Below are 144,179 nucleotides of genomic sequence, written 5' to 3' on the forward strand. Positions count from 1 at the left end.
AGGGCTGGATAACCCTAATTTCTCATGTTTCTACCTTAATGTGTTTTCATTCTAACAAGACATTTCACCTAAATATTTCACTTCTTAAAATTAGCATAATACTACTGTACATAAGCTAGAAAAATCCGGTCACGTGTGTGACATTGTTGGGTCACGTGTGTGACATTCTGAATTTTCAGTCCATAGTATGCAATTTTTGCAGTGCAAATGTTGACTCTAGTAATGACCACAGAACAGCACTGATGTTGATATTCCATAGGAATTACTTTAAAACAGTTTTACTGCCATGATTTGGAGGGTCACGTGTGTGACATTGTTGGGTCACGTGTGTGACATTCTGCATTTTCATGGATAAATGTCACACGTGACCATCGGTCACGTGTGTGACGACTAATTAGAAGCTATTAATTAATTGTAGGAATAATTATTTGACTGGATATTTTGCAGAACTAACAGTCTGTACCAAGAACGGTTGCATATCAAGTGTGGACATCATAAGGCACATCAGTTACTTTTTATGAAAACTTTTGCGATATTTTGGTCACGTGTGTGACATCAAAATTATGCTAATTAGCACCCATTATTAACGAAGAATTGAAGATCAGGAACCTCTGCTTTAGGAATGATATAAATGAACCCATGTATAACTGCCTCCATGTGATAGTTGATAACTGAAATATTATTTCTAGATACTCATGTAGAAAAAACAAATATACAGTTAAAAAGTAAAAACTTTGGCTAAAACTTACAATAATGCAAATTTATGCAAATTAGTATGTTATGGTTGTAATTTTAATGAAAAAAATATGAAACAGAAAACTTGAGGAATCCCTCTAAAACAGAAAGTATAACATTTGGTCCTGATGAACACTTAGGTTTTTTCATGCCAGTTTCATTTTCCAGAGAATGGCCCTCTGGTAGTCTCATTCGAATCACTTTGCCGGCGACTGCTGTCCCCATTTACAGGTTAGTGTTAGCCAGGTAAGCAGGAGTCAGTAAATATCATCCATGAAGCACTGGATGGTTCATCAGATGTTTCAGTTAAAATACAGGTTAGCAGAACAGAGCGAAACTAAACAGATTTTCGCTTTACTTGGGCAAACGAACAGCAAGTTTTGTTAAGTCAGCGTTGCCATGTGAAGTGGTGGCGCACTTCGCAAATGAAGAAGATGGCTCTAATCTTACAACAAGTTTCAACCATTTCTTAATACACAATAAATTTTATTATTATTAGAACTACATAATTAGGGTATGCACAAACAGTGTATGTGTGAATGAATAAGTACAGTACATGTGCCCTGCATTATACTTCCCCTTGTGCAGCAGGATAATTGCCAAGCCTACTGCACAAATCAGAAAAATTACACCCACCTACCTGTTTTTTTTCTGTTAGTAAATTAAAGAATTCCTCATTTGTCACTGTTTGTGTTGATTTTGCATGTTTGATACATATGAAATTATATTTTTAACAAAGTTTGAGACATGAAATTTAGACCTCAGCTTTAGCAAATCCGTACGAATTTTCCCAAAGAAGTTAATCCGTTATGGAATGGTGACACGTACGTTAAATTTCCTTAATTGATCCACAGAAGAAATTATATTATACAAGGCCTAGGCCTATAGCAAAACATATTTCCAGATAATCCACAATTTCAAGAAAATGATCCACATATAAATTTTCATGGAGTAATTAGGTACACTTAATTACTGTCAAGATCTTCCATTTCTTAAATAATTTAATCAATATGAAAATAGGGGCTTTTCCTTGCTCCATAAAAAAAACTATAGTATATCACCGCGGCTGGTTAATAACATTTCGCGAAATATTCCAGGCTTGGACTTTTCACGGTCAAGAAATTTCATATACAAAGAGTTTACTCCGTATGCAAATGGTGACTGTTTTCCTTTTTCCATAGCAATATTATTATAACAATGTTATATATATATATGTTTCAGGGGTGTAGCAAGCTTTTTAGATTGTGGGGGGGTGGGGGTTGCGCCAAAGCCAAATTTTCATTCCCCCGATTTCATGCCCATTTTACGGACCACAACAAGAGTCACCGCCCAGCACGAAAAAAATAGGCCCTATTTGACATTAACATCAATTATGTCTGATATTTTGTTTTCTCCATATTTTGGGGAAAGGTGGGTGGGGGGGGAGCCTATTGACCCATGAGCAGAATAGTCTTTGTCAGCTGATGTCTCTTTGATGCTTGGTTTTATAGACCTAATCAGGCTGTTGTACTGTAGATATTCCTGGAACAACTGAAAAGTCAAAATGTGTCAAAAAATTGCTGATATTGTTTATAGCCTAATCCTCATTTGAAGTGAGTTTGGGATTAGACGTCCCAGTTAGGGAGGAACTCTGGAAAGGAACGTCTAGCCTACAACTTTGAACTGGACCTATGATCAGTATGACAGCATGAGGCATGCACTGTTGAGGCTTGGCGATGTATAAAAACTTGGCCTCCGCGATCGCTAATAATACTAGCACTGAAGTTAGGGTAGACATACTCAAGTCATAGCCTAAGCCCTTGGCCGAAACTCATTGACGATGTTTTTTAAACTTTAACGAGACTTCACACATAAGACATGATGCTAAGATCCTTACGTATGAAAGGAAATCCCACTTCCTTTCTTTCTCCGGTTGGCGCAACCGAATGCAATGCAGGATTCGGGCATTTTTCTGCGAACAGCTATCGACAGTTTGGTCAGTTTAAGTACATTGCTGTGTGTTGAACGTAAACAGTGAGCAGACGACGCGCACAACTTGCCCGGTTTGGTAATGGCGGGGTCTCCAATGGCACAGTTATTTTGGGCAGTCCGCCCTCTAGATCTTATATTATGCCCTATGGTCCAATCATAGTCCTACATGATATAGTCTGCTGATCATCAAATTGCACATACAGTGTTTGCAATGTAAGGAGAAAGACCTAATCGATCATGCAGAATCATGACATAAACATTGCAAGCTTGGCCCAGCACGTTTCAATCGTACTTGAAAGTTGAAAGACGTCAGTCAATGTGATCAGTATTAAAACCTACCAGAAATACGACTTCTGAGTACTTTTTACGCGATCCGCAAAGCGAAGCCAAACGTCACGGTCGAAACGGTACTAGTATCCTGGAACAAGTAAGTGGCAGCATCACCGGTGATCTCTTACCAAACAAAATTACCGCGCTGCGTTTTTGATCAGGTACAGTGACTTGCAAAATTACAAACGTCCACACATGGAAAGGTCAATGCTGTGTGTAAGATCAAGTGCGGGCTAATGCCATACACTTCAATAGTATGGTCTACTGTACACAGTACAGTAATCATCTAGTGCTGTGACGAAAGCTCGCCTCCAAACATTAAACTAAAGGAGAAAAGAGCTAAGTCTCGATCCTTTATGCAGTACATCTGAGAGGAATTGGTGAAATTGCAATTACCCTACATGTTACCCAACTCCCGGTATCTTGGTAAGAAAAAGTATGAATATTTTCCCCGATTCGGTGAGAATTGGGCCGCTAAAAGCTACCCAAATTTCGCATAACTAATCCTTGGTGAGAGTGACGATTGTAACTTTCTTGTAGGCAGTAGGACTTACTGTACAGTAGGCCTATGGCGGGCCATCAGTCTCAAATCGTGGGGAATCGACATATACCGATTTAAATCGACATATTTATCAATTTTCTTCGACTTAAACCAGTTTCTAGCAGCTTAAATTGACTTCTATCGATTTAAATTGACATATCATCGATTTAAACTGGTAGATGTCGATTTAAATTGACTTATACCACTTTAATTCGACATATCATCGATTTAAATGGTCATACCAATTTAAATCTATGATATGTAAAATATCGAGTCGCTAGGCACATTACTAGACTAGATGCTAAAGACAAGAGGACTTTCTTCAGATTAGGTAGGCTAGACCAGTTTTACCAGCAGTCTCCCGGACTCCTGGTTAATTATCTTACATTCTCCTATGCTGGTAAGATTTGATTCAAAAATATTCTTAAAGGCATTGAAGACTCGCCCTAAATCGCGTGCTGCCTAAGGGTGTGACCTAACAGATATTTCGCTAACCGTTTAACCGGATTGCCGCCGGTCGGTTAAACGTTTAAACACCGTTTCCTGATCGTGGCTTTTTTGACTCACCGTCACTCGACTTTTAATGAAAATAGGACATTATGAGTACAATAATTAAGGGTTTTTCCAACAGGTAGCAATTCAGGCAACAAGAGGACTATCAATGTATGTTAAAATTAGGCCCAATAATATTGCGAACAATTCGTGTAATAATTGCTGAAAAGAATAACACACATGATCAGTATTCGTGGTCTTCAGAAGTTCAGATCACTGAATTTATATAACTCGGCCTTCGGCAACATCATAACTTTTGAAAAAAACAATACATTTGGCTATCTATCACGAGATTTTAAACAAACACTCGCCTAACTTAGCAAACTTACCCACCTTTCCTGCTTACTCATTAAAAGTCATGTGTAGAAAAACAAATTACAGGTTGTGCGATGGGTTGTAAAAATCAAGTTGAAACTGGTTTGAGCAGCCTCCGATTTCATTTTCTTTCTCTTGTGTCACATACAGTACTTTACATTTGATACAAAAGTTACAAAAGTCGCAATAGGTTAAGATTTAACCGCGCAGCACAGTACCATTCATAATTTGCATATTACACCAAAATTTACACCCGGCGTCCAGATGGCGGAAAATGTAACATCATGTTCAATGTGTTGTGTCGTTCCCATGGTGCGATGAACTTGGGCAAGTTCGAATGTCGATGACCTACTTATGTTCTGTGACCAATGTCAGTGGGAATTGTTTGTGTAAAAACTCGGTTTTTCCACGTGTGATATATATATATAAAAGTTTTACGTAAGCGGAGCGAATTTTGGGGCGGCTCGTTGATTGTGAGGAAGCACTTATCTAAGCATCAATATTTGTGAAAAATATTGTAAGGTTTTTCATTTTCATTCATTTTCTTTTATGTTTGCCGCAATCCCGCCCGCAATGCATGCACAGTATAATACCATGTGTGAAAAAAATGGCTGTACACGTGCGGACCTGAGAGAGCAAACTTGCCTTGTGTTGTTAATGTTATTACGGTACTTTCTAGAATGACCATTTGCGTCTTTTGGGGTCAACATGCTTTCACACGGGATTTCACCATGCCATTGATCGATGTACACAGGTGATATATGTCGCAAATATAAACTGAGAAAACGAATTGACGACACTATCATGAGCTTATGACCATTGGCCTACTACTATAATTATATTGAGCACATTATTCATGCCTAAAACATCGTTTTTCTGTTTTTTTATTGATAGTTTGCAGTACATACTCAGTTCTTTACATATTTTAAAATAATTTTCATGTTTAAAATGTGTTTGAATTTTTTTAAATTTTCTGTTTATACGGTTTGTGATTTTCTAAACGGATAGTGCATTTGCGGCCGGTTAAACGGTCACACCCTTAGTGCTGCCATCTGAAAAAGTTAACTTTTTGTTGCTTGCATGTGACATTTTGTTCCTGTCACTACAAAATGCAGACAGTACAGTAATGAAACGTGATACCTTGTTATCTTTAGCTGGACCTGAGATGTCCATCGCTGTATTGTTTGTACACTGTGCTGTGGGTATTGACAGCAGCTGTATGTACTGACTGTACACTAGTGTCTAATTACCGACGGTAGCAAGCTGTGTGTGTGTATTTCTGGGATCGATGGTGGTGTCTTACACTTTTGTTACACCTCATTCGAAACTAGGTCAGATTACGGGCATTAGACGTTTCTTTTTGCGCGAGTCTTCACACCCTTTAAGTGCTATTGGAAATGCACTGTTATTTATTTGTTTTTATCTGCGAGAGGAATTGGAGAAATTTTACTTCAATTTTTTCGGAAAATAATTGTGGAAATGCTTAGGAAGATGCCACTTTGTCTTCTAGTTACAGTAGCCCGAACATCACCACTACAATTTTGCTTACAAGGTCTTAGTATTTACACTTATACTACTGCAGACATTTGCAAGCATTGTTATTGTAATCTAAAAGTTCATTTGTAATAAGGCCTAAGAGTTGGGAAATATGTTTCTAACTATGTTTCCTTTTTATGTATCACTGACTTGTGTTTGTTGGATAATACCAAATTCTCCCAATTTCACTCTAAATATCAATGTTTTGCAGATGAAAAGTTATAAATCTACCTTTTTTTGAAAGACAGTTTGGCTGGTATACCGAGGTCTAGGCTACTGTGTGTGAGTATGATAGCCCTGGTACAGTGCTAGCTCAGTGGTTTGAATTTCAAAATTTGAATAAAGACTAAAACAGTGAATGTATATAAAAACTAAGGTGGGAGTTACATTTACCTGAATATCTAATAGTGAAGCAACAAACAAATTTTGTGGAAATTCTTCTCGGACTGGATTGAGATTACATAAACAACAATGTCTTGATAATATAAAGCTTCAATTAGGGGATTATAGCCACAATGCTCCATTGTTAGAGTAGAGTCCTGATATATTGATTCTCTAAACAATGCAAGTGTATGCCTCTTACAACAATTTGAATATTTTGTGCAGTAGTATTTTAAAAGGATTAACCCACATCCCAATAATATTGCGAACAATTCGTGTAATAATTGCTGAAAAGAATAACACACATGATCAGTATTCGTGGTCTTCAGAAGTTCAGATCACTGAATTTATATAACTCGGCCTTCGGCAACATCATAACTTTTGAAAAAAACAATACATTTGGCTATCTATCACGAGATTTTAAACAAACACTCGCCTAACTTAGCAAACTTACCCACCTTTCCTGCTTACTCATTAAAAGTCATGTGTAGAAAAACAAATTACAGGTTGTGCGATGGGTTGTAAAAATCAAGTTGAAACTGGTTTGAGCAGCCTCCGATTTCATTTTCTTTCTCTTGTGTCACATACAGTACTTTACATTTGATACAAAAGTTACAAAAGTCGCAATAGGTTAAGATTTAACCGCGCAGCACAGTACCATTCATAATTTGCATATTACACCAAAATTTACACCCGGCGTCCAGATGGCGGAAAATGTAACATCATGTTCAATGTGTTGTGTCGTTCCCATGGTGCGATGAACTTGGGCAAGTTCGAATGTCGATGACCTACTTATGTTCTGTGACCAATGTCAGTGGGAATTGTTTGTGTAAAAACTCGGTTTTTCCACGTGTGATATATATATATAAAAGTTTTACGTAAGCGGAGCGAATTTTGGGGCGGCTCGTTGATTGTGAGGAAGCACTTATCTAAGCATCAATATTTGTGAAAAATATTGTAAGGTTTTTCATTTTCATTCATTTTCTTTTATGTTTGCCGCAATCCCGCCCGCAATGCATGCACAGTATAATACCATGTGTGAAAAAAATGGCTGTACACGTGCGGACCTGAGAGAGCAAACTTGCCTTGTGTTGTTAATGTTATTACGGTACTTTCTAGAATGACCATTTGCGTCTTTTGGGGTCAACATGCTTTCACACGGGATTTCACCATGCCATTGATCGATGTACACAGGTGATATATGTCGCAAATATAAACTGAGAAAACGAATTGACGACACTATCATGAGCTTATGACCATTGGCCTACTACTATAATTATATTGAGCACATTATTCATGCCTAAAACATCGTTTTTCTGTTTTTTTATTGATAGTTTGCAGTACATACTCAGTTCTTTACATATTTTAAAATAATTTTCATGTTTAAAATGTGTTTGAATTTTTTTAAATTTTCTGTTTATACGGTTTGTGATTTTCTAAACGGATAGTGCATTTGCGGCCGGTTAAACGGTCACACCCTTAGTGCTGCCATCTGAAAAAGTTAACTTTTTGTTGCTTGCATGTGACATTTTGTTCCTGTCACTACAAAATGCAGACAGTACAGTAATGAAACGTGATACCTTGTTATCTTTAGCTGGACCTGAGATGTCCATCGCTGTATTGTTTGTACACTGTGCTGTGGGTATTGACAGCAGCTGTATGTACTGACTGTACACTAGTGTCTAATTACCGACGGTAGCAAGCTGTGTGTGTGTATTTCTGGGATCGATGGTGGTGTCTTACACTTTTGTTACACCTCATTCGAAACTAGGTCAGATTACGGGCATTAGACGTTTCTTTTTGCGCGAGTCTTCACACCCTTTAAGTGCTATTGGAAATGCACTGTTATTTATTTGTTTTTATCTGCGAGAGGAATTGGAGAAATTTTACTTCAATTTTTTCGGAAAATAATTGTGGAAATGCTTAGGAAGATGCCACTTTGTCTTCTAGTTACAGTAGCCCGAACATCACCACTACAATTTTGCTTACAAGGTCTTAGTATTTACACTTATACTACTGCAGACATTTGCAAGCATTGTTATTGTAATCTAAAAGTTCATTTGTAATAAGGCCTAAGAGTTGGGAAATATGTTTCTAACTATGTTTCCTTTTTATGTATCACTGACTTGTGTTTGTTGGATAATACCAAATTCTCCCAATTTCACTCTAAATATCAATGTTTTGCAGATGAAAAGTTATAAATCTACCTTTTTTTGAAAGACAGTTTGGCTGGTATACCGAGGTCTAGGCTACTGTGTGTGAGTATGATAGCCCTGGTACAGTGCTAGCTCAGTGGTTTGAATTTCAAAATTTGAATAAAGACTAAAACAGTGAATGTATATAAAAACTAAGGTGGGAGTTACATTTACCTGAATATCTAATAGTGAAGCAACAAACAAATTTTGTGGAAATTCTTCTCGGACTGGATTGAGATTACATAAACAACAATGTCTTGATAATATAAAGCTTCAATTAGGGGATTATAGCCACAATGCTCCATTGTTAGAGTAGAGTCCTGATATATTGATTCTCTAAACAATGCAAGTGTATGCCTCTTACAACAATTTGAATATTTTGTGCAGTAGTATTTTAAAAGGATTAACCCACATCAATATTATGATAATTATCAAGAACTTTTGTTAATAGTATTTGGTGGTAGAGCTATAAGATTGCATTTTATGAGCTGTTTATTGTCTTTTTGATTTTCAGTAAGTGAAAAGGAAACATGTAGTAATTTATACAAAATTTAGCCTCAAATGGGAACAGAGAGATGAAATTGTACACCACAAAGTCAATATCTAAGTCTGATTGAGTTGCAAGTGAACTTTCCAAGTGATCAAAAAAGAAATGTTTGTGAATTGCAAACAGGTAAAAGTGCAACTGTTTAAAATTTAAGAATTTGCATTGAGTTTGTAAATGGCCTTCCTGTGATAGGATATTGCAACATATGGACTTTGAAATTTCAGGTTTAATCTACTTTTTGTACTTTTCTATAGTGCTACAGTACTTTACGACTCAACATTTGATATGAATCATATTACTTTGTTGACTACATGGTTACCATTTCTAAAACATTTTTGAGCTATTTATTGTCTTAAAAGTGATACAAACCAAAATATTTTGAAGGGGATATCTAAACCTCTTTCCTACAGCTTTTAGACCTGTAAACCAGTTTAAAAAGTTTTCACCAAGAGAATGGAATTTAAATCTCTGGGCACATTTAAATTGAATATTCCACACAAGTACATTATGGTCGATTCGAAAGTGAAACCCAACTGGTATGCTTTTCTGTGCAAAAGACTCCCATTGTATATAGGAATTCACTGTACATGCAAGTTTCTGAAACTGTTTACTTAGTGTCTTGTGGGCTGGCCTGCCATTGTTGACATGCATATATTTGTAATGTGTGCAGCAATGCTTGAGAACCTAGCTCATTTTGATAGTATGTACACACTCACTAGATTCCACTGTAGTAGTAATACCAGTGTGCAATGGTCTGTGTAAAGTCTATACAGTTTACTTAATGCACTGGCAAGGTTTTAATCATGGAAAAGGTTGTGAAACATTTTCTCAATTTTGTTGAACCAAGTGTACAGTTCTTGTATACAGAATGAGTACAGTATGTGGGATTGATGGATGTATGTATGGGATGTATGGATGGATGGGATGTATGGATGGATTGATGGATATGGATGGATATGTATGGATGGGATATGGATGGTTATGGATGGATCAATGGAAATGGATGGATCAATGGAAATGGATGGATGGATATGATGGATGGATATGGATGGGATATGGATGGATGGATGGATATGATGGATGGATATGGATGGGATATGGATGGTTATGGATGGATCAATGGAAATGGATGGATGGATATGATGGATGGATATGGATGGGATATGGATGGATGGATGGATATGATGGATGGATATGGATGGGATATGGATGGGATATGGATGGGATATGGATGGGATATGGATAGATATGGATGGATGGATGTAGATGGATGGATATGGATGGGATATGGATGGGATATGGATGGATATGGATGGATGGATGTAGATGGATGGGATATGGATGGGATATGGATGGGATATGGATGGATGGATAAAGATGGATGGATGGATATGGATGGACAGATATGAATGGATATGGATATGCAGCAATAGAGACAAAATCTGCCACAGGCTTGCAATATATTATTCTTATCTTGTATTTGTCTCTTGCAGAATTTCAGAACCATGGCCCCCGGGATCCAGAAGTTTAATTGGTTTTGTGGTGACTGCAATTATACTGCAGAGAGCTGCAGTAATTTTGATAACTTTGAGTGGAAGATAAGTTACACTCTGCATAATGCCTGCTTTGTAAACCTCACAGCCACCGTGCCTCATCTGTTCTTCATTCTGGTCGGGTCGTTAATCCTTTTCACTCTTTCCTGCTGCTGCGGCCTGAGGAAGAAGAAGTCTCGTTTCCTCATCAAGCAGCCAGGGCACAATATCAGATGGATCATGAATTTCTTTCTCTTCAATGTCACTATGCTGCAGTTTGGAGAAGGATTAATCACGGATGTGGATGCTAACAGGGACTTCCCCACCCAGCCATTCATGTACGTGGCACCGACCTTGGCGTTTGCGGCTGCCATTCTTACCATCATCTACTACCACCTTTCAGAAACTTGGAGGAAACCATGGATGAGTGGCATTCTTCTCATCTATTGGCTGTCAGCCATAGGTGCAGAAGCGCTACGATTCAACGAGCTGTATGTCTCCGACAAGAATGAGGGCAAAGATTTTCTTGATAGTGTCGTAACTCTCCGGTATGACTTGTCAATGGCTTCTATGGTGCTGTATTCTCTGTATGCCATTCTGGAAATTTATATGGTAAGAAAACAATCATAATCTCTGAACTCTTGGCCTACTGTCGGTTTTTAGAAGAAAAAGCCAACCCAACCATCATTTGTCTAGAGTTTATCTTAGAGGTATTTGCAATGAACAACTTGCTGTACCTAAAACAATATCTACGGTAATTCTTCCTCCTTTTGGAGACATTGCGTGTTTTAAATGTCTTGTCAGGTTGCCAGGCTTTTATATTGTCATTCTGGGATATCGTAGTGCTATGAGGACTTGAAGGAATGTTTTACGCTCTCTTTGTTTCTCATTGTGAGTGTAAACATGTTGACTCTGAAAGCAATGTCAGTACAGTAGATTGTAGAAGGTGTTATCAAGAACTTTGGTAGTTTAGATGAAGCATACTGTATATTCTGCAAATTGAGGAAATTCTGACCAGATTTGAACCTCATATTTACTACTTTTCTTTATTTACAAACACTGTTCATGAATTTTGTTGGAACAAGTAGGGGAAAGGTCATGTCCAGAATTATTTCCAAATTGTTCACCTTATGGTGGGCATGAGAGAAAAACATGAAACAAAGTGCAATGGCTTTTCATTAAATACCATGGCCTTGTTTCATTAAGTATTATGGCTTTAAATATCATTAAATTCTCATTTAAGTATCACAAAATATCATTATCATTAAATTATCATTAATTAGGTGCATTAAATATCATGGCTTTGTTTTGCATTTACCCACAGCTCTGTCAGAGTTGTTCCAATCCTCGTCCGTTCCCAGAAGACTTGAAGAAGGGCAACATGAACTACCTGCAGGGATATACCAACCTCCTATCTACGGCTGTCTTCTGGTGGATGAACTGGGTCTTCAACAAAGGCTACAAGGATGCCCTGGAGCTCTCTGACCTTGGAACATTGTCACATAACCACACGGCACGGTTCCATCGAAATCTCTTTGAAAAAGCGCTTGCTGTGGAGGAGGTTAGATATAGGTCCTGTTCAGGGAATATTTATGAGCTGCCACATCTTCTTGAGTCGCTAATATAATTAACCCCCATCCTGTGTGCATAAGAGGTGGCTTAGCGATCTACTCTTGCCTCCATATGCGATGACTGCCATCAAAACAAACTCGTCAGCCTCTAATGGGAAGACGCCTTTGTTTTTCACTATCAACAATTAAAGTCGTCCAATAACAGAAATGCATTGTTAATTCAGTCACTGATCATTGAGACAAAACTTCATTTTTGTTTAATACTGTTAAATAGCCAAGGTAACTAGTTAAAGGTTGTCTTTTCTCTCAGAATCCTGTTCTTATTGCCAAGCTTTTCTTACTTTCAGTTGACATGCAATCGGCAGGTGTTATGTCGGTAACATTAGATACGATGAAGAAAGTCTAAACCCCATTAAATATTTAGGAACCCGTCAGTGTTCGGTGTATGCTAGATAGAATATTTCTCTCAATCAGAAATACAGGAAGAGTACAAAGATATAGTTGTGATTTCCTAGATCTACTTATGTGGAATTGTTTATTCTGACACCCAATGCCACACCCCCTCACCACCCGCCTCCCCCACCCCTCAAACAGCAACCTCCCCCACCCCTCAAACAGCAACCAATCAACCACATCAGTGTTCCTTTGTAAGTGATTTAAAATTGTTAAATTGACTGCTTTCCCTGTTTAATTACAGAAAGCAGCAAAGAAAACCGGAAAGAAACTGAACTTATACAAGGTGTATGTGAGGGCCTACGGGTGGAGACTCAGTGCTGCAGGCTTCATCAAATTTTTTGGAGATAGCTTAAACTTTGTTGTTCCTATCATCCTCAGACAGCTTATCGCATATGCCACAACCTTGGACAAAGAAGTAAGTTTATAGACGTCTACTTCTTGTTATCATTTGTTTCTACTCGGCCTCCTGTTTGAACTTCTGTCCATTTTGTCCTCTGTGACACATTAGGGAGATGTCAACTGGTTTTATGTTTTCTCACTATTAAATCGAGGAGTAATTATTCCGGTATTGCATCGCAAAATGGGCAAATCGCTGAGCGAGTGCAAAGATGCATTTTACAGTACTCAGTTTTTGTACAGAGGAACCATAGCATTTTATAGAAGACATAAAGCTCAGAGCCTTCAAAGCTGCTGTGAAAAATTTGAACACCAAGTTATTCTCTGCTAATTAAAACTAAATTTCATACTATTATGCCAAATTGCCAAAAAATCGATAGTTATATCTTTCATACCTTTAAGTCTTTAATCGTTGGGCATACATAGTGTCATGTAGACTGCACCTCACAAGTATACATGTTGCCTTGTAGTATAAAATGATTTTACCTGTACTTTGAAAATGTTTTGGTGATGAAACTGAATACTGGCAGTTAAATGCTCTGTGAAATGATCAGGCGGCTAAAAAATCTTTTCAAAAGGAACATTGTAAAGTCTTTCTTAGATAACAGTTGATGCACAAATCCATTGGATCAGAGGAGATAATAGCTTTAATTTGTAAGATGGCTACATTCAAATCATTAATTTGTCTTCTGTTTTAATTCTCTTCTTACCGCAGTCCTATGAAGTTGAGGAGATACAACCAAGGTACATTTCTGTGGTTACTTTTTTCAGCAACGGTTGGGTCTTAGTGGTTTTATTGTTCGTTGCATCATATACTCGATCACTTTGTCTTCAATTGCACTACCACATTGCCATTTCAGAGTCAGCACACGTGAAGGCTGCTATACAGGTAAGGATCGGGTGAATGGGATCTCGTTAACTTGCATGCATACAACTGACATTTATGTGAGATATGTAGATACTACCTACAGTATATATGCACTCTTGGAATTGATTTATCCAAAAGAGACTTTTGATTACATATGAGAGTAAAGAAATATGTTTTATGCTCTATGTTTGTGTCTAGTGACTCTTCAATTCATTGGTTATCTTTTGACAAAGTGTAACTGTTGAAACTATTTGTACAGCAGCCTATCAGCAAAATCAGCAGTCTTCTGTTACTAAGCTTTATTTCATTTGTTTAGTCAGTCATATAACTATTAAATTGCCAAATACATTTGACTAGTTTATATTCTAACATATGAATTGCCTTTTAAACTACAATTTTGTGAAAGTGAGACCCACACATGTCTTACATGATGTACTGTATTTACACTAAATTTGTGACCCAAATTGATCTTGTCTGTGGCATGTGTGTAACGATTAGTTTTGGAGGTGAGGATGCATCATTCGTCATATGTGTCTGTACTTTACATATTCCATTTCCAGGCATCTGTTTATGATAAAGCTCTGCGGTTATCCACCTACACCATCAGTGGAGGAATGATGACCACCGGCCAGATCACCAATCACATGTCAGTCGATGCTAATAACATTCTCATGGTATTTCAGTGGGTGCATTATTGCTGGTCAATTCCATACCAGGTGAGGCCATGTTTTTTTTATTTTATCCGCAATTGATACGTAATTTGTGTCAAAATGGGTCCGGTTGGAGGGGACGGGAAGTGGTAACAGTCACTGTAATCAGTTAGATGTGGAACATATTTCTTAAAAAGATTTTATGGTGCGTTTGCCGTTCGTGTTTGATATGGTTTAAGTGGTTTGGACTAACCGTGATCCTGATTTGGTTCCATGATGTTCATGCGCATACGACTTCAGACTTTGATGTGTTTGACCTGCTCTATGAATATTCATGATACGTTTGTTCCTCCACAGCTGATTGGCTATCTGATCCTCTTGTACAACTTCTTGGGTCCAACCTCGCTGATTGGGTCTGTGATCTTCTTTGTTTGCATACCGCTGCAGACTTTGATAGCCAGGAAATTAGCTGAGTATCAGAAAAAGAAATTGGTAAGTAATTAATGCAGTCAGTCACTGAATATGATGTACACACAGGCCTGGTACAGAGACAGGCTTGAAGAGAGAGGGAGGAAGGAGCGTGGAAGGAAGGGGGGGCAGGAAAAGTAAGTAAGGCTATAGCCCTTGGACTTAAGGTCAATATGGAGGCCTGGGGAAATATTGGATAAAGAATATATGTACTCTTATTTTCTTGATAAAAACACACAAATTTTTGGAAGTTATCATTGTAAACAGATGTATTTCTGCTATGTAAATGTAAGATAGTGTAGTACACCACAACAAGAATTACTATTTTCTCCTTTAAATGGGGTTATTATAAATGAGATTTTTTAACTGGCCAATTGTCATCTTTCAGAACTATGGTGATGAACGTCTGAAGCAGACCAACGAGATGTTGCAAGGGATGAAACTAATCAAGCTCTATGCTTGGGAGGAGATATTTCTGGACAGCGTCGGCAAGTCTCGAGGGCTAGAAATCTCCACATTGCTTGGTAGCACCACATGGAGAGTTATGTTGTGTATGTTCACCTCTTCTCATTCGTGTCTATTCGTGCATTTTGCGTTGCATTCGTTTTACAGTTCGATGATGGCGCACATGATTATCAAAGCAATGATCATTTACCTGAAGACATTATCTATTCGTTATTATCTATTCGGTATTTTTGTCTTGTTAGACAGAATTTTTGTTGGCATAAACTTCAAAGCTTTTGAAAAGGAGAAAGATAAAACAACATTCAATTTGTGGGACATGAATTATTCATAGCATAGATCATTTACCCGAAGACATTATCTATTCGTTATTTTTGTCCACCAAAAGTCTCATTAGACTGGATGTATGTTGGCATAAACTTCAAAGCTTTTGAAAAGGAGAAAGATTAAACAACATTCAATTTTTGGGACACAAATTATTTTGGAAAAGAGTATAAAAACAGTGATTACTAAAGAATTACAACTTTCTGCTATAGGCAACACTTTTGAACAAAAATTACCCATTTTACTTGTATTTTAATTTCTTATCATTGTGACAGATACGATTACTACAGCGGCACCTCTCCTTGTCACCTTAGTGGTAAGTTGTGGTGTGTTCAGAGGCAGTGAATATTTCAAACTTTTTATGGTCCGGCCACCTTAAGTAAAATGTCAGACAAACATATAGTTCATTTTGACTTTTGTGGAAACACGAATCTCACTGAGCTTTCTTTGATGACCACAATTGCGTACATTTCTCCAAAAGAATAAACACTTTTCAAGATTGTTGTGTTTACAGTTTGAGATGAACACGCCAGATAGCTTATAATTTGTTGACAAAGTAAACAAAGTTTGTTTGATACGTGATAGAGGAGGAGATAAAGATGCCCTATGGGCCTGCAAGGAGTTAGTTTTATAATTTGGATTATACGGAAGTGTTGTTTTATTGTATAACAGATTCGATACACAATTCCAGAATTAATTTGATGACAGGTACACAATGCTTAAAGTGTTAACAACTTAAATATAGCAATAATAACTAGGAAAATTTATCATTTTGTTATACTTTTGTTATAACACCACCATCTATTCGTTACGTGTTCACTATAATAATACAGTGGCCTTTTTTGTTCTCTTCTTAATGATTTTGTAAAAGCCATTTTGAGTACGTAGATAATTAAAAACAATAACTGGGTTTGGAGGGGGATTGGGAATGCCATTTGTGTTTATCTTTATTTAGGATGTAATTATATGCTCCTGTTATATTATGGTATATAAATCCTTAAGTTACATCTTATGTATTGGCACATGTCTGTGGCGAGTGTCATGTGACGAAAAGTGTCCACATAGTGGTCAGTCTCACTTCAGTTACCGGTTAAAATACCGGTTGAAATTGGCAAATAAAAACATCCTAATTCTTTTCCTTTATACAACCAATGTAGAAATTGATTTGAGATAGTGATAACACTTAAGTCTTTTACAAGCAAACCAGTAGTGAAAATTTACAATTATTGTTAATAAACTACCTACTGTTTACAATTTTTAGTTACTTTAAAACGTGTGTAAAATAAGCAGTTTATGATATCTTTCTGAAAGTGGTAACCATCCAAATCTCTGTACAACTATAGAGATATTGATAAATAAACAAAAGATTGTTATTTGTTTATGAATCAGAAAATACTAAACTCAATAACAGATTAACCAGTTCTAGAATTTTGAAGGTAGTTAAGAAAAAGATGTGTAGAAATATCAAGCTGAATAGTTTAAATGCATCTTACGAGTTGTCCTGTGGTATTTCTTTCAATACACTGCAGGTGGGTAGGTTATTTGTTCAAATTTTGTAAAATGTATACTGTATTTGAATTAGTGTCTACTTGGGGAATACATCCAACACTTAGGTAACAAGACATTGGCAATGTAATAAATTTAGGAGAAATGGAATGCAATTTTTAAATTACTCACATATTATCAATCTTTCAGCGGGAAGTTAAAAAAGAAAAACACTTGGTCGGTGTTTTGGTATTTATCAACAGGAATTTTTACTTTGGAATAGTACTTGGTACATTCGTAAAATTCCCGCCAACATGCTCATAATCTAAAGTAAAAGAGCTTATATTCTTTTTCAGATGCTTAATATCTTGATAATTCTTTTTTGTCTACAGTGCTACGGGCTCTACCAGACAATCAGTGGTGAAGTTCTTACTCCTGATATAACATTCTCCTCTCTATCGATCTTCAATAACATGTTTGTCCCTCTCATCGTACTGCCTTCCGTCTTCACATTCTTCGCCAACGCCATCGTCAGTACGGGACGTCTGCGGACGTTTTTCAGCGCTCCGGAGGTGGAGGACAATGAAGATGGGCGGACGAGGTCACAGGAGGAGGAGGAAGAGGAGAATGATTTGGATGATGCTTCGGTAAGATGGATTGGTTTTATCTCATTACCAGTTTGGATTATTCCAATCATACCATAGGAGTTTCTTACTTTTGTATTTTTTATAACCAGTTTGAGGATTTTCAGATGGTCGTTTTGGTTAGTTTAGTGTAAAAGTACGACTCATCAGAGAGAGACTGTGGATGCAACACCTTCGCACCATTCAACCTCATGGGCTCATCATTTAGGAAGGACATGACTAACCTTTCTATTGCTTCCACACACCCCCCTTCCATCTCACCTTGTTCCCCCTCTGTCACTCCTCTTCTCTTAGCTCCCTTCCACCTCCTTTCTCCACACTTTCCTGTCTTTGTCCTTCTGCAGCTTGTTCCCTTCCCTCTTCCCTCAATCTTCTCTTTGTCCCTCTAGAAGTTTATCTCCTACCTCTCCTCTTCCCCCCTGTTGGTTTCTTTCTACTCTCCACCCTTTGTCAACTAATCCTCTTACATCAATCTCATCATTTTTGCAGAGAATCAGGTTTTCTAACCATTACATCGCACCCCCACAAATTTTATGAATTGCGATACCTAATATTTTTGAACTGTTTAAAGGATGGTTGGGTCACATTTGGGAAGGGAAGGGAGAAATCATTTTTGAACTGTTTTATCTTGTGGTCTCTAAACAGTCTGATGATGTAGCAGTTCGCCAGGTTGGGAGTTACGGGCGTCTCCATTCTCAGAATGAACCCGACGGAGGGTCCGCATCTAGACCGAGACGACAGCCAACCCATCACCTGGTAGAATTACCTCAAGAAATTGATATAAAGGTGAGTCTTCTGTGTTCCTGTTTTTAGCTCATACCAGCATGCTGGTGTGAGCTATTGTTACAGTGCGGCGTCTATCACTCTATCCGTCAACAATTGGTAAAACCGCTCCCACTCGCACAATGTTTGATGGAATTTCATGAAACTTGGACACAAGGACCATTGGGCCATCAGAGATGGTCCGAAATTTGGGGTCAAAGGTCACCTGTGAGCCGTAATGGGCCATTTTGTGGAAACACGCAAAATGCTTCTTCTCCTACAGATTCCATGGTACAATGTTGAGGGTTTGTCACGATAGCACTATGGAATTTTTTCCTTCAGGGTGTTCATGAATTTGAGATCAAAGATCAACTAGGGGTCTTTCGTGGCCCGGGCCGCGGCCCTATATTTTCAAATTGCTCCTGTCCGTACAGTGTATGGCCAGTTATAATGAAACTTGGTCACAACGTTCCTCGGGATGAGAGTTACGAGGGGTGTTCGGAAAATTGAGGTCAAATGCCATTTAGGGGGTCATAGGGGGTCATTCTTTGTAATATTTTCAAATATCTCAATCTCCTCAAGATTTTGATGGATCATATTCAAAATTGAACTGATGATTGGTGGATTGTGTATGAATAAGGTGATGCCTAATAATTTTTGGTCAAAAGTTAATTAATTACAATTAATCCCCATTGTTTAAAAAAATCTGAGCCTTCACCTTTTGCCAAAGCTCCTTTAATTTCTCTCCCAGTCTCTGCAGTGTTTGTTTACATTTGTGGTTAAGCTCTGCAGAGGCTGTTAGTGGAATTAAAGCAGGACTGGGAGTTGTTATTAACTGTTGAACTGTAAGCGTGAGAGCCCTACAGCCAATCAGCACTTGCCGATTCTTAGAAGTCTTTGAGCCTGAGGTATGTAGGCAGCCAGCCAAAATTTTGGCAAGGAGTGCTTCAGGTCTGCTCAGGTAGAGGGGAGAAAGTTTAATAGGGTAGGTCAGTGGTATTGTTTGAGAGAGTGGGTAAAATAGGATTTAAAGGGGGAAAATAGGAATTATAGCCATTGGTGTTGCCAGGATTCTGCTAATGGAGGGGGGATTATCCCTCATGGGCCCAAAATTGGTGGAATCTGAAAAATGGCCTGAAATTTGGTGGGCCATAAAGTTTTGTTGGCCCTACATTTTTAAGCTCAAAAAGGTATGAGCTTCTGCACCATTGGTGCTTTAGTTAATAGTTTTACCACCACTATACTTCTACAGACAATTGAGAAAGTTTAAAACCAAGGATTTGAGGTCAAAGTGTGATTCCGGTATATCCAACAGTTATACTCACTGGTAGTTTGTTATGCTAACTGCACTTATTTTTCCACACCAGCTCTAGCTCACCCACCTCATCATCCCCATCCCGTTATTGGTGATTCTGCTCTGAAAACTCCACAAATGCAGACCTGCTTCGTTCATCTCTCTGTAATATCTCTTTCGTGTTTTTCACATCCGTAGGTGACAGCAGGTAACTTCAGTTGGGACAGTGAGGCAACAGAACCGACCCTATTTGATATGAATATTGAAATTCCAGCAGGTAATAAAGTTTACAGGTAGCAGACAGACATTTCTAAATTTATTGATATGGGGAAGTTGGGAAGGAATTTGACCAGATTCTGTCATTTGAAGTTATTCTGACCTCCATGACGTCATACTCTCTGACCCTTACCAAATTATGAATATATCCGCAAGAAGGGGACATTTTCATACATTTAGAAGATTATTTTACAGTTGATACATTTAGCATGTTCTTTTGCTGCCATTTAAATTATTTTGAGCGAGAAAATGTTTCATAGTTACTGTGGAATGTAATTTGAACATAGAAGTATTACTTTATATTACACAGGAAATTTTATAAACCGTGGTCATAGACTGTGTGTCGTTAATGAACTATCTATTCTTGTTTTAATAGGAAAATTGACGATGGTGGTAGGCCAAGTTGGGTCTGGTAAATCATCTCTCCTCTCCGCATTCTTGGGTGAGATGTCAACAATGAGTGGAACAGTACAGTGGAACAGGTAATAGATGAATCCTGCATTTGGCCTATAAGGGTACAGTATATTAGTACACAATCTGATATTCAGGTTTAAATGATACAAAATACGATAATTCTAGTTTAAAGGGATACTTCACTGGAAGACAATGAAATAGTTACCTTAAAGAGAAAATCCCATCTAAATATCTACTTCCTTACTTAAGTTATATTTTGATTGAATGTATTTCAATTTTTACTGTCTAAAACTACCTTTACTCCTGGAGGTGTTTCACAGTAGCTGATCTGTGATATCATTAGGGTAGATATTCATTCATAGTTTAAATAGCCTATTATATTCTTCTGTGTGAGACCTATGATGCTATGACAGCAGTACTTGGCAATTTATGCTTGTTTCTCTCCATGTCCACAGTCGTATTGGAAGTGTGGCCTACGCTGCCCAGAAGGCGTGGCTACTGAATGCATCCTTGAAGGATAATATCCTATTTGGGAATGAATTAGATGAAGAGAGGTAAGTAACCCTTAGAAGTAATTGATTGCTTGTTTATTTGAGCTGATACAGGACATGTCATAGGCAACAGGGAACGGCTCCAAGCTGTGTAGACCTGACAAAACCTTTACTTTGGTGGGTAAGAAATATGTCAGTCACTTGCAGGCTAGAGGTATCCCTGTAACGTTATCACAATCGTTTATGTAATTGGTTAATTGAGAAATTGTATAACTGCATGTAACTGATTACAGTCAAGTGTATCCTTGGTCAGTGCTGACCTTGGTACCTGATACTACTTGGGGTAAACCACACCCACTGTTCACCTCCTCCTCCCCCTCCCCCTTCTCCACCTCCTCTAGGTTTCATTGGGAGCTTTCACAAGGTCAGCATTAATGTAAGGTGGTTAATGCAAGACTCTTTAAGGTCATGAATATGTATGAGTGACATTTAGATTCTAGACGCTCTACAGAGATGTTTGCTTATCCAACTGCACCTGCTACTATGCAAATTAAAGTCATCGGTGAATACTGAACTGAACCTGCCAACTTGATAGCATTGAACATGGAGTCAACTCTGTCTTGTCTGTGTCATCTTTGACTTTCATTGGTGCATGTACAGTTTGGAATCATGAAAGAATTTATATTTTCATTACTTTCTGCTCTTTATTACTCTCAGACTATTATCCATATAGAAGTATGATTTTTGGTTGACTTCTTGGGAAAAACTTCAGTATATTCCACATTTGAAGTGCCCACGGTAATTTTGTTACATTGTCCAGGGGTTAATAAAAGTTGGAGCATTTGTGTTATGAATGTCTTGGTCAAATGTTTACATGAATTTAGAAGGCTTATTTTATGAAATAAACTAAACTGTTTCCTTTTTTTTTATATATCAAAATTTCACTTTTCTCCTCAGATATAAAGAAATCATCACTGCATGTAGTCTCCAGCCAGACATAGATATCCTACCAGGAGGAGATCAGACAGAGATTGGTGAAAAGGGAATCAACCTCAGTGGAGGTCAAAAACAGAGGGTCAGCGTTGCCAGGGCAATATATAGTCCACATCCTGTGATTCTTTTGGTAAGCCAAATCTAAACAAATTTCTTCTGTTTTGCAAAATTTTGATCATTTCTTTGAGTTTTTGGTCAACAGCATGTTTACTATTCATCAGTGTATTGGCATGTGTCTTTCAACACATGTAAACAGCTGATGGAAGCATTTTGCGTGGACAAAAATTTTCAACGATAATATCTTTCTTTAGCAGGAGTCATCAATGATATCTAGAAGAGGCAATCAGTTTATATTGGACTTAATAATTATATTGAATATTTTTAAGATATATGAGTTTTTCATGATGCTTGAAAAGGAGTTTTGATAACATACAGGGCTGATTTTCACATCGGTGAACAAAGACAACTCCATCTGTTGTCAAACAATCACAATATCCTTGAGGTTATCCAAGGCAACGCTCATACATGCCTCCCATTATATTTCAATCTCGTAGTCTTTCAACATACTTTCGATCAATCTTCAGGAACTTCAACCAACAAACAATAATCTGTTAATAAGGTTCTTGACAAGAGAAAGAACTGAAGAATATCTGAAGTATTGGACCTACTGTCGTATATCATTGGTTACCCTTTGAAGTTCATTCTTCTTGCATGGAGGTCATAATATTTCCCAATTTGTCTCCTACTTCTACACTTTTTTGAGTTGTTAAGACTGAATATTCAGCATTGTATTTTTTTCATCTTTACAGGATGATCCGTTGTCTGCCCTGGATGCCCACGTTGGAGCTCATCTCTTCCAGGAAGGCATCATGAATATCCTCCTGAAGCAGGGTCGCACTGTGGTCTTGGTCACCCACCAGCTCCAATACTTGACATCAGCTGACCACGTAGGAACCTCTCTTACTCCATCCTCTCCCCCCCCCCCCCCCCCAACCTCACCTTGACTTAAATAAGACTTTATATAATTGTTATTTCAACATAAGCAACCTAGACAATATTTTAATGGAAGAAAGTTATCATAATACATTACACATTGTACATCTTTATGCTTTCTTTTTGGTATCTTTACTTTTTGTGTCGATAACATATTTCAGTGACTCTCCTGGAATGAACTCCTATTTCATATATTGAATCTAATTGTCAGGATCTTTGTTGTCACAGGTCATCGTGATTAGAGACGGTAGGATTCAGATCGATGGAACCTACGAAACCATCAAAGAGAACGATCCCCAGCTTGCAGAGGGATGGTCAAGCGTGATACGACAGATAAGCGAGGTCAGTGAAGCCGAGAGCGAAGACGAAAATGCCACTCTAAGCGAGAGGAAACACCTCTTCCGACAAGTATCTCTTCAGAAAGAGGAAGAGGAGAAGTTAGAGCGAGCCAAACTCATAGCGAGCGGTTCAGTTGGTGAGTTTAGGGTGGAGTGGTGCATTAAGGTGGAGTGGTGCATTAACCGATGTTCAAAATGTCCATGGAAGAGTTAAGGATTGATTGATTACTTGATAGATTTTGCCCTTTTTACTTCTGTACAGTCGTACTGCAGCATTGGTTATGTCGATTTCCATCAGTATTTGAGAAGTGTTGAGAAGCTGTGAACACATCCTCAACTGTCTGATGGGAACGGTTTGGGAGGGTTCTAGGGTTCCTGGGAGGCCCTTTTAATTCTTTAAACTCCTGGAAAGACATGGCTTGATGTAAGCCACAATTACAGAGCATCCAGTGATCCCTGTTAGCTTCTAAGAGCCAGCTGAGTTTTCTAAAGAATCTGCCCTTTTCTTGAGCATGTTTTGTTTTGTTTAGTGAAGAAATATCACACAACACCATAAATCCATGGTCATGAATGGTTAAATGTATAAATCCTCAGAGACCACAGTACACATTTTGTTAAAACTTAAATTAAATTTATGAGTGTTGAATTGTTTTCTAAAATTTGGTTTGATATAATATAAGTTTTTGTTAAAAGTTTTCATTGCATCATATACTCGATCACAATTGAATGTGCAAGTAATTTGTTTTCCTGTTAATTTGTTTTTACTTTCTCTTATGCTTTTGTTTGCGTTATCCAGATGACTCAGAGAAAGAAGATGCCTCAGATAAGGGCAAACTGATCGAGAAGGAGGAGAGAGTCAAGGGTTCTGTCTCGTGGAGGGTTTATTGGTACTACATTAAGACCTTTAATGTCTTACTCTTCATCTTTTGTATGAGCTTGGCCGTGATACAGAACGCAGCAACAGTCGCCACTAACTTTGTGCTTTCTGCCTGGACCAATGCGGGAACTGATCCTGTGAGTAGATGCATTCAGTGTGGGTAGTAACTTAACAATAACGTTCAAAATGTGGAGTGAGATATAGGGGGGAGGAGAGCGGTGAAGGGGGGGTGTGGGGTGACTGCTTCAAATAATTGATTGGTTCTCACATGTAATATCCACACAAAGGCATCATTAGTTCAAATTTCCTAGTGCTAATTTAGATGTTTACCGTTGTCACAAGTAGATCATTGTAATGCTCAAAGGGTGTATCATGATATGATAAAGTGCTCCATTATTTGGTTAAGTAAATTGATTTCATCCCTGTTTATTCCTGTCCCTTGCCGATACAGAAGAAAGCGGGTGATCTCTTGGGTCACTACCTTCCTCTCTATGGAGGTCTGTCAGTCTTTGGCATTATTCTGCAGTCTGTCAGTACAGCAGTCATCCTCTTAGCTTCTCTCAGAGCTGCCCGAAAAATCCACAACAAGATGTTGAAGTCAATCATCTGTTCACCGATGAGGTAAGAAATGCCGTAGAGATATGCCCAGCCAAAAATGTGCTATGGGGCTTTCTTCAATCTCTCTTTCTGAACATTTTCAGTAAGAATAGGATTTTCTGGTCGTAAGCTTTATGCTAGATCAGTTGTCATTTGAAACAGCTATATATGTTTTCTGGAGTTTAATACCAAGCAGTTCAAAGTCAGAAGGTATAATTTGCAATGTGTAAATAAGATTCAGATTTTTCAAATCTGTTTAATTTCTGTTTCTGTTTGACAGGTTCTTTGATACTACTCCAGTTGGAAGAATATTGAATCGTTTCTCTTCAGATACTCAAGTCATTGATCTCGTAAGTTAAATAAAGACTATGTTATGTCATGGGGGCGGGGGAGGGGGGGTTGTCTACAGGAAAGGGGGATGGTGAGGGGTTGCAAGAATGGTTCTGCTCGGTGTTTCGTTATAACCTTTTTTATGATGTACGCATACTAATAGAGCAGGCCGGAGGGACTAACTGGTCATAAATTGATTGAAACTTACGCCACTCATTCATGGAGCGGCAATTCTTAAGGGTACCGTACGTTAACCAGAAATTAAGCTATTGTTTATGACGATAAAGAAAGGACCTACACTGCCAGAGGTTATAATAGGTAAATGTTTAAGAATAATTTTCTATTTTGACCATTTTGAAGCATTTTGTTTGACCCATACATTTAGTTTGACCAAATATACATAGAACAAGCTTTATTACAAGGTTGGCTAAAAAACCATCTTTCCCTTTTGCAGAATCTCGGCCAAACGGTGAACATGTTCTTTCGTTTCTCCATCTCCTGTATCGGGGCTATCATCGTCAATGTTATCGTAGCTTGGTATTTCATCTTTGCCATCATCCCAGTCGTCATCTTTTATCTTCTCCTGATGAAGTACTTCATCTCGACCTCCAGGTCAGCTAACTTCAAATATTTTCACTTCCCACCATTTACGACTATTAGCCTGCTGACCGTTTTACAAATATTTTTGATGTACCTTTAAAGACTTGTGTATTTCAAGAAAAGACCCAAAAAGATATTGAGCTAACCTGACATTTAATAAATGTAGTATCAGGAGGAGTTCTTGTGTAATTTTTAGTAGTTTTGTTTCTCTTCCTTGACTTAATATGTAATAATATGATATTTTGCAACTCTAGCTCAAGTCATTTCCTCAGATTTTATTTTTTATTGAAACTAGTCTTGCATTTGTCTCTTCTATCATGCAGGGAGTTACAGCGCCTGGAGTCCATTAGCCGTTCTCCGGTCTTTGCACACTTTTCTGAATCACTCGGAGGCCTTACCACTATCAGAGCATACAAGTATGTACCATGATTAAAAGAGTGACCATAAAGGAAGTTTTAGTCGTAAATGATTGGTCGGTTTATACAGGAGAATCAAACCCAAACAACATCCTTTCTTACTGTGATAGAGATAAATGATCAAAGACTTCCCCAAACTGATAAGAAAACCTATATTGGAAATATGACAGTTATAATGTTCCTATAGTCACACACACACACACACATGAAGACTTGAGATGGATTTTGAAAAATTCTTAAGCTACAATATTGAAGTTATCAGCAAAACTGTATACTTGCAATCATTTCAGTGTCAACACTGTTTATGTTCACTATGAAAATAAGAAAGGAGAAACAAAGATAAATTTCAAGTTTTCACTTCCCCGTGGCTGTCCCGCCCAACATCTCCCCAACCCCCCCCCATGCCCCCACTTTCCCGACATGACTTTAAAAGCAAGATTACTCCTGAGTGGAACAAAATTTTCCTTAGATATTTGGGGTAGCTGTTCATTACCATGATCTCTATTATCTCAGATGAAACTGCTGGTTGGGTTTGCTTCCTGTTTAAAGTCACTTCAGTGATTATTGTATTTGAATGGAACTGGAATGGTATGGGTGAATGTGGAGTCTATGATAGGGGAGTGCATGTCTTGGGAGGATTTGCTGAATAATTTGCAACTTTGCTTTGACAATAGTAGGAAAAGTTTAAGGCAAATTTTCCTTACCGAAATGGAAGGATGCCATTGTAGGGTTTCTAACTAAAAGGAACTAGTGAAAACCTTACTGGGGAACTTGTTTTATGATGTAGAAATCCCTGTTGGTATATTGGGCTTGGGTCCGGGGAGGGGAGGGGGAGGGGAGGGGTTTGTGGAAGAAGAGGAGCAGGAATGGGCTGGCTAAGTAGACAAATTCTTCTATGATATCAACACATTAAGATGTTACCAAAAGATCATCATTTCTTGCTGCTACAACATTGTATGCCAGAGGGAGAACAGACCACTAAATTTTCAAATCATGCTAACTGGAACTTTTGTTTGGTTTCAATGTCATAAGTTTGGAATATTGATTGTGCTTAACACATCAGCAAACCATACATGGCTCGTGGACCTGATTTTTCATTAATTGACCTGATATTTTATTTAAATCCTTTTTTCATATCATGTTTCAGTGTTTCTAAACGGTTTGAAAAGGATATATTGAAGAAGATTGAGCTGAACAACACAGCATATTTGTACCTGCAGACATCAAACAGATGGCTTGGGACAAGACTGGTAAGTAAAGTAACATTTCCTATAAATTGTAAACAATCAATCAATCGAAGGATTTATATAATGCCTTCAATCAAGAAGATGGCTTGGGACAAGACTAGTAAGTAAAGTAACTTTTCTATAAATTGTAAACAATCAATTAATCAAGGGGTTTATATAATGCCCATCATCAAGCAGATGGCTTGGGACAAGACTAGTAAGTAGAATAACGTTTCTATAAATTGTCATCAATCAATCGAGTTATTTATTTATTGCCTATCATCTATGCAGTCTTCAGTGGGGGTCTTGAGGACAGGATTAGTCTTAAGTTTCCTGTTAAAATTGATGACATTTGGAACTTGTATTATGTCAGTGTGAAGTAAGTCTCTAAACTTCAGGAGCTATAACAGACCGCTGATCTAATGAATAATGTATTTTGAACTAAGGTATTAGAAATCATGATCATGCATTGTCTCTTATCACTTTCAATAGGACTTCATTGGTGCCATTATTGTGCTACTGGCTGCAGTGGTATCCATGGCAGCCTGCGTAGCTGGTACCATCCATGCAAGTGATGTAGGATTGGCAATTACCTATGCACTGAGTGTAAGTATATCATGTACCAGTTGTCATATCCAAGTTCATGATTATTCATATGTTGTCCGGTAAACAATTCCCATCATGCATCATTCTATGAAGCGCATGACTTGCAGATGATTGAGGAGGGAGAAAATATAGAGAACGTAATTCGTTACACACATACTCTTGCTGCAGTCTTTACTTACGTATACATGTACATCCTACCGTCTAACGGTGTATTGCGAGAACTGCTATTTCAGAAGCCTAACTAAGCTGTGCGCCTGTGCATTAATACTAATACTACAAATAAACCATCCGATATAACATCAGTCAAGTAGTATTTACTTATACCTCCTGTGCAAAGACACAAGCAGTTATATTAAAAACATGCTTTATGTTAGAAAATGGTTTAATGATACACAAACTGCCTAAATGAATTTATGTTGGGGGTGCCACGCTGTAGTGACTCTTCAAAACTTTTGTCAAGTTTGAAAATATGATTTCTTTGCCACATTCTGATGGTATATCAATTAGGATTACCATGTTTTGTCTTGAATAAGAAGGACAAGTTGTTGTGGCCCGAGGAGGGGTTGAAGTTTGCTCCTTCCGTTTTAGTTGGGGAGGAAAATATTTTGGTAGGTATCAACAAGGAAATGATACCAGTTTTGAAAAGAAAACTCAACATAAAGAAGTGTTACTACTGACAAATTGCTGTTTCTGGCTCAGTATGGAGTAGCTAGATGGCAAAATCATCGTTGAGAATTTGTTTTGGCCTCTGTATTTAGCAGAACTTCCAAACAGTTCACACATGGCTTATAGTTTTTTAATTCCACTGGCAAGCTCTTGTTAGATGTAGAATTGAGGAGAATTTCCAGAGAAATCTTAATGTATGGTAATGCTAATGTCAAGTATCTGCATTTGAGTCATGTGACAGACATGAAAGAGTCTCTGTCATTATTACAAACCTCTACAAGAAGATATTATTCTGTTTGTCCATTTAGGTCTCTTCCCAGCTCAACTGGGTAATCCGTACAGCAGCAGATATGGAGATGCAAATGAATGCCATAGAGAGAACATCCTATTATACAGCTCTGGAGTCTGAAGATTACGAAGGTTAGTAAATTACCAAAACAGTAAACTGAAGTATATATATATATATATATGAATATGGTACAGATCATTAGTGATAATCAAGTAGGCTAGGTTTCTGGCTGGTAGGATACAAACAACATGTACTTATGTGTTATCCAAACACTCTGTACCTACAAGATATACTTCAGTAACTGAAGTTATAGTACAGATCATTAGTAATAATCAAGTAGGCTAGGTGTCTGGCTGGTAGGATACAAACAACATGTACTTGTATGGGTGTATGTATATATTTTAGATCCGCCTGCAAGCAGGAACTCGCGAAGAAGCCTCATTGGCTTATCAAAGCCGCAAGCTGACCGAAATCAGTCTCTTTCATTCATACTTAAAGTCCAAAATTGTCAATTGTCAACAACTCCGTAACTGGAGGACATACATTAATCTTGGAGTGACTCAAACTGGGGACCTTATGATTGGAAGGCACCGGCATTAACCACTGAGCCTACACTCCTAAGGTGTTAGCCAAAGATGTTAACCAAAGATGTTAGCCTTAGGTGTTAGCCTTAGGTGTTAGCCAAGCACTCTTTGCCTACAAGATATACTTCAGGATCATAGACAGAGAAAGTACAACATAACTGTTTGTTTAAATTCACACTTTGATTTAAACAAAGAGGGGGAAAAAGAATTGGTTTGTGACATAGCTGGAGTGGTGAAGGTCATGGCTGATCTTCTTTGAACACTCAATTATCAAAGAAGTCGACCAACGGCCGACTGCTAGTATCAACTTGCACTTTGTATTACCTGCCAGCAGCAATCAAAAGTTGATACCTTTCCAACCAGCACTCACCGATTGCTGCAACCAGTACCTAAGGTCCATTAACAGGGGAGAATTCTTGACGTTGTAAACAATTTAGCCAGGACAGTATAGACAGTGACCAGTACTAAACTAGTCCTGCTATATACCTGTTGGTGATGATAGTAAAGACTGGTCTGTTATCACTGTTTACCTTGACTTGTCATATTTGGTTTAATCGATAAATTATATTACTCTTCTTTTCAAATAACCTTAATTATGCCATTTTCTCTTTCGACTCTCAGGAATGTTATGTCCCCCTCAGAACTGGCCGAATCAGGGCCATATCATGTTTGAGGGTGCACATGCACGCTATGCCGCTACTCTGGACCCTGTCCTCCATGGCGTTGATGTTCACTTTAAAGCTGGTGAAAAGGTGAAGTTTAAATGCTTAGCAAATTAATTGTCACTCATGCTCAAACTCTAACATATGTTTTTTGCTGCCATCTTCAAAGCATCTTGCTTTCCATGTGATATTTACTTGTGTAGTTGAACATTCCTGAGCATAATTCAGATGGTCACAAAACCCCCAGTTAAGTACTTTTGAAGACATATTATGGCAAAGATTGCAGGCTAAATATTGTGATGACCTTTATTTAACGTGCAATTTAATACACCATCTACCTATTGTAACCATTTCCCCCCATGAATCACTACTAGGTTATGAAAACATTATGGTACACACGATGTACCTGTCGTACGTGCTATTGTACATTGATGTGTGAAATGGATAGATTCCAATTTACCTTTTGTTGCACCTGAGAGGTAGTAATTCTTCTTTCTGGCCTTCATGTGTTTCCCGCAAACCATTAAACAACACATTGTATGTATTGGACCATGTGGCTTTTTATGCATTTACTCTTTTTGAGGGATTTTTTTGCACTCAACAAATGTTGCCTTGTTTCTGTCGAACCACAGATTGGAATTTGCGGACGCACAGGAAGTGGAAAATCTTCTCTGACTTTAACGCTGTTCCGAATGATCGATCTTTTCGAAGGTAAATTTTACCTCTTGTTTTTTATTATAGTTTTTAGTTATTTGGGCTTTATTAGTTATTTGCCATGCTGGTTTTTGTTAAGATTATATACATCTGTTCTCTTGAGAATGGTGATACTGCTCTAGTCTTGGTTTTTACTTGGGGGTTGTTCATTTGGGTGTATTATGAATGTACAGGCTATTAGCCAGAGAACAGTTTGTTTTTGGTAGCTGTGATGTCATATTTTGGGTTTTGTTCTATAAGACACTTTCCCTAATGCCTACTTATAAATAATAAAGTTCTATTGGCTTGTTTGGACCAATCATCAAGATTGTAAAGCTTCCTGTAGTTAAGTATTTTTATAAAATTTCTTATCTGTTTTTTTTGTTTTTGTTCATCTTAAACAGGAAGAATATTGATTGATGGACAGGATATTAGTCAAGTGCCTCTAACTCAGCTAAGAAGGAAGATCGCCATCATTCCGCAAGACCCTGTCCTCTTTACTGGCTCCATCAGGTAAATCAAGAATCTGCTGATGGCACCTTATGCACATCGACAGGAGTTTACTGAAGATATATTTGTGAAAATCATGTCAAATTTTACTTAAGAATGTCAAAAAAAGTAAAAGCAAAATATGCATATGGTGTTTGAAACAATTATTCGTGTCACAAATTTTGAAGACTTTCCTTTCTTTCTACCTTTTGCTGAAAACGAAAACAATTTTTTCTTCTTCTGTCTTTTGCTGAAAAAAGAAGAAATAAAGTAAAATTGAGACTACTCTTAGAAATAACTTCATTTTCATATTCATGACAATTTCACCAAAATTGTTGGTGGTGCTATTGTCAGCATATTTGATAGAAACATGTGATTTAAATAATAATAATAATAAGTAAAATTTATTTAGTGCATAATCAGCAAAGCTGCTCAAAGCACTTTACAAATGTAAAACCTAAAAACAATAGTAACAAAAACCAAAATATTAAATATATAGAACCAATAAGGCAAGAAAAATGTAAAAGCCAAAAGCAACAATATGAAAAACACACCCTTACTAAACGATACTAAAAACTAAAACGCATATAGTCCAAAACAATTTCAGAAGTATGTAAATAGTAAAATAGATTAAATCATGTTTAAATATAAATCAGTATGAGAAACTATAGTATAATAAGACAATTATTGTTAAAGCCTAAAACAGATAGTAATAAACACCCAATACTAAACGATAAAAAATAGAACCCTAAACCTAGTAAATAAATACAAAAAAATTAAATTATAAAAATGTTAAGAATTAAGTAAGTAGTTCCAAACGTAGTATCTATGCATAATAAAAGTTAAAACACAGTCTATTACACAGTAAAAGCAAGTCTAAAGTAATATGTTTTCAAATTGCATATTTTTTGAGATAAAAAATTATTAGATTGCAAGTTTAACAGCAACCCTAATTAATGTATTTTTTTATTTGATGTGATATATTCTTTTGTGTTATAACAACTAGACCTGTTTCTCTCAAGAAGTGAATTCTGTGAAGATATACATCCCTCAGGATTTTTTTTTCCTTCTCTCATACTTAGGTTTAATTTAGATCCTTTTGATGAGAGAACTGATGAAGAACTTTGGGAAAGCCTGGAAATTGCTCAACTCAAGAAAGTTGTTTGTGACCTAGACAATGGACTGGGTAAGATATTCAAGATTTACCATCAAATATTTCAACAGGAAGTAAATATTACAATCAAGAAACTATTTTCCAATACCTTTATGACAGCACCTTTATTTACTATGTTGAGCCTTTTTTAAATATCACATTTTTCTGTCACTTGGACATAAATTTGTCAGCACTAAAGACATAGTAAAGCAACTACTAATTAGTTTTTTTTATTAATGAAATTTATAAAGGAATCTGAGTGAATTAAAATTTGTGATATATATTTCTTTGACAATTATTTTATATTTTAACAGATGGATTGGTTACTGAAGGAGGAGAAAATTTCAGCGTCGGTCAGCGTCAGTTGTTTTGTTTAGCCAGAGCTTTCTTGAGGAAGAGTAAGATTCTTGTGATGGATGAAGCTACTGCCTCCATTGACATGGAAACGGTTAGTCAATCCTTGAAGAAACTGTTCTGAATGATTTCAGGCAGTTTGTTTTAAAAAATGTTATGTAGAAAATCTGGTAAGGGTTATGTTACTATTGTGCTTTCTCTTAAGCCCACCACACACTGTACGACCGATCCACACACATTGTACAACCAATTCCCTGCACACTGTATGACCAATCCCCGCACACTGTACGACTGATGCCTGCACACTGTACGACTGATGCCTGCACAAAGTAAGACTGATCCCTGCACACTGTACAACCGATCCCTGCACACTGAATGACATGTGCCTGCAAAACTGTACGACCGATCCCTGCACTCTGTGACAGGTGACTGCACACTGAACAACCGATCCCCGCACACTGTACGACCAATTCCCTTCACACAGTATGACCGATCCCCACACACTGTACGACCGATGCCTGCACAATGTAAGACCGATCCCCTGCACACTGTGCGACAGTTGCCCGCACACTGTATGACCAATCCCTGCACACTGTACGACTGATGCCTGCACATTGTAAGACCGATTGCCACACACTGTACGACATGTGCCTGCACACTGTACGTCCGATCCCTGCACACTCTACAACAGGTGCCTGCACACTCTACAACCGATCCCTGCACACTGTACGACCTATGCCTGCACAATGTAATACCAATCCCCGCACACTTTACGACCGATCCCCGCAGACACTACGACAGGTGCCTGCACACTGTATGACCAATCCCCACACACTGTACGACTACAACAGGTGCCTCCACACTTTACAACCGATCCCCGCACACTGTACGACAGGTGCCTGCACACTGTACGACCCATCCCTGCTCACTCTACGACAGGTGCCTGCACACTGTACGACCGACGCCTGCACAATGTTAGCCCAATCCCTAAACTGTACGAACGATCCCTGCACACTTTACAACAGGTGCCTCCACACTGTACGACCAATCCCCACACACTGTACGACCGATCCACGCACACTCTACGACAGGTGCCTGCACACTGTACGACCCATCCCCACTCACTACGACCTTTCCTTGAACACCGTAAGACCGATGCCCACACACTAGACCGATCCCAGCACACTGTACGACCCATGCCTGCACACTGTACAACGGATCCCAGCACACTGTAAGAACAATCCCTACACACTGTAAGACCGATCCCTGCACACTTTAAACTGATCCCGACCCAACTCGGCTTAGACCGGTGTTACGTGGAAAATCTTTAATTTGTGAAGACAAATAGTCCTACAACTCATCCCCACACACTGACCGATTGATCTGGGTACACAATGACTGTTCCCTGTTAACGAGAGGAGTTCATTTAGATCACCTGCAAATTTATGAACGTTTAGTCTTAAATCCACACACACTGCTGGACTATCCACGAAAAAGTCATGTCTTACATTTCATATCAATAAGTCAGGTCTATTGTTTTTTCTTAACAGGATGCTATTCTGCAGAAAGTTGTTGCCACGGCATTCAAAGATAGAACAGTCCTGACTATCGCTGTAAGTTTTCGTAATTAATTATATAGTATCAGTAATCAATCAAGAGTGCTCTGTTGCCAACATAAAGTTAATAGAATGTATTTTGGTTGAGTTATTAGAAGTTATAGAACAATGGAAAGAACAATAACATCAAGGCATGCACTGAGTAGAGACATCATCATCTTTAAGGAGCATTCTAGAAATATGGGATATGTTAAATGTGTATATCTTGACAACCAGAATCGCTATAGAGACGGTACCAGCACTCACAGATTGCTTGGTTTCCTTTGGGACTATAACATGACCAAGATAAAAAAAAATTCTGCCTAAAAATCATCCTTGTGGTAAAGGATAATATTACGGTCTTTTTTTTTTTTCTTCCCTAACCGCAGCATCGCGTGGCCACCATTCTAGATTCTGACAAGATTCTCACCCTTGATGATGGCAGCCTTAAGGAATATGACCATCCTGATACCCTGCTCAATGACAAAGACAGTATCTTTGCATCTTTGGTGAATGCAAAACAGTGAATGGGAAACTTGAAAGTTGTAAGCACCCTCCTCTTCATTTGGTATCATACCGCTGTGCAGTATGTGGATGACTCGGTTTGAACAGCGAATCATCTGTCAAGATCCCTAAATACTATCATCATATTTTTGGCTATTAATACATTGAGATCATGTCTCTGGGACCAAATTTTTTCATACATTTGTATAAATCATTTTTAGGCTGTTCAACGGGTGAAAGGATGTACAAACCTTTTTTTCTTTTCAGTTTATGACTGTTAATCCGACAGTGTAAAAGTTTCAATTCAAAGCATGATTTTAGCATGAAAATGCTTAACAGGTGTAAAAAACATCTTTCTCTTTTCAATTTATGTCTGTTACATTAATAGTGAAAAGTTTTGATTGAAAGTATGATTTGCGCAAGGAAACTTAGAGATTTGATATGAAAGTTTTTGAGGCTGCTCAACTTGAAATTAGAAAGGATTGATTTCCTTTCAGTTTATGTTCCTGTATTCATGAAAGACAGATTTCAAGTGAAAGTATGATGTGAACATGAAAGCTACGTTATGAAATATTAACCATTTATAGCCATCGCTTTATATTGCAAACCTTTGAAGTAATTAAGTGATCTGCCCTCTCAAACTAAATTCTTGTGTCCCACTGCCATTCAAATTTTGTGATTGCCCCCTCTGCCCAATCCCTGTTTCTGACCGCTGACAGAGGATAAAGACATCTTTTTACAAATTCCATGCCATTTAGAGCAACTCGATTTAATCGTTAAGAACAACTCAAGCAGTCAAAATTCGTGGTAGGTTATAGAAAATTTATATGTAGACATAAAGCCTTTTCGTCATACTTTTTCGCAGTGATAGTTTTATTTACAACATTACCTATACGTTTCATATGTTCAGTGTCATGACATTATCGTAAACTGAAATAACTTTCTACTTGTGTCAAACATTTTGTGCTTAAAACAGAAATGGTCAAAGAACAGTACTTTAACAGCCATTTTCACTCCAATTGTGCATTTCATTACAAGAGGTTTTGTTTCTATCCATGGAATTAAGTCACCATTTTTTCTCTCAGCACCGGTTTTCACCACAACCACCCCCACCCCAACCCCACCCCACCCCACCCCCACCCCACACAGAAGAAACATAGGAATGAGAACTGTAATGCTATCATGTACTCTCTTTAATCTGTAGTATTCTGATCTCTATTCTGTTTGTCATTATACTAGCCTCTCAAGTTCATTCAGAAGAAAATAAACTATATTACATTTTCTCGTTTTGTATATTTAGTGCAAATTTAACAAGGTTCATTACATAATATCATTATATCTGTTTTTCATTGTTTTTATTTTCTCTAAGAATGTTACTGACCAGTCAACATACCAATAAAACACAAATGTGGTGTACAGACCATTCTAACATCGGAAGTAGATTTAGTGCGCTAGTAATTAATCATCAGTCTCAAAGTAAAGGAGACAGGGTCCGAGAATTATGACTTTTCTAAAAAAAAATATCTGTGATTGGATTAACAATTGTATGGTTTTTCTTTTTCTTTTCTTGTTTATTTTTTTATTTTTTGTCATTTTGATAAAAAAGTATTTATTCAATATTTAGTTTGTTTACTTTCACAGTAGCTGTTCTTTTGTTGTAAGGATCTACCCCTCCTGCACCCTATCATCCATCTATCTCATTGTCATTATGAGATACATGCAGTGGTTTCTCTATAAAGTAATACCTTTTACCAAAGGGGATTTTGATACTTGATTTTGCCAACCAGTTTTCATAACTTTTGCATAAATATTAATACATCAGTACCTCATGGTTGATGCTATTAGTTGTGTTTGTGTTTAGGGGAACTGATGTGCTTTTGTTGAAAAGGGTCACTGCATCCTGGGAGAGGGGTCTATGAGAGGTATTTTCTCTCCCTTTTGAAGGAAAATGTTATAATCTCAAGAATCTATGCAAACCAAGGGGTGGCATATTGACGGCCCCGCATATACATAGCGTTGCTAAATTAATTTAGCAATCACAGTTAAAATAAACGTAGGCATTAGTACTTGTTGTAACTATGTAGCCTGCATTACACAACCTATCCCCACGAAACTTGTGAGACTAATATACAACTCTCAATCATATTTTTGAATTGCAAAATATTATGATGCATGCCTCTGAAATATGTAGTTCATTACATTCATGCTATGAAACAGTCATGTACAGTGTCGATGCGCACAACGAATGTACTCGGTTTAGTTTGCGTATCCTTAAAAACAGTCATGTTCTTGAACGTCACAGAGAACTGTAGGATATCAAGACAATATAATTTGCCTGCAGGGAACTTTATCAGAAAGTGTGGTAACTCTTCTTGTGTTTTATTTTCAAATAAGTGAAGACTAACAGATTCGTTTGTGACCGAAAAGCTATATTAAATGGCACAGATTGTTTGTATTGTTTTTAGTGAATCATTAAGTGGGAGACTTTCCAGTAGCAGCTTGTTACGGGAATTAAGATCTGAAATATTGTTTTATATAATGTCCTCTAGTGAACGTAGACTAGCTAGCAAGGACTATTCGAGTACTCTTTAATTATTTAACCTCTCATTGGGCACACTCCGTGAAAAAAATGATTCTGTAATTTTTGGTTTTGTTGGGAGAAAGTGACAGTGATTTGCAATTTTAATAGTTATGACTGAGGGACCTAGCTTTGACCTGCATCAATATCTAGTTGTCACATCAATGAAGAATACAAAAAAAAACCAAGTTATCGCCACAATTTGTGCACTGTCATTGACTCATGGATATGTGGCTTTAAAAATGCTGGTATTCAGCACTTGAAATCATCAACAATGGCATTTATAACTAATTCTTATACTTGTTAATTATGCATATGTAAATGCAATATATTTCACCCTATCACACATGATGCGATGTATTTATTGCACCAGAGTAATATCATATGGTACATCTCACTGTCAAGTTACATGATATGATGTGATATGTATCACTAATGTTAAAGGGTACAATGTAAGTTATGTGATATCATACTTGGTATAACTGATATATTTCAATCACCTGTCATATGATGTATCATGTATTCAGTGACCCTGGAACAAGTTTGAAATGGGGAAGGGGGGGGGGGAGGGAGGTTGGGGTAACTAGAATCAAACCAATATGCAGTTGTGTTGAAATTGTGGCAGCATGCTGTGAAAGTTATTGGGGACATTTCTTGCACCCTCCCCCCTCTCAGGGGTCCTGGTTTCAGAAGTCCTTCTGTAGCAAACATGATACATTGTATTATTGTCAATGCCTAAATAATGTTATGTGACTTGGTTATTGACTCAGCAATGTTATATCCTGGAGTGTGATTGTGTCATGTTTCATCGTTATGAAATTACATCAGATGATTTCAAATTTCCTAATGGTGATGTACCAATTGTTGGATCATGTAACTAACAAACATGCATATTTTGCAATATGGATTAACATTTATAACTATTTTTTGTTACATATCTCTCGGGCATTATGCAATCCGTTGAGCTTCATAAAAGAGGGTTTATATTTAAGATGGCATCGTTCCTACATGGTTGAAGTAATTATCTTTGAAATATCTATATATATATATATTTTTCGGCTAGAACCATGTTACAGAAGAACTTTATTACTATATTTTTAGCGACTCATTCAGCATCCTCCTGGTATTCCCTAGAACCGCCTTTTTCTCTTTTCTTCTTAAACCTGATTTTTACATAATATTTGAGTATCAAAAATTGAAAAATCTTCATATGCAGAAGTAGGCTGAAAGAAGGAACCTACATGGTCTACACATCATTCATGTGTTGTTCAATAGGCACATGATGGTTTCACTGCCATCCCTTTTCCATTTTTGGTATTTAATGAGGGCAACTATCATTTAATGAAAACTACCAATCAATTGATCCCTTCCAAGCTCAACAGGTACAGAGCAGATTTGACTGACTAATGACTGAAAATGGGCCATTAAAGGAAATAGGCTTCCGCCCTTTACCTCCCCTTCCACCTCCCCTTTACCTCCCCTTCCCCTCCCTCCACCTCCCCTTTGACAAATTTTCAGTGATGTAGCTTACCATTTCTATTCAAAAGTGTTCAAAGATCATTGAGAGGTGAAGCCCTAACTCATTTTTTCGTTATCATATCAGGCAGTGTTTAGATTTCCTTTGGGTAAACTTAGGGTATTTAACTGTTATCACAAAAGGGTGTCGGTTTACCTTGGTAGTAAGTTTATTTTCACACATTAGTATATCACAAACTTTTCTTATTTTCCTTACAAATTATTAAATATATATGAAAACAATTATCATATTCCTTTTTGGTATTCCAGATGTGCCAATTTTTGTCAAACGTCTGTCTTTCTTTGTATCACTCATCTTCTTTGGTGTCAAGTGGGATGAAAATGAAGATTTAACTTGGATAATAAAACAAGTTTTTGTGGTTAAATCTTAATATTTTGAGTTGTTCCTATTTTCTATATTTCTTTAAGTTTGAATAGATTGAAGAAGGTTTCCTGACACTTATGTTTTATTTTAGTTGAAAAGATGATTTAGGCACAAAATTAATTTTGATACTTTGTAGACTATTAAAGACACTGATATCAGTCAAAGCCTGGGAAGTATCATTTCTGGTGATATTTTTACCAAAAAAGTCCCTTGTACGCAATGCATCAACTGATGATGGCGCTCCGCTTAGATGATGTCCCAGACATATCTGCCCCCACCCTCTGAAAAAATTTCTTGCCCCCATCGATACTTAATCTGGCTATGGACCTGATTGGACCCCCTCTTTCTTAAAAACCTGGATCCGCCTGTTATGCTTACAATGTATTAAAACAAAACAAGGACAAATGATATTGAATGTCATCAAACGTTGAAGGGCACTTTGCTGTTTAAATGGAAAGGGTTGAGTTATCAGAATTTATAATACAAACTGAAGGATTACCCTTCACCTTTTAGACCTATACTGAGGAGCAGATGTCATCTTCATCAAGTTAGCCTTAAAGAAGCATTTTGGATTATTTTAATAACAAATGCGAGTTGTAGTGTTAAAATAAATACTTGAACAAAAACTTTTTTTAAAGGACAAAACCTATTATGTTCATCAGTTAAACTTCTTTCCACCGACCATCACAATAAATGGTTGTTTTCTCACTAACAAGGTCACAGAGGCCCTGGCGTGAACCGCTAGTGCTTAAACTTTACTACTACCCTCCATGAATATAAATTTTCAACACTCTTCTTCAAATTGTAAACTTTCCCCAAACCCTCTTGAGATGGAGGGGCTGAAGTATTCCGCCCCAACTATTCAAGCGGAAAACATCTTTTGTTCTCTCATAATGAATCATCACCAGATAGCACCAAATTGCATCTAATGACCCTTAATTTTTAAAAACATCAAAGCAAAAGGGAATATCCATGTTTTTGTATAACTCTTTGATCCGCCTCAATTAAAACAGAAATATAGGACAGACTAACCCTGAAAATCCTTGAACATAAAGTTATGTCAAGTTGCCAAATATAGCACCAGATTGCATCTAAGGATCCTTAAGAAATTAAAAATTTCTTGCCCCTCCCCTCCCCCAGGACGCCATTCACAAATAAACATTGTGCAGCCCTAAATAAGTGCTGTGCCCCCCCCCCCCCCCAAGATTGAAATGGCTGGCGATGCCACTGTTTATAAATAACAACGATGATGGGATCAGAAATGATATACAGACTGCAGGTATATGGCATGAGCTTGTATAATAATGCGATGTATCGCTGCAAGCCATGGGTCTGAACCTCTGCTACCTGAGCAATTTGTTATATTCCTGTAAAAGAAGTAGGCTACACGTCCCGCTTTCCCGTTTGTAAATTCTGTGGTCCAAAGATGGATGATTTGTGAATGAAACAAATTTACTTCGCCGAGAGTTGGGGAGAATGTCGGTTTGATGATAAAAGGTTCCAATAATTAAACTACTTGGCTGGGATAGAAAGGGTGTTTTGGATACTACCAACTCTTGCACTTACACCTTTGTGAGTAAATAACCCTTGATGGCAACACGAGAGGGTGGTCAAGATCAATTTCATGTACCGGATTCCCTGGAAAGGAATATGGTCACACAGCTGGTACTGTGTTGAAAACATAGCGCACTCTGTAATGAAGGGGAATTCCCAACAACAACCGCTAGCTGTGGTTACGTAATCTAACTACCATTCAGAATGCGCTATGTCGAGAGTGCTAGTAACATCGTTGCAATATTCCAAGCGATTTGCGTCGTTTTCATCTTACATTCCACTTGTGCAGCAAACATGGCGGGTTCGTAGTTATTGTTCTTCATATAAAAGTAAGCAAGAGATAAATATCCTTCAGTCAAACCCAACCTAAACGTGAATTACCCTTAAGTTAGTGAAGGTAGGCCTAAGTTAGTTCTACGAGGTCCTTTATTATTACATTTATAGTGTACGTAGGTTAGGCCTGTTCAAGTTCGTTTACCACACAACGCATAGTATCCAACGTTAGGATATATACCAGGTATTCTTTGACTAGGAACAGTAATATAGTAGGCCTAGTACGTTTTCGACGACACTTTTCAAGATGGCCTTAATCCTGGACAGATATTCATACGGCCTAACTTTAGAATCCGTACCAAATGAATGGGAAAGCTTACTCGGCAGAATAACAAATGTATAATCCGGTTAGGATGGGTACCGTTGTTTTCCGCACACGTTACTTTCCGCTGAAACAAAATGGTGTTTTCCGCACACAAATTTGTCAGCGGAAAACATTTTTTTTTCAGCGGAGAGTAACGTTTTTTTTTGAGAAACAGAATAACTTACTGAATTGATTAGGCACATGGAAGGATTTAGGAAGATGGAGAAGATAGGATTTGACTGTAACAGGATAAAATGTAGCTTCGAGATTAGATTTAGGATACAGTAGCTAAGGTTGTACTTGTAGCTTAGGCTGTAAGGCTTACTTATACAGCCATTTTATTTCCAGCGAAAATCAAAGATACCGCCTTTTACACCTTTTTTTTAAACCATCATTACGCGGGCCGAATTTTTAATACTTAATTAGATACTCAATCCTTCATAACGCGGGCGTCCCTTTGCCCTAGTATATGCTTCTTTAATAATTCGTAATTACAAACACCCCAAGCCTCCTCTAAATTATACGCAGCTTAACTTTTCTGACATGAACTCAGTCTAACCATCCTTGATCGACGTTCTTTGATACTTTCTCATGTTATTTTAATCATCCTGCCTGAATTTGGTATCTCAAAATTGCGGGAAAATATAGTGTACAGGTAAGTGAAAAATAGGTGTTTTCCGCAGAAGAATTTTTTCAGCGGAAAGTAACGTATGCGGAAAATAACTGAAACCGGTTAGGATTAGGAGATAGAAGAACGGGAGGTGGAGATAGGGAGTGATTACATGAATGGGAGAGAGAGATGGTAAGCGGGATATGAATTAACAGAAATAGTCGAATGGTATGGATTCTAAATTAGTACCATTCATTCTGTTAGAGGGATGAGATCAAGTCTCTAATTTCCCAGGTTCGATTGTAAGAAATTTTTACACCACTACAGTATTCAGGTGTTTGTCAAAGGACATACAACTTTGTTGCTATTAAATATCCCTAATAAGTAAATGGAATAATGCAACCAGGGAAAGAAGAGAATTGATCCGAAGAATGGACGAAACACAATGTACTGCAAATTTCAGACCCGTTCTAACTTTCTAGGCTAGCCTAGGCTAAACATTAAAGTCAACTCAATGTTTTAACAATCTGATGATGCAAAAATATCCACAATTCCATATTAATTTTCAATACGTTGGTTGCCTAGTATAAGATTTTTCATGTGAGATTTGAAAATGACACTATGCAAGGATTCACAAAATGGTCTTTCATGGAAGTCGTGAAAATTTTAAGGCTTGAGGTAGGTATGAATTTTGATCAATAGTCAAGCAAGAGAAAAAATATAACATGGGTGTGTTAGCACAGTGGACTCTTAGTTCAGTGGTTAACGTCGGTGCCTTTCAATCATAAGGTCCCGAGTTTAAGTCACTCCAAGATTAATGTATGTCATCCAGTTACAGATTGATTACAACTGACAATTCATAATCATGGTAAAATATGAATTTAAGAGACTGACTTCGGTCAGCTTGCGGCTTTGATAAGCCAATGAAGCTTCTTCGCTAGTTCCTGCTTACAGGAGGATCTAAAATACATACATAAGTGTGTTAATTTTGTAGTGTTAAGAGAACAAATGCTCTTTTAAAGAAAAATCCATGCCGGTACAAGTTTTATTTAAATCTAGTGAGCCTTTTGCAATTCTGTATGTGTGGCAAAAGGCTCAGCACAACAATGGTGCACTCTGATGTTTTTAAATCTTGAACACTGTTACTTTAAATCCTTTATAGTACATGTGTCATTTTACAGTGCAGCACCATACTGTAACTTTACATGAGCTACATATTAACTCATAACATCCAATATGAACATGGATTTACATAGAACATTGCCATAGCTATCAATACGTCATCATATGTGTTTTATTAAACTTGATGATGGACATTTATTATTATGTGGAAGTCAATGTTGTGGGTAAAACTGTGATTTATTAGAGATTAGAATACCCTTGTTTCAGTGCTGGCAGTGTGAGCTTTATTCTTAATTAACCATATAGCCACCTTAGATAAATGCTCAGCGAAAGAAAAATGCGTATATACACTGCAAAGTCATGTTGAGGTAAAACATTTTCTTGACAATTGTTTTAGTGCAATTAAAGACTACAAAAGCTGTAGACCATTGAAAATTGCTGCAGTTTTTAACTGAAAGGTACCGCATAGTAATGAAACAACCAAGATGCCGAGATGTACAAGTTATTGCATGATGCAGGTGCTTGGAAAATAGGTTAACACGCAAGGACAGAACTACCCAAATTATATTTCTCTACATACCTTCTTACTATTTTCAATGGATGTATCCAAAACTGGTACAGTATACATACTGTACTTGCAAAATATAAGTCAACATGGAAGCAGAAATTAGAAATAGGTAACCTCTCTAAAAAGATCCAACCCTCTCCCTCTTTTCCTACCCCCACCCACTCCCACTCCCTTCCCCCTGCCCCTGCCACTGGACAGCCGCAGTAAATTTGTTAACATCATACAAGTTGTAATGATATGTTCATTTAAAGGCCGCATTTTAATTTCTAAGGTAACTTAAAATGTTGTTATACGTGCTGTATGCTTCTGTAGAAGGCACTGTTACGTGTCGTTACATCCCAGCAGTACAGATCAAGCAGTAACAAACTGTTTCGAGGAACCATGAACAATAATATTTTAATAGAAACATGATAAAGATTCCGTTTCGTTATCCATTCTGCAAACAAATACAATTAGAAACGTAGATCATCAATTTGCCGCAAGTGATAAGCCGGAAGTGGCTTCTATGTATCAATTTCTATGCTTGCAATAGTTTATCAAGTTTTGATCATAAATGTAATCTCATAAAATCTGAGTTTATGATCTAGGGCAAATTTTAAAAATGCTATCTATGATAAGCACTGATGATTCTGAAGAGCTGTCTAGTGGTCTGAGACGAAGTTCTTGTCCAAAGTCCAACCGAAGCTAGCTGTGTCTGTGGAATGATTTAAGCATGCAGTTCTACTAAAATATACTTATGAAAAAATACTTAGTCATTACACAAACGTGTATATTAATTTGGTAGAAAAACAAGTTTATGTTGGGACATCTTTGAAGGCAATTATACAGGTGATTTGTCTGATTCTTAAATATAGTTCTTGTCCAAAGTCCAACCGAAGCTAGCTGTGTCTGTGGAATGATTTAAGCATGCAGTTCTACTAAAATATACTTATGAAAAAATACTTAGTCATTACACAAACGTGTATATTAATTTGGTAGAAAAAACAAGTTTATGTTGGGACATCTTTGAAGGCAATTATACAACTGATTTGTCTGATTCTTAAATATATTCTAAAATTTCTAGCCCAATATTTCTGAAATTTTTTAGACGAATAGATTCTAAAATATATATATAATAATCTACGGCACTTACTATAAAATATGACTTAAAAGTAGCTAAATACTGTAGATGCGCAAGTTGACCTGCAAGCTGTCAGTTGTGGCTGTACTTTTGTCAACCCTACACCTTTTAATCACTATTACTGTAGCTGACTGATCTAGGCACTTTGGGTGGTCGACAGAATGAACTTATGAGTCTCACAGAAGTCACAGACTATCAATTCAGCTGCTCAAAGCTACACCCATGCTTCCCAACCTTTTCTCTCAGATTCCCCACCTGGGTGAATTTCTCCCCTCCTAAATATTTCTACAAAATCAAACAATATATTTTTTAAGTCACTTTCTTTCACATGTATACTGTAACAGCGAACGTTACGATTCAAACAATGTTCATGGTATCTCTTACGATTCACTCTACAACACACAACATAAGTTGTTCATCGTTATCTGTTATCATTGAATATGGGATATTAACGGAAGGCTACAACTGTTCAGTTCAATGATTAATGGGAACCTTGAACTTGATGCTCTTGAACAAGGGTCGATACCAGGATTTAGCTTGGTTAATTTGAGACATAAATAGCAGTGATGTGTACTGTTATGTCCCAGGCTACCACGTTCCTTGATTACAATATTTGTTACAGCGCTGAATGTGCACTCAACTAGCTTGGAAGCAGGCCATTCCCCCTCCCCCCTCCACCCCATCCTGCTACCCCTTTCTTCTCAATTCACCCCAAGACTTTTCAATTCCCCTCTGGTGGTCCACATGGATCCATGTTGAGAAGTATTGAGCTACACTTAATTCAGAAAGACAAGGCTTCCATGGCCTCAAATTTTATGTGAATTACAGTGTTGTACAATGTTTGTTAAGGAAAAAATATCTGATATAAAAGCCATTGTTAATGTTTTAGTTTGTTGCTTGTTTGAAGGTAAAGGGACAATTTGTGGTTTTTAGTGCAATTTTTAGAACATTGGAAGTTATTTTGCACATTCCTAGCCTACTGTAGCTTGAGGAGCTGGCATTCTCATCAATTACAGTAGGGATTAAAGCAACATTCTAGTGATTTAACAACTTTTGAAGGTCAATATAGATCTTAAATATGGAACAGCTATATAGCAATGCTCATACAGTGATATAAAATCACTCAAAATGTCCATTAACAAACACTGAAATCTGACTACAGTCATCCCTTAAACTTGGCAGCATATATCCCTTACTGTAGAGTGTAGATACATGTAACTTTGCTTTTAATAGTGGATGTACTGTACATGGCAATCACATACAGGTCACTTCTTGTATTCAGGGTCTAACAGTTACATTCAGTCAGTCCCCAGCAGTGCAAGAGTGGTTTCTGTTCTTGCAGAATATGCACAATGTTTCATGGAGCACTCCTAATTAATGATGATTGCCTAATGGGTAACTAATGGGGCTCAGAAGAAATATGCACAGACAGTGACTGCATATCATTCTGACAAGTTTCCATCAATTGTTATGACATTTCTCCAAAAGAAATTTGCATGGTTTGTCTGAGCCTTTCAGTCAATCTAAAAGAATAATTGTGCTGTCATATAGAGTTGTCATGGCCACAGAGATCCACCACTCCCATTCATCCTCAATACCAACTCAATATGAGTACCACAATGCTCAGGACTACAAGAATTATGGGTCACAAAGGAAACCTATAAGTTTATTGATCCATGGGTGATCATTTATATATAATTTGACTGAAAGTTGTTTAGCTACTGTGGATGTTCACACTTTCTGGTACCCTTCAGCTTCAGTGTCGCTTTCATTACTGGAATAGGACCTTTCTTCCTTTTGGTTTTTTTACTTGTCTACTTTGCTCTGCTCTCGTTTCCTCTTTCTGGCTTCCTTCTCGTTCAGCGCGAGTGTTTTCTCCTGTTCAGCCTCAGTCAGATGGGTCTTATATGGATTGCTGGTCAAAATTCCTGCACCTGTTATGGTGCTCTTCCTCTTCATTGATGAAGTGTTTGATGCAGATGCCTTAGGAGGAGGTGAGATATCCATGGGCATGATGAAATTGGGTGGCTGTTTCTCTGCTCTTGGTTGGGGGAGAGGGGGGATGGTGCACAGCAGCGGAAACAATAACTTGGTGAGCACAATTTGGAAGCTGCTTCTCAGTCTCTCTAACCTTGATCAATTGTCCTTGGAATTGAGGCGATGTCTGTTGGAACTTGGGAGTGGTACACTTGTTGCTGGATAGGCATATAGCTTGGAGTGTTGTTTGATGGTGATCCTACTGATGATGTTGGTTCAGGACCAGCTGGCCTTGTGGGCTCCGATGTGCCCTGATGTGCCCTGTTGATTGGGGACATGCTCTTCAGTTTCTTCCATTGCTGTGTCCGAGTCTTCGGACTGTAGTTCGGGCCTAATAGGCGGCTGTTGATCTGGCAGTGGTCTATCCGTTACATCGGCTGCAGTGAATTTGTGGTAATGATTGATATTTGCAAGGAATGTTTGCCCATTACTGCAGATCTGCAAAAAAATGCCAGACAAAGCTCTAGTTCGCCCACTGAAAAGACAGTGGTTGAGGGACGTTTGGTCAGAGAACGCTATTTTTTAAGAATGAAAACACCCACTTTTTTGGTCTCTTTAATTTATTTATTTCTCGTTCATAAAACCTAAAAGTTTGAGAAGTAAAACTGAAAATAAACAAGCTTTTAAACAATATGAATAGACTTGAGGTGAAGTAGTTGGACAGAATGTTTAAAGATGAACGATAGTGATTTTTCGCCATTGACGATAAAATACGATTTTATTCAAGAGTATTCTAGTTGGTTTCCATTTTACACATGTGAAAATTCAAGTCAATCCGATGTTGGAAAGGCTTAAAAAAAATTCCTAAACTCGTTGATTTTTTAAACAAAAATTGGGCTTTTCGCGAAAAGCGATATGATGATCACGTGATCTACAGTGACATGTGACGTCATTATGATGATAACAACGTGAGTGTACTTCAGCAGTGTGCACTTAGTGTGTAAGTTTAGTTGCAACCAACTCTATATTGGACTCGACAAACAACGTAAACCACTAGCAAAATCCAAGAAATTGCGTTTTAGTGGGATGCAACAGAACGAATGTGGACTCTACAATAAGTTTTTTTCAATTTTCCAAGCGGAAAAAGTAGTGAGAGATATCGGAAACTCTGGATACGATTTGTGAGGAGAACCAGGAAAGACTTCATCGCACCAGGAGTTTCTCATGGCAAGAATGTGAAAGTTTGTTCTGCCCACTTCACAGAAGATGATTCTTGGGCCCAATTGAAATTTGCGTGTGGCAAGGTCACTAAAGTAATAAAAGTTTGATGGATTGATGCTTTTATGCCGCATTATTTATATATATCCCGATAAATGCAACAGTAAGTGTTGGAACTGGAAGACATGTCAGACGTGAACAACCTAATGACTATGTGAGGAGAGAATCCACGTGCAAATTTCAATTGGGGCATGGACGTCGCTAAGGCAGAGTTTTTTGGGGCACTGTGTTCATACCCTCCAAACCACTTTAAATGTAATACGAATAGGAAATGTGTGTATGCTCGAGCGAAACAAAACATCGTGTACTTGTATTACTTACGGTAGCGCGCACTGTCACTTAGTGAAAGTGTGAAAGTACCGTTTGCGGACCTACGTGAAGTTGGGCTAGAATACGATTCCTCCTGAAGCCCAAACCACGAGGCATGCATGTGAATAAACGCAATAGGCATTGCATGTAGTGAGAAAATTGTTCGAGCTAGACTAACAACTCGATTGAGTTCAAATGCGGTTGTATTTCAAGCTCAATGAAACCTTTCTGTTGGATTTAATGACGCACGGAACAAGGAACGTTTATGTTCTACAGTAGGCCTAGTGCATACAAGCGAATCTACTTTGTTTAGAACTTTGGATTTTCTTTCGGATGTTATACTAATCTACGTTTGAGACTATCATCACTATTGTTATTGTGCCAGTTTGACTGGTAAGTGAGCACATTCATACATCACTCTGTATAAAACCCGCCAAAAACATGATCTTGAGATTTACGTTACTTTGGGTCAGCTTGCGAGTTACCTCTTCAGATATTGGGAAATCGTTGCGAAATCGCCGCAAATTTCGTTAAAAAAAACGTGTAAACACGTGGTGAAGAAATCAAGAAACACTATGATATTCAATATCTATTTATGTCTTGAACATTACGCCGGAAAATAACAGTTATGCTGACACGAAATGAACGCACAGCTCCGTACTGAACAGTTCACAGCAGAAAAGATCATCACAGTGACGTCATTCACTGACCTGAGGGCTGTTCAAGGTCGTTGCAGTGTTTGAAAATTCCTAAATTACGGAGGCGAAAAAACGATGTTTTAATTCCCTTTTTTATGACTTTCCGGTGTGCTATTTGGAAAATTAAAAAAATATGTTGCTTGGTAACATATAAACTACATTATATATGAAAATGAGAGATTTTTTTTCTGTCACTATCGTTCTTCTTTAAATGAAAGACAAATCCAGGAATGGCAAGAAAGTTTGGTCGAATAGTTATTAAGTACATGAATACAATAATATATCACCCTATATAAGATAAAAGGAAAAAATATAGGCTCTTAGCAAAAAATGTACCCTAATCTTACAGCAGTAAAGTAAGGTTAAATTAGGGAAAAAATGGTAAATTTACCACAGTAGCCCTATATAAAATAAAATTATGGTACATACTTATTTTACTTTACAAAAACTGTACATACAATATACTGTAAAACTGTTTAACCTTTATATTTTGTAGTCATACATGTTTTGACCGCAGCATATAGACCAAATCTGGTGCATATAAAGTAGTTTGTGCCATACATACAACATCATGACATACTGTACAGTACGAGTTGCTTTGTTGTTTCAACTACTGTAGCCCGATGATGATACAATCCACCAATGGGTGAAATTTAAGGTCATTTGTGGTGTACTGATTATAATTAAGACTAGAAGGGAAAACTGTGGTACCTTTGGGGTACAACTCTGGTAAATTTAGGGTAAAACTGTGGTACAATTCGGTAAAACCATATATTGTACAATTAGGATAAAACTTTGGTATGTACAGCTATTGGGTAAAATTGTGGTTAAGTAGGGTAATTCCATAGTACACATAGGGTAAATTTGAGATAAGACCATGGTGAAGATGAAATAGAAAGTGATGCTACTATGGTAAAACAGTGGTTAACCGCATCCATAGGACCAGAATACCCTGGCAGTCAAATTGTGGTATTGTACATACCACAGTTTACCATGGCAAAAAGGTGGTGCCATGGTTATTTTTTTTCTAGGCTACACTTCATCTTCAGAGCTTGCATAATGTGTTGAAAGAAGATGATCATTTTCTGCTCCTATTTCAGGGCTATAGTAATGTTATGACTATGAGGTGTGTACACTATAGTTTGACATTAGCGTTTTCCAAGAACTAAAGCAATGTACATCATTACATGTATACGCAGAGCCAATACAAAGTCCTTACATCTGTATCACATAATGCTGTGATTTTTGCCATAAGTTAATACGTTGATTGTTGACAAGACTAGTGCATTTCCAACTGCGAATTTGTTATTAATGAAAAGAGCATAGTCTGATCTAGCCAATTCTACCAAACATTTGCATTTTCTGCCACTTAACGAAGTCAAGTTCAGGGCAAATTTAACAGCACTTTTTGGAGCCATGATAAAAAAGCCCCAAATTCAATGGACATTTATCAGAAAAGTACGACAAAAATAGAAATTTTAACTGTTTTATTGCAAAAAATAAATGTTGTGAGATTCAACTTATCTCGTCATTGTGGCTAGCGACGCCTTCTTTTGCATTATTCAAACATTTAAACCAGAGGGTTAGGTTGCAAGCAGTTTCGCGAAATTTCATACGTCTGACCAAATTTTGGGGGCGGGACTACAGGAAAACTGCTCTCTGAGCTCATTAACTCGCTCGTTGGGGACTGACTGCATTCTTTGATGTTAACATGTAGATCCAACATGATTTGACTGATCTCATATTTAACATGTCATGGCACTTTTACATAGTTTTAGCTTGAGAAGCTACTGTACTTTGCAATGAATTGTCTGTTGTGTATAAACTCATTTGATTTGCCTTGCATCAATTGTTTAGCAAAAAGATCTACTGTATAAATAAACAGTTCTGTGCTTCTGATTTATGTGAAATGTTTAATATATATACAGGGACACCTGAACTGTCACAAGTTGGCATGCTGATGAGGAATGACCAGTTAACTGTATGCGTGCAGATGGTTTGCACGAATCTCACTTAGAAGTCAGAACTGTTATTGCCATTATTATCAATTATTACTTATCGGTGGGTGGGCATGTCATTAAACTGAAGTTAACAGCATCCTGGTACTTTACTTTTGGTATCTGTTTAGGTAGATGTTTGCACTGTCATATTTTAAGCTCCCATGAGAAAATATTTCGAAAACATTTCGTTCAGTTTATAGAAGTTAAGTCATTACATTTATATGACTAATTAAGAAAGAAAGTATCATTCAGTTTATAGAAGTTAAGTCATTACATTTATATGACTAATTAAGAAGGAAAGTATCAAGTACTTTTGTTGAATGTAGTACTTATCTCTTCTGTTTTGACAGATTGTCAAGGGAATCTACTTGCCTATAGGTATTTAAAGCAGCATTTTGCGTTTGGTCGCCGTTTTCTACTTTTTTGACATGTCCATCAAGTTTTTTACATATATCAATCACAAAACAGCAAACTAAGATATCAGCCAAGTTTTTCCATGCCAACATCGTCAATTGGCGAGTAATTAAGGATATTTGCAGATAATGAGAAAGGTGTCCACGACAAAATTCCACATTTAAAATTAATCGCATACAGTTCGGCCAAACCCACTAGTTTGAATTCAACCAATCAGAGATGCAGGTTTAGTTATGAGCCGTTGCTAAAAATAGATTCAAGACTTTGCGTTGGTACAACCAGGGAGTTGTTATGGAACTCCCTGGTACAACTGCCATATAGACTGTACACAAATCAAGCTTGGTGTTGTATTACGTATTGGCCAATGACGTTCGTAGTGTTTAAATATTCATATTATGGGCAAGGTTTATTGGGATCCCAACGGAAAATATCTTGGAGAAAAACAAAGTTGAAAGTTGCAAATTTTTCGACTTTTATGCCACCATTTGAAGTAAGATTTAAATAGATAAGCTAGTTATGTATGTCGTTATGGCATAGTGGAGTCAGTGAGGTTGAGAAATATCATAAAAAAAGGACGCAAAATGCTGCTTTAAGTCCAACTTGGTAAATTCTTTAATGTCACTAAAATATAGTGTCTTGTGAAAGTAGTCATAATACTCCAGATGCATGCACTGCAATATAGCAAACTACAACAACGACATGTTACAGAACTTGCAGCAACTCCTTTTAATTAATGTATCGATCTGTGCTCTGTGTAAGACTAATTTGTAGACTTCTTCATTTGGTCATTTGTGCACACATATTCTCTGTGCTCGTTGGAAGCCTGAACAGATGGAGTTTTGCTCACAAGTACTGTGCTGTACAGTACTGTACTATACTGTACATACTGTACTGTAATTTATGAAAGCCATAGAATGATGTAAATATGTAATAACTCTAAACATAAGTGATGATTTTCATATTCTTGGAAGTATAGCTAAACAGGTTAAAGTTGTCAGTGCTCATTGATAGAGGATCAGAACACAATCAGTTGTTCACCAAATTAACAAAAAAGCCATGGTATAGTTTCTCCTTTCCCACTTCCCCCATCCCCCTCCCACCACTAAGAAGTAATCATGATTTTAGTATTAAACAATATTGTATTTACAATTTTGCCTATCTCCACTCCCTCTTTTCTCCAAATTTATTTTAAAAAATAATTTAAAAAATAAATATGTTAATTTGGTCATTATATATTTTATAGCACTATTACTACTTCGTGGTATGTAAATTAATTTTCTTTCATATTTAATTTTTTCAGGCATCAGTGTCTGCCTGGTATACCCATATTTTTTTAATTTTGCATTTCACGATCTTTACCGGTACTCTGTCTCATACAAAGCTGAAGCATGCATGGTCTTCAAAGCATGTCATTACCTTTCACATCATCATATAACGATGCTTGCGTTATATATAGAACCTGTCCCTTTGATTCTACGGTCTGGTACATAGCTACAGCCAGCACTGCATCTCTGCGTGCAAGAAATTATTTCTGGAATTTCATCCATGTGCATTGTCGTCCTCCGTTGGTTCTGTTGTTAAGTGCAATTGTGATCAAAGCCATTGCTATGTGAGTGGGTCTTGATTTGTGTACATTGTGAGGATCTTTAAGTGTGTTTGTTAAGCTCTCTGCATATATACAAGTATGCTTCTCGGAATCCAAGACATTGATTTAAATACATTTCTACAGATTGTTTATTAGTCTCTAAATTAGATACTGTAGGAGAAGAAGCTGTCACAGACAGAGAGACGGATACATACTGTACTGTAAAGCATGTCAGAGCCAGACGCTTCTTTTTCTGTTTCCTTACGTTGTGAAATTTAAGTTGTGAGCGAGTGTCAGCTGGTTTTAACACATTTCTGAGCTGTGTTGTGGTATTTTTTGGGCACCAGCTGTGAAGGCTACAGACCATAGATGGCTGTGTAAAATGTGGGAAGTTGAACAAGATATAGTCATTCATTGATCTCTCTTTCACACATATCATGTATGTTGTGTAACAGTTGTCAAGCAGTTTGTTAGAACACTCAACAAGTACCTGCCAAATGTGACAAGTTTTTCAAGTAGAAAAACAAAAAAATACAGAGATTGGCTGTTCTGTGTCAGCTGGTCTGTGGTGTAAACAATGCTTGTTATTGTTGTACATGTTTGAGACTATGTTCCTGTGTGTCAGACACTTTGGTTAAACATCACACAGAGAATTCTCAGTAAAGGTCATCTGTTTGCCATCAGGCTTTCCATTCATTGATCGTATATGTCGGCCCGATATCAGAGCATCGAAGAGATGGTGATGTGTTAACTGGAAAACTATGTCAGTGATGGGAAGATCGTGTATTTGCATTTAAGAAAGTAACTTTATTACAGTATGTTGAGATTTCTTCGGGACTGTCAGCTGTCTCTTTTCTCTGTACTTTTTTGTTATTTCTAATTTCAAACTTCAGACTGTAAGTTTTGAGTAAACAGATTGATGAAGGTCAGTAATAGCAGGGTATTTTAGTAACGACTACTAACCAGTGGATTAAAGAATCCATACTTTTATATTGTGGATTTACTGAATTGTAGCTTTCAAAGTGGCAATGTTCCGGTATGTCGATGCGCAGGAACTCACAGATTCACCTGTTAGGAGAAAGTATAAACTTAAGAAAGGTAAGCAATTTTTTTCTTCTTTATTTAAAATATTTTAAGTTCCAGGTAATTTTTATTCTGTGGTATACATATTGCATTGAGTAACTTCCTCCACCCTTAAAATAACATAGTGGCTACTGTAGTACACAAACTTTCAAATCTAGAAATTTAAAAATATATATTGAACTAGTAGAACTTTGCTAATTTTTATAAGGTTTTCAGCAAACTATTTGCTACTCAATTTTTTTGCAGCTGATGGGAAAACAATAGCCATTATTTGGTTGTAATTTATTTTATCTTGGTAACAGTAAGGATTAGTCCAAATTGGGAAATCTTGATTAAAATAATGCTTGGTAGAATGTGTTTGCTGGCAAAGAAGTATTTAGGCATTTTAGGTTTGTACGACTTGTACTGTAAAGTATATGTTAATGTAAGGTAAACCTTGCGTGGTATCTTCATGAAGAAAATTGCCACATTCCAGTTCAAAATTTCAATTGCCCATTCTTCACTTCTCACAAGATTGCCTTCAGAAAGTACCAAAACTTTCTTACAAATGCTGTTCTTTCTGTACATCTAAGTGATTCATTTCTATGATCCATCCTAGTATTATTACACATTGACATACTGTGCTGTTATATAAGCTCATGAGTCTTGCTCATAATGTGACTAAATTTTTGATGTCACTTTTCAAATATCAACCTTAAAACAAAGTCAATATTGAAAAAAAAAACAGTCAATAATTTTACCTTACAAATGTTTGGCAAAGAGAAACATGATATTGGTTTTCACAAAACATGTTCAAATTCTTTGAGCAGTTGTCTATTTACATAGAGTCGCAGAGATGACGTCTAAGTGAATTTACAATAAGAGGGTTCTGAAACATGAAATATAAAACATGAATATGAATGATATTATAACATTCATACATTTATTGAGCAGAGAACATCAAAATCATCTTCTCAGATAACATTATGGTATTCAGCAAACCTGTCTTGTCAAACTCAAAATTGAGATAAAAAATTGTTGTTTTGGCAAATATTTCTTGAGTGAAGAGCAAGGATCCAAGGTAACTGATTGTTTCTCTCAAGGTATTGTTTATCCAGTGTCATTACAGTTAAGTGACTGTAATGACTAATACAGTATATATCTACCTTTTTCTAAGTACTGTAATGTCTTTGTCTTCAATTGTACATTATTATGTCATAATATAATACATAGATAGAGTCAATGTGTTATAAAGTGGTAATAAATCGCTTCCATTGTTTTATCCTTCTTGAAACAGATGGTGAGCCTTCCAAATATGATAGTACTTATTGTCCTTTGTTAATTACTTTCCAACATGGTTACACATCATCTAGTCCATTCACAGCTACTTTAATGGAAATACTTTACTTTCATGGAAGGTTGCACTGATATGTTTTTGTAATTATACAGTATGTCAGTGAGCTGTTTTTCCAACTTAACGAGCAACGGTACACTGTACAGGCAATAATTTAATATTCAAATTTTGCACCGCAATTTTGAACATTCGCTTAGGAAATACTACATGGTTCCTTTGTACTAAAACTGACATACATCTTTGCTCTTGTACAGTAGTAAGTCCATGTAGCATTTAGCATTTTACTATGAGATATCGGGTACGTTATTCCATGCAGTATGCCCAATTTCTTGTTTCTGCATTTTTCAGGTTACACCTTTAACATTTTAGGTAAAAACTCTTTTCAAGAATTCAATTGAAGAGAGAGAAAAGACAAATGCATTTACGTTCTACAAAAAGCAGAAAGTAGGTGATATAGAGTAGAAGTTAGAGGACCCAACACTTAGTTTGATTTCTGCAGGTTATTCTTATGAGCTTGTAGTTGCTTGGGCTATAGTGACATTTAAGAGTTAGGATATATACACCTCCAAAAGTGCTCGATTTTGGAAGAGCCTGTATATATGAATAATGATACTAGATGGTGTTGTCTGGACTAGATAGCCATCCTACCATGGCAGAGAGACTGTTTCATAAACACATTTTAGGAATATCACAACCCCGCAACGAAAAAAATACAACTTTTGTATAGACGAGAAGTATTTTATTCTACTGAAGCCAGGCCTGTGCCACCCTAAACAAAAGAAACAAATTAATGGCTAAATTATGTCTATCTATATATATATATCTATATATATATATATATATATATATATATATATATTTATTAGTAAGTATCATTAATAAGTCTCATCAAATGCATTCAATCTTGCCAGTCTAACACAACCTTTTTTTTTATAGTATTGAGTAGTACTGTACACGTAATCACACAATCGTGACAATTGATGTACTTTCTTGTCAGAATCTTTACCCATTTGCATGTTTGAATTTAATAGAAAAATACTGTCTAGAAAGCACTCATGCTGTAAGACTGCACAAAGTCTGCACATTTGTAACGAAGGAATGATACTGGCAATTTTCAGCTTTCGAACTGATAAATTTGTGAGGTGCGATTAATCGTTAGAGACGCAGATGGTGGTACTGTATGCAGATATGATATCTGGGTAAAGAAAGGCCTGGTTTTTAAATTGACCTGAGGATATATGAAGGGCTGTGTTTTTTAGAGCAGAAGTAACAAGTTATTCAATGATTTGCACAAAGGTTCATAATTAGTTTGTCACAGTGGTTACATGTGGCTCTGTTATACAGTTTATACAGTACCCATGTACAGTAGGCCTCAGCTAATTATATAGTTCCAAAAGTACACACTGGCTTATGCTATCAATGCTTACAAGAAAAGACGATTGTTATTATTGTTATCACCTAGGTTAGGGGTAGGGGTAGGGGTAGGGGTGATACAAGGTTGGGGATTTTGGATTCCAATTTTGGGCGGTATTCTTGATATCAAACTACCTCTAGTTTGTCAGTTACTATGGATGAAACCGTATCCAAGTACTAGACATACTGTAGATCCACAGTATACAAGGAATTGTTTAATTATTTTAAACTTGCTGTGGCTTTTCATTCATAATTCAACCTTCATATTTGGCAATTTTTTTATATTTTTATATATTTTATTATTGTTTAGTACGGGTGTTTTTTATATTTTTGCTTTAGGCTTTTACATTTTATGCCTTATTGGTTCTATATATTTAATATTTAGGTTTTTGTTACTATTTGTATTTGGGTTTTACATTTGTAAAGCGCTTTGAGCAGCTTTGCTGATTATGCGCTTTATAAATATTACTTATTCTTCATATTTGGCACTTTGCTGTTTTTGTTGTTGTTTTTTTAAAGTTTTATTTCCCCTAGAGCTGTAGGCATGAATGTCACCGTTAATTGATGTGAAGTCTCACAGCTACCCGTAGATTGTAAAGGGGGGGAAATGGGCATTAGAAAATGGGCATTAGACCATGAGCATTAGAAAATGGACTAAGGTATTATATTATTCGAGCTCATCTGGCAATGCTAATGAATAGATCTGTAGGAATAACCATAACCTGGTACAGTAGATCTCCATACTGCTGGAAATGTCTCATTTCTATTATGAGGGATAATTTTACTCTACCAAATGTAGAGAAACAGTATGAGGTGCCTTTGGATTGAAAAGTGGTTATTGCAGTGTTTTGATTGTTACCATGAGTACATACCTATTTATTAAATATATCATCAACAGAATGCAGAATGTTCTCAAATGTTGCCATGGTTACCACAACTCATACTTTCTGATATAGAACTTTTCGTTGTCATAGAAAGCTGTCCCTGAAAATCAATGTGGTTGTTGTGGATTTTTTATTTGTAGGAGAAACAAACCGAATCATTTAACATACATGCAATAGGTACAGTATGATTAATGAAGTGTTGAATTCAGTTGGGAGACATCCTATATGAGTGTTCATTCATATAGTGCTCAGATTGATAGACTTGGGCAAGTCTAATCTTGTTCATATTTATTTGCTTATTTATTATGATACTATAGGGTATTAGGAACATTTTCAAGTTGTTTTCAGAATTTTTCATTACCTATCATCTCTGTCTAAATATGATGGATGGGTTTGTTTCTTCCTTTCATTCATTTCTTCTTAGATAAGAAGTTGTTTAACTAGCTATTATTCTAGAAAGGAATGCCTGACCTACATGCAGGGTCCTGTTAAGCAGTTTTGCATACAGTATGTACAGTACTTTACACAATACATGTGATTCTAGGATAGGAAAAATGATTTAAGATTTGTTGTCTGTCAGCTGCCAGACAGATTATCTGATTCATCATGTTTACACTTGTACCTTGATGGAATTGCTGAAGTCCTAGTATTTGTGGGTTAAGAGATGGCCCCCATCACTGTTCATCAGATAAATGTGGTTTGAGATTTGCATTTTCTTCTTCATCTCCCACAAATGTAAGCTATACCAGACTGGCTCACTGAACTTTGTTTGAGTCTTCACTTTGAGTGGAAAATCAGGTAGACATGTATCCTCATATTTTTGACAGTAGTTTGTGTGTTAGTCAAATTATACTGGTTGGTGATCCTGCACATATCTCATATACTTAGGCATGATGTGTTCATGTCAATTATCATTGGCATGGTAACCTAGCTTTGAGGGCATCCTTGCATGACCATCTGTCGGTGCCATTGGCATTAATTGGTGACAGCCATCAAGTTGTCTCTAGATTATAATTAGGAGATGTCGCTTCAAGCAAGTAGTGAGAGAAATGATTGGATATGCGGAAGTGCAACATTAAACTTCAAGTCCTTTCATAATAGCTCAGGGACGAACATGTCTTTCCTGATTTGACTGACTGATTTATTGGGGAAGGGGGGTGGGGCTGATTGGGTAAGTGTTGTATGGGGGGTGGGGCTGATTGGAGCAATGTTGTATGGGGGTGGGGCTGATTGGGGCAGTGTTGTATGGGGGTGGGGCTGATTGGGGAAGTGTTGTATGGGGGGTGGGGCTGATTGGAGCAATGTTGTATGGGGGTGGGGCTGATTGGAGCAATGTTGTATGGGGGTGGGGCTGATTGGGGCAGTGTTGTATGGGGGTGGGGCTGATTGGGGAAGTGTTGTATTGACGAACATGTCTTTGTTGAACACAACACAACACATGAAGTGTTGTAAAGACGAACATGTCTTTCCTGATTTGACTGACTGATTTATTGGGGAAGGGGGGTGGGGCTGATTGGGTAAGTGTTGTATGGGGGGTGGGGCTGATTGGGGCAGTGTTGTATGGGGGTGGGGCTGATTGGGGCAGTGTTGTATGGGGGTGGGGCTGATTGGGGAAGTGTTGTATGGGGGGTGGGGCTGATTGGAGCAATGTTGTATGGGGGTGGGGCTGATTGGAGCAATGTTGTATGGGGGTGGGGCTGATTGGGGCAGTGTTGAATACTAAGCTCTGCATAAGAGACCTGTATACATACTACATACCTCTATACATATTACATACTGTACTCTATCTGCAAGTTTATTTATGGAAGAAGCTAATATTATACAATATCATATGTACGTCTAACAGCTAGCTTTCATTTTGATCAGATCCAATGAAGAAACAGCTCAATGTGTTACATCTAGTATCGTACTTACATGAAACTGCTATGAGATTCTAGAAATGTATCTGTTGCATTATGCTAAGTACTGACCAGAATTCAGTCATGATCTCAGCACTGTAAACAGACCCTGTACAATATAGGTACAGACCTACAGTGCAGTACAGTAATGTCATGATTTAGATTTTACTGTTCTGTTCTGTTATAAATTAGAAATGTTTTCCATCCTCACAAGTAATTAGTATGTTACTGTTTGAAGAGATACAGTATACTCTATACACTGCAGCACAGATCTGTAAGACATTACTGTGTAGTTAAAAGTAACAATACTGAGTTACATAATGGAACCTGGACTAGCAACTGTCCAAATTGTAGTTATTAAAATATATTTATTATATTTAAGCTCACATACATTTGTAGATTCCAGACATATCTACATTACTCTACTTAGTTAATTTTCACTGCTGGTACTGTGTCTTTTTCCATCTGTATGCATTGATGGATTTGTATCCCCTCTAGATCTTCTCCAATATTGATGTTAAATTATTTGTAGCACTGTCCAGGTCAGCTGGCTGTATAGTGCATAGTGGGCATTATGCCATGTACAGTAGGCCATGCTTCAGTGCTCAAATGAAGGGATTATATGATGGATCGAGAACTGACAGTACCTCAGTCCTCATATAAAGTCAACCCTCGAACCAAGTGAGAGCTATATGCGGAGTTACAAAATAAGAAGTGAGAAAGGAGAAACAGTTCTCCCTCGGTGACATCTTAATGAATAGAGTGCTAAAGTACATTCAAGGTGTGTAAATCACCTTGTAATACAACATGCTCTTTAATTCAGTTTGCTCATGTCATTCCAGTATGACAAAGTGAAAGCAGTTTTGTACTTTCAGTTTGTTCTCTATGTTTCAATTATGATAAGTGAAAGCAGTTTTGTACACTTTTTCAGTTTGTTCTCTATATTGCATCAGTTATTCCAAACCGTTACTATCAGTACTCTTAAAATTAAGATTACATTTAGATTCATACTGGGGCAAAGCTCATTACCGTCAATTTGTGTACCACATGAATGTGATAAAGAACCACGAAGGCTTATGCTAAATTCAGCCAAAAAATTGCCAGGACATGGTATCACTTTTCCACACGATTTTTAAAAGAATGTAAAACCAAATATTGGTAAGGTGATGAATTGAATTGTGAAATGAAATGTTACTGGTGCATAGTCTCAAAAAGTTATCAAAATCACCAAAAAAAGCCTATGGAAACCGTACTATGTTAATATCATATTATATATATATCTAGATTGATTGCAGTACGCTTCTGCACGTTATGTATGGGTGTGTCAACACACTTCTGAGCAGTTGAATTACGTCGCAAGTCTCTGTGTTTCACAGGTTTGGTTGAATGGAGAGATGAAGAAAATCCGGAGACAAAAGCAGTCTTGGGAACATATATCATTTATTTAGACCTGTGTATTAATATTAATTTCATATCATTCACATGTTATAAAGTGCATTCTTGTTCGATGTATTTTTCATAAATTATTTCTAGACGAAACATAAAAATAAAGATTTCTTGATTACAGACTGTAATTACTCTATAAATATTTGAAGACAATTTACTTTGAGATTTAAGGGTTCAAATGAAGGTCTCAACAAGTATCTAGGCATTTGAGGGCCTTAATCTAAGACACACTAAAATTGGCAAATTTGGTGACACATTTTCATAGTTCATCCATTTGGGGAATGATAGGCAAATTTAAATGACACAAAATACATATATGCATTTTGACATTGATCTGTATTTAGAAGTTATTTTAAACTTTTTATTATAGTTATCTGAGTGAATTGTACATTCACCTAATGTTTGAAAATTCTCTGAATGCTCTGTGGTTTACTTTACATACTGTACAGTACTGAACATGTTTACTCTCAGCAGCATTCACCACTGGGACAATTGTCTTGTAGAAAACTGTTTTCCATCTTTTCAGAAGAATTTTCACATTTGAGTTACAGTATGACTTACTGTACACACATAATAGTTAAAAGTGTTGAGAATTTGAGACATAAAGCAACAGGTGTGCTTGGTTAAATGTCAGGATTGATCTTGCATGGTATTAAAATGATGTTTATGAATTTAGTTTGCAGTTAAAATTTTATTTTTCTTCTCACTTTCATCTTTTCCTGTAGAGAGCAATGACTTTGAGGTGAAGGTGGACAAGGCTAAACTGAAGGAGAAGTTAACCCCCACACAGTACCATGTGACTCAGGAAAGGGGAACTGAAAGGTAAGGTTGAGGCTGAGAAGATCATTTCAAGCAAGAACATCAAGCTCCTAAATCTCTGGATAAACAAACAATTACATACAGTACATGCAAAAGTTCACAGTTTCTTCATAAATGCCAAACTTATATTGCCACAGCTGTGTGAATCATTATAATAACTTAAACCACATTTGATTTGTTTTCTAAGTTGTACAGGAAACCAAATGGTACAGTACACAACTTGTGATGTAACTTGGATTAAGGGTGGGGGGGAGGGATATCATTCAAATCAAGGGGAAAGTTGAAAATAAATGGGGAGGGAGAGGAGGGAGATGGGAGGTGATGGAAGGGAAATGTGCTTTGCATCAGCTATCCATTTTTACATCAGTTTACTGACCTCTAGGACCCTGATTGTTGGGGCTAAATTTTATATTTTATAGTTCAACCACCCCCCCCTCCCGGGGATTCCACCCAACCCAGTCTGTAATTACGTTAAAAACTGTAAATTTGTAGTTTTGTTTGCATATTTCATTGATCTTTATCATGATAGTGCTGCACACCAACTTCTGCAAAATCTGATAAAGCTGGTGACTTCTGTACCTTGAGATGATATGCTGAATATTAAACTCCCCATTATAGTATCCCTTATAGTAGCAATTACTCTCAGTAGATAAGAAGCAACTGGTTATCAAAATATTGTTGTTGTTATTATTTTATATTCTCTTTATGGTCTGTCTATCCTTGATTGTGATCTCTTCAAATTAGCAATGTAATTTTCCCAGAGTTTATTGAACAAATATTGGACATGTATATATGCAATTCATGGTCAATGATATAATCACACATGGGATTAAACAGCTGCTGTTGGTTTCAGCACCTCATTCCTGTTTTCATGTCTCTTCATATCTAATGAAGATGGTATATTGCATCTTGAAGGTCAAACGTTTTGTCTGCAGTTACCCCCTTAAGTGCTCCATTTAGTTCAGGCGCTCTGTTAACTAGCGTGGAATTATTTAGTAATATTCTGATTGGAGGGTATTGAGTGTCTTAACTGTTGTCACTTTGCCCAGTGGTGATGAACTTAATGCATTCCGTGTGGGAGGGTTTGTGGTCGTGCATTCCATTGCTTAGCGTAAACAGGAATTGCCGGTGGTGACAGTCTCAAGTGTACATGCATTATCAAAGCTTGGACAAACACTTTGGAAAGAAACAAAACATATCCTCGCTCCATCGAGTCCATCCCTACCCCCCCCCCCCCCCTCAAAGAAAAAAGAAGCAAAGAGCAGTCTTGATTTCTCCTGAGATTAATTTTGTAGTTAGTATCAAACAAGGAATACAAAATCTACAGTTTCTCTGCACTTTCAAAATGTTTTTATAACTGAGCCATGCATCAGTTTTGTTTTCATAATTTGCTCTTAATGTGCGTGCAATTCTTATGAATGTTTGGTCTTGTTATGTATTGGCACAAAGGTATGAAAATCACTACACACAAAAATGTACACTGAATTGAATGCCTTTTGCACTGTTTGTGTGATTTGTTTCTTTCACATGATTACTGCCAGATAAACAGATGTAATATAGATCTTAATTAGTACATTTATAGTATACATATTCATAAACTCCTTTTGCAATACATGGTCATCATATTGCATTTTTTATTTGTGCTCATTTTACAGTAACTATAGGTGCAGAAAATTTGTCACAAAAGTTTTAGCTATCCAATTATGCCAAGACTTAATTTCAAAGCCGCTAAGCTGTAATTTAATTTGTTTTGTGCTTGACGAGTTCACAGTAGGTAGGAGTTGACTACAGTAGGTGAGAGTACTTTTGGCATTGACAGAGATCTAACACTTAGTGATATTTCTGATGCATTGCTTACATTAAAGGATATATACATTCGGTCTGAAAATGTACTACTGTAATAGGTGTGAGGTAGGGGACACTAACAAATGGGTGGAAAAGGAAATATGTACTGTGACACTGTAGTTGTGCTCTTGTCCAAACTGTGACTCCAGTGTATTAGTTATGCAGTAATTCTTTGAAATCATTTGCTGTCAATGTATGTTGTCATATCAATAGCATTTTCATGTACTGTAGGCAAGCTTGGAGCAGCAACTGCGGTATGAATTGAATATACTATACTCACCTTTTGATAATCCTTACAAAGTTATTTGACAGTTTTGATTTGAGGAATTTGTTTTAAAACTCCAAATGATTCATGATGATTGTGCAAATCACCTATCCAATCCATTCAACTTGATGTTAATATTAATCTTAGTAACTCCCATTTCATTTTCTCATCTTCAAACAGGGCTTTCACTGGGGAGTACTATGATCTTAAGTCTGATGGACACTACCACTGTGTTGTGTGTGATGCAATCCTATTCAAGTAAGTCAATTTAAGAAATATATTACAGTATACTAGTGTTTATACTTCACTTCCTCACTCACCTGTCTCCACACAACATTACCATTCTCACTCTACTATCTGAGTGTAGTGGTATCCTTGTTTAGCCTTCAGTACACCCCTAACGACTGGAGGTGTTGAACTATATAGGAGTTATGACCCCTGGAACTTTCAAAAGTTAAGTGACTTTGTGAAGATGTTGCTGATATACTTCCCCGTAGGGATAATACAGTGATTCGAGTTAGGAAGATCACTGGTAACGACTCGACTCAAACATAAAATGAAGAAAATCGTTACAACTCTGGCCACTGGTCACCTCCGGTCATTGATCATCATCCTCCATGTTTAAAAAGATCCTAGCAGGATCTTCTTCAGAGGCTGAATGACACCTTTGTCATTCAGACACTTGTCATCCAGCCTCTGAAGAAGATCCTGCTAGGATCGAAATATCAGGCCCACTTACTTTTACACATAAGTTTTTTTATATCATTTTTCTGATACTTACAGTCAAAACTGGTGCCATCAGTCAGTTTTTCTTTAATAAAAATAATCACATGCAATTTCACCCAAGTTACAAGTTTTAGTTGTCATGGTGTCGTTCGCTTGAGCCCTATATATTGATATTGATATGAAGGTTCTTGAAAGTCAGTCAATTCTTCCTGTCACATGACAAGAGGATTACAGATCTGTATTGAGTCAGTTCTATTCTCAGTAATCTTTGCCAGCTGTTCAATTAGAATAAGCTCTCTAAAAAGCCTTCGAACGAGAAGATCTCAAATGTCTTCCAGAGATCAAGTTTACCCCCCCCCCCCCCCCGGAGTACAAAATGACATATTGCAGGAAGTTCAATAACATGCTAATCAATGAAGTCTTACTGAAGGTATTACTGCTCTTCTTTAGAACATGGTTTTTTTTTTTACAAGGTTGGTATGACAATTTTTCTTGGAATAGGAGATGGAAATTTAAAGGAGATTGGAAAAACTAAGATGAAAACAAACAAAATCAATTTTTTATTGCTGAGAAAAACAGCTATGAATATACCAATGCCACTGATAGTGACAACACTAAATTTTAAAGACTGGGGTCTTCTGTTTTTTGTAGTGTTTTAGAGATGAAGCAAACACTCCATTTAAATTGTTGAGTTCAAATGAACCAATGAAATTCACTTAAAATGTGTTAGGTGATGATGGACTGCTACTACGGTACGAATTTGTATCCGAAGGCTCTTTAAACTTCACTGCTGTATATTGGATTTCCAATGTGAGATATTTGCTGTTATTCAGAACTTCGCTTGATTGTAAAGTCTGCCCCTTATTCCTTAATAATTGTTTGCACAGCTGATGCCAGCAGCAGTTAGTCTTCTTGTCTTGATTCTTTACCATGTTAAATATTCTCAGAGCAATGTAAATGGAAAAAACGAGAGAGAGAGATAAGAAAATCAACTTGGATGATAATTGAATCTGTCCCTTGAGGATACAAAATTCTTCTCCAAAATTGGATACTTTCGTTTGAACCAAATCTCATGTAGTTTTATTTGATAGTCGGTGCAGTGATACTGTATAGATGGCATGATTTCCTACTCTTTGATATCTAGGAAAGGTGGTGAAGGTGGGGGGGGGGTGGGCAGTGGTTGGCAATCCCAAAGAGCACTCTGTAAATGGTGAATGAGTGGGTGCAACTCCACGTTGATAACAAAAGTATATGTTATCAACAAAACACAGAATTTTACAATCAGCTGTTGTGACAGTTTGTACACAAAATGTTGTGACAGGCATCTTCCCAGACGTTTCAAATCTTCACTGTTTATTATAACGGTGACTCAGTAAGACGTACACTGTAGGAACCTCCATGCAGAAAATTCATCCATGATAGGTTTCCATGATGATTCTGTTGGTAATTAAGTATAAAACAACAGAATTTATTTTAATATGGCAACATTGACTGATTGAATGAGCTTTAAAATGTGTAGGTTTTCTTCCTCTCAATTATTGTTTTTATTATCTCTTTTCGAATGTATCGTTAAAATGGTATTTGATAGGTTTGCTTTTAATGTAATTTGCATTGCTGTTTGATGCTGTGAATACTGCAACTCTGTTTCATAAATTCAACTTTCTTTTCTACACCAACAGATCTGATGAAAAATTTGACTCTGGATGTGGTAAGCATTAATTCAGCATGTTATTCTCAGAGACTCTGGCAGTTGTACTAAAGGACAAGTTCTGCTTCAGTGCCATCATGAGTTTAAGTATAACTCAGTTAAATTGAATTGCGTTTACGATAAGTTACCCTTTATCTCATATTCCATCTTAGCACTTTTACCTCGAACGGATATGCCAACGTCATTCCGTTATCCTCTTTTTTAAATGTTAGAATGAATATTACATTTATTCGTTTTGTATATATGCTACCTAAGCCTATCCTTAAGAGAGATTCATTTGGCTCCAGTTTTCCTCAAGCTGAAATTATTTTGTGTCATGGTCATCCTTATATTACTCCCCATTTTTGTTATTTTTCTTTGGCATCTTTCGTTTTGTTTTTAATCTTGTCTATCGATAACATCCTCTCCAACAAATTTAATCAAAAGCTTTGGTCAATGCCCCAGGGGTGTTAATATGCACACTCTCTCCTTGAATAACTTACTGTCAAGTCTCCCAAGGGATTTCTGAATAGGAGATGGTTTCTCATTGCAGCATGAAATGGAATAGTTTGCACTGACTGTGTGAAATCTGAGCATTCTAACAAGTTCAGCAAGATTGAATTGATTCAATTGACTTGGTATATTCTCTACTGTAAAGCAGCTGGATGCATATTATTTCGGAAATTTCAGAAATGTGTAGTAGTGCAACTAGATTGTCGTGTATTTTTTTTTTTTTTTAAATATAGCATACTTCAAAATTTTGTGGTGCTGTTAGCTGGCATTTTGTATGTTTATTGATGTTAGTAAATAGCTTCTACTGAATCAAAAGTATGGCTAGTAGACTCAGATACAAAATGCTATGAAAGTATAACTTAGGCTCAAGCTCAGAGTTGAATTTTGAGATTGTTAACAAACTGCTTATCTATTGCAAAAAGGCCTATGTAGGGACCAGGGAAATAAGATTAAAACTTAGAGGTCCTGATATTCAAACCTAGCAGGATCTTCTTCAGAGGCAAACTGAAACAAAACCAGACTAATGACATATTTAGGAGAGACAGATGGACAGATAGCTAAATTGGACAGACAGATAGAAATGGACGAATGAACAACAGAAAGTGCAAAATTAGACAACCCCAACGGTAGTGAGATGAAATGGAGAGGTGATCAGAGGGCATAGGGGGTATATTAATGCAAGTTAATTAGTAATGGATTTGGAAATGGGGGGGGGGAAGCATAAAGATCCATTAAAAAAAAAATTGTTAATTGCATGCAAAAAAAGTAAGAGAGAATGCAATGATGGAAGAGAAATAAATTTGTAGAAATTTCTTAATTTTAAACATACATATTAGGTTCATAAACAAAAATTACTGCTGTGACCAAAACCAAATACAAATTTGATTCTTTGAAAATGAGTTGATAGAGAACTTCTCTGTCATTACACTAACAATCAGAATTGAAATGTCCAAAGTAAAGGTAGCTCATTTTCTTTCTCGTTTCTTGTACTTTTGTTCGCTTGTATTTCTCCAAAATCTTTTCAGTCTTTCCATGGTGTCTAGATTGATGCAAGATGTATTTGCTTTCATTTTTTTTACCCTTTAGGGTGGCCTTCTTTCTACGAAATGGCTGAACAGGGTTCCGTCAAGATGAGGCCAGATCACTCGCATGGGATGGAAAGAACCGAGTCTGTGTGTGCTAAGGTTAGTACTGCATCATGCACCAAACATCTTGAATGACATTTAAGTATTCCCTGCAAAAAAGAAGTGAAAATTCCTGGATAAAAGTCTCTGGAGGGAACCTGTGATAATAACAGCGAGGATGTAAAGAGGCTTACAGCTCGTCTAACATTAGATATCACATGATCATTTGTTCAAGGTCTCCAGTTCATGCCGAGGCTCTTGTGAGGTTGCATGACATTAGAAGAAGGTAGTTTATCCAAATATCATCCGTAGTAACCTACCGATGATGGGGTATTTTAAGTCTGAATAAAAGAATTTAAATGTCTTTTGCTAGAGGTTTCATCAAATAAATTTGTGTCGACTCTAGAAATAGATAAATTAAACTTGTAAACAAAAGATTTGATAGATTGAAGGTCTAGTAATACACACAACAAACAAATGTTATAGAGCATTCATAGTCATACATGTTAGTGAAGAAATTGTTGATATGGTATGTTTCAAATTTGAGGACAAATGTGCAAATTTTGTGCATAATTGTCAGCATACCAATTATAACTGACATCACAGCCTTGCAATTTCCCAGAATATGGTTTTATGTTAATTTGTTTAATTTACTCGTTTCCCCGCAACAATCGTTATGAAGGAAATGGAATTGTTTCCTGGGTAAGACTCTCCCTTGTAACAAGACAAACAACAACAAGTGTGTATTATTTGAATAGCAATACATATCTTGCATTTTCAGTGAGACTAATTATTTCACAGAATTTATTTAACATTTACCATTCGTATAAGTTTTGCATCTGCAATTTTAAAAGAGGATCAGAGAGGAGGGAGTGGGAGCTTCTATGGCTGGGATATGATGACATCATCTTAAAACTGAAAAATTGTGCATCAATGGCAACCAAAGATCACTGTCCATGACTATAGAGTAATGTCCACAGTACCTAACTTCAGTTACATTTAAAAGTTCTCACAAAATCACATCTCATGTTTGTTCTTAAACTTCCGTTCTTCTATTTTACAGTGCGGTGCTCATCTCGGTCACCTCTTCAACGATGGACCAATGCCGACCGGTCAACGTTACTGTATCAATTCAGCATCTCTTAAATTTCAAGGCAAATCTAAAGGAAAATAAACTACTCCCCCTGGTGGAAGAAAACTAATGCTTTGGTAAGAAGACCTGAAGGATAATAATAATAATAATAAGGGTGAACAACCGTTTCAGACTCCCAGAAGGCTAGATTATCAAGTTACTGGGTTTTAATGGACGTAACAATTAAATGAACACAGCTAGATGTGGAGTCAGTCATTGTGGGTAGTGGTATAATTAGTACTGTGGGTAGTTTGGAGAACAAATGTATGCTGTTTAACATACACTAAGAACTTGAGCGTTGCTCTACGAGCATTGATCTCAATACTGATAATGTATTTATTTCAAGTAATACATTTATTAGTATTATCTCAATACTGATAATGTATTTATTTTTAGTAATTCATTAGTTAGGTAACACAATCTTGTTACTGATAATGTATTTATTTTAAGTAATACATAAGACAGGTAACACTATCTCAATACTGATAATGTATTTATTTCAAGTATTACATAACATAGGTAACACTATCTCAATACTGATAATGTATTTATTTTAAGTACTACATAAGTTAGGTTACACTATCTCAATACTGATAATGTATTTATTTCAAGTAATACATTTATTAGTAAGGTAACACTATCTCAATACTGATAATGTATTTATTTTTAGTAATTCATTAGTTAGGTAACACAATCTCGTTACTGATAATGTATTTATTTTAAGTAATACATAAGACATGTAACACTATCTCAATACTGATAATGTATTTATTTCAAGTATTACATAACATAGGTAACACTATCTCAGTACTGATAATGTATTTATTTTAAGTACTACATAAGTTAGGTTACATTATCTCAATACTGATAATGTATTTATTTTAAGTAATTCACTTGTTAGGTAACACTATCTCAATACTGATAATGTATTTATTTTAAGTAATTCACTAGTTAGCTAACACTATCTCATTACTGATAATGTATTTATTTTAATTAATACATAAGTTATGTAACAGTATATCAATACTGATAATGTATTTATTTCAAGTTATACATAAGTTAGGTAACACTATCTCAATACTGATAATGTATTTATTTTAAGTACTACATAAGTTAGGTTACACTATCTCAATACTGATAATGTATTTATTTTAAGTAATTCACTTGTTAGGTAACACTATCTCAATACTGATAATGTATTTATTTTACGTAATTCACTAGTTAGCTAACACTATCTCATTACTGATAATGTATTTATTTTAATTAATACATAAGTTATGTAACAGTATATCAATACTGATAATGTATTTATTTCAAGTAATACATAAGTTAGGTAACACTATCTCAACACTGATAATGTATTTATTTCAAGTAATACATAAGTTAGGTAACACTATCTCAATACTGATAATGTATTCATTTCAAGTAATACATAAGTTAGGTAACACTATCTCAATACTGATAATGTATTTATTTCAAGTAATACATAAGTTAGGTAACACTATCTCAATACTGATAATGTATTGATTTTAAGTAAAACATAAGTTAGGTAACACTATCTCAATACTGAATTATGTATTTATTTCAAGTAATACATTTAGTTAGGTGAAACTTAAACTACCAAACCATAAGCATCCTACAAGACATATCCTTTCATCATTCATGTAATAGCTACAGGCAGCAGAAAAATGGCCATTACTGCATTAGAAGAACATAACAGCACCCCAAAAAATGCAAACTCATAAAATGTGCCTCTGAAATCGTAGATTAAATAATGCTAAGTAACATATCTAAAAGTTACCAGGAACAAAAGAAGGGGGGAGTGTGGAAGATAGAGGCGAGATATTTTTCTCTTTGAAAAACGCACTAAGAGGCTCCATACATCACTAGCCATAACAATATAACCATAATGAATCTTTAGCTACTTGTTCCATCATACCACCAATATCTGTTAGCATGTGCTCAGTTCACATTATGCAAGAAGGTTACACTGCATGTAATTGAGTGAATGTTGGAAGCCTTGTGATTTTTGGGGGGGGGGGGTGGGGGGCTAACCATGTATCAGTGAGCTTTCTACTACTAGGTGTAGACTGAGGAGAGGAAAGGGCTGGTGCAATACTGATTTAAAACTGTTTGTATCTCTGCACCAATAACATCAGGGCTTCTATTTTTACCAAGGATACTAGATTGGTGCAGCTGAAACCCATATATAACATTGGCTCATTTTGACAAGTTTCTGTTTACATCTCTTGTGACTGAATAGTTATTTAAGCTTTGGTGTGGTTTCACAGTGTTCATCATGTAAGCAAAAAACATCAGCACTATTTTCCTTTCTAATATCTTCATGCAGGGAATTCACTGGGTAATTGAACAATTTGACAATTTTCATTTTCAGTGTTCTTGTTAATGATTTGTATCCTCACTATATTTTCTTTTCTTTCTCATTTTTCAGACACTAGTTCATGGACCACACTGCTATTAACTACAGCAAGTACAGTACAAGCATTTTAAAAAACAAATTAAGTTTCTTTAAAAGTTCTAAATAGAGCATTTTGTAAAAGGTATCAGTTTCTGTTGTCATAAATTTGTTTCACTGTCTAAGAGAGCTCAAAGTTAGACAAGTTTGGTATCACCTAGATTAAGAAGCATAGAAATGTTAGGTACTTCATAGATAAAAATATATATATATTTAGTGTTCATGTTTATACATCATTTGAGATATCTTCAGCCGCTGCTGGTACGGTTTTGACTTACAAAAGGGGATATGAAGGGGTGGTGCCTAGACTGGCAAAGAATGGGAAAAAGTTGTGGACTTCTTTTCAAATCTTCTCTGCTCACCCTATGCATTTGTGACATAACAGTTGCCCTATTGTGAGGCTTGAATGAAATAAACATGCATCTATTTGTTTACTATTTATATACTTCCCGTCTGGCTCAAAACTTAACTTGTGAAAAATATTGCTTTGCAAATGTGGAAATACACACATTTGCATGCTTTTGACGACATCAGAGTTATTTTCAAGGCAAGTTTTGTCATTGCCAATTATTTATTTACATCAAGAGAAAAATAGACTATATTAATAATGTGTTGTGCCTGCTTTATATCGATAAATTACAACAAAAATATATACAAGGAAAACATAGTGCTCTTTCAAATGAACTGACAAAGCAATGATGTTTTGTTCTAGTTCAGATGGAAATCCTTGATATGAAGATAAACAATTTTTCTTTCCAGCAAATTCTCTAATAAAGTTACATTATAACATAATTTAATTGTTATTTTCAAATCTATTTAATTGTTTTTTGTAATAGAAATGTGTTAATTACCATTTGTCTTTGTGGGGTACATTGGAAGAGAAATTAATAATTAAAGAGTTTGGTTTCAAATGGACTAGTACTTGTCCACATGTAGTAGTGTGCATGTCATCAGTTTATATCAGTTTTATAATATCCAGTAGTTGTAGCAAGTTTAAATAATACTTTTCTTTAATTTGAATTTATTGATAATTTATTAATAATCAGAAGTCTCACTCTATCTGCTGTTATGAAGAAGGTTCGGTAGATCTAGAAATGAAATCAAAATATCCAAATCTTTGCCAGATGGCAATATGGTCCATTACTTTGCTGTTGGCTCAGTGTACTTGACTTTGGGGTTGATAGGGGCTGAAGTGGGTGAAAGAGGGCCTAAACTCAAAAAAGAGGTAGTGAATGTTACAATTGTGGGTTTGGGGGCATGAATGGGGTGTCGAATATTTTTGGCTATGGAAATCAGGATATGAAGATAATGATAAGTGTACAAAAGGGACAATATCATCATGTTACCATTTCAGATATATATTAATTCTTGTCACTAGCTTTGTAACTTGCAAATGCTGTATTACTCCTCTTGCACAAAACATTTTTGCTCCTACTAACTGTTGCCATTCCAAATTATCAGCAAGGGGTGCATTGTATGCCTTAAAGGATTAAAAAACCTCTCAGCAATGGAGTCTTCATCTTGTTCAAGTAGAACAGCCAGTGACCTTTATATATGCCCAAAAAAATGAGGAAAATGTTTGACTGCTTGTTTCTGATTGAATGAAGCGATGGAATTGTCTGGGGAGTTAGTTTGTTACTTTGAATAATTCATGACTTGAGAAATTTATGGAGGATGTGAGTCATTATGGTTATACAGTAAATTGAAATTAGGTTGAGAAAGTAGGAAAGATGTCCATGGCTACAGTTGTCATAGCAAAAAAAGTTGTTATTATTCTACAATATGAATCCAATTTATATTATGAGACCATATGTTAGTTTCCATGGTAATATGTCTCCAGGGTAACATAAATAAGCAGTTACTTTCATATATTTGAGGTAACTTTTGCAAAGAAGCCGTAATATCTTGTTTATAAAGTAGCTGGTTGTGTTTCAGGAGCATTTCTGCTTGTACAAAAAGGTGAGGTTAGCTGCACCATGTCCCATTGTTACATACAAGCTAGACTATAGGTACATATGCCATGAGAGTGTGGTTAATGGATACTGAATGGTGATATTTGCTTTGAAAAATTGACTCCATTTGTAAAAATTTGAAACATGACTTTGTCAACAAGGTCATTCTGTTCTCATCGGCTAGTTGTACTTGTTTTGTAACATATATGCTGCCGGTGCTTGTACTCACCCCATGAATGTGTACTCTTGATACCAGTAATGAGGACAATATGGAAATCTATAGTATAGATACCAGTGTGAGTGTAGCAGTCTGTATTCACACTTAGAACCTTGTACTCAAACCATGGAAAATTAATCTTGTAATTTCATGCTTGTACTTTCATGCTGTTGTAACCCAAGTACAAGGTTGCTCATGATATATAAGTGCAGCAAAAATAAAAACTTAATTATATTTGTTCATTTGTCTTGGTGGGAAGTAGTAACACTGCTTACTTTACCAGTGAGAGAAGTTTCACTGCTAATGCAACCAGCTGTTTTAAATACAAATTAGATTATCAAACTAATAACAACATTTTTCATGGTATTTACTGTATGTTTCTGGGTTTTTTTTGGGTCAATGCTCGTAGATTACAATTTTTATGAAAGCTTAAAAGAAATTTGCAATAGTAAATCCAAAATAATCATTCTTGACGTGAATTTAAAGGGATTACGAAATATGTGTCTGTGTTTTTTCTTTTTGAGAATCATGTGAATTTTCTTGTCCAACTAGGTACATATCAAATCTCTTTTTCCTGGCCCATTAGGGAGTGTTCGCTCAGTGGTTAACGCCGGTGCCTTTCAATCATAAGGTCCCGAGTTTGAGTCACTCCAAGATTAACGTTTGTCGTCCAGTTACAGAGTTGTTGACAATTCATAATCATGGACGTTAAAAAATGAATCTAAGAGACTGACTTCGGTCAGCTTGCGGCTTTGATAAGCCAATGATGGCTTCTTCGCGAGTTCTTGCTTGCAGGAGGATCTAAGAAACATACATTTAGAAAAACTGTAACGTTTTGTTGAAGAGACTTGTGATTAACATACATATCCCCTGTGTTATCTACACAATTCTACCTTGTTATAATTTCATTCACACTTCGACAACTAAAACTAAAGAATTACAGCAAAATGTGACCCAGATGAAGGTAATTTTTATCCCTTTCATTTATTCAGTTCCCTATACCCATCCCCGCTCCCCCTAAAGCTATGATGGTCGTCGTATACTCATTTATCTTCATTGTGCTGGTTAGACGTAGTTTTGACACATTTTGTTCCGCGTGCGAACAACTACAAACTGATAGCAGCATAACTCTTTATAGACTCCGAAAGTGCCGTCGTTCAACGGGGGTGGGGGGGGGATCCGAATTTATTAGACACTACTGATTGTTATACGGATGTCCGTTTCGGAAAACAATCCCTTGAAATAAAAACATGAATTGCTGATGGGCTTTCCTAAAGTGGGATATCTTTCTTGTAAAGGATTTAGATTGCATGTTGACCAGTTTAATTAATGTGGGGGAGGGTGTAATAGCCTATGCAATGGAGGCGTGTGTGGCATTCATAACATATCTACTGTATACGTTACTGAATCAGTCTTCATCAACACCACCAAAGTAAAATAAGCGAATGCCAAGTAGAAACTAGAACTCAATTTGCCTGCAAATCACCGCAGTATTTTAGTGCGCGTGGAGTGCTTGCAGTATTAGGAAAAACTTTTCGTGGTGTTATTTGTAGGACGGACAACACACCAGGGAGTATGTATAGTCATGTATGTATACCTACAAAGCGAGGGCGCTCGTGAGCGCCGTGACAGGCTCAGAATAAGTTGGCTACGCAGCTAGCCTATGAAACTGCAAATCTACAGAGACTATATGAAACTTTTAGTTTAACAGTCCAGTCATGTAGATATCGTTTACTTGGCCAGTAATGTCAATATTGTAAGGCGCACACGCACTTCAATTATTAGTGGAAGCAGGAAGTTGTTATGGAAAATGTTTTGAAAAGCTTCCATAATTAGATAATATCTGAAAGAAATGACTTAATCATATACGTCCGAAAGTGAAAGTTTGGCTGAAAATGCCTCCCAGATCGCTGGAAATGGCACTTCCCACTCCTTGTAATTAGTTGCATCTTAGCCTTCTCTCTTTTGAAAATACTAGCGATTCAAGAAACATAAAAAAAAAATATGCTCAAGGGGGAGGGGGCGGCTGCCCCTTTTCGCCCCCACCCCACTTGGCGACGCGCCTGCATGGTCTCTGATATATATATACAGAAACGTTTGAAATAGAAGAGGGAAATCACGTACGGTGCTAGCATTGGTGATTGTGTAAGAAACGTGTGGTCCAGCATCGTACGCGTAGCCTATATATTTATGCCAAAGTAGGTACAATTATGATGGGAAAGGTCTATAAACCTGCCAGGCACGATAAATGTTTGATATCGACCAATAAAAAAAAAAAAACAGGGGCAACAAAACTACATGTTTAAAATGGTGTGATTATGTACAACACAAAAGTACCAAAAACGATTGTAGATACTTTTTAAGAAAAAGTCGCCCAGGAAAAAACCTGGGGACGAAAACCAAACTACCGATCCGCTCTCAACCTCAGTCCCCCTTGCATCAGGACTGTGTGATCATCGTCGGGTTTGTATCACCATTCCCCTTGAAAGAGAACAGATACTACACATGTAGAATACTATTTTAAGGAAAAGTCGCCCACGAAAGAACCTGGGCACGACAACCAAACGACTGATCCGCTCTCAACCCCAGTCCCCTTGCATCGGGACTGTGACTGTGTGATCATCGTCACGTGTGCATCACCATTCCCCTCGAAAGGGAACAGATACTACACATGATCTTAGCGAAAAGGCCGAGAAGTGATGTAGAATACATGATGGGATCGGTCTATATTTCGTGTTTGTAAGGCAATATAGGCTATAATGCAGCTATGAACATGTACTGACGTAACTCTACACAATTGAACAATACGAATTCCATCAGTTTAAGGGTGTTTGTAAGGTCTATATTTCGTGTTTGTAAGGAATATAGGCTATAATGCAGCTATGAACAAGTACTGACGTAACTCTACAACAATTGACAATACGAATTCCATCAGTTAATCTTCAACAGGTTCATCTCGATGGTTGAATGAATTTGATGAATGACCAGACAAGAAACATGCATATTCATGAGTATGGCACGCGACTCACACACGAGGCGGGGAAATCATTTAGCTTGCATAGCGCGGAGCGGAGTGCACCTAATCAACTCTCTGGACTCTCTGGACTAGGATGAGCGCTGCTTTGCAGTGAATGTGAGTATTACTCCGGATTGAAATTTGGAAATGATTTTTTTAGTTTATACATGCGTCTTTCTGGGCCCTTTTTTTATTTTATGGGATACGTCTATATGACAAGCCAAGCCTAATGTGCAATTATTCGAAAAACTCAGTTTATCGCCGATAAAAAAAGAAACTATAACACATGAAAGACATGTTTTCATATTGAAGAAAAGTTGTTGTTCACAGAGTCGATAAACCCTGTTAGGCTGTTTCTCGCTCGATAAACTGAAATAGAAAGCATGATTAAATTATAGCAGACATGCCTACCATATAGTATGAGAAAAATAATTATATTGAATAGCATGCAGAATTTTTCGTGATAACTTAAATCCCAAAACTTAAATGGAGAAAAAGACCATACTTAGTTTTTTTGTACAAGTGGCGTCGCTGACGGCACAATACGTTGACTTCACAAGAAACTTGAAATAGTTGTTCACATTAATTAACCGACGCAACAGTGTATTACTGGTGTCGTTTATTAAAATCAAGTCACTGATAGTCTCAAGCTTAATTAGTACCACCCAAATTTCATTTATTTACTATACATTTGCATTTTGTCATTATAGGCGAATGGTTGCAACTTCAGTGGTTTAAGTTTATCCTAAATTGCAATATGTAGAAACCTCATGGGAAGGGGTATCATGAAAAACAAAGAACATTGTCAAGACCATTAGCAGATGATAACAATATTAATTGTACTGCTGTTGCCCAGACCAGTCTTGGCCAGTATAGTTAAACATATTTTGAGAGCTGTTTGCTGTTAACCACCAGATATGCATAATGCATGCTTTCTCCAGCCAGCATCCACTGCAACTACTTTTACCATGCACCAGGAACTGTCAACAGAAACCTTCACCAGTCCCGAGCCATTAAACAAGCATCGAGTTCTGCAATCTTCCCAGACCCACACACCAACCGACTGACCAACCAGCCTTTACTATATTTAACTAAATATATGCGAGTGAAATGTGTATTCTTTCATACTTCTATTTGATATATGTTGCTATTTATTTAAGGCCAACATTAACAATTAAGTTACGTCGACCAACATTTCACCGTCCATAATAAACCATCTGCCATTTCTTCATCATCTATCATCCACTATCCACCATTATTAAATGTTGATTGAATTTTTTTTTAATAGTTTGACATACAGAATTTATATTATTATATCATCTGATATATATTTCATCATGATTTTCTAATTGATATTTGATCGACTTTGCAGGTTTTGTCCAACTCCAAAGCCACTAACATCCTCTACCATCCACCAAAGAACCAGTCACGAACAACCAACCCACAAGCCTTAAAAATTGTTTGTATGTATTCAACATTTTCTATTCAGATTTTGTTGAATGTTTTAAGTACATATACATTCTATTTAAAATATTGAATTGTGTGCCATCCAACAGTAGTACATGATTTTTAATAGTTTTATATGTATTTCTTTCCTGGGTGTTTTAAATTTGATAATATTGTATCATTTGATATAGTAAGTTTGATGCACTCTTGCGTTTTGTCTTTATTGCACGCTTTTCCCAGTTAGCATCCACTGTAACTGTGTCGGCTTCCCAACATTTACAGTCACCAAACAAGATAGTCTTCAACCAGTCCCTAACCACAACTGAACCAACCAGCATTGTGTCACCAGACGTGCAGGCATTTCCCAGCCACCACCTACTACAACTACTTTTACCATACACCAAGCACTTCCACCATTCACCAGCCATCAAAAAAGCAACAAGTCTGCGAACATCCACAACCCACCAACCAACTGACTGGTGAACCAATCAGCCTTTTACCACCATAGACCGTTGCTGCAGACTTTAATGAGTATTCTTTCATACTTTTAAATGAAATATTGTCGTTTTGTTAGGACCATTATCAACATTCCACTTCCCCCCACCAATCATCTACCACCCATTCATCCATAATCAACTATATGTCATCCATCATTTACAATCTTCTATGCACCATTATTAAATGTTGTATGAATTTTGTTTTTAAAGTCTGACATGCATTTTATGAGTGTTTTATATTATTGCAACATCTGATATATAATTCATCATGATTTTCTAATTGATATTTGATCGACTTTGCAGGTTTTCTCCAGCTAAAAAGCCACTAACATCCTCTACCATCCACCAAAGAACCAGTCACCAACAACCAACCCACAAGCCTTCAAAATTGTTTGTATGTATTAAACATTTTCTATTCAGATTTTGTTGAATGTTTTAAAAACATATACTTTCTATTTAAAATATGGTAGGTTTGTGTCATCCAACATTAATACATGCTTTTAAATAGTTTTATATGCATTTCTTTCCGTAGTGTTTCAAATTTGATATTATTGCATCATTTGATATAGGAAGTTTGATCACTCTTTTGTATTTTTTATATTGCAGGCTTTCCCCAACTAGGTTGACTTCCCACCAGTAACAGCCACCAAACAAGATAGTCTTCAACCAGTCCCTAACCAAAACTGAACCAACCCAGCATTGTGTCACCAGACGTGCAGGCGTTTCCCAGCCACCACCTACTGCAACTACTTTTACCATACACCAAGCACTTCCACCATTCACCAGCCATCAAAAAAGCAACAAGTCTGCGAACATCCACAACCCACCAAACAACTGACTGGCGAACCAATCAGCCTTTTACCACCATAGACCGTTGCTGCAGACTTTAATGAGTATTCTTTCATACTTTTAAATGAAATATTGTCGTTTTGTTAGGACCATTATCAACATTCCACTTCCCCCCACCAATCATCTACCACCCATTCATCCATAATCAACTATATGTCATCCATCATTTACAATCTTCTATGCACCATTATTAAATGTTGTATGAATTTTGTTTTTAAAGTCTGACATGCATTTTATGAGTGTTTTATATTATTGCAACATCTGATATATAATTCATCATGATTTTCTAATTGATATTTGATCGACTTTGCAGGTTTTCTCCAGCTAAAAAGCCACTAACATCCTCTACCATCCACCAAAGAACCAGTCACCAACAACCAACCCACAAGCCTTCAAAATTGTTTGTATGTATTAAACATTTTCTATTCAGATTTTGTTGAATGTTTTAAAAACATATACTTTCTATTTAAAATATGGTAGGTTTGTGTCATCCAACATTAATACATGCTTTTAAATAGTTTTATATGCATTTCTTTCCGTAGTGTTTCAAATTTGATATTATTGCATCATTTGATATAGGAAGTTTGATCACTCTTTTGTATTTTTTATATTGCAGGCTTTCCCCAACTAGGTTGACTTCCCACCAGTAACAGCCACCAAACAAGATAGTCTTCAACCAGTCCCTAACCAAAACTGAACCAACCCAGCATTGTGTCACCAGACGTGCAGGCGTTTCCCAGCCACCACCTACTGCAACTACTTTTACCATACACCAAGCACTTCCACCATTCACCAGCCATCAAAAAAGCAACAAGTCTGCGAACATCCACAACCCACCAACCAACTGATTGGCGAACCAATCAGCCTTTTACCACCATAGACTGTTGCTGCAGACTTTAATGAGTATATTCTTTCATACTTTTAAATGAAATATTGTCGTTTTGTTAGGACCATTATCAACATTCCACTTCCCCCACCAATCATCTACCATTCATTCATCCATAATCAACTATCTGTCATCCATCATTTACCATCTTCTATGCACCATTATTAAATGTTGTATGAATTTTGTTTTTAAATAGTCTGACATACATTTTATGTGGGTTTTATATTATTACAACATCTGATATATAATTCATGATGATTTTCTAGTTGATATTTGATCGACTTTGCAGGTTTTCTCCAGCTAAAAAGCCACTAACATCCTCTACCATCCACCAAAGAACCAGGCACCAAAAACCAACCCACAAGTGCCTTTAAAATTGTTTGTATGTATTAAACATTTTTATTCAGATTTTGTTGAATGTTTTAAAAACATATACTTTCTATTTAAAGTATTGTTGGAAATTTGTGTCATCCAACATTAATACAAGTTGTTAAACAATTAAATTAGTAGTTCTTTTTGTAGTGTTTTAAATTTGATAATATTGCATCATTTGATATAGGAAGTTTGATCACTCTTTTGTTTTTTCTATATTGCAGGCTTTCCCCAACTATGTTGACTTCCCACCAGTAACAGCCACCAAACAAGAGTCTTCAACCAGTCCCTAACCACAACTGAACCAACCACCAGACGTGCAGGCATTCCCTAGCCACCACCTACTGCAACTACTTAACCATACACCAGGCACTTCCACCATTCACCAGCCATCAAACAAGCAACAAGTCTGCGAACATCCACAACTAACCAATTGACTGGCGAACTAATCAGCCTTTTACCACCATAGACCGTTGCTGCAGACTTAAATGAGTATTCTTTCATACTTCTGAATGGAATATTGTCGTTTTATTAGGACCATTATCAACATTCCACTTCCTCCCACCAATCATCACCATCCATTCATCCATAATCAACTATCTGTCATCCATCATTTACCATCTTCTATGCACCATTATTATATGTTGTATGAACTTTGTTTTTAAATAGTGTGACATACATTTTATGAGTTATATATTTTTACAACATCTGATATATAATTCATGATGATTTTCTAGTTGATATTTGTTCGACTTTGCAGGTTTTCTCCAGCTAAAAAGCCACTAATATCCTCTACCATCCACCAAAGAACCAGTCACCAAAAACCAACCCACAAGTGCCTTCAAAATTGTTTGTATGTATTTAACATTTTTTATACAGATTTTGTTGAATGTTTTAAATACATATACTTTCTATTTAAAGTATTGTAGGTTTGTGTCATCCAACATTAATACATGCTGTTAAATAGTTAAATATGTAGTTCTTTTTGTAGTGTTTTAAATTTGATAATATTGCATCATTTGATATAGGAAGTTTGATCACTCTTTTGTATTTTCTATATTGCAAGCTTTCCTCAACTATGTTGACTTCCCACCAGTAACAGCCACCAAACAAGATAGTCTTCAACCAGTCCCTAACCACAACTGAACCAACCAGCATTGTGTCACCAGACGTGCAGGCATTCCACAGCTACCACCTACTGCAACTTCTTTTACCATACACCAAGCACTTCCACCATTCACCAGCCATCGAACAAGCAACAAGTCTGCGAACATCCACAACCCACCCACCAACTGACTGGCAAACCAATCGGCCTTTTACCACCAAAGACCGTTGCTGCAGACTTTAATGAGTATTCTTTCATACTTTTAAATGAAATATTGTCGTTTTGTTAGGACCATTATCAACATTCCACTTCCCCCAACCAATCATCTACCATCCATTCATCCATCATCCATAATCAACTATCTGTCATCTGTCATTTACAATCTTCTATGCACCATTATTAAATGTTGTATGAATTTTGTTTTTAAATAGTCTGATGTACATTTTATGAGTGTTTTATGCTATTACAACATCAGATATATAATTCATTATGATTTTCTAGTTGATATTTGATCGACTTTGCAGGTTTTCTCCAGCTAAAAAGCCACTAACATCCTCTACCATCCACCAAAGAACCAGTCACCAACAACCAACCCACAAGTGCCTTCAAAATTGCTTGTATGTATTTAACATTTTTTATTCAGATTTTGTTGAATGTTTTAAATACATATACTTTCTATTTAAAGTATTGTAGGTTTGTGTCATCCAACATTAATACATGCTTTATATGTATTCTTTTTGTAGTGTTTCAAATTTGACATTATTGCATCATTTGATATAGGAAGTTTGATCACTCTTTTGTATTTTCTATATTGCAGGCTTTCCGCAACTATGTTGACTTCCCACCAGTAACAGCCACCAAACAAGATAGTCTTCAACCAGTCCCTAACCACAACTGAACCAACCAGCATTGTGTCACCAGACATGCAGGCATTCCACAGCCACCACCTACTGCAACTACTTTTACCATACACCACGCACTTCCACCATTCACCAGCCATCGAACAAGCAACAAGTCTGCGAACATCCACTACCCACCAACCGACTGGCAAACCAATCAGCCTTTTACCACCATAGACCGTTGCTGCAGACTTTAATGAGTATTTTTTCATACTTCTGAATGAAATATTGTTGTTTTATTACGACCATTATCAACATTCCACTTCCCCCCACCATTGATCTACCATTCATTCATCCATCATCCATAACCAACTATATGTCATCCATCATTTACCATCTTCTATGCACCATTATTATATGTTGTATGAACTTTGTTTTTAAATAGTCTGACATACATTTTATGAGTGTTTTATATTATTACAACATCTGATATATAATTCATCATGATTTTCTAGTTGATATTTGATCGACTTTGCAGGTTTTCTCCAGCTAAAAAGCCACTAACATCCCTACCATCGACCAAAGAACCAGGCACCAAAAACCAACCCACAAGTGCCTTCAAAATTGCTTGTATGTATTAAACATTTTCTATTCAGATTTTGTTGAATGTTTTACATACATATACTTTCTATTTGAGGTTTGTGTCATCCAACATTAATACATGCTTTTAAATAGTTTTATATGTATTCTTTTTGTAGTGTTTCAAATTTGACATTATTGCATCATTTGATATAGGAAGTTTGATCACTCTTTTGTATTTTCTATATTGCAGGCTTTCCCCAACTATGTTGACTTCCCACCAGTGACAGCCACCAAACAAGATAGTCTTCAACCAGTCCCTAACCACAACTGAACCAACCAGCATTGTGTCACCAGACGTGCAGGCATTCCACAGCTACCACCTACTGCAACTTCTTTTACCATACACCAAGCACTTCCACCATTCACCAGCCATCGAACAAGCAACAAGTCTGCGAACATCCACAACCCACCCACCAACTGACTGGCAAACCAATCGGCCTTTTACCACCAAAGACCGTTGCTGCAGACTTTAATGAGTATTCTTTCATACTTCTAAATGAAATATTGTCGTTTATTAGGACCATTATCAACATTCCACTTCCCCCAACCATCCATTCATCCATCATCCATAATCAACTATCTGTCATCCATCATTTACAATCTTCTATGCACCATTATTAAATGTTGTATGAACTTTGTTTTTAAATAGTTTGACATACATTTTATGAGTGTTTTATATTATTACAACATCTGATATATAATTCATGATGATTTTCTAGTTGATATTTGATCGACTTTGCAGTTTTTCTCCAGCTAAAAAGCCACTAACATCCTCTACCATCGACCAAAGAACCAGTCGCCAACAACCAACCCACAAGTGCCTTCAAAATTGTTTGTATGTATTAAACATTTTTTTTCAGATTTTGTTGAATGTTTTATATACATATACTTTCTATTTAAAGTATTGTAGGTTTGTGTCATCCAACATTAATACATGCTGTAAAATAGTTAAATATGTAGTTCTTTTTGTAGTGTTTTAAATTTGATATTATTGCATCATTTGATATAGGAAGTTTGATCACTCTTTTGTATTTTCTATATTGCAGGCTTTCCCCAACTATGTTGACTTCCCACCAGTAACAGCCACCAAACAAAATAGTCTTCAGCCAGTTCCTAACCAAAACTGAACCAACTAGCATTGTGTCACCAGACATGCAGGTGTTTCCCAGCCACCACCTACTGCAACTTCTTTTACCATACACCAGGCACTTCCACCATTCACCAGCCATCAAACAAGCAACAAGTCTGCGAACATCCACAACCCACCAACCAATTGACTGGTGAACCAATCAGCCTTTTACCACCATAGACCGTTGCTGCAGACTTTAATGAGTATTCTTTCATACTTTTAAATGAAATATTGTCGTTTTGTTAGGACCATTATCAACATTCCACTTCCCCCCACCAATCATCTACCACCCATTCATCCATAATCAACTATATGTCATCCATCATTTACAATCTTCTATGCACCATTATTAAATGTTGTATGAATTTTGTTTTTAAAGTCTGACATGCATTTTATGAGTGTTTTATATTATTGCAACATCTGATGTATAATTCATCATGATTTTCTAATTGATATTTGATCGACTTTGCAGGTTTTCTCCAGCTAAAAAGCCACTAACATCCGCTACCATCGACCAAAGAACCAGTCGCCAACAACCAACCCACAAGTGCCTTCAAAATTGTTTGTATGTATTAAACATTTTCTCTTGCATAGTAGCAGTTTGATTTCTTGACCACATGCTAGCACTAAAAATCTGCTTTTGAAAAAAAGCCAATTTTTAAAAAAGAACACTAAGGCAGTTTGTCAGTTAATATCACCTGTTCCGGTTAGATCCATGCGTTTACTTGTCAGTAATAGGCTTGTTCTGCAGTGCAACATTCTGTCCTAGCAATACTTGCAGTGTATTTAATTTCAATGTGCAAAATATGTGCCTGCTATCGCACTAGGCTAGAGCCTAGCCTAGAACGTTGAATGTCCTTCTACAGAAAACTCTTGCATACTAATCATCACATATTATATATTTATATGTTTATTGTAGTTGTAGTAGCCTTGTGTATTAAAAGTTGTTCACAGGTTTTGTTTGGTAAAAACACGTAAGAACAAATAAAGACAGTGCACCATGGAGAAAGGTTTGCTTTTACTGTATTCCTGCAATGTAATGACATCATAACTTTAACCGAATAATCGCCAGAAGAGCTATGGGATTAGGCCTAATCGACAACAAAAGATTATCAGCACTACCATCTGTATGTCATCCATCATCTACTATGCACCATTTTTAAATATTGTATGAGTTTATTATGATTTTGTTGGACAGGACGACAACATTTTTCTTCGTTTGTCCGAAGGTTGGTGGTGAACACAACAGCAACAACCGCTGTGGAGGACGACAATCAAGGTTGGTAGTGGACCCAACGACAACAAAGGTGGTGGAGGATGACAACGAAGGATGGTGGTGGTGAACAATGACCAAGGATGGTGGTGATGAACAACAACCAAGGTGGAGTACTACAATGAAGGTTGGCAATGGACCCAACGACAACAAAGGTGGTAGAGGAAAACAACAAATGTAGGTGGTGGAGGACGACAACCAAGGTGGAGAACAACTAAGGTGGAGTACTACAATGAAGGTTGTAGGTGGTGGAGGATGACAACCAAGGTGGAGAACAACTACGGTGGAGTACAATGAAGGTTGTTGTTGGAGGAGGACAACAATGAAGATTTGTGGCGAACACAAGGACAATGACGTTTGGTGGGGGAGTACAACAACAAAGGTGGTGTTTCTCCAATGTTCTATGTTTATTTCTTAGATATTTGTTTGTTCGATGTCAATTCGAAGTTTGTTCGGTGTTTTGCAATTGTTCGTTCATAAGTTTGTTTGTTTGATATTTGTTCGATGTTTGTTTGTTTGTCCGTTGTTTGTTTGTTAATATTTAATATTTTGTTCAGATTTGATACATTTCTCTTTTCCTTGTTAATAGAAGGTGAAAGACGAAGATGACTACAACAACTACAATGTTGGTGGTGGAGGACAACAACGAAGGTTGCTTGAACACAACGACAATTACAGTGCTGGTGGGGGAAGACAACAACAAGAAATGTGGTTTTTCTTTGATGTTTATTTTGATGTTTGTTCGTTTGTTATAGTCCTCCTTATTTGTTCAATCATCATATATATCATGTCAATTCTGTGTTTGTTCGATGTCTTTACATTGTATGTTCCATGTTGTTTGTTCAATGTTTGTTCATATTAAATAGTGTGTTTAGATTTGATACACATTTCTTTTTTTCTTGTTAATAGCAGCAACTACAGTGTTGATGGAGGAGGGCAAGGACAATAAAGGTTGGTGGTGGAGGACACAACAACGACGAACATTGGTGGTGAACACAACAACGGTGTTGGAGGAGGATGACGACAATAAAGATTGGCAGTGGACCCAACAACAACAAAGGTGGTGGAGGAAAACAACTATGGTGGTGTTTGTATGAAGTATACTTCTTGAATGTTTGTTTGTTCGATGTTTGTTTCTTTGTTTCCATGTTTGTCCAATGTTTGTTTTTTCTGTTCGATGTTTGTTTCTTTGTTCAATGTTTGTTTGTTTCTTTGTTCAATGTTTGTTTCTTTGTTCAATGTTTGTTTCTTTGTTCCATGTTTGTTTCTTTGTTTTGATGTTTGTTTCGATGTTTGTTTGTCCCATGTTTGTTTGTTTGTCTAATGTTTGTTTCTTTTGTTTCGATGTTTGTGTTTTTTTGTTCGATGTTTGTTTCTTTGTCCAATGTTTGTTTGTTTGTTTTGATATATGTCTGTCCGATGTTTGTTTGTTTGTCCAATGTTTGTTTGTCCAATGTTTGTTTCTTTGTTCCATGTTTGTTTGTTTGTTTTGATGTTTGTTTGTCCGATGTTTGTTTCTTTTGTTCGATGTTTGTTTTTTTTTGTTCGATGTTTGTTTCTTTGTCCAATGTTTGTTTCTTTGTTCCATGTTTTGATGTTTGTTTGTCCGATGTTTGTTTCTTTTGTTTTGTTGTTTGTTTTTTTTTGTTTCTTTGTTCCATGTTTGTTTGTTTTGATGTTTGTTTTGTTTTGTTCGATGTTTGTTTGTTTTTTGTCCAATGTTTGTTTCTTTGTTCCATGTTTGTTTGTTTGTTTGTTTTGATGTTTGTTTTGTTTTGTTCGATGTTTGTTTTTTTTTGTTCGATGTTTGTTTCTTTGTCCAATGTTTGTTTCTTTGTTTCTTTGTTCCATGTTTGTTTGTTTGTTTGTTTTGATGTTTGTTTTGTTTTGTTCGATGTTTGTTTTTTTTTGTTCGATGTTTGTTTCTTTGTCCAATGTTTGTTTCTTTGTTCCATGTTTGTTTGTTTGTTTTGATGTTTGTTTTGTTTTGTTCGATGTTTTTTTTTTTTGTTCGATGTTTGTTTCTTTGTCCAATGTTTGTTTCTTTGTTCCATGTTTGTTTGTTTGTTTTGATGTTTGTTTTTTTTTGTTCGATGTTTGTTTCTTTGTCCAATGTTTGTTTCTTTGTTCCATGTTTGTTTGTTTGTTTTGATGTTTGTTTTGTTTTGTTCGATGTTTGTTTTTTTTTGTTCGATGTTTGTTTCTTTGTCCAATGTTTGTTTCTTTGTTTTGATGTTTGTTTTTTTTGTTCGATGTTTGTTTTTTTTGTTCGATGTTTGTTTTTTTTTTGTTCGATGTTTGATGTTTGTTTGTTTGTTTCTTTTGTTTCATTGTTTCTTTGTTCAATGTTTGTTTCGATGTTTTTTGTTTTGTTTCTTTGTTTCTTTGTTTGTCCGATGTGTGTTTGTTTGTCCGATGTGTGTGCCTGTTTCGATGTTTGTTTGTTTGTTTGTCTGTTTCAGGGAGGGTGGGGACTGGGGGGTCGGGACGAGGGACGGAGGTCAGGGCGGGAGGTCGGTCGGTACAGGAGGTCGGGTCGGGACGGGAAGGTCGGGATGGGGAGGTCGTGTCAGGACGGGGAGGTCGGGTCAGGACGAGCGGGAGGTCGGTACAGGAGGTCGGGTCGGGTAGGTCGGCTCGGGATGGGGATGTCGGGACGGGGAGGTCGGGTCGGGACGAGGGACGGAGGTCAGGGTGGGAGGTCGTCCTGCTGTCTGAAAAAACAACTCTAAAAAAATTTAAAAAAACATCAAATACATTTCACCCCCCCTTCCACATCCCCCGCCCGGCGTCTTCTTCTGTTGTCCGTCTTCTTCTCCGTCCTGCTGTCTGAAATACATTCCCCCTTCCACTTCTTCTGTGCTCCGTCATCTTCTTTTGTGCTCCGTCTTCTTCTGTGCTCCGTCTTCTTCTGTTGTCCTGCTGTCTGAAAAAACAACTCTAAAAAAAACACAAAAAAAACCAACATATCAAATACATTCCCCCTTCCACTTCCCCTGCCCCAGCCCGTCTTCTTCTGTGCTCCGTCTTCTTCTGTGCTCCGTCTTCTTCTGTGCTCCGTCTTCTTCTGTCTGAAAAAAAAACTATAAAAAAAGTTAAAACATAATACATTAATACATAACCCACCACCCCTGCCCCCGTCCGTCTTCTTCTGTGCTTCGTCTTCTGTGCTCCGTCTTCTTCTGTACTCCATCTTCTTCTGTGCTCCGTCTTCTTCCGTGCTCCGTCTTCTTCCGTGCTCCGTCTTCTTCTGTGCTCCTTCTTCTTCTGTTGTCCGTCTTCTTCTGTCTGAAAAAACAACTAAAAAAAAAAAAATAAAACATCAAATACATTTCACCCCCCTCCCACTTCCCCTGCCCCCGCCCGTCTTCTTCTGTGCTCCATCTTCTTCTGTGCTCCGTCTTCTTCTGTGCTCCGTCTTCTTCTGTGCTCCGTCTTCTTCTGTTGTCCTTCTTCTTCTGTCCTCCTGATGTCTGAAAAAAAAACTATAAAAAAAGTTAAAACATAATACATTAATACATAACCCACAACCCCTGCCCCCGTCCGTCTTCTTCTGTGCTCCGTCTTCTTCTGTGCTCTGTCTTCTTCCGTGCTCCGTCTTCTTCCGTGCTCTGTCTTCTTCTGTTGTCCGTCTTCTTCTTCTCCGTCCTGCTGTCTGAAAAAAAGAAAAACATATCAAATACATTCCCCCTTCCACTTCCCCTGTCCCCGCCCGTCTTCTTCTGTGCTCCGTCATCTTCTTTTGTGCTCCGTCTTCTTCTGTGCTCCGTCTTCTTCTGTTGTCCGTCTTCTTCTGTTGTCCTGCTGTCTGAAAAAACAACTCTAAAAAAAACACAAAAAAAACCAACATATCAAATACATTCCCCCCTTCCACTTCCCCTGCCCCAGCCCGTCTTCTTCTGTGCTCCGTCTTCTTCTGTGCTCCGTCTTCTTCTGTCTGAAAAAAAAACTATAAAAAAAGTTAAAACATAATACATTAATACATAACCCACCACCCCTGCCCCCGTCCGTCTTCTTCTGTGCTCCGTCTTCTTCTGTGCTCCGTTATCTTCCGGGTCTTCTTCCGTGCTCCGTCTTCTTCCGTGCTCTGTCTTCTTCCGTGCTCCGTCTTCTTCTGTTGTCCGTCTTCTTCTGTCTGTAAAAACAACTCTAAAAAAAAAAATAATAAAACATCAAATACATTTCACTCCCCCTTCCACTTCCCCTGCCCCCGCCCGTCTTCTTCTGTGCTCCGTCTTCTTCTGTGCTCCGTCTTCTTCTGTGCTCTGTCTTCTTCTGTGTTCCGTCTTCTTTTGTGCTCCGTCTTCTTCTGTGCTCCGTCTTCTTCTGTTGTCCGTCTTCTTCTGTCCTCCTGATGTCTAAAAAAAAACTATAAAAAAGTTAAAACATAATACATTAATACATAACCCACCAGCCCTGCCCCCGTCCGTCCGTCTTCTTCTGTGCTCCGTCTTCTTCTGTGCTCCGTCTTCTTCTGTGCTACGTCTTTTTCTGTGCTCCGTCTTCTTCTGTGCTCTGTCTTCTTCTGTTGTCCGTCTTCTTCTGTCCTCCTGATGTCTGAAAAAAAACTATAAAAAAAGTTAAAACATAATACATTAATACATAACCCACCACCCCTGCCCCCGTCTGTCTTCTTCTGTGCTCCGTCTTCTTCCGTGCTCCGTCTTCTTCCGTGCTCCGTCTTCTTCCGTGCTCCGTCTTCTTCCGTGCTCCGTCTTCTTCCGTGCTCCGTCTTCTTCTGTGCTCCGTTTTCTTCTGTTGTCCGTCTTCTTCTGTCTGAAAAAACAACTCTAAAAAAAAAATAATAAAACATCAAATACATTTCACCCCCCCTTCCACTTCCCCTGCCCCCGCCCGTCTTCTTCTGTGCTCCGTCTTCTTCTGTGCTCCGTCTTCTTCTGTGCTCCGTCTTCTTCTGTGCTCCGTCTTCTTCTGTGCTCCGTCTTCTTCTGTTGTCCTTCTTCTTCTGTCCTCCTGATGTCTGATAAAAAAACCTATAAAAAAAGTTAAAACATAATACATTAATACATAACCCACCACCCCTGCCCCCGTCCGTCTTCTTCTGTGCTCCGTCTTCTTCTGTGCTCCCTCTTCTTCTGTGCTCCGTCTTCTTCTGTGCTCCGTCTTCTGCTGTGCTACGTCTTCTTCTGTTTTCCGTCTTCTTCTGTTGTCCGTCTTCTTCTGTCCTCCTGATGTCTGCAAAAAAACTATAAAAAAAGTTAAAACATAATACATTAATACATAACCCACCACCCCTGCCCCCGTCCGTCTTCTTCTGTGCTCCGTCTTCTTCTGTGCTCCGTCTTCTTCTGTTGTTCGTCTTTTTCTGTGCTCCGTCTTCTTCTGTGCTCCGTCTTCTTCTGTGCTCCGTCTTCTTCTGTGCTCCGTCTTCTTCTGTGCTCCGTCTTCTTCTGTACTCCGTCTTCTTCTGTTGTCCGTCTTCTTCTGTGTTCCGTCTTCTTCTGTGCTCCGCTTCTTCTGTCCTCCTGATGTCTGATTAAAAAAACTAGAAAAAAAGTTAATATATATGAAATACATAACCAAGCATCCCTGCCCCAGTCTGTCTTCTTTTGTGCTCTGTCTTCTTTTGTGCTTCGTCTTCTTCTGTGCTCCCTCTTCTTCTGTGCTCCATCTTCTTCTGTGCTCCGTCTTCTTCTGTGGTCCGTCTTCTTCTGTGCTCCGTCTTCTTCTGTGCTCCATCTTCTTCTGTGCTCCGTCTTCTTTTGTGCTTCATCTTCTTCTGTGCTCTGTCTTCTTCTGTTGTCCGTCTTCTTCTGTGTTCCGTCTTCTTCTGTGCTCCGCTTCTTCTGTCCTCCTGATGTCTGATTAAAAAAACTAGAAAAAAAGTTAATATATATGAAATACATAACCAAGCATCCCTGCCCCAGTCTGTCTTCTTCTGTGCTCCCTCTTCTTCTGTGCTCCGTCTTCTTCTGTCCCCCTGATGTCTGAAAAAAACTTTAGAAAAAATTTAAAACATATGAAATAACATAACCCACCACCCCTGCTCCGTCTTCTTCTGTGCTCTTGTCTTCTTTTGTGCTCCGTTTTCTTCTGTTGTCCGTCTTCTTCTTTTTTCCGTCTTCTTCAGTCCTCCTGTTGTCTGAAAAAAAACTCTAGAAAAACAGTTAAAACATATGAAGTTCATAACCCAGACACCCCTGCCCACGTCCGTCTTCTCCTGTGCTCCGTCTTCTTCTGTTATCCGTCTTCTTCTGTGTTCCGTCTTCTTCTGTGTTCCGTCTTCTTCTGTGTTCTGTCTTCTTCTGTCCTCCTGATGTCTAAAAAAACAACTCTAGAAAAAAGTTAAACATATCAAAAACATAATCCATCACCCCTGCCCCGGTCCGTCTTCTTCTGTGCTACGTCTTCTTCTGTCCAACTGATGTCTGAAAGAAAAACTCTAGAGAAATAGTTAAAACAAATGAAATACATAACCCACCACCCCTACCTCCGTCCATCTTCTTCTGTGCTCCGTCTTCTTCTGTGCTCCGTCTTCTTCTGTGCTCCGTCTTCTTCTGTGCTCCGTCTTCTTCTGTTGTCCGTCTTCTTCTGTGTTCCGTCTTCTTCTGAATTCCGTCTTCTTCTGTGTTCCATCTCCTTCTGTCCTGCTGATGTCTGAAAGAACAACTCTAGAGAAATAGTTAAAACAAATGAAATACATAACCCACCACCCCTACCTCCATCTTCTTCTGTGCTCCGTCTTCTTCTGTGCTCTGTCTTCTTCTGTTGTCCGTCTTCTTCTGTGTTCTGTGTTCCATCTCCTGTCCTGCTGATGTCTGAAAGAACAACTCTAGAGAAATAGTTAACACAAATGAAATACATTACCCACCACCCCTGCCCCCGTCCATCTTCTTCTGTGCTCCGTCTTTATCTGTGTTCCGTCTTCTTCTGTCCTCCTGATGTCTGAAAAAACAACTCTAGAAAAAAAGTTTAAACATATCAAATACATAACCCACCACCCCTGCCCTGGTCCGTCTTCTTCTGTGTTCTGTCTTCTTCTGTGTTCCGTCTTCTTCTGTGCTCCTGATGTCTAAAAGAACAACTCTAAAAAATCATCAAACAAAACCCACCCACCAACCTGTAGTCAGTTGTCTTCATCAATAATCTTAAGTCGTCGTGCTCGTGGTACTGCTTCATTACAATCTTCTTCGGATCTGAAACATATCACATACATCGAATTAGTCACCCACCAACCCCTCTGTCTTCTTCTGTGGCCTTGGCCCATCTTTGTCCAACATCTTCATCCAATCTGCTTTCGTCTTTATCCATCTTCTGATGTGTTATGGTCATCTTCTTATGTGTTATGGTCCTCTTCTTATGTGTTATGGATTATCCATCTTCTTATGTGTTATCTTAAAGAATAAGGCTAAAAAGACATTTAAAACATACCAAATACAATGCATAACCCCACACCGAGGGACCCCTCCCAGTCTTCCTCTGTGGCCTTGGCCTGTTGTCGTCCAGCCTCTTCATCCATTTGCTTTTGTCTTTTTTCCGATTTTTTACGTTGTCGTTGTCCTCCTGTGTCATAATCCATCTTCCGGATCTGACAGAATAAGGCTAGGAAACAGTTAATAATTACCCAACCACCAACCAGGGGTCCTCTCTCCATCTTCTATGCCCGGAGTTGTCGTTGTCCAGAGTCTTTATCCATCTTCTTTCGTCGTCTTCTGTGAGTGACTGATGACCCAGCACATATAGGTTCACCTATCTACAAATGAAAATGGTGGGATGGCTTGACAAGTCAAAAATATATATACTTTTTGGTTTGCAATTATGTTCTGTGAGAGCTCTGAAGTTTTGAATAAAATGTATTTAGAAGTCACAATAAACTTGTTTTCCTATTTTCTCAAGTTAGCAATTTAGTAATAACAGCCTCAATCATGACGTGCAATATTTAGCACGAATAAACGAAGGAAAGAAGGAGAGCGCTGAACCACAATCAATGTACGTTTTACCAAATACTAGCAAAAATGTACAGTACTACCCAGTAGTTTAGGAAAGTCCTAAATCGAGTTGGAAAAATAATACTTTTACATTCTTCCAATGCTATGCTCCCCTAAATCGCTGTTGGAAATAATGATCATGACGAGGGATGGTACTTGCTGCTTATGGCAGTGTTGATATTGATATTTAGTCCAGCTTAAAATACTGCCATGACAGGCTTAAATTTTTAGTACTAATAATTTCTTAGAAAACAGGAGGTATTACAGGTGAAATTTAATCCTTCCAAAAAAGTTAGATTTAATAAACATATGTATAAAGAATCTGTTTTTCATAATAAGTTATTGAAATTTTTACACGAAAGAAAAAATGTAGATGAAGCACTGAAATTTCAACAGTAAATAGTCAACAGTAAAATTACACAACTAGGCTACAAGAACAGCTCATCAATAGTTGGCCAACCCTTGAGGGATGCTGATGGTCAGTGATGTTTTAAAGAAACAACCTTGATTTTCCGAGGTGGGGGGGGGGGGCAGGGTGTTGGATTCCTATAAGTGTAAAGGGGGAGTGACACCAGGTAGATCCACTCCATGTTCCAATTTAAGCAGTTATTTCCATTACACACAGGAATTTTAGCAGGCTAGGCTACTAGTTGCCCTACAACTATACTAACCTATACAAGTCTTTGTAATGACAGTAGCATGCGTAAGCACTCTCACGTCCACCAAAGTTAATGCAAAGGAGGTGGCTCAATTGCCTGTCAGGGGAACCAAACATAAAGAGTACTGTACTGTTTGTGCACAACCTTGCAAACATATAGTTGTAGAACTAACTTATAGTTTCAATGCAACATTCGTCAGAATATTGGGAAGGGGGGGGGGCAGTGAGAGGACCTGGCATTCAACGACTCTACAAGTAGGACACATACCGGCTTCATAGCACCTTCATTTACCCCATATCCCTCCATAAAGTGTCATATCACTACTTAATTCAATTGATTTACTATTTTGAAAACGACAACAAAGAAGATCAGACCTCACCGTGAACTTGAAAGAGCTGTTCTTGAAGAGTGCAGAAAATTGAAGACTGTAAACCCAAGAAGTACCAACATGATTGGAGTCATTCAGATGGCTATGACAACTATGTCAATGTACTAATACTGATTTTACTCTTATGAATTCATTAGAGCTTACCAATGTTTTACTGACTTTATGTCTGGCACTCTCTATACACAGGAGAGTTGGAAGGGGGGGGGACTAAAACTAAAAGTTCCTTTTCTCTTACTGTAAGTCATATTGTAGGTTTACAATATACTGCAGTAATAATAGTCGATGAACATAAACTTTTGGGAAGACCATCATCCCCCACCGGTTTTATACCCCCATCCACTTCCTGATATAGCTGACAAGACCGAACGAAAATTAGTGTTAAGATATGAAGATATGCTTCTAGTACCAGACATTGATTTACCCATACATTTATGTAGTCCATGTAAAAGAACCTTTTTTGCTGCAAAATGTCTTAGGTTTTGGAAAGTTCCTTCTGCTCTTTTTAATTAAATATATTATTATGCAGCTATAAGAATCTCTGAGTGGACGTGTCTTTTTTGTACAAATGCAGATTATTGTTGACATATTCGCAGTTTATTCGACAGAGCATTATAAACTGTTTTTTTTCAGTATCAAAGACTAGAAACAAAATGAGGTGTACAATTATTAAATGGAAGGTTGAGTGAATTTCAGATTTTGCACAAACACAGCCAAAATTGGGTAAAACTGTGAAACAATGAGAAATTTGGACCTACAGTATAGTGTTGTTCATAAATTAAAATATTAATTCATCTGTATATCTTTACTTTGGGAGACTAGACAAATTACTACACTAGAAGGCCCACAAACGTTAATACTGACTTACAGACACAGAAAACAAGGATCTAGGGATACTTTGAAATATACGAACACATTATCAGACACTAGTTATCTCTCTAAATGAAAAGTTTTCTATTCCTCACCCAACACTAAAGTAAAAGTAACTTGTCGAAAGAGATAGTAGTATGTTAAATTTGGAAAATATACGTTACCTACCTTAACTGCATATTAAATAGCGCAACTCCTTCCTCGGTAAGAACCATGATAAAAACTTAATTTCCCGCCAAGGGCGTCTGTCTGGGCTTCTGTTGTGTTGTTATCTGCATTACCTTTCATCAAAGTCATTCACCCATGGAGCAGAAACCACTGATGGCAATTAGCTGTGCCTATAGTTTGTTGTCGTTCAAATGGGGAGCTGGTAAATGAGCAGCTTACCGATTCATCCGATCCTAAAATAGGGTAAAAATATGAAACAATTAGAAATTTTGTGATCTAATTTTGCAAATAAATTAGAATTTAGAACATTTCTTTTTTATAACAATATGAATTAGGATATGTTTACTTTGCGGAACAAGAAAAATCACTTCACTGGAAGGGCCACAGAGGTAGCTACGTTACAACAAGGCTGACTTCATCCAGAAAAAGTACAGACTTCTTTGACAATGTACAATCACATCAGCATCACACTGCTTAATTCTGTACATGGAAACTTTTCTATCCCCAACTCGAAAGGAAAAGGAATAGTAATAGTTCCAGTTGTTGTTCAATCAGGGAGCTGGTAAATGAGCCAGTTTGCCAGTTTAATTCTATCCTGCTCTGCAAGTTATTGTGACCCGACGTTTTTAACATATTACTACACTATAAACACATTCAGGATTCCGCATATCAGGATGACTTTAGCCAAGAATTGGGTTACATTTAACACATTTATCACCATGTTTGATTTTCGTACTAGGCCCCTGAGCTTGAGTTTTTGAATGACCTTAAATAACAATGATAAAAAAAAACATTTAGACCCTATATAATTATATATATATTATTAGACCCTATATAATATCCTTCTTATCGAGATATTTTGAATCGTATTTGGATATATTTCACATAATAATGACTTCTTACCACCGATAATAACCTGCTTACCCAAGACATGCGTTAATAGTGTACCAACATCTGTACTGAGACACAAGGTGGTACACCTTGTGTACTGAAGCATAAAGGGGGCAACCAGTTTACAGGGTGCTAAGGTACACCAGGTGTACTCGAGCATACAGGGGTCAACCAATCAATAGGGTGCTAAGGTACACCCAGTGTACTGAAGCATGTAGGAGGCCACCGGTCTAGAATACAGGGGGAAACCATGCAGTCTACAGGGGGCTAAGGTACACCCAGTTTAGTGAAGCATACAGGGGGCCACCGTTTTACAGGGTATTAAGGTACACCCTGTGCACTGAAGCATACAGGGGGCAACCAGTCAACAGGGTGCTAAGGTACACCCAGTGTTCTGAAGCATACAGGGAGTGACTGGTCTGGCAGACAGGGGGCAAACAGTCTAAAGAATGCTAAGGTACACCTTGTGTACAGAAGCATACAGGGGGCAACCAATCTACAGGGAGCTAAAGTACACCCAGTGTCCTGAAGCATACAGGGGGCAACCAGTCTAAAGGGTGCTAAGCATAAAGTGGCTAACCAGTCTACAGGGTGCAAAAGTACACCTTGTGTACTGAAGCAGTCTAGAGGGTGCTAAGGTACATCCCATGTACTGAAGCATACAGAGGGCCACCGGTCTATAGGGTGCTAAGGTACACCCTGTGTACTGAAGCATACAGGGGGCAACCAGTCTAGAGGGTGTAAGGTATATCCCATGTACTGAAGAATACATAGGGCAACCAGTCTACAGGGTGTTATGGGACATCCAATGTACTGAAGCATACAGGGGCAACCAGTCTACAGGGTGCTAAGGTACACCCTGTGTACTAAAGCATACAGGATGCCACCAGTCTAGGATACAGAGGGCAAAGAGTGCTAAGGTACTGTACACCCAATGTTCTGAAGCATACAGGGGGCAACCAGTCTACAGGGGGCTTAGATACACCCTGTGTACTGAAGCATACAGGGGGCCACCGGCCTAGCATACAGGGGTCAACCAGTCTATAGGGTGCTAAGGTACACCCAGTGTCCTGTAGCATACAGGGTACAACTAGTCTAAAGCGTACTAAGGTACACCTTGTGTACTGAAGCATACAGAAGGCAACCAGTCTACAGGGTGCTAAGGTACACCCAGTGTTCTGAAGCATACAGGGAGTGACCGGTCTGGCAGACAGGGGGCAAACAGTCTAAAGAATGCTAAGGTACACCTTGTGTACAGAAGCATACAGGGGGCAACCAATCTACAGGGAGCTAAAGTACACCCAGTGTCCTGAAGCATACAGGGGGCAACCAGTCTAAAGGGTGCTAAGCATAAAGTGGCTAACCAGTCTACAGGGTGCAAAAGTACACCTTGTGTACTGAAGCAGTCTAGAGGGTGCTAAGGTACATCCCATGTACTGAAGCATACAGAGGGCCACCGGTCTATAGGGTGCTAAGGTACACCCTGTGTACTGAAGCATACAGGGGGCAACCAGTCTAGAGGGTGTAAGGTATATCCCATGTACTGAAGAATACATAGGGCAACCAGTCTACAGGGTGTTATGGGACATCCAATGTACTGAAGCATACAGGGGCAACCAGTCTACAGGGTGCTAAGGTACACCCTGTGTACTAAAGCATACAGGATGCCACCAGTCTAGGATACAGAGGGCAAAGAGTGCTAAGGTACTGTACACCCAATGTTCTGAAGCATACAGGGGGCAACCAGTCTACAGGGGGCTTAGATACACCCTGTGTACTGAAGCATACAGGGGGCCACCGGCCTAGCATACAGGGGTCAACCAGTCTATAGGGTGCTAAGGTACACCCAGTGTCCTGTAGCATACAGGGTACAACTAGTCTAAAGCGTACTAAGGTACACCTTGTGTACTGAAGCATACAGAAGGCAACCAGTCTACAGGGTGCTAAGGTACACCCAGTGTTCTGAAGCATACAGGGAGTGACCGGTCTGGCAGACAGGGGGCAAACAGTCTAAAGAATGCTAAGGTACACCTTGTGTACAGAAGCATACAGGGGGCAACCAATCTACAGGGAGCTAAAGTACACCCAGTGTCCTGAAGCATACAGGGGGCAACCAGTCTAAAGGGTGCTAAGCATAAAGTGGCTAACCAGTCTACAGGGTGCAAAAGTACACCTTGTGTACTGAAGCAAACAGGGTGCCATCGGTCTAGAATACAGGGGGCAACCAGTCTACAGAATAATAAGGTACACCCAGTTTAGTGAAGCATACAGGGGGCCACAGGTTTACAGGGTGTTAAGGTTCACCCTGTGCACTGAAGCATACAGGGGGCAACCAGTATACAGGGTGCTAAGGTACACCTGGTGTACTGAAGCATACAGGGGGCCACCAGTCTACAATGTGATAAGGTACACCCAGTGTCCTGTAGCATACAGGGTACAACTAGTCTAAAGCGTACTAAGGTACACCTTGTGTACTGAAGCATACAGAAGGCAACCAGTCTACAGGGTGCTAAGGTCAACCTTGTGTACTGAAGCATAAAGGAGGTAACCAGTCAACAAAGTGCTATGGTACTGTACACCCTGTGTAATGAAGCAGACAGTGGGCAACCAGTCTACATGGGGCTAAGGTACACCTAGTTTACTGTACCAGACAGGGGGCAACCAGTCTACAGGGTGCTAAGGTACACCCAGTTCAGTGAAGCATACAGGGGGCCACCGGTTTACAGGGTGTTCAGGTACACCCTTAGCACTGAAGAATACAGGGAGTAACCAGTATACAGGGTGCTAAGGTACACCCGGTGTTCTGAAGCATACAGAGGGCAACCAGTCTACAGGGTGCTAAGGTACACCCAGGGTGCAAAGGGGGTAACCAACCTACATGGTGCAAAAGTACACCTAGTATACTGAAGCATACAGGGGTCAACCAGTTCTACAGGGTGTGAAGGTACACCCAGTGTATTAAAATACACAGGGGTCAACCAGTTCTACAGGGTGCGAAGGTACACCTTCTGTACTGAAACAAACAGGGGGCAACCAATCTACAGGATGCCAAGGTACACCCAGTGTCCTGAAGCATACAGGGGGCAACCAGTCTAAAAGGTGCTAAGGTACACCTTGTGTACTGAAGCATATATGGGGTAACTATTCTACAGGTCCGTGCAAAAGTACACCTTGTGTACTGAAGCATACAGGGGGTAACCAGTCTACAGGGTGCTAAGGTACACCCAGTTTACAGAAGCACACTGGGGGCAACCAGTCTACAGGGTGCTAAGCTACACCTTGTGTACTGAAGCATACAGGGGCCATGGGTCTAGGGTACAGGGGGCAACCTGCATACAGGGTCTTAAGGTACACCTTATGCACTGAAGCATACAGGGGGCAACCTGTTTACAGGGTGCTAAGGTACACCCGTTGTACTGAAGCATAAAGGGGGTAACCAGTCTACAGGGTGCTTAGGTACATGGCCAGTTTACTGAAGCAAACAGGGGGCAACCAGTCTACAGTGTGCTAAGGTACACCTTGTGTACTGAAGGAGACAGGGGGCAACCAGTCTACAGGTACACCCAGTGTACTGGAGAATACAGGGGGCAACCATTCAATGGGGTGCGAAGTGCACCCAGTGTTATGGAGCACACAGGGGGCCAAAGGTCTACAAGGTGCTAAGGTACACCCAGTGTCCTGAAGCATACAGGGCCAACGAGTGTAAAGGTACACCTTATGTACTGAATCGTAAAGGGGGTAACCAGTGTAGAGGGTGCAAAAGTACAAAAGGGTACAGTGAACTGTAGCATACAGGGGGCCACCGGTCTAGAATACAGGGGTCAACCAGTCTACAGGGGGCTAAGGTACACCCAGTTAAGTGGAGCACACAGGGGCCAATGGTTTACAGGGTGTTAAGGTACACCCTGTGAACTGATGCATACAGGGGGCATCCTGTATACAGGGTGTTAAGGTACACCTTGTATACTGAATCATAAAATGGTTCACCAGTCTACAGGTAGCAAAAGTACACCAAGTGTACTGAAGCATACAGGGGGCAACCAGTTTACAGGGTGCTAAGGTACACCAGGTCTACTGAAGCATACAGGGGTCAACCAGTCCACAGTGTGCTAAGGTACACCTTGTGTACTGAAGCAGACAGGGGTCAACCAGTCTACAAGCATACAGGGAACAACCAGTCTAAAGGGTGTTAAGGTACACCTTGTGTACTGAATCATAAATGGGGTAACCAGTCTACAGGAAGACTACAAAGACATTTAAAACATACCAATTACATTGTATTACACACCCAGCAACGTCCCCCCCCCCGCCCCCGTCTTCTTCTGTCGCCTTAGCTCGTTGTCATCCAGCATCTCCATCCATCTGCTTCCGTCTTTATCCATCTTCTAACGTTGTCATAGTCATCTTGCATTTTAATCCATCTTTTGGATCTGAAAGAATAAGGATAGGGAAACAGTTAAAACATACCAAATACATTGCATAACCAACCGAGGGACCCCTCCCAGTCTTCCTCTGTGGCCTTGGCCTGTTGTCGTCCAGCATCTTCATCCATTTGCTTTTGTCTTTTTTCCGATTTCTTACGTTGTCGTTGTCCTCCTGCGTCATAATCCATCTTCCGGATCTGAGAATAAAAACAATAAAAAGAATAAGGCTAGGAAACAGTTAATAGCATTACCCAACCACCAACCTGGGGTCCTGGAGTGTGTGGAGTTGTCGTTGTCCAGAGTCTTTATCCATCTTCTTACGTCGTCTTCTGTGAGTGAATGATGACCCAGCACATATAGGTTCACCTATCTACAAATGAAAATGGTGGGACGGCTTGACAAGTCAAAAATATAAATACTTTTTGGTTGCAATTATGTTCTGTGAGACCTTTGAAGTTTTGAATAAAATGTATTTAGAAGTCACAATAAACTTGTTTTCCTATTTTCTCAAGTTAGCAATTTAGTAATAACAGCCTCAATCATGACGTGCAATATTTAGCACGAACAAACGAAGGAAACAAGGAGAGCGCTGAACCACAATCAATGTACGTTTTACCAAATACTAGCAGAAATGTACAGTACTACCCAGTAGTTTAGGAAAGTCCTAAATCGAGTTGGAAAAAAATACTTTTACATTCTTCCAATGCTATGCTCCCCTAAATCGCTGTTGGAAATAATGATAATGACGAGGGATGGTACTTGCTGCTTATGGCAGTGTTGATATTGCTATTTAGTCCCGCTTAAAATACTGCCATAGGTAATGACAGGCTTAAATTTTTAGTACTAATAATTTCTTAGAAAACAGGGGGTATTACAGGTGAAATTTAATCCTTCCAAAAAAGTTAGATTTAATAAACATATGTATAAAGAATCTGTTTTTTATATTAATAAGTTATTGAAATTTTAACACGAAAGAAGATATGTAGATGAAGCACTGAAATTTCAACAGTAAATAGTCAACAGTAAAATTACACAACTAGGCTACAAGAACAGCTCATCAATAGTTGGCCAACCCTTGAGGGATGCTGATGGTCAGTGATGTTTTAAAGAAACAACCTTGATTTTCCGAGGTGGGGGGGGGCAGGGTGTTGTGTTACTTTAGGTGTAAAGGGGGAGTGACACCGGGTAGATCCACTCCATGTTCCATTTAAGCAGTTATTTCCATTACACACAGGAATTTTAGCAGGCTAGGCTACTAGTTGCCCTACAACTATACTAACCTATACAAGTCTTTTGTAATGACAGTAGCATGCGTAAGCACTCTCACATCCACCAAAGTTACTGCAAAGGAGGTGGCTCAATTGCCTGTCAGGGGAACCAAACATAAAGAGTAACATACTGTTTGTGCACAACCTTGCAAACATATAGTTGTAGAACTAACTTATAGTTTCAATGCAACATTCGTCAGAATATTGGGAGGGGGGTGGGGAGTGGGGGCGGTGAGAGGACCTGGCATTCAACGACTCTACAATTAGGACACATACCGGCTTCATAACACCTTCATTTACCCCATATCCCTCCGTACAGTGTCATAACACTACTTAAAGCAATTGATTTACTATTTTGAAAACGACAACAAAGAAGATCAGACCTCACCGTGAACTTGAAAGAGCTGTTCTTGAAGAGTGCAGAAAATTGAGGACTGTAAACCCAAGAAGTACCAACATGATTGGAGTCATTCAGATGGCTATGAAAACTATTTCAATGTACTAATAATGATTTTACTCTGATGAATAGATTAGAGCTTATCAATGTTTTACTGACTATATGTCTGGCACTCTCTATACACAGGAGAGTTGGAAGGGGGGGGGGGGACTAAAAAACTAAAAATTCCTTTTCTCTTACTGTAAGTCATATTGTAGGTTTACCTTAACTGCATATTAAATAGTGCAACTCCTTCCTCCGTAAGAGCCATGATAAAAAACATTATTTCCCGCTAAGGGCGTCTGTCTGGGCTTCTGTTGTGTTGTTATCTGCATTACCTTTCATCAAAGTATTCACCCATGGAGCAGAATCCACTGATGGCAATTAGCTGTGCCTATAGTTTGTTGTCGTTCAAATGGGGAGCTGGTAAATGAGCAGCATACCGATTCATCTGATCCTAAAATAGGGTAAAAATATGAAACAATTAGAAATTTTGTGACCTAATTTTGCAAATAAATCAGAACATTTTTTTTTTTTATAACAATATGAATTAGGATATGTTTACTTTGCGGAACAAGAAAATCACTTCACTGGGAGGGCCACAGAGGTACAGTAGTACGTTACAACATGGCCCTGGCAGTCATCCAGAAAGAGTACAGGCTACTTTGACAATGTACAAACACATTTGCTTAATGCTTAATTCTGCTTAATGCTTAATTCTGTACATGGAAACTTTTCTATCCCCAACTCGAAAGGAAAAGGAACTTGTCGTGAGGAATATTGAGGAATAGTAATAGTTCCAGTTGTTGTTCAATCAGGGAGCTGGTAAATGAGCCAGTTTGCCAGTTTAATTCTATCCTGCTCTGCACGTTATTGTGACCCGACGTTTTTAACATATTACTACACTATAAACACATTCAGCATTCCGCATATCAGGATGACTTTAGCCAAGAATTGGGTTACATTTAACACATTTATCACCATGTTTGATTTTCGTACTACTGTAGGCCCCTGAGCTTGAGTTTTTGAATGACCTTAAATAATAATGATCATAAAAAACATTTAGACCCTATTTAATTACTTTATCTTCTTATCCTTCTTATCGAGATATTTTGAATCGAATTTGGATATATTTCACATAATAATGACTTCTAACCTGCTTACCCAAGACCAGTGGCGGCGGAACCGGGGGGGCTTGGGGGGGCTCAGCCCCCCCAATAAAAAAGTTGAGGGGGCAATGCATGATAAGCCCCCCCAATATTTACCAAGGCTCCGAAACGTGCATCTGCCCATTTTTCAATGCATACTTGTCGATCTGTCCGATGCACATCTATACTCTATAGGTGTAATAATTTTAGTAATTGCTGGGGGACCCTCGGCCCGTCCCCTGGCTATATACCACATTGTCACCCCAACCGCGTCTTCACGCGGTTGGGAAGCAGTGAAAAGTGGAAGCAGTGAGTGAGAGTACCGGTAAGCGTAACACAACTTCGTCTTAGGCCAATGACTTGCCTCATTTCAGCCAGTTCTCCAACATCCCCTTACTTAGTGGCGGAGCGTCCATATATACAGTCAGGGGGCGGATGCCCCCCCCCCTGACAGACTCAAATGGACTGCTGGCGCCCTTTTCAGCTTTTCACTACTTTTTACTTATTCGCGATTTTTGACTATTTTATTGCACTCTCATATACCTATTGACATTTGTCATATTCTGTTGGTTTAATTTTCCGACAAAATGGCGACGACACCTATTTATTCTCCGTTTATCTGCAAATTAGCAAGGCCCCGGAAAGGGTCATTTCCTGCAATCTAGGAGTATCTTTACTCAAAAATTGTCTGTACGCTCCGCGCCAACCTGTGGTGGCGCTCCGCTTAGTGTCGAAAGCGCCCCTACAGACCATTCTTGCCCTCCCTGACCAATACTCTAGCTCCGCCACTGCCCTTACTACACTCAAAAACATCTTTGCGAGTACACTACGAGTAATAGCTAGTCTCTTAAAAAACCATCGAATATACAAATTACAATGTTTTTACAGACTTTTACGTGCAATCTGAGAAATTGCAGGCTTGAGACCCATATTTTAGGGCTGGGTATTCGCAGCATAAAACACTCGGAAAGTGCCGTTTCCGGCCATCTGGGGGTTTGAAAAAACCCAAAATTTTCATGTACGCTCCGCGCCAACCGATGTTGGCGCTCCACTTAGATAGTCTCCACACATTAGCCCCCCCAATAATTTTTCCGTTCCGCCGCGCCTGCCCAAGACATGCATTAATAGTGTACCAACATCTGTACTGAGACACAAGGTGGTACACCTTGGGTACTGAAGCATAAAGTGGGCAGCCAGTCAACAGGGGGCTAAGGTACACCCCGTGTACTGAAGCATACAGAGGGCAACCAGTCTGCAGGGTGCTAAGGTACATCTTGGGTACTGAAGAATACAGGAGGTAACCAGTCTACAAGGCCTGTGCTAAGGTACACCCTGTGTATTGAAGCATACAGGGGGCCACCGGTCTACAGGTTGCTAAGATGCATCCGGTGGACCGGTGTACTTCAGCAGACAGGGGGCAACCAGTCAACAGGGGACTAAGAAACACCCTGTGTACTGAAGCATACAGAGGGCAACCAGTCTGCAGGGTGCAAAAGTACACCTAGTGTACTGAAGCAAACAGGGGGCAACCAGTTTACAGGTGCTAAGGTACACCAGGTGTACTGTAGCATACAGGGGTCAACCAATCCACAGGGTGCTAAGGTACACCCAGTGTACTGAAGCATGTAGGAGGCCACCGGTCTAGAATACAGGGGGAAACCATGCAGTCTACAGGGGGCTAAGGTAAACCCAGTTTAGTGAAGCATACAGGGGGCCACTGTTTTACAGGGTATTAAGGTACACCCTATGCACTGAAGCATACAGGGGGCAACCAGTCAACAGCGTGCTAAGGTACACCCAGTGTTCTGAAGCATACAGGGGGTGACAGGTCTGGCAGACAGGGGGAAAACAGTCTAAAAAATGCGAAGCTACACCCAGTTTAGTGAAGAATACAGGAGGCCACAGGTTTACAGGGTATTAAGTTACACCTTGTGTACTGGAGCAGACAGGGGGTAACCAGGATACAGCGTGCAAAGGTACACCTTGTGTACAGAAGCATACAGTGGGCAACCAATCTACAGGGACCTAAAGTGCACCCAGTGTCCTGAAGCATACAGGGGGCAATCAGTCTAAAGGGTGCTAAGCATAAAGGGGTAACCAGTCTACAGGGTGCAAAAGTACACCTTGTGTACTGAAGCATACAGGGGGCAACCAGTCTAAAGGGTGCTAAGCATAAAGGGGTAACCAGTCTACAGGGTGCAAAAGTACACCTTGTGTACTGAAGCATACAGGGGGCAACCAGTCTAAAGAGTGCTAAGCATAAAGGGGTAACCAGTCTACAGGGTGCAAAAGTACACCTTGTGTACTGAAGCATACAGGGGGCCAACGGTCTAGAATACAGGGGAAAACCAGTCTACAGGGGGCTAAGGTACACCCAGTTAAGTGAAGCAAACAGGAGGCCAACGTTTTACAGGGTATTAAGGTTCACCCTGTGCACTGAAGCATACAAGGGGAAACGAGTCTACAGGGTGCTAAGGTACACCCAGTATACTGAAGCATACAGAGGGCAACTAGTCTACAGAGTGCTAAGGTACACCCAGTTTTCTGAAGCATACAGGGGGCAACCGGTCTAGCAGACAGGGGGCAACCAGTCTACAGAATTAAAAGAGACACCCAGTTTAGTGTAGCATACAGAGAGCCACAGGTTTACAGGGTATTAAGGTACACCCTGTGCACTGAAGCATACAGGGGGCAACCAGTTTACAGGGTGCTAAGGTACACCCGGTGTACTGTAGCATAAAGGGGGCAACCAGTCTACAGGGTGCAAAAGTACACCTTGTGTACTGAAGTATACAGGGGGCCAACGGTCTAGAATACTGGGGGCAACCAGTCTACAGGGTGCTAAGGCTCACCCAGTATACTGAAGCATACAGAGGGCAACCAGTCTACAGGGAGCAAAAGTACACCTTGTGTACTGAAGTATACAGGGGGCCAACGGTCTAGAATACAGGGGGCAACCAGTCTACAGGGTGCTAAGGCTCACCCAGTATACTGAAGCATACAAAGGGCAACCAGTCTACATAGTGCAAAGGGACACTCAGTGTTCTGAAGCATACAGGGGCAACCGGTCTAGCAAACAGGGGGCAACCTGTCTACAGAATTAAAAGAGACACCCAGTGTAGTGAAGCATACAGGGGGCCACAGGTTTACAGGGTATTAAGGTACACCCTGTGCACTGAAGCATACAGGGGAAAACCAGTCTATAGGGTGCTAATGAAAACCTGGTGTTGATGAAGCATTTAGGGGTCAACCGGTCCACAGGGTGCTAAGGTACACCCAGTGTACTGAAGCATATAGGGGGCCACCGGCCTAGCCTACAGGGGGCAATCAATCTGCAGGGTGCCAAGGTACACCCAGTGTCCTGAAGCATACAGGGGGCAACCAGTCTAAAGGGTGCTAAGGTACACCTTGTGTACTGAAACATGAATGGGGTAACTATTCTACAGGTCCATTCAAAAGTACACCTTGTGTACTGAAGCATCGAGGGGGCAACCAGTCTACAGTGTGCTAAGGTACACATTGTGTACTGAAGCATACAGGGGGTAACAGCAGTCTAAAGGGTGCTAAGGTACACCTTGTGTACTGAAACATGAATGGGGTAACTATTCTACAGGTCCATTTAAAAGTACACCTTTTGTACTGAAGCATTGAGGGGGCAACCAGTCTACAGGGTGCTAAGGTAAACCCGTTGTCCGAAGTATTAAGGGGTCAAACAGTCCCCAGGGTGCTAAGATACACCCAGTGTATTGAAGCATACAGGTGGCAACCAGTCTAAAGGGTGCTAAGGAACACCTTGTGTACTGAAGCATACAGGGGGTAACCAGTTTACAGGGTGCAAAAGAAAACCTTGTGTACTGGGGGCAACCAGTCTATAGTGTGCTAAAGTACACCCTGTGTACTGAAGCATTTAGGGGATCACCCGCCTAGCATACAAGGGTCAATCAGTCTATAGGGTGCTAAGGTGTACCCAGTGTTATGGAGCATACAGGGGACCACGAGTCTACAGAGTGCTAGGGTACACCCAGGGTACTGGAAATACAGGGGGCTACCAGTCTAAAGGGTGATATTGGTACACCCACTGATCTGAAGCATACAGGGGGCAACCAGTCTACAGAGTGACAAGGTACACCCAGTGTTCTGAAGCATACAGGGGGCAACCAGTCTAAAGGGTGCTAAGGTACACCAGGTGAGCTGAAGCATAAAGGGGGTAACCAGTCTACAGGGTGCAAAAGTACACCTTATGAACTGAAGCATACAGGGGCCACCAGTCTTCACGTTGCTAAGGTACACCCAGGGTAATGAAGCATACAGGGGACAACCAGTCTACAGTGTGATATTGGTACACCACGTCTACTGTAGATTACAGGGGGGAAACCAGTCTAGCGTGTGCTAATGTACATCCCATGTACTGAAGAATACATAGGGCAACCAGTCTACAGGGTGCTAAGGTACACCCAGTGTACTGAAGAATACGGGGTCAACCAGTCTACATGGTGCTAAGGTACACCCTGTGTAATAAAGCATATAGGGGGCCACCGGTCTAGGATACAGGGGGCAACCAGTCTATAGAGTGCTAAGGTACGCCCAGTGTTCTGAAGCATACAGGGGGCCACTTGTCTACAGGGTGTTAATTGGAACACCCAGTGTACTGTACCAAACATGGGGCAACCAGTCTACAGGGTGCTAAGGTACACATTGTGTACTGAAGTATACACGGGTAACTGCAGTCTAAAGGGTGCTAAGGTACACCTTGTGTACTGAAGCATACAGGGGGCAACCAGTACACCTTGTGTACTGAAGCATACAGGGGGCAACCAGTCTATAGGGTGCTAAGGTACACCCAGTGTTATGGTGCATACAGGGGGCCACCAGTCTACAGAGTGCTAAGGTACACCCAGTGTTCTGAAGAATACAGGGGGCCACCAGTCTACAGGATGCTAATTGGTACACCCAGTGTACTGTACCAGATATGGGACAACCAGTCTACAGGGTGCTTAGGTACACATTGTGTACTGAAGCATACAGGGGGTAACAGCAGTCTAAAGGGTGCTAAGGTACACCTTGTATACTGAAGCATACAGGGGACAACCAGTACACCTTGTGTACTGAAGCATACAGGGGGCAACCAGTCTAAAGGGTGCTAAGGTACACCTTGTGTACAGAAACATGAATGGGGTAACTATTCTACAGGTCCGTGCAAAAGTACACCTTGTGTACTGAAGCATACAGGGGGCAACCAGTCTACAGGGTGCTAAGGTACACATTGTGTACTGAAGCATAAAGGGGGCAACCAGCCTAAAGGGTGCTAAGGAACACCTTGTGTACTGAAGCATACAGGGGGAAACCAGTCTAAAGGGTGCTAAGGTACACCCGTTGTCCGAAGCATTAAGGGGTCAATCAGTCCCCAGGGTGCTAAGATACACCCAGTGTACTGAAGCAAACAGGGGCAACCAGTCTAAAGAGTGATAAGGTACACCTTGTGTACTGAAGCATACAGGGGGTAACCAGCCTACAGGGTGCAAAAGAAAACCTTGTGTACTGGGGGCAACCAGTCTACAGGGTGCTAAGGTACACTTTGTGCACTGAAGAATACAGGCGGCCACTGGTCTACAGGGTGCTAAGGTGCACCCAGTTTTCTGAAGCATACCGGGGGCCACCAGTCTACAGGGTGCTAATTGGTACACCCAGTGTACTGTACATACCAGACATGGGGCAACCAGTCTACAGGGTGCTAAGGTACACAATGTGTACTGAAGCAAAAAGGGGGTAACCGCAGTCAACAGGGTGCTAAGGTATTTACCTTGTGTACACTTTAGCATACAGGAGGCAACCAGTCTACAGGGTGCTAAGGTACACCCAGTGTCCTGAAACATACTGGGGGCAACTAGTCTAAAGGGTGCTAAAGTACAGTGTTATGGAGCTTACAGGCGACCACCAGTCTAAAGAGTGATAAGGTACACCTTGTGTACTGAAGCATACAGGGGGTAACCAGCCTACAGGGTGCAAAAGAAAACCTTATGTACAGGGGGCAACCAGTCTACAGGGTGCTAAGGTACACCTTGTGCACTGAAGCATACAGGCGGCCACTGGTCTACAGGGTGCTAAGGTGCACCCAGTGTTCTGAAGCATACCGGGGGCCACCAGTCTACAGGGTGCTAATTGGTACACCCAGTGTACTGTACATACCAGACATGGGGCAACCAGTCTACAGGGTGCTAAGGTACACAATGTGTACTGAAGCAAAAAGGGGGTAACCTCAGTCAACAGGGTGATAAGGTATTTACCTTGTGTACACTGAAGCATACAGGAGGCAACCAGTCTACAGGGTGCTAAGGTACACCCAGTGTCCTGAAACATACTCGGGGCAACTAGTCTGAAGGGTGCTAAAGTACAGTGTTATGGAGCTTACAGGCGACCACCAGTCTACAGAGTGCTAAGGTACACCATGTGTACTGAAGCATTAAGGGGGTAACCAGTCTACAGGGTGCAAAAATACACCTTGTGAACTGAAGCATACAGGGGGCAACAAGTCTACACAGTGCTAAGGTAAACCCTGGGTACTGAAGCTTACAGGGGGCAACCAGTCTACAGGGTGCTAAGGTACACCTTGTGTCTGCAGGGTGCTAATTGGTACACCCAGTGTACTGTACCAGACAGGGGGCAACCAGTCTACAGGGTGCAAAAGTACACCTTGTGTACTGAAGCATACAAGGGGCCACCAGTCTACAGGGTGCTAAGGTACATCTTGAGTACTAAAGCATACAGGGGCCACCGGTCTCAAACACAGGAGGCAACCAGTCTACAGAATGCTAAGATACACCCAGTGTACTGAAGCATACAGGGGGCTACCAGTCTACAGGGTGCTAAGGTACACCTAGTTTACTGTACCAGACAGGGGGCAACCAGTCTACAGGGTGCTAAGGTACACCTTGTGTACTGAAGCAAAAAGGGGGTAACTGTAGTCTAAAGGGTGCTATTGTACACCTTGTGTACCAAAGCATACAGGGGGTAACCAGTATACAGGGTGCTAAGATACACCTTCTGTGCTGAAACAAACAGGGGGCAACCAATCTACAGGATGCTAAGGTACACTCAGTGTCCTGAAGCATACAGGGGGCAACCAGTCTAAAAGGTGCTGAGGTACAACTTGTGCACTGAAGCATATATGGGGTAACCAGTCAACAGGGTGCAAAAGTACACCTTGTATACTGAAGCATACAGGGGGTAACCAGTCTACAGGGTGCTATGGTATACCCAGTTTACAGAAGCACACAGGGGGCAACCAGTCTACAGGGTGCTAAGGTACACCTTGTGTACTGAAGCATACAGGGGCCACCGTTCTAGGATACAGGGGCAACCAGTCTAAAGGGTGCTTAGGTACACCCAATGTACTGTACCAGACAGGGGGAAACCAGTCCACGGGGTGCCAAGGTACACCCAGTGTACTGAAGCAAACAGGGGCCACCGACCTAACATACAGGCGTCAACCAGTCTACAGGGTGCTAAGGTACACCCTGTGTTCTGTGTATATAAATACATACATAAAGTCCCCATTGGACCATTTAAAAAAAATAACTCAGACTACTGTAACTGCTGGTTGATTGGTGATGCAGGGTCTTGCGGGTTGGGAGGATGGAAAATTGTAGTGGTTGCATGGGACTTTGGAACAATATTTCCAATGCAGCTGTCCAACAGGAAGTATTAATATACATTCTACAATAGATGCGTACAAAGAGTGCCAAAAAATAGCAATTTTAAGAAATTTTAGCAAATGTTGAACAATATTTCCTTTTACATTACAAAAGTTATCTATAAGAATTCCCTCCTAATCTCTCTCATCTCCCTGCCTTTCCTTTTCCTATTTTCTTAATACATTTTTGAGCCAATCATGGAGGGGGAGGGGGTCTGTGGCAATTGGGGGAACAGATTATGTCCACTTCTAAAGATGAAGTGTGTATAAACATTCTGGGTAGAAAGACAGTCACACCGCAGGGTTTTGCTCCTGTGACTAGTCGCAGTAACATCGCAGCAAGGGAATATGGCTTCAAGGAGGCCCATCTTGTCGCGGCAAAGGAAAGTTACTTCGCAGGAAAGGCCTTCTTGTTGCAACCCATCGCAGCTACAATACTTCGTTTCAAGGAATAATCACTTCACAGAAAGGTACCGTTCCTGCAACTAGTTGTGGGATCTCAAGTTATTACTGGATGATCATGGGCAGGTTCTACTTCTGCACTAGCTGCATTTACTAAGCAGCAAGAAAGCTTTTAAACTGCAGCAAAAGATAATGATTACCAAACTTTTGGTATCCCTGTGGGTGGAGTTTAGGGGTATGTGTGGAAATCTTTGATCAAGCATCAGCAACATGGCTGCTCTTTACACCAATAAGCAACCCTCGAAGAGCTGTGGAATATTGTATAAATGTAAGGTTACAGTCACTGTACTAAAACTAAGATTTTAAGCCCACAAGCCTACAGGATCAAGTGTTTGAAAAGGTCATATTAAAGGAAGCTACAAGACATGAAAATTAGTTACTTGCTTCGACCAGAAGAAGCCATTGATGTGCATCTTCCAAAACATTCTACAACTGCTCATGTAAACAATCACATTTACTGAGCTTGAACGGTTTCCTGTGAATAAATGAATATGGACAAATTTCACTCCCATTCTAGATGCTTGATATAAGAAAAGAAAATATTGCAAAGCTCCAAAGCATCAAATCAACTCACCAGATTGGGGCGCAAGGAGAAGTCACCTCAGAAGAATATCGTAGCTTCTTGCATGAAGCTCAGATGTCCCAGTGGATGTCCTCAAAGCTAAGCTGCATTCCCCGTTTCCATGCATGAGAGAGCTGGTCCACTGGAAGCAGTGTGCTCTCTCCTTCAATCAATGCATCCATCCATGCATCCTGCCAGTCCAAAATAGCCAACTGTGCTCTTCCTTTCCCTCTATTGGCTTTCTTACTTTTGACTGTGTATTGGCACTCGCACTATTCCTGGTCTCCACCGGAACTGGCGAGAGAGTATACTTCCATTGCTTATAGCGGTTGGGTAAATGGCATTTTCCCGATTCTTGCCAGTTCTCTGGGGCTCTGTAATGCATCTGACATTGTCAGAGCAAGGACTGGTAATAATTAACTGTGCCAGTTGTGATTGTGGTTTTCTCTAGGTGTGGAGAGCCAGTTCTCTATCATCAAGAAATCGAACATGTGGCACATTTGATGCAGCTGGTTCTCCCTTCTTTAGACGCCATCTGAAAAATATATTAATGAGAAAAAACAAAATAAAATAAAACTGTTAGCAAACTGCTTTTCCACTAGAGAGCCTGTGTAGGAGAATGTGTAAAAGTAAGTTGGCCTGACGTTTCGATCCTAGCAGGATCTTCTGTCAATGAGAAAAAACGACAGAAAACGTACCCTAAATGGCAAAGTTACCGAGAGGGGGAGAAACCCACAAGCATATCCTAGATACAATTGCATGTGTTTAGCTCCACTTGTCAAACTGTAATTGCAGTCAAAACACAAGGGGTTAACTTAAAACATAGACATTTGAGCATTGTGCCCTTTTAATAGCCTACTGTACCACTGTCAGAACAGTTTACTTTCCTCAGGCATTTTAATAGGCTCTCACAGTAGATGGCAGTAAATTTGAGCCATGCAAAGGACATTTCCAAGCTTGTATCCTTTACTAGGCATGGCGAGTTGATTATATAGCACACAGGCTATTGTTCCTCAGTAATAACCTTGAAAGGTGGAGAAGTGGGTAGCACTTGGCAAAATATGGATGGCAGTCTTACTAAAGGACGGTCGGATATTCAAATGGAGTAAGAACACAAGGCCAGCATCAGAACTGAGCTGCCTAGTACTGTAACAGCCCACGGGAATGCCAAGGAGACCCAAAGGGACTAAAGAAGTGTAGCTAACTAACAGAAAAACTAAGAGAAACTTACAGAAAAGCGAGTAACCTAACGTCTTGAAGCAATGGTGGGGCCTTGATCAAGGGACAAAAAACAAACTCAGAACGGTGGCTGTAGGCATACTTCCAGGGCCCAACTATAGCCTGACAGAAATACAAGAACATTGAGGTCTCGAAATAAGATTAAAAGATCTGTAAGAATATGTTACAGGAATGTCTACAACTTATACACCAAAGACAGAGATTCTGCCAAGGAAGCCTTGGAGGCATGGAAAGGAGTCCAATGACAACTCACAATCCTTCTTTTGTAAGAGAAATTTCCCTGAGGGATTGACAATTATGAAGTCAAGCACCAGAGACTGTGCATGAGTAACCCCATGGTCTAAGAAAAAGCTCCAGCCTAAGCTCTGAAGCCAACAAGTGCTGTAGCCTACCACACAAAATGTAACATGCAGCCTAGGCCTATAACTTTATAAGCATGGCTACACTAACATTGATCCAAAACCAAAGTTCTGGAAAACAACCATAAAGATACTGACAACTGCTAATAAAGCAAAATGGCTGTATTGAATAGTGCCTACAAAGGCGAAAGCTCATACATTACACTATATATGGAAAGTAAATATAAATATAATGGTCACACTAATCCGGCAGCATGCACTAAAGACAATTACGATTTTGCACAACTGGTACACTACCTGTACAATAAAAAAAAAACAGGCATGATAGGAAATCTAATGAAAACTTCATGTCCAAAAATTTTCTAAATTTGTCATGATACATATCAGTGCTTGATGCTGCCTTCAGAAAATTTACCATAAACTTTTTAACCAACAAGAGTCCAATGGATGTAAATCACACTACAAAAACAGTGCTGCCAAGTCACCCGCTTTGGACGGGTGTCACTCGCATTTTCGGGTCGTCTCCCGCTCACCCGCCCACCTGTCCGAATCTCCCGCATTTTCCAAAAAACTCGCATTATAGGCCCACAGAGTTTTTCTAGCGTGAAATTCATTTCATCACACCAAAATGCGAATTATCTCAGAACCGCCAGGATCGGAAATTACTCAAAGCCGATCGTGCTAAATATGCCCGGCTGAAAGCAACGTTACCTATACGATTCGTGAAAAATAATACCGTTACGACACACGTGAACGCAACAGCGTCCGCGAAGTCATTGAATGCAACGGAACGAAGTACGCGCGCTACTGCCAGAAACTACCGGTAGCTGTTGTACACATGCACACATCACCGCTGTATACCGTAGGCCACGCTGGAGTACTCGGGCCGGGAGGAGTTCAGTTCCTTAGGAATTTGGAATATCACATTCAAATTCAGCTCAGTGCTACTGCCCCAAAATACAGGAAGTGCTGTTTCCTGCCGCGATCAGGGCCGGGTCTGTCATACGACAATGATTTCCCTGATTGTACGCTCCGCGCGCCAAACCGGTGGTCGCGCTCCGTTGTCATTTACCACCTCTAACCCCTTGGCCCCCATCTCAAGTATTGAGGACACAGTGCAAAATTTCAAGATATTTTTTCCTCTGGAATGAAAAAAAAATAGACACAATACAAATATGGAGATAGTATAGATTCAGCTTAGATGACCTGGGAAGTGATGTTTCCGGCCATCTGAGGGGCCGTAAGATCCCAAAATTTTCTTGAACGCTTCGCGCCAACCCATGGTGGCGCTCCGCTTAGATGGTGTACTTAACTAACAGCACCAGACAATTTTCACCCGCCTAAAAAACATCTGACCTTGGCATCTCTGCAAAAACAGTGGTAAGCCTTGAAGATGGTAGATTTTTGAAGTTAGTGGTTGTAGGTGGCATACACCTATTAGAGTCTATATCAATCCTCCCGGATAATCACATTTGGGAAGAACCAAAATGCAGTAAGAAAGCATCTTTTTTGATACCTTATCATTCAGAATCTGGTTTCTTGTGGCTTGCATGTTAAAGGGCCTGAATGGAAGTACATGTGGTGCAAAAATTTGGGTCAATTGAGGCAATTTGAGATCCATTTAGGCCTCCCAGTATTAGTGTACGAAAATTATATACTACTGAGTGCAGAGGTTTGTTTACAAGTGATGAAAACTTCTGGCTCAGATAGCAAAAAATCTGCATGGTCATTATACAGAAAATTGATGGTGCCATGAAAGGCCATGCTTGTCAGCTATCCGGTGATGGGTAGCGTTTAGCTAGTGAGCATTGCTATCTAAACTAAGAGACCAGTGGCGGAGCTAGGGGTATTGGTCAGGAGGGGCGAGAATGGTCTGTAGGGGCGCTTTCGACACTATCTAAGCGGAGCATCACCACTGGTTGGCGCGTAGCGTACAGAAATTTTTTGAGTAAAGATACTCCCTAGATCGCCGGAAATGACCCTTTCCGGGCCTGGCTAATTTGCAGATAAACGAAGAATAAATAGGTGTCATCGCCAAATTACACCAACAAAATGTGACAAATATCAAAAAGTAGATGAGAGCGCAATAAAAAAGTCAATAATCTAGAATAAGTAAAAAGTGGTAAAGAGATGAAAAGGGCGCCAGCAGTCCATTTGAGTCTGTCAGGGGGGCATCTGCCCCCCCCCCCCCTGACTGTATGGGCGCTCCGCCACTGTAAGAGACCACATTACTTTTGTGATTTAGTGTGTAAGTCAATGGGGTTTAAAATGGTCGTATGCTACCAGTAGTGCTATGTTGGGGGCACAGTGCTAAAATTTTACCAACTGTTTTAGGCTAGGTAGATTAAGTGCATAAGTAGAATGGAGACAGGTATCCTCTCTTAGGAGAGGAGTGAATTAAATATACATAATTACTACTCTCACGTGTTGTACGTTGACATGACCTACTGTGTTCCACATGTTAACGGGCCAACTATAAAAGCTACGTCCACGACAAGCAGGGATTAAAATACTATGAGCCAAGAGTAAATTAGGCCACTTAGTTTGTCGTCATATGAGGACGTACGTTACTTCTAGAATAGGAAATACAGAAATGAGCGCATTTGTTGCTCCAACAACAACTTAAAGTATAACCAAAGATAATTCACCCTTGGGATATTAAAGATACAAAACTCTCGTCAAAAAGTGTAACTTGATCAGCTGAACATATACCAACGTCTCCGAGGTGTCTATGTTCCGACAAAAAGAAAAAATTTGAGGAATTTTGTTTTATCCCAAAATAAGTTTGTACCAAGAAAACTTATTTTGTGCCCCCCATTTTTTGGGACCCAATTTTGTTGGGGGGGGGATTTTTTTGGACCCCATTTTTTGGACGAAATTTTTTGGGGGGACTTAATTTTTTTGGACCCAATATTTGTTTGGGGACTCAATTTTTTTGGACCCCTTTTATCAGACCAAATTTGTTGGAGGACTTATCAATTTTGGTCCCAAAAAATTGTGGTAAAAAAAAATTTGGTCCGTAAAAATTTTGGTCCGAATTCATGTTGGTGCCAAAAAATGTTGGTGCAAAAAAAATTTCCAGAAAATTTTTGGTCATAAAAAATGTTAAGTCCAAAAAAATTTGGGTCATAAAAATATTTTGGTCCAAAAAATTTTGGTCCCAATAAATTGGGTCCGAAAAAATGTTGGTAAAAAAAATTGTCGGAACATAGAGACGTCGGAACATAGAGACGTCGGAACATAGAGATGTAACCGGTGACTTGTAATACTGTAAAAGGCTTAAAGGTCTGCTTTATACATGTAGAGCCCCACAGAGGTCTCGCGAGAACAATACAAGAACTAGTGAGAACTGTACCAGACCTCGCGAGACTAGCCAAAGACCATATGAGAATGAACAGTGGCATGAATGAAGGGTGACATCTTGGGAGAATGACACAAAACATATTCCAAGCTTTATGTGTCTAAACATGTCAATAATGTATCAGTACAAATCTATAGAAATATGCAAGTAAGATCCATATATATCACATTTAAAAACAAAAGGACATTTTGCTATAGTTTCTACAGTATATTGGAATACTGGAATATTGGAACATTTATATATACAAATGCAATGATAACATACATACAACACATATGACATGGTATTATGAACATTTGCTTCAATTAATATATCAAAGTTAACAACTTACTATTGTTATAAAGCAATCCCTGCTGCTAAAGCTGGATCCCTTCTCAATAGGAAAGTGAGAAATTTCCATATCTTAAACAACAAAAAACACTTTGTACAATATTATCTCAATTTTATCATTGTGTATAAATCAAGTTGACTTGCACCAGGTTTGATTTAATTGATTTATTGATTTAATTATTTCATTATTTGTTTCATCACATAGTATAACAAGATGTATAAGACAATATAACTGCAAATAGGTAAGAAAATGTGAAAGGAAGTAAACTAAGAAATCCATTTGGGCTTAATCGAATAGAGTACTCCCATCAAAGAAAATAGATAACCTTAACACCAATAAAAGAATTACCCTCCACAAAAAAAAAAAAGATAACCTTAACATATGAGACCTATAACACTACCCCCCCCCCCCCACCACCACCAACTCCCACCCCTTACAACGGATACAATCAATAAAGGCTTTTATAGTAATTTTTCAGTTGTCGCCTGAACGAAGCCACGGAAGTATAAGATTTCAAGTTGATCGGAAGATTGTTCCACAAAGAAATAGAATGATATCGGAGGCTTTGCATGCTCTTTGAATTACGACAAAAAGAAGCACGTATATGACCAGTTTGTCTAGTATTATAATTGTGAATAGAATGACCAATTGTATAAAAGGTAGCAAAAGAACTTGGAAGCAGATTGTTCATAGCACGTTAAGTAAACGTAAGAACATTTAAAGAAATGAGATCAGTGAACTTGAGCACGTTTAAGGAGGAGAATAAATGACTGGTATTATCACATGGAGCTGAAGACGTCATGTGCCTCACAGCCCGTTTTTGGAGAATGACAGGTTAGTATTAAGGTTAGTATTGAAAGTACCAGACCAAACTGAAGAGCAGTACAATAGATGAGGAAGTATAATACTATAGTAAAGAGATCTCAGAATTTTCATTGGAAAAGTATATTTTAACTTAGATAAAATACCTACACCTCTAGAAACTTGTTTGGAAATATGATTAATATGGACTTTCCAAGAGAGCTGAGAATCAATAAACACACCAATAAATTTAATATTATAGCAGTACGATAGTTGAGGAAGTATAATACTATAGAAAATAGATCTCAACATTTTCCTTGGAAAAGTATTTTTTAACTTAGATAAAATACCTATACACCTCTAGAAACTTGTTTGGAAATATGATTAATATGGACTTTCCAAGAGAGCTAAGAATCAATAAACACACCAATAAATTTAATATTAACGACTCTTTTAAGGCAAATACCATGCATATATAAATCAGCATTTATTGTCCTAGAGGAGTTTCCAAATGCCACATAATTTGTTTTATCAATATTCAAGGACAATTTGTTAGCAGAAAAACAATCATAAAATGCATTTAATTCATTACAGATGGTTACTTTAAGAGTTTCTACATTGCTGTCAGAGAAAAAAATAATATTATCATCAGCAAAAAGGACAATCGAGCAATTTGAGGAGACATTGCCATTATCATTTTATTGATTTACGATACTCTCCTCCCAATATATCAGGGTTCTTGGTGATATGAAGAGTCAAACTACAGTAAAACCAACTTCTCTACTACCCCTTCACATACAGCATGCATGTAGTCTACTGGAAAGCCTGCTATTATATCAAACTTTGGTAAACGTATTAAAGGTGATGGAATTGGCTTTACTCCACACTGGTTCTGTCTTGTCTGCCTTGCTAGCATGACTTTTTCAACTAAATGCTGGTGTGTCCTAAGCTTATAAGCTTGAGTGAAGAGTCACAACTTGGATATATACATGTTTCAGACACCCTCAAATCATTCAGTGGGATGTAAACACCAATCACATCTAAAATAGCAATTGAATTGTACCAAAGCCTGCAGTTGACATTGTGCAACAGAATCACACGCACAAGACGATGCAGTCACATTTGTGTTGGTTAAATTCATTTGTGCATGGATTCTGCCAGTCTATCTTGCCTCTTGCCATAGCATGACACTCATCAACAAAAGGTTTGAGGTAAACTTGCATATTGGCTTTCCCACATCCAAACTATATAGAAGCAAGTATGGCATGTTTCTTTCTTTATGTGGGAGTTCATTAATTGTGCACAAAATGGGCCATAAACTACCATTTGATGACTGAAAAGCAGATATGCCATTACTGTTGCATGTTAGTGAAATGTGTTCTGCTGTTACCAATTTTCTTTCTGTATTCCTTTCCATAATGAAATATCTTCAAGAGAAATTTTTTTAAACCTCAGTGGGTGTTCTTAGCTTGCTGCACAGTTATGGTATTTCCAACAAGTTTTTCCATATTTGTGACTCTATGGAAAGCGATACAAACAAATTTCCTTCTTTTACCGCATCAGTGTGATTTGGAGCTAGCAACACAACAAATGGTACACGACAATGCTTCATCAACACCCAAGTAAGATTCACAGGTTTTGCAGTATGCATGGTACACAAAATCTCCATTTTCCGTATCCGCCATACAGTATTTACGTGGTAAGTAATTGCTGGGTGGAACACCACTCGGTAGAGTAAGGTTCTCATTCATTAGTGACAATAAGTCTTGCACAACTGATGCTGTCAAGTTGTGCCTGATCAAAAAAGCCATTATCAAGGCACAACTTGATACTTTGTGAGAGGTGCACCATCATAGTGAGGGTCTTCGGGTTCATCTGGTTGAGGAGGCAGGCGCATCAAACAAATGTTTTAACATTGGTCAGCTTCTGACATCTGTTGAGCAAAGGAAAAATGCATGGGTCACTCTCGGTGAAGTTTTTGAAAATTATAGTGGGGAACCGATTCAGATTCTGCAGAACATTTGAAAATCTGCCCTTTAGTAAGACTGCCGTTCATTTTTCGCCACTGGCCACGTCTGCACATTAGCCTGTGTCTTACGTAAACTATTCACCAAGCCTAGCAAAGGGACAAGCATGGAAAAGTCACTTCCACAGCTCAAATTTTCCCCGATCTACTACGAGGGCCTATATTCAAATATGGGGGCAGGTAAACTGTTATGGCAGGTATTAAAGGGCGCATTTTTCATATGATATTTTATTTTTAAGCATAGCTCGACACTTGTGTAAAGAATGCCCAAAAAATGTATTTATCTATGGTGATCATTGTAGCCCAATACCACTCTAAGCGTTCCTGATTTGCACATATGTAGTTTTTGGTTTTGTATTCGAATACAAATATCTGTGCATAGAATGTAGGTAGGCTCTATATGGTAACCCTGGGTATTTCTGCACATATGTTTTTAGAATATGGCAATATATATAATGTATCTCACCTAATTGTCAATATATAGGACTGGAAACACTGCACTTCATGTAAATTGTGACATTAAATGTAATTGTTTCCCTCATACTTTAAAACATGTAACATCTACATATACTGGTCTAACGTAACTGATGAACGGGATGGTATTGTGCAAAGATTTTGTAAGCCATACAGAAATGCTAATTTCTTGCAACCCTGGATGTGTCTCTTTGCCATGACAAAGCTTTAGGGTCCTGACAGAATGGTGGGGCCGAAAATGGTCTCGAAGAACCAAGTGAAGAACATGTTCAGGTTGACGTTATAGTCATTAAATATTGATATGTGTTGTATTCACCCTTTAGTAATTACATGACGATTCTTGGTGGGAGGTGTAACATTTAACATATTAACAGGTCAGTAAGTGAGCTATATGCAAATAACAACCATTATTGTAAATTTTAAGGTCAGACCATGCAATTTGAATATTCTGGCCAGCCATCACCCACAGAATCAAGGATCTAATGCTTTTTGAGGCAAATTTGATAATTGAAAACATATACTCATTTTTACTAAATAAAGACTTTACATGCATCTGACAGCACAAAATACTTAGCTTGTCAGTTTTCGAAATTCAAAAATTTATCAATTTCCTTTATATAAATGATACACTTACACTATCATTTAACTCTATGGTGTTATCATCAATCACATCATTGCCTTGTTCATCCAGATCAGCATTTTCCTGAAAACTCATATTATGGCTGACAATGTACATCCTGTAAAAGAAAACAAACGCATTCAAGGGTGTGAAGACTCGCACAAAAAGAAACGTCTAGTGCCGGTAATCTGACCTAGTTTCGAATGAGGTGTAACAGTCTTAGACACCACTATGGATCCCAGAAAATACACACACACAGCTTGCTACCATCGGATATTAGACACAAGTGTACAGTCAGTATAAACAGCTGCAGTCAATACCCACAACACGGTGTACAAACAATACAGCGATGGACATCTCAGGTCCAGCTAAAGATAACAAGGTATCATGTTTCATTACTGCACTGTCTGCATTTTGTAGCGACATAAAAAAAAAAAACGTCACTTGCAAGCAACGGAAAGTTAACTTTTTCAGATGGCCGCACGCGGTTTTGGGCGAGTCTTTAATGCCTTTAATAGCCACAAACACATTAAGCTAGGCAGTGTAATACAATAGTGGGAAGGAAAAAACATGCAAATGTGCATATAGTGGTCAAATGTTATATATGACATCAAACTTGTCAGTATAAAGATAATAATCATATCATATTAACAATGTGGAGAGTCACACACATGTACACATCAACCACACAAAATTCCTGTGGATCAGGACACAGGCATAAATTAAAATCAAAAATTGAATATTAAAACAATAAATGGCAAATGGGCATTAACTAAATGATTAATTTAGTGCCAAATAATTAATTAAATTATCAGTACCAACCCCAATGCAAAATGGTAGCATTCTTTGATATCCATGGTTCACAGGCATATGTATGCAGTAGTAGTAGATGTTTAATGTGTAGCTGCTAGCAATTGCATGGGAAACATCTACTACTACTACTACTAGTAGTAAAGATTTAATCTTGCGGGTATGGATGCAATACTTATGTATTGCATATTCATCCCAATTTGCACCTGGTATAAACACTACACACAACGAAAGAGTATGCATAGACTACTCTCCAAGCACATACCTCATCTAGTCACTCTTAGATTGGTGCTCTTCTGTCTTTCCTTCAACAACTTCTCGTTTGTTTCTGGGACCTGGATGTCTGCATTTTACAAATACCTACAGCAAAGCAAGGATACAAAACAAAACTTCTTATGGACTTGTAATACTATAAGTAAAATGCATCCATAGTTGTGAATTGTTTTAACCATTAATAATTTTCCAATGTTAAGAAACCTTGTTCACATCTCAAGGAATGCACTTTCTACTGTGATATGAAGGGGGCTGGTGGGGTCCAGTATTCATCATCAACACCACACCAATCTGGATTGACTTGTTGTGGGGTGAATCTAGTGCCATTCTGCCATACTTTCCGCCATAAGGTTGCGAGCCTTTCCACCATGACGGAAAGGCTCGAAACCTATGGCATGGGGTTTTCAACCGAATTTCAAAGTCTGGCACACAAAGGTAGTTTATTAGTGTAATCAATTATATTTAAATCTCACAAAGAGTAAATCATGGGACATATTTAACTCGGACAAACAGGGTTTCAGAGGATTTTCTATTGCGGAAAGTATCAATGGCAGAATGACACAGCCCCCAAGTGGAATTCTTTATGATAATGGGTGTGTGAATCTGTGTGTGACAACAAATACGCTATAGCCTTAAAAGTTACAGTACAGGTCGTTTAATTAAGACGCTAGATTTTCTTTTTTGAATTTGTCAATGTTTTAAGCATATGACTTAGGCTACGGCATTTAAAGTTTCTAAAAACCAAATAAGGATATGGCACCGTGCAAATTCTCCGCTATAAGTAAGACGGTGGTTCCACAGGTGCATACAAAATAAAGGAACCTGTTTTTCTTCACTTAAAAATTTAAAAATGAAATGAAAACCCAGAAATTGCCAGATAGTAACAATAGTCATTGGAATTAAAAACTCATTTCATTTAACCATCTAAAATCAAGGAACTGAGTGCTACAAATGGATGGGTATTCTCACTGACCTGATCTAGTGGTTTTTCAAACAGGGGTTCCTCGATGACATTATTGAAGTGCTTCATTCAGTTTGGTCTAGCTCCATCCTCCCTGTAGCGGTTTAAGTCATCTGCAAATGATGACAAGGAAGTGCCTAGAATTTTTTATAAGCACCTGGCGATAACTTCATTTTGTGATTAGTGATGTCACAATACAGACAGCTATGCCTTCCTGCAAGTCAAAGAAGAATTGAAGACTCCAGTCAGATTTCTGAACGGGCGATAAAAGACAAAGCTCCACATGGGATGGTTTGAAAGAAAAATTTCAGCTTACCACTTGCTCCCGCTAGACCATACATTCGGCAGAGGTACTCATAATCACCAAAGGCAAACAGTCGTATTTTCTTGTTTCTGAAAATGAATATAAATTTGCACAAGGTTTGATGGATTTTATAATCATACAATTGGTTAATTGCATCAGTATGCAGTTTGTGTTTTTGTTGAGATGTCATACGGTAGTTATATACTCTTTAATACCTCCAAGACGACACCTGCAGTTCATTGACTTGTTTCCTTAAAGACTTGAAGGCTAATTTTCAGACTTTGAACTGCGTGGGTTGCTGGAAAGGCACAGAACACAACAGTGTTTCTTGGTGTATTTGGATTACTGATGTTGGCGACCTGAAACATTTCCTTGAATGTGGCACCGCCTTCATCACCACCAATTTTTATCCATATTTTGTCTTCTGGAATTGTGTCATGGCAGGTGGGCAAACAGGAGAAATGGTTTTCCTCAGCATCGGTTGAAATTGTTTAACTCAACACAGTGATTTGAAGTTTACCAGTGCTAATTTCTTTTAGGTACTTTATTGAAAATATTTCTTTGCGAAAACTAGTTCTAACCTATGTGTATTTTCAATTTATTGAAGAGTATTGACGTAGAAATTTATTTTTACCTGTAGTTCCAAGTTCAGTAACTATTTCTTTTCCTTCTGTATTTTGCTGTTGTTTTTATGTGTGGTTAGTTTAACTTAATTAAAATGGCTTTTTATAGTACTGCTGCCCATATTCATGGTTAGTTTTTATTTCAAACTTACTTATACTCCTGTGTTGGTGTTCATATGCATGTTTTAACTGTTTATTGATTAGTTGATTGACTGATGTTAGCATGTTTAACCGTTTCATCCCAGGCATTTCTTTTTGACACATCCTCTTGTTATATGATGATATCAATGCCCTGTTTTTTTATAATTATATTTAAAATATGTAAAACTGACTAGCTTGAGATACACAGTATTAGACTTACAAGACAATCCATTTGTCAAGGTGCATTGTGGTTGGGATGCGAAGAAAGGAGAATCATAATTAATAAGACCAAAATGATTAACAAAATTTCACAAAAAATCCTTTTTCAGTATCAATTCATTACAGTTGTGTATATCAATCATTAATTTAAGTACCTTTTGAGTTGTCTGTTTCCTTTCCAAGAAGAGCACATGTCTGCTTTTAGTCCCAAGAAGTCTGATGCAGAAATTGTGACTCTAGTTTGGTGCAAATCACTCAGTTTGGCTTGTATATCCGACTGGGAAAGCTCATGATTAGCTGCTCAGATGATGAACCACCGCTTATTATTTCTCTGGTTTTCGCCAAAAGTTTGCTTTGTTTCCTCAATGTTAACTGCGATGCATCTTCACTGGCTTTTCGAGGCTTGGGAATGCAAATGGGGTCAAAGGCTGTGTATGTGTGAAGATTATATAGAGACATGAATTTATTGATTTATCTCACATGAATTTCACTTTATATATTATAAAGAGGTTAGACAGATATGTCCTGCCACATTGAGGGTAGTTCAAGATTTACAAAATGTTCACAAGCACACAAGTACAAAAAATACTCTGTTTCAAGTCCTACAGGGTACTAAAAAATTATTGAATTTGATTAATCTTTTATCAATATTATCATAGCCGAAAAGCGTATGGCGGGCATTAGCCCCTCCCCCAGTATATGGTTTGTACACTAGTGAAAATGATGAACTACCCCTTATCTACAGGCATCAATTAATAAGTAGAATTATGACTGTTTCATTGTGTCTCTTTATGAGAATCAATTAAGCTTTAGGTAGTCAATTTCTCGCGAATTTCTCTCCAAGTAGAACATTTTCTACTTGCTTTTACGTACAGCTCAGGAATATACATAGGAGGAAAACTGGAAGCTGCATTTAGCTGCTAATTATTAATATTCAATGATGTATTTATAAGAGTATAGAATGTTACATTAATATATGGAAATACTAACCAATTCTCCAGTTTTAAAAGATATTGCAACTCCATCATCAGACTGCTTCAGCTTTGTCTTGAGAAAATGACTTCCTAGGGCCTCCATGGACGGTGTTGGTGGTGCAGTAAGGGGATGGCTAACAAGTTGTTCCACTTTAATTATTTGGCAACAGTGGGCTGCTTGCTCATCCATTGGTAAGGTGGTCTTGCACTGCTTACAAGTACATGCCTGCCTCAGGAATGCTGCTTCAAAGTATGACATAACACTTGTTACACAGTTTTATTTTATATTAGCAGTAACATTTTGGACACTTACATTTTATATTTCTGTGTATTGCTCTTCAAGGCAAGATTTACAAATCAGGTGTTTTGCAGGGAGCTTCGAGTGCCTTATTGACTAATCAATTGCTTAAATTGCCGTTGAAACTGTTGGCTCGTCTTGTTCGACACTGGGATGGGCTTGGGCATTTTCTTTTTCTTCCAGGAGAACTTTATTGGTTGACCTCCTTCATTCTGGGACTCATTTGCTGCACACACCAAGCAATGACAGGTTCGAGGATGCGCCATCCAGTTTGGGGGGGGGGGGGGTGAAGGTTTATACCCTTGAATGTCTTGCAGTAGCAACTGCGGCAAAATTTCAGGGATGTTTATCAGGATCATCATCAATACAATTAATTTGGAAGTTGCCGAAAGTCTGTCACAGTGAATCTTGCACAATTTTGGTTGTTGTGCTTTAAGTATCCTTTGCTAAGATTACTCTGTTTCCACAAATCCTACAGAGCATGGCAAGTACTTTGGAATGGTGCTCAAATTCATTTTTGGTTGTTTCTTGTGACAATTTCTGTTATGTCTGTGGAGAGACGGTTGAGAATTATATTTGACATACAATATTAAATGCATCGTTGCTTCTTTGATAAATGCATCATATCGTTTAGTTACAGCATTGCATGTGCATCTAATATTCCTATAAATACATACTTGTTGCAACCCTGCTTGTTTTATGTTCTTTTTCATGTCATGTTTTACTTTGTCATATAAGACAAACTATGGAATTGCACATGAAAGATATTTCAATGTATAATAAGAACTAAGTAACGTATGCATCTACCTCATTCAGAGCTTCGCGGGTTGGACCCGCATTCTAGCACCCAAACCTACTGACCCGAGCACATGTCCGAAAAACCTGCATTGTAATTGTCAAGTATAAATAAAAAAAATGCATCAAATTTTAACTTCATCACTTCATCATTTCTTTAGCATTTAGCATAATAGAGTATAAAACCTCCTTTACAGCATCATTAACCTCAATTTATATTTCCTTTCATTGGGGCAAGCAGCGAACATTTTCATGCCACGGGAAAGAATGAATTATCACCTACTATTCAATTTATTGATGTTACACACAAAAAAATGCATATTTCTCAGAAAATTTTGGGTGACAAAAGCCTTTCTAAGTACCACCATATTACATGTAGGCATCACCAGGATTAAAAAAAATTCAAACACCCCTCCCCTGGATGGCGATTCGTGGCATGGACCAGCATTTGCCTTCTCAAGATTTGGGAGCTATGCTCATTACTAAGCTGATGTGTCTAGATGTGACAGGGGGGGGGGGGGGGGTTGTGGCAGGTAGCACAGTGGGATAAATTGTAGCACTATAGTGCCCGGTTACTAAATATGTATTAATATTTCTGATTTCCACTCCCCCCACCCCTTCTCCTATCAGCAAAGCTGAGCTACATTGCTTCAATGAAAAATAGCAATTTTTGGATCATATAGGCTTGCATAAGAGCACTCTCTACTTATGTCACATCCTAACAGGTATGCTGGAAAATCGTAATAGCAGTTATGGCAATTAATTTATTGTATAAAAGAAAACCCACCCCCCCCCCCCCTCCTCCCTTCCAAGTTCTTAAGCTAGGTAAAGCTTTTCATCCTATGGAATGAAGGAATGAACCAAAAGTGATTTGCTCATCCATATCAATAGCCTATTAATGCTACTTTCGTATCTATAACCCAATATAGATTAACTTGGTCAGTAAATTACACTCCCTAAGCATGCTGTCCTACATAGGCCCAGCAGAAGATTGCATATCTTCACACGATAAATTGCATACATTGTCACAGTATGGGCCTAATGTATATGTTATTACCATTAGTTAGAAATTGGGAGCTGGCACATTAACACCACTTGGTGGTGTAAGCTAACTTTACCTTACTATCTGCGTTCATTTCTTATCCTTCAAAACTTCATACTTTTAAAACTGGACCTAAATGTTAACAACTTTTGTTATACGCTGCCCTCGATTTTGTAGCACTTATGCAGGATAGTGCACTCATTTCGTGCAACTGGATTTTCACGTTTGTCACTCGAATTCAGACTTTTTTTTTTACTCTAACGCCTTAGTTTAGGATATTGTGCTTGTGCAATGTACATTAAATGTTCATTTGCATTCATCAATGATATTTCATATCTCCCGCCATATATAAGAGTTTTGCGATCGTCTTGTTTTGCTTAAGGCCAAATAGCCTTCTTGGTTACTGTCGTCTTGTACGTTATTCCATGACGTGTACAACATGCTTGCACTTTACACCCTGAAAACCAAAAAATGGCAGTGTCGTACTACTGCGCCTCAAACATCCGTGTCCAAAACACCTTCCCCTTTCTCCTTTGACCTGCACATTAACTTCCAGGATATCTCACAAATTAACTGTGCCAATATATAATGTTACATCACTCCAAAACATTTTACTCTTTGTGTCCAGGGCCCACCCCCTTACCCCTCCTCACCCCCTAGCATGCAGTGAACCCAGGCAAAAACACATTGGGACTTCCTCCCTTAATAATTGCATCATTTTATTTCTTTCACACCAGCTAAAGACCAGCTTAAAACATTAATGCCATATCTACAAACACTAAATATATGGAGAGGTTAACATACACCCCAGTTTTGGGGGCTGTTAATTATTTCTCTTTGTTTTTTTCTTGCTGTTAAGGGGAGGGGTGTGCTTCCCTAACTTTTTTTCATGTGTAACCTGTACATTACATCAAAGTTAGTATTCTAGGATATTTCACTGCAATACCTTTGCCTATATATAATGTCATACAACTCCAATACATTTCCCCACCCTTACCTCCCCCCCCCCTCCTCCAACCCTTGAGGAGTGCAGTTAAGCAATGCAAAATAACTTTTTTTGGAAGCTGCCTCCCTTACCTATTGCATTTCTTTCATTTATAGCAGATACATACCATTAAAACATGAATGTCATATCTGATAATATCTGATCATAATATCATATCTGATAACATATCTATATATATGTAGAGGTTAACATATGTACTCCCCATTGCAAGGACTGTGAATAATTTCCCTTTGTTTTTGCATGCAGCTAATGGGACAGGGTGTCCTGCCCTACCTTTGTCTATGGGTTACCTGTACATTGCATCAAAGTTAGTATTCCAGGAAATTTCACTATGTACAATAGCATTGCCTATATACTGTTTCAACTTACACTCCACTACATTTTCCCCTTTGTGTCCAGTCCCCATCCTTACTTCCCCCTACATCCACCACTGGCATGCAGAATCACATTGGGAGCTGCCTCCTTTATCGATTGCATAATTTTGTTTCTTTTACACCAGATTTAGACCTTACAATTACTAATGGGATATCTGATAACACTAAATATAGGCAGAAGTTAACATACACCCCACCCCATTTTGGGGGGCTGTGAATCATTTCCCTTTGTTTTTCATGGAAGTAAATGAAAGGAGTGCCCATTCCTTTTGTCTATGGGTAACCGTTACATTAATGTCATAGCTAGTATTCCTGGATATTTCACCAATAACTTTGCCTATTTATAGTGTTACACCACTCTAAAACATTTTCCCTGTGTGTCCAGCCTCCACTCTTACCCTTCCTCCACCCTTGGCATGCAGTGGACCAATGCAAAAACATATTGGGAGCAGCCTCCCTTATCGATTGCATAATTTTGTTACTTTAACACCAGATATACACCTTGATATCATTGGTGCCCTACATATTAACACTAAATGTATGGTGGTATACAAACATCCCAAACAAGGGATATGAAATGCGCTCTGGACTTATGTTAACCGAAATGGATGTACCGTCCTCTTCCGGGCTATATATAGAATAACCCCTAAACATTTTTACCATCATAAACCCTCTGGTATGTGACAAGTGGTATACAAGGTACAACATGATACCCCTACCATGGTGTTTGGTCACATGATCCAACTGGCAACCTGTACCCCACTTTGCAGGGTGCCAACATATACCCGAATCCAGTGCTATATATATAGATCTAGGTTTTTGCTTAAAATCACTGTATAAATGTAGTTAATCCTTATAAATGAGATATTTTCACAGACAATGACATATTTGCTATCTGTCTTTTCAGCTCTTTTTGCTTTATAGAGCCATTCAATATAGTCATTACTTTTGCTCACAGTCAATTTCGTTTCTGAAAAGCATTAATTCTTAAGTTGAGTTGTTCTTTCAGTTAAAAAGTTCTTGGATTGTTTCATATCAAATGTCTTACATATTAAAATAATAATGAAAAACCAAAAATATCAGCAAGGCTTAGTGTCGATACTAAACTTTTATTAGGGCAAACATTCCTAAAAGATTTAAATTATCAAAGACTCCAAGTTCAAAATCTGTTAAATTTTGATGTTAAAATTTGGAAAAAAAGAAATATTACAGATTGTTTGTATGGGCTGCATGGTATTACTCTGAGATTCATAGTCAAGCTTGTCTTTTGTAGTTGGAACTACTTAGACGGGTGAAGAGCACATCCAGTGTTCATATTCATATTACTACCTGCACTTTGTATTGTTAAAGAAGATTTTAAAGTCACTGTACAAATGTATAATCAATTCTTACATGGGAATTTATACTTTTATTATATTTCTTCTCAAAAAGAAAAAGCCAGAGTTTTGTTAGAAGAGAAGGTAGGACCAGTTTGTATTCCTTTTATGGTGTTAGGTCAAAAGTTATTTAAGAGCAGCTGGACTTTGAGAAGCTTCAGATTATCACCTAAATATAATCAGTCAAATCAATGCATAGAATGTCATTAACACTTAATGGCAAAACAAATGTAGTTACTTTTCTCTCACAAGACTGCTGTTTTGATAATTTTAGAAGTGGTTTCTAAGTTTAGTGGAAGAATATTTCCATGATGTAGGACTTAAAGTGGGATAGTTACCTTTTTCTTAAAGTTATAAATTGAAAAGTTTGTTCTTGAAGGGTTTAATTTGTTGAACTATTGCTGTTCTCGCTTTTGTTTACCCCCAAAAATGTGATTAAATTAATCACTTATTTGGTGTTTTCATGATTCACTTGTTTATGAACCCTTTAATGAGTTATAACTCACTTAATGCATGTCGGCATCCCCTGCATACTCTATCAGGAAGTCTCCCTTCTTAAAACCTGTGGTTGTGAGCACTCCCTGGCCTGTATTGAAAACAATACACATGTAATGTTACTGAGTTAAAAGAGTACAGTCAATAGTAAATAGAACCTTAATGACATTTTAAACAGAAAAACACAGAGTTATAGTATAATAGTTTCAGCCATAGTGTTTCTTGTTCATTATTGAAACATTAGATAAAAATATCTATGAATACAATTAAACATTAATGTTTCATAAACATAATGTAATTAACTGACACAAAATTGCAACTTTGATGACATTGGTGTTAAAGATCTCTGCTTACAGTCATTTTCATACCACAACTAAATCTTGATTCATGAATTAATCTAAACTAGCTGCAAGATTTATACGAAATAGGGCTGTGACTTAAGAATTGCTCACATACCAATGTAATAGTTTATAAATTTGCCTTCAGATCCAGGCTTATCTTGGTATTTATGGCAGTGATTTTTAGCATCCTCCACTGGGTTAAGTTGATACTGTTTTCTATTTCTCTCTGAACAGGGAAAAACAAAGAATCTTTACCATATTTTCAAGAAGCAAACATGTCTTTTCAGTCAGAAATTTCCACACATAAAGGCTGGTGCGTGTTTACTACAAGTGTATCATGAATGTAGCAGTCACAAATAAGCCAAACAATTTCACCTGCAGACGATACGTGAAAGTGAGAGTCTCACTGTGAAACAGTGAAAGTTGGCAAGTATGGTCTACATGCATTAAATGCATGCATTAATATCACAATAGGAGACTCCACAGTGATGTATTAACAGGCTCTTTATAAAAACAAGTGTAGGTCAATTTGAAACTAAATAGTTGCCTGACATAAAAGTATGTGGACATGTGTACAATTGAGGTACTAGGGAATTGTGCACATTTGTACTGCATAAAACAAAACTTGTTTAGTTCTGTAAATATATGACAAAGAAGGGAACATCATACATGTACCGCACCACAATTAATTGCTCCCATTGACTTAATACACACTAAACTTGTCACTTTCTGTTGATGTATGTAAACTTATTTGTGTGCACCCTGTTCTCTGTTACCACGTTTCTACGTTACACATACTGCGTGACTTACTCTCTCTCGCTTTAACTGAATAAACCTGACATATCCTACTTTAATTGCTGGAATCATCTTTCCACCGTCATGGCGTCTACAACAGGTTATGGGCCCAGGTATCGGCTTTTATTGACGGTGATGAGGAGAAGTATGAACTGTGGGAGATAAAATTCCTAGGCCACATGCGATTGCAAAAGCTACACAAAGTAATTTTACCGTCGGACGACGAAGTTGATGAAGAGAAGAATGCAGAAGCTTTCGCGGAACTAGTTCAATGCCTAGATGATAGAAGCCTATCGTTAGTTATTCGTGACGCGAAAGACGACGGTAGAAGAGCCCTACAGATTCTACGTGAACATTATCTATCTAAGGGGAAGTCGAGAATTATTTTTCTTTACACAGAGTTAACCTCCTTAAAGAAGGCGAAAGACGAGAGCGTGACTGACTACATGATACGAGCTGAAACGGCGGCGTCTTCACTCAAAACGTCTGGTGAGATTATAAGTGACAGTCTACTGATTGCAATGGTTCTGAAAGGGTTACCAAGCGAGTTTAAGTCCTTTTCTACTGTGATCACACAAAAAGACAAAGTCCTAAAGTTCAGCGAGTTCAAGGTTGCCCTTAGAAGTTTCGAAGAAACGGAGAAATCTGGTGGTCGACAATCCAGGGATGATAGTGTCATGAAGATGGAAAGCACATGGACATCAAAAACAAACGACCGACAGCTGAAGTCCAGCGACACCAGGAAACATGGAGGATTCAACTGGGCATGCTATACATGTGGAAAGCATGGACACAGGGCAGCAGACTGCCGAGTGATTGACCAAAAGAGTAAGAAGAGATGGTGTGACATATGCAAGAAAAGTAACCACGACACAAAATGGTGTAGGAGGAAAGATTCGGTTAAAACTTTGGACAACTCCCAAAATGATGTTAAAGGTGAACACAATTTTCTCTTCAAGGTGGGCTTCGATACCGATCGACTAGATAGGGTACATGAAGCAAAAGGTCTGTTAGTAGATTGTGGGGCAACAACCCACATAATTAATGATGAGTCAAAGTTTGTAAGATTTGAAGATAACTTCAATCCCAGTGACCATTACATTGAATTAGCTGATGGCAGTAGAAACAACAATGTTGCCATAAAGAGAGGTGATGCTCAAAAATGTAGATTCCACTGGTAAAATCCAAACGGGCATCTTAGAAAATGCATTATATGTACCATCCTTTAAGCAAAATATCTTTTCGGTGCAAGCTGCAACTGAAAAGGGTGCTTCTGTTCAATTTAAGCCAAATGCTGCGGAGTTGGTGAGTCCTGAAGGCACCAAATTTAATATCGAGAGAATGGTCATCTGTATTACCTGAATAATACAATCTCCAATAAGATTGCATCCCATACTTTGATAGAATGGCATGAAATTCTTGGCCATTGTAATGTAAAAGATGTGCTCAAACTGAAGGATGTCGTAGATGGTATGAATATTACTGGTAAGCACGAGTTGGATTGTGGCATCTGCATAGAGGGCAAAATGACACAGTATCGAAATAGAGAGCCTGACAAGCGTGCTTGTTCTATTTTGGAAGTTGTGCATTGTGACTAATTAGCAGGTCCGATTGAACCTATTGCCTGTGATGATTTCCGATATGCAATAAGTTTTGTTGATGACTATTCTGGCCTTATTATGGTGTATTTCTTGAGAGAAAAGAGTGACACCCTGCATGCAACTGAAAAATTCCTGGGCGATATTGCACCACATGGCTCTGTAAAATGTATTAGAAGTGATCAAGGGGGTGAATTTGTGTCAAAAGCATTTGAATCTTTGCTTGTAAAGAATCATATCAAACACGAAAAGTCAGCGCCATATTCACCACATCAAAATGGTACTGCTGAAAGAGCATGGCGTTTCAATGTTTGAGATGGCAAGATGTTTACTATTACAGTCACAGTTGCCAAAGGCACTGTGGACTTATGCTGTTATGTTTTCCGCATATGTTCGTAACAGATGTTACAATTCAAGACTTTGGAAAACCCCATTTGAGTTATTTACCGGCCAAAAACCCAACATTAGTGGTATGCATGTTTTCGGTACCATCTGTTATGCCTACATACAAAACAAGAAAAAATTAGATGCTAGAAGTGAAAGAGGATTTTTCATAGGCTATGACAAGGGAAGTCCAGCTTATATTATCTATTTTCCTGAAAGCCAACTAATCAAGAGAGTCAGGTGTGTTAAGTTTCCAAAGAGAGCTGACATTGTTTCTAGTGGTGAGAAGTCTAGTGATCTAGCGAGTAATCCAATTGATGATGATAGTCTCGTTATGAGAAATAAACCAGAGTCCGTCACAGAGAATAGAACCACCTGTCCAAGCTAGTGATAGGAGATACGAAAATAATCAAAATGTCAACCCTGAGCACATTGCAAGGGAATTAACAGTCTGACAAAGAGAGTTGTGGTTCTCAGAGGTACCCACGTAAGGAGCGAAAAAGCCCTAAGTATCTTGAAGATTACAACATTGATAATGATGACAGTGTAAACTATTCAATACATTATTTCTACAGGTTGGCTGATGTACCAAAGACATACCAAGAAGCTATCACTTGCCCTGTCTCAAGTGACTGGCAGAAAGCTATGAAGGATGAGATGAGTGCCTTGAGAGAGAATGACACTTTCGAATCAAATCCCCTACCAGAAGGTAGTGGGAGGTCGATGGGTTTATGCTGTAAAACTTGGCCCAAATGATGAAGAGCAATATAAAGCTTGCTATGTTGCTAAGAGGTTTTCCCAATTACCCAATGTTGACTACAATGAGACATTCTCTCCGATGGCACGAATCTCATCCATCCGAGCGTTGATGCAATTGAGTATTCAGCATAACTTAATTGTCCACCAAATGGATGTGAAGACGGCTTATTTAAATGCTCCAATAGATTGTGAACTTTATGTCGAACAACCAGAAGGTTTTGCAGTAAGTGGTAAGAATGATGAGAAGTTGGTCTGTAGACTGAAGAAGTCATTATATGGTCTGAAGCAAAGTGATCGAAATTGGAATAGCCTTTTGCATTCCTACTTTGTTGGTGAGAGTTATTCTCAATCACTTGTAGACCCTTGTGTGTATACTAAACATGAAGAAAATGATATGACCATAGTTCTTGTCTGGGTTGATGATATCATCATCACAACCAATAGAGACTCTACACTGGAGGATGTCAAAAGAGGTTTAACCTCTAGATTCAAAATGAAAGACTTAAGTGAAATTTCGATGTTTCTAGGTATGCGTTTCATCTGTGAGGTTGACATGATCAAAATAAACCAGTCCAAGTATATAGAGAAGATGTTGCTGAAGTATGGTATGAAGGACTGTAAAGCACGATCAACTCCATGTGAAGTGAATGTAGACAAAGTTTTTGAGAATCCTGAAGATCAGATAGTTAACTGATGCTAGACTCTATAGAGAGATAGTTGGTAGTCTGATCTACGTAATGACATCAACCAGGCCAGATCTGTGTTATACTGTGACAAAGTTGGCACAGCACATGTCAAACCCAACCATGGCCCACTTTACCATGGCAAAACATGCTTTACGCTATCTGAAGTGTACGATCAATCAAAGTTTAATCTACAGAAAGTCTGTGGAACCTCTAAGTTTAATTGGTTTTTGTAATTCAAGTTGGGGCAATTCAGAAGACCGTCGTAGCATTACAGGTTACTGTTTCCAACTTTCTGAGAATGGTCCACTGATATCGTGGAAAAGTACTAAACAGCGTACAGTTGCTTTGTCCACATGCGAAGCTGAGTATATGGCGTTAGCAGCTGCTACACAGGAAGCAAAATTCTTAGTACAGCTATGGAGAAGCATGACAAATTCCGACTCAGTGAACACTGTTTCATTGTATTGTGATAACCAAGGTGCCTTAGCTCTAGCTAAAAATCCTGTTCACCATCAGAGGTCCAAGCATATTGATATAAGGTACCACTTCATTAGGTTGGAAGTCCAGAAAGGTGCCTTACAACTTGTTTATGTTCCATCAGAACAAAATGTTGCTGATATATTTACCAAACCTGTGAGCGAGTCCAAACTACAGAAGTTTGGCAGCCAGATCATGGGTATCTAGGTACTGTAGCTGAGTTATTGACGCAGAACTAAATGTTTTGAACTCAATCATTTACAGTTTGAAATGGTTACCCTTTTTATATTCCATATATGTCAATTGTTATAGAAGGTTTTATTATTCTCTGAGTTTTTCTAAATGTTTTTGATATCAAAAGCATACATTCTCATGTTTATTATGTAACCACCATAAGTTTAAAGTGGGGGTGTTGATGTATGTAAACTTATTTGTGTGCACCCTGTTCTCTGTTACCACGTTTCTATGTTACACATACTGCATGACTCTCTCTTGCCTTAACTGAATAAAAACGTGACAGATCCTACTTTTATTGTTGGAATCATTTTTCCACCGTCATGGCGTCTACAACACCTATAACCCCAATAAATTGGAGCAGAACAAGCAACAGGTTTTGACTTTTCTTTCGTGTTGCATGTACGGCATCACACTAGCATTTAAGTTTTAAAATAATTAGATATTAACTGACCTTTAGAGAATTCTTTTTGTAGGAGAATTTTCATATTAATTCTCTCCAATTCAATATTTTCCTCCATAGTTTGTTGCTTTACATCTCTTTGGTCTGGCTGACCAGAGACAACACCCCTGTCAATGAGTTCCCCTGGGTCTCCTTCATCCTTCACCGTGCCGTGTTCCATCATTATAATCTACAAAACCAAACATTTCAGGTCAGTGTCGAAAAATGAAAGTGACAGCTCAATTTTAAATTTCTTCTTGCTTGGATAAAGACAGTATGACAATTCTCACCTACCTGATCCATAAAAGTGCATTAACCTTAATTTCCCTGTCTAACAAAAACTAGCAAATTTCCCACATTGCCCTACCTGGCTGTATCCAATTCCTTGTCACCTCCCATCGTTCTAATCGAATGTTTTAGATTTAACAGTGTAGTGCATTTTGCAGTGTGAAGACAGTTAATAGTGGAGGGGAGTGCTGCAGTAAGTATATGATATTTCAGCAGAGAATTCTTTAATGACTTCATATAAACTTCAATGAAAATTTCAAAAAACTCTATAATGAACGATTCGAGCTTCTGCGATATTTAAGATAATATCACCAGTTTAGAATCTTAAAGATTGTAAGAACTATCTTTACAGCAGTATACTCATGCCACACTCCTTTGTGTGTTATGTGGTGCATGTACAGGTTACAGCCCCCCCCCTACCCCCACCTCCTTGTTCAGAATAATGTGCCAGCCCCATTTTTGGACACCACCATTAGTAAATTTTGTACTATATTTTGTACTATATTGTGGCCCTCCTTAAATTGTTTGTGCCCTTCTCTTAATTGTTAGTCCCTCAAACTCAGCATCCTGGCTACAGTCATAATGTATCCATCATTCATGAGTTAATTAGCATACTTACATGGTCAGCTTGTAGACAGTTCAATGTATTATTCACTACAAGTATTATCGTTCTTCCTTCCTTTCTGACCATTCCGATAGCTTTGTCAAAAACTGATCTCCCGACGTAGACATCTAGTGAAGACAGAGGATCGTCCTGGTGACGGTAAACAAAAGGCCAGATAAACATACAAAATGTAAGCAGGATGGGAGAGGAGATTGGGACAGTTATGGCACCAGACCAGATTTTATTTGTCCTTATTATTCAATATGGAATATATATTACATTGCATTCCCATATTCCCCCCCCCCCCACAGGCCCCAGGTGTAGAAATTTGACCCCTCTAAATCTCTTCAGGCCTGAATGTAAAAAAAGGCCTTTAGATATGCTATAAAATAATTAAGATACCTGTTTGTCACCAACAAATACATTGTAGGTTAAGTGTGAGCAATTGAAACAAATGATCAACCTCCCCTGCCACCCTCCCCCCCACCTCACCCCCAGCTGCTGCCTCCTCCCATCATTCCACTCTTTTTAAGGTTATGTAGAATAATATCCTAAGCAGGTTGAAATGGTAGTATGTCTTCACCACACACCATTATTACACTTTCACTAACAAATAATTGATTTATTGGAAATGAAAATAACATGAAGGTACTGGCCAACATAGTGAACATGGTGTCTTAATAAAAGCTTGCTTTTGAGAGAAATTATCAAGAGTGTGAGTAAATGGGAAATTATATAAGGCTCATTTAACAGGGTGCAATAACTTATATGAAATGAAGGTACCACCTGACACAATCACAACAGATTTGACTGTAACAATACAATCAGTACAAACTGGTATTTCTGTTGTGTCAACAAACAGTACTCATAAATAAAAAATTTGCTTTGAAACTTCTGCAAAAGAATACAATATACATTTTTACTAATTATTGTTCATTGTGACTTATTGTGAGGTGTTTGGTTTACCTATGAACCTATTTATTGACACTGAGGGTAGAGGCATATTGCAACAGGCTGCTCATGTGGTTCATTTAAAACTAATTATATTCATCCAATTGCTCAAGGGCCCCCAAAATTGGTGCTGAAATAATGAGCCAACAGGTCACAGCTTATGGCCATGGTATGGCATGAATACCGACATGCCTATGCCTAATAGTCTATTTTACTTGATAAACTACTGGATGTAATTGACAAATTAATTGCCCATCAGTTTAATTCAGCTCTATCACATTGCCTGTTCTCTGTAATGTTATATGTATGGCATTGCCTCTCCAGCACAGTTTAGATGAAAATATGGGTGAAACGCCCAAGCTCTCGCTGTTTTACACCGGGCCCCTCAGGTTGTCTTTCACAAACATAGCCTATTCTATTACAGAGGAAGCCATCTATCGAAATTAGTTCTAAATGTTACATCTGAAAAGAGCTGAGGAGGGATCCTTTGGCTAGAAAAGAACTTTCGATAACTTCATAGACAAAGATTGTTTGAATTATTAGTAGCTCTATAACCAATTATGAGACAGGCCATAATAGCTTAACAACAGAAGCGTTTGTTTATCTGAATAGATAGCCCTAGCTAGACTTAGTCGCTGTTTCTGGCCACCGCTCAAGTTGATTCCTCTCTCACCAATTTCTGTCTCATCCAATGCAGGGAGGATATTGATATGTGGTAGCAAGCAGCAGGCCTCGATCACACCTTTATACCTAATCATGAAACAAATAAATGTGAAAACAACCTTTATATAATATCAAATGTTTAAAGGCATTGAAGACTCGACCCAAACCGCGTGCCACCCTCTGAAAAAGTGAACTTTTCGTTGTTTGCAAGTGAAGTTTTCTTCTTGTCGCTACAAAATGCAGACAGTAATGAAACGTGATACCTTGTTATAATTTATCTAGACCTGAGATGTCCATGCTGCTAAATATGAACGTGTTGTGGGTATTGACCGTAGCTATATGTATTGACTACACTAGTGTCTAATTACCGACGGTAACAAGCTGTGTGTGTATTTTCTGGGATCCATGGTGGTGTCTAACATTTCTGTTACACCAGTGGCAGAGCGTCCATATAGTCAGGGGGGGCGGATCCCCCCCCCCTGACGGACTCAAATGGACTGCTGGCGCCCTTTTCAGCTCTTTACCACTTTTTACTTATTCTCGATTATTGACTTTTTTATTGCGCTCTCATCTACTTATTGACATTTGTCACATTTTGTTGGTGTAATTTGGCGATGACACCTATTTATTCTTCGTTTATCTGCAAATTAGCCAGGCCCGGAAAGGGTCATTTCCGGCGATCTAGGGAGTATCTTTACTCAAAAAAATTCTGTGGTGGCGCTCCGCTTAGATAGTGTCGAAAGCGCCCCTACAGACCATTCTCGCCCCTCCTGACCAATTCCCCTAGCTCCGCCACTGTGTTACACCTTATTCGAAACTAGGTCAAATTACCAGCATCAGACGTTTCTTTGTGCACGAGTCTTCACACCCTTTAAATGAGAGTAAATTTAGAAAGTTCTGTTTAATGCAAAGATGTTGTGAGTGATTTACTTGCAAAGACCACAAAGGCTTTTTTAATTTTGTCATTCTGTTATATGAAAAGTTAAAGAACTTCAAATAAACTGATCTGAATTACAGAGGGCATTAAAATTGCCTAGTGATGAATAAATTAATGAGACAAATAATAAAATGCAAATAAACAATAGTTAAAGTATACAGCACATAGTAAATAGCACTGCAGGACACCAATATCATTTGTAATTTCCTTGCTAATTCAGCTAAATGTAACCTAATAACAAAGTTTGTACTGGTAGACTATTTGTGGAAGTATTAAACCCTACTGTGGGCTTTACTCCTAAGTAAAGGGGATTCAGTGGCCCTCAAGGGTTACATCTGGGGAAAAGAGTATGATTTTGACCCTCCGATATGTAGTATTGGATAAATAAACAAAACAAAGATTTCAAATGCAATGATATGGAAGCCATTTTGGATTTCTTTATTAGATTTAAAACTCTGAATTTTAAGTTTGTTTACAAAGCTGTGATGTGTAACTAAGTTATATCTTTTCACAATTTTTTAAGTGAATGAGAACATTAAATTAGTCACCATCAGTAAAATTAACTTAAACATCCAAAATTAACAAATAAGGATCATTGATCATACTCTCACCGCCTTTCATCATATGGGCGACCAAAGAGAATGTTTTCCCTGAGGGTTGCATTCAAAATGTCTGCTCTCTGAGGACAATAGGCAACTGATGAAAGATTGTGTCTGAGAAGAATAGAAACACCACTTGAAATTAGAACGTAAAAATACAAAAGAATAAAGCTAATTGACAAAGAAAAAACATTGGTTATTAATGGGGTGGACCATGGGGTGGAGGGAAAGTGTAGCGGCACAGCATACACTGACACTGTAGGAAAGCAAACATTGTAATGGTTGAGTATTTCAGAGAAAAAAGAAATTCATGTACTAGTTTCATCTCCACTATATCTAACCTGTCAAACTTATAGTGAAAGGTAAAAGATAACGAAGGAGAGACAGGTGGCTATAAATTAAGATCACAGATGAAATTGGGTGTGTACAAGTAACTGATTTGTCAGCACTATGCACACAGCCTTTAATCTCTGTTGCATTTAAACTTGTCCAGGTTTCCTTGAACGACAAGAACCGGTGGCGGAGCCAAGGGTTTTGGTCAGGGGGGGGGGGAGTGAGAATGGTCTCTAGGGGCGCTTTCAGACACTATCTAAGCGGAGCGCCACCACAGGTTGGCGCGGAGCGAACAGAATTTTTTCCGGAAATGACCCTTTCCGGGCCTTGCTAATTTGCAGATAAACGTAGAATAAATAGGTGTCATCGCCATTTTGTCAGAAATTACACCAAATGTTACAAATGTCAATAGGTATTTGAGAGCGCAATAAAAAAGTCAATAATTGCGAATAAGTAAAAAGTGGTAAAAAGCTGAAAAGGGCGTCAGCAGTCCATTTGAGTCCGTCAGGGAGGGCATCAGCCCCCTCTGACTGTATGGACGCTCCGCCACTGACAGGAACCTAGAATTGGCCTGCAGCCTATCATCAACAGACTGCTGTGTGACAGAGCAGAGGAAGTATCATTACACAGACAGACCATGGAGGAATCTACCTGTCAGGTTAAATACATCCATTCATATACTATCAGTGATATAAAGCTGTACAAGTCAAGCTGCACCATGCATGGATACTCCATTTCTTGGGTGAATGATTGTGTGTGACCAGCTATCAAAGAACCAGTGATAAAGTCACTCATAAGAACCAACAATATTTTATGGTACGATTACTTTGTAAACGATTTTGCGGTATTGTTTATGAAATTCCCTATTTCTTCCAACATCTTGAACATCCAAATCCCTGCCGACACATTGATTCCTCATTCGAGCTCATCTCAAACACACTGACGCATAACAAATGTCGGCCAATTACTTATATGTATATGTCGGCCAATTAATGATGCACTCATGATCATTTTTATTGGAACATTGTTCTGTTTAAGTTCACAATTAAAATAAATACCTGACTATTGTTCCCATTGTTTGCATTACCTTCCTTTATACACCCCTGCAGTCAAGGTGAGTTCTTCAATTAATGCCAGTAGCAGAGATGATTTACCACTCCCAACTGAGCTCATCAACAGGGTCAGACCACCTTGATATGAAGAAACAGAGAAAGAATAGGTAACGTTTTAGTGAACTACGAACTGGTTCTGAAATTTTGTGTTTACAAAAGTAAGGTTAAAAATGAGAGACCTTCCTTTAGCTATGGTAAAATTGATTTAAAGAATTTTTTCTACAAGGAAAAGTTTATGTATAAAACTAATTGTAAGCAAACTGCCTTTGATATCAGATGGCATAACCGGAAATCTTTATTTGAAGTTAAATTATTTATTTGTTGTTGTTGATGATATTGACTAATGGTCATAATGTATATATTATTATGGATTGTACATTGTTTGGACTCTTGATTGAATGATCATAAAAAAAAATATAGAAAAAAAAGCTAAGAACTGGATATGGAACGTTACAATTTGCATATTATATTTTTTTTTAAATGATGTATCATTTGAAATCAATCTCTCTAACTCGATCTGCAGAGGCTTATGACCAAAAAATATTGTATTATTCAACAATTATTCAACAGAGCCCTATATTTGTTTTCGTTAAGTCTTTTATTGTTGTCTTTATAAGGTATCATTTACAAGGAAAGTATATGTTTGTCAAATAGTTGTGTATACTTCACTGAGTTTGTGACCAATAAATATCTTTCCCAACCCCCATACCTCCCCAGTTGTACGTTTGCTGTACAAAACGAAACTTTCAACAGAAAGAATTAATGCGTCTTAATTACCTACACAG

General features: G+C 38.3%; 4 protein-coding genes, 1 long non-coding RNA gene and 1 pseudogene across 50 annotated transcripts in view; 3 read left to right on the plus strand and 3 right to left on the minus strand.

Moving 5' to 3' along the window:
- The first annotated feature begins 2,901 nt into the window (after positions 1-2,901).
- LOC139961998 (ATP-binding cassette sub-family C member 9-like) lies at positions 2,902-39,646 on the plus strand. Of its 3 annotated transcripts, none has more exons than XM_071961779.1 (32): positions 2,902-3,133; positions 10,597-11,247; positions 11,960-12,196; positions 12,904-13,077; positions 13,774-13,947; positions 14,487-14,642; positions 14,934-15,068; positions 15,433-15,595; positions 16,106-16,146; positions 17,708-17,962; positions 18,605-18,745; positions 20,214-20,292; positions 20,668-20,773; positions 21,161-21,259; positions 22,154-22,319; positions 22,999-23,136; positions 23,411-23,657; positions 24,317-24,534; positions 24,849-25,018; positions 25,275-25,344; positions 25,779-25,936; positions 26,248-26,340; positions 27,488-27,590; positions 28,059-28,172; positions 29,147-29,258; positions 30,333-30,463; positions 31,006-31,084; positions 31,471-31,579; positions 32,638-32,741; positions 33,023-33,156; positions 34,613-34,675; positions 35,047-39,646. In XM_071961779.1, the coding sequence occupies exons 2-32, from the start codon at positions 10,609-10,611 to the stop codon at positions 35,182-35,184; spliced, it is 4,746 nt and encodes a 1,581-aa protein (XP_071817880.1). In that variant the 5' UTR covers positions 2,902-3,133; positions 10,597-10,608; the 3' UTR covers positions 35,185-39,646. The 3 variants fall into 3 exon arrangements, with proteins under 3 accessions (XP_071817880.1, XP_071817881.1, XP_071817879.1); XM_071961780.1 differs by lacking the exon at positions 2,902-3,133 and adding an exon at positions 3,174-3,197; XM_071961778.1 differs by lacking the exon at positions 2,902-3,133 and adding an exon at positions 3,221-3,462.
- A 1,695-nt stretch (positions 39,647-41,341) lies between these two features.
- On the plus strand, positions 41,342-74,821 carry LOC139961164 (peptide methionine sulfoxide reductase MsrB-like). 3 transcript variants are annotated; one of them, XM_071960123.1, is made up of 7 exons: positions 41,342-41,494; positions 62,294-62,390; positions 64,678-64,755; positions 66,903-66,931; positions 68,510-68,607; positions 69,611-69,756; positions 72,132-74,821. In XM_071960123.1, exons 1-6 carry the CDS (start codon positions 41,398-41,400, stop codon positions 69,719-69,721), a joined length of 510 nt encoding a protein of 169 aa, XP_071816224.1. In that variant the 5' UTR covers positions 41,342-41,397; the 3' UTR covers positions 69,722-69,756; positions 72,132-74,821. The 3 variants fall into 3 exon arrangements, with proteins under 3 accessions (XP_071816224.1, XP_071816223.1, XP_071816226.1); XM_071960122.1 differs by having other exon boundaries at positions 41,368-41,522; XM_071960125.1 differs by lacking the exon at positions 41,342-41,494 and adding an exon at positions 53,748-54,609.
- A 2,408-nt stretch (positions 74,822-77,229) lies between these two features.
- LOC139961165 (uncharacterized) lies at positions 77,230-88,667 on the plus strand. Of its 21 annotated transcripts, XR_011790766.1 has the most exons (20): positions 77,231-77,457; positions 78,256-78,441; positions 78,713-78,803; positions 79,027-79,317; positions 79,587-79,677; positions 79,890-80,176; positions 80,446-80,536; positions 80,749-81,035; positions 81,308-81,400; positions 81,615-81,882; positions 82,151-82,243; positions 82,457-82,741; positions 83,020-83,112; positions 83,313-83,964; positions 84,167-84,811; positions 85,023-85,308; positions 85,578-85,670; positions 86,335-86,616; positions 86,678-86,760; positions 86,968-88,662. It is a non-coding gene; the product is annotated as an uncharacterized lncRNA (long non-coding RNA). The 21 variants fall into 21 exon arrangements; XR_011790762.1 differs by having other exon boundaries at positions 77,230-77,457; positions 86,335-86,760; positions 86,968-88,663; XR_011790760.1 differs by having other exon boundaries at positions 77,232-77,457; positions 86,678-88,663.
- Positions 88,668-89,407: 740 nt separating this feature from the next.
- Positions 89,408-116,251, minus strand: LOC139961991 (uncharacterized). Of its 5 annotated transcripts, XM_071961764.1 has the most exons (5): positions 115,087-116,251; positions 113,303-113,825; positions 113,109-113,203; positions 96,410-96,642; positions 89,408-94,092 (listed from the first exon to the last, which is right to left on the minus strand). In XM_071961764.1, exon 5 carries the CDS (start codon positions 92,076-92,078, stop codon positions 91,191-91,193), a length of 888 nt encoding a protein of 295 aa, XP_071817865.1. In that variant the 5' UTR covers positions 92,079-94,092; positions 96,410-96,642; positions 113,109-113,203; positions 113,303-113,825; positions 115,087-116,251; the 3' UTR covers positions 89,408-91,190. The 5 variants fall into 5 exon arrangements, 2 of the variants coding, with proteins under 2 accessions (XP_071817865.1, XP_071817864.1); XM_071961763.1 differs by lacking the exon at positions 113,109-113,203 and having other exon boundaries at positions 115,304-116,251; XR_011791119.1 differs by lacking the exons at positions 89,408-94,092; positions 96,410-96,642; positions 113,109-113,203 and adding exons at positions 101,594-101,730; positions 103,653-103,885 and having other exon boundaries at positions 115,304-116,251.
- Positions 116,252-118,455: 2,204 nt separating this feature from the next.
- Positions 118,456-127,064, minus strand: LOC139961343 (uncharacterized; annotated as a pseudogene).
- LOC139960902 (ATP-binding cassette sub-family C member 3-like) overlaps positions 125,987-144,179 on the minus strand; it is a 132,172-nt gene continuing 113,979 nt past the window's right edge. For 10 of the 18 annotated variants that reach the window (XM_071959574.1, XM_071959576.1, XM_071959585.1 and 7 more), the window contains 3 exons: positions 143,370-143,472; positions 141,962-142,063; positions 139,309-140,500 (listed from right to left, as the gene is read on the minus strand). In XM_071959574.1, the coding sequence (XP_071815675.1) occupies positions 140,299-140,500; positions 141,962-142,063; positions 143,370-143,472 (407 nt within the window). In that variant the 3' untranslated portion in view covers positions 139,309-140,298. Of the gene's footprint in view, positions 126,260-126,821; positions 127,653-127,910; positions 127,986-132,202; positions 132,283-137,919; positions 138,098-138,814; positions 138,950-139,308; positions 140,501-141,244; positions 141,283-141,961; positions 142,064-143,369; positions 143,473-144,179 lie in introns of those variants that run through there. The other 8 variants (XM_071959582.1, XM_071959580.1, XM_071959586.1 and 5 more) reach the window with 8 other exon arrangements.

This window comes from Apostichopus japonicus, chromosome 20 (assembly GCF_037975245.1).
Source record: "Apostichopus japonicus isolate 1M-3 chromosome 20, ASM3797524v1, whole genome shotgun sequence".
In the NCBI taxonomy this organism is placed as follows: Eukaryota; Metazoa; Echinodermata; class Holothuroidea; order Aspidochirotida; family Stichopodidae; genus Apostichopus; species Apostichopus japonicus.

Excerpts from the sequence above, each read along its gene's own strand:
- LOC139961164 (XM_071960122.1), top strand. The coding sequence starts at position 41,405 with ATGTCGAGAGTGCTAGTAACATCGTTGCAATATTCCAAGCGATTTGCG. Across the intron at positions 64,756-66,902 it reads TGTGATGCAATCCTATTCAA|ATCTGATGAAAAATTTGACT; the intron begins GTAAGTCAATTT and ends CTACACCAACAG. Across the intron at positions 66,932-68,509 it reads AAAATTTGACTCTGGATGTG|GGTGGCCTTCTTTCTACGAA; the intron begins GTAAGCATTAAT and ends TTTACCCTTTAG.
- LOC139961991 (XM_071961763.1), bottom strand. The coding sequence starts at position 92,078 with ATGGAGCACAGAAGAAGACGGAGCACAGAAGAAGACGGACCACAGAAG.
- LOC139961998 (XM_071961779.1), top strand. The coding sequence starts at position 10,609 with ATGGCCCCCGGGATCCAGAAGTTTAATTGGTTTTGTGGTGACTGCAAT. Across the intron at positions 14,643-14,933 it reads GCTGGTCAATTCCATACCAG|CTGATTGGCTATCTGATCCT; the intron begins GTGAGGCCATGT and ends GTTCCTCCACAG. Across the intron at positions 15,596-16,105 it reads CACATGGAGAGTTATGTTGT|ATACGATTACTACAGCGGCA; the intron begins GTATGTTCACCT and ends TCATTGTGACAG.